The sequence below is a fragment of the Sprattus sprattus genome (genome assembly GCF_963457725.1).
Source record: "Sprattus sprattus genome assembly, chromosome: 10".
Lineage (NCBI taxonomy): Eukaryota > Metazoa > Chordata > Actinopteri > Clupeiformes > Clupeidae > Sprattus > Sprattus sprattus.
In genome coordinates, this window is record NC_137908.1 from 25,155,117 (window position 1) to 25,288,815 (window position 133,699).

At 44.0% G+C, this 133,699-nt stretch overlaps 4 protein-coding genes across 4 annotated transcripts; 3 read left to right on the forward strand and 1 right to left on the reverse strand.

Annotated features, from left to right (window-relative positions):
• Positions 1 to 35,276: 35,276 nt before the first annotated feature.
• acad9 (acyl-CoA dehydrogenase family, member 9) lies at positions 35,277 to 51,781 on the forward strand. The gene is made up of 18 exons (XM_080846612.1): positions 35,277 to 35,563; positions 35,867 to 35,960; positions 36,115 to 36,216; positions 36,333 to 36,439; positions 36,785 to 36,885; positions 37,053 to 37,131; positions 37,378 to 37,552; positions 38,091 to 38,164; positions 40,170 to 40,245; positions 40,515 to 40,585; positions 44,939 to 45,058; positions 45,502 to 45,630; positions 46,361 to 46,440; positions 46,675 to 46,801; positions 47,130 to 47,207; positions 48,209 to 48,337; positions 49,908 to 49,980; positions 50,271 to 51,781. The coding sequence occupies exons 1-18, from the start codon at positions 35,381 to 35,383 to the stop codon at positions 50,369 to 50,371; spliced, it is 1,899 nt and encodes a 632-aa protein (XP_080702738.1). The 5' UTR covers positions 35,277 to 35,380; the 3' UTR covers positions 50,372 to 51,781.
• Positions 51,782 to 64,630: 12,849 nt separating this feature from the next.
• On the forward strand, positions 64,631 to 84,252 carry efcc1 (EF-hand and coiled-coil domain containing 1). The gene is made up of 8 exons (XM_080846562.1): positions 64,631 to 65,392; positions 65,725 to 66,149; positions 79,077 to 79,213; positions 79,589 to 79,724; positions 80,404 to 80,569; positions 81,763 to 81,921; positions 83,311 to 83,380; positions 83,577 to 84,252. The coding sequence occupies exons 1-8, from the start codon at positions 64,706 to 64,708 to the stop codon at positions 83,711 to 83,713; spliced, it is 1,917 nt and encodes a 638-aa protein (XP_080702688.1). The 5' UTR covers positions 64,631 to 64,705; the 3' UTR covers positions 83,714 to 84,252.
• Positions 84,253 to 88,898: 4,646 nt separating this feature from the next.
• dido1 (death inducer-obliterator 1) lies at positions 88,899 to 113,206 on the forward strand. Its single transcript, XM_080846279.1, has 18 exons — positions 88,899 to 88,985; positions 92,149 to 92,233; positions 93,412 to 93,527; positions 94,282 to 95,254; positions 96,889 to 97,231; positions 97,677 to 97,760; positions 98,825 to 99,040; positions 99,732 to 99,969; positions 102,803 to 103,403; positions 103,595 to 103,748; positions 103,935 to 104,051; positions 104,432 to 104,536; positions 105,317 to 105,476; positions 105,803 to 106,250; positions 106,867 to 107,020; positions 107,156 to 107,245; positions 107,357 to 107,552; positions 109,035 to 113,206. The coding sequence occupies exons 3-18, from the start codon at positions 93,446 to 93,448 to the stop codon at positions 112,793 to 112,795; spliced, it is 7,722 nt and encodes a 2,573-aa protein (XP_080702405.1). The 5' UTR covers positions 88,899 to 88,985; positions 92,149 to 92,233; positions 93,412 to 93,445; the 3' UTR covers positions 112,796 to 113,206.
• A 2,390-nt stretch (positions 113,207 to 115,596) lies between these two features.
• Positions 115,597 to 119,175, reverse strand: LOC308370835 (uncharacterized protein; the record flags this gene model as incomplete). Its single annotated transcript, XM_080845553.1, has 8 exons — positions 115,597 to 116,971; positions 117,169 to 117,317; positions 117,476 to 117,542; positions 117,640 to 117,718; positions 117,808 to 117,856; positions 118,052 to 118,090; positions 118,177 to 118,275; positions 118,861 to 119,175. The coding sequence occupies 8 exons, from the start codon at positions 119,173 to 119,175 to the stop codon at positions 115,699 to 115,701; spliced, it is 2,070 nt and encodes a 689-aa protein (XP_080701679.1). The 3' UTR covers positions 115,597 to 115,698.
• Positions 119,176 to 133,699: the final 14,524 nt, after the last annotated feature.

Sequence of the window (133,699 nt, forward strand, 5' to 3'; positions counted from 1 at the left end):
GTCACTCTACAGAATGCTCTCAGTGAGATAAGTCGGCTGGCGCTGGAATGGACTTTCTATCTCCAAGCAGTCAAAAGTTATGCAAGTTTAAAATTTGAATGGAATTAGACGGGAAACAGGGAATTGAGACTTCTGTATAGAAAAGGCTCACTCTGTCATGCGTCTGGTTAGAAGGCAGCTACGATAACCATTATAGCACCAACACTATACGGATATTGAGACGGCTCGGCCACACTCGGACACACAAGCATCAAATTCTTCTGAACAGTAGTTGAGAAAGCTATATTGGGGGGCAAAGTCAGCTGTAGTTTCATTGCTGGTCATAATGGCAGCGGTGGGATTTGAACCCACGCCTCCGAAGAGACTGGAGCCTTAATCCAGCGCCTTAGACCGCTCAGCCACGCTACCGTGATATACACAAAGGCTCTGAGCAGAAGCTCGAGCAACTGCATTGGGGAGAACCTACAGAGTAGTCGCGATGCGAGAACACGTCAGAATGCCAATTACCCATCTTGCCATTACTTCCGGACAGAGGCGCAGCGGACATGTTAGCGGCATTGGAAGCATAGGGACCCTTGGGATGTAATATGTAGACTTGTGTAAAGAAAGGGTGCTTGCGTTGGCCGGGAATCGAACCCGGGTCAACTGCTTGGAAGGCAGCTATGCTCACCACTATACCACCAACGCTATACGTGATAAGAAGGTTCCGGCTGTAGACACCGGGCCGTTGAACTGACTGGCCTAGCTTTACTTTTTCAGCACAAAAGCAGCGTTCTAGGAAAAAGGAGAGACTTCTCTGGAAGTCAAGGAAACAGCATGGCCAAATTTGATCTGTTCAAGGAAGTGCAAGGTAAGAATTCCAAGACCTGAAGCACATGCAGGTAAGGACACTCACATTGGCTTAAGAGGTCTGAGTAGGACTCTGTCCTCCCGTATGAGGAGTTAATGGCAGTGGTGGGATTTGAACACACGCCTCCAGAGAGACTGGAGCCTAAATCCAGCGCCTTAGACCGCTCGGCCACACTACCACGAGTGTCCAATTCTTCGGAAAAGTCTATCAGAAAGTTAGAGTGGAGAGCAACGCCAGCTGGTTATAATGGCAGCGGTGGGATTTGACCCCCCCTCCAAGAGACTGGAGCATAGAGAGCCAGCTACCCAAGGAACAGCCAGGGAAATGTTGGAAATGTTGGAGGTGAGAGCCAATCATGTTCGTGCCGTGCAGCGTCTTCGCCCGCTCTGCCATCCTGACTGCATGAAAAGCAAACTTTGAGAAGGAGCGCACAAGAACTGGCCTATCTTGGGCCTGCTGCGAAATTTGCTTGCCCTCTGTCACTCTACAGAATGCTCTCAGTGAGATGAGTCGGCTGGCGCTGGAATGGACTTTCTATCTCCAAGCAGTCAAAAGTTATGCAAGTTTAAAATTTGAATGGAATTAGACGGGAAACAGGGAATTGAGACTTCTGTATAGAAAAGGCTCACTCTGTCATGCGTCTGGTTAGAAGGCAGCTACGATAACCATTATAGCACCAACACTATACGGATATTGAGACGGCTCGGCCACACTCGGACACACAAGCATCAAATTCTTCTGAACAGTAGTTGAGAAAGCTATATTGGGGGGCAAAGTCAGCTGTAGTTTCATTGCTGGTCATAATGGCAGCGGTGGGATTTGAACCCACGCCTCCGAAGAGACTGGAGCCTTAATCCAGCGCCTTAGACCGCTCGGCCACGCTACCGTGATATACACAAAGGCTCTGAGCAGAATATCGAGCAACTGCATTGGGGAGAACCTACAGAGTAGTCGCGATGCGAGAACACGTCAGAATGCCAATTACCCACCTTGCCATTACTGCCGGACAGAGGCGCAGCGGACATGTTAGCGGCATTGGAAGCATAGGGACCCTTGGGATGTAATATGTAGACTTGTGTAAAGAAAGGGTGCTTGCGTTGGCCGGGAATCGAACCCGGGTCAACTGCTTGGAAGGCAGCTATGCTCACCACTATACCACCAACGCTATACGTGATAAGAAGGTTCCGGCTGTAGACACCGGGCCGTTGAACTGACTGGCCTCGCTTTACTTTTTCAGCACAAAAGCAGCGTTCTAGGAAAAAGGAGAGACTTCTCTGGAAGTCAAGGAAACAGCATGGCCAAATTTGATCTGTTCAAGGAAGTGCAAGGTAAGAATTCCAAGACCTGAAGCACATGCAGGTAAGGACGCTCACATTGGCTTAAGAGGTCTGAGTAGGACTCTGTCCTCCCGTATGAGGAGTTAATGGCAGTGGTGGGATTTGAACCCACGCCTCCAGAGAGACTGGAGCCTAAATCCAGCGCCTTAGACCGCTCGGCCACACTACCACGAGTGTCCAATTCTTCGGAAAAGTCTATGAGAAAGTTAGAGTGGAGAGCAACGCCAGCTGGTTATAATGGCAGCGGTGGGATTTGACCCCCCCTCCAAGAGACTGGAGCATAGAGAGCCAGCTACCCAAGGAACAGCCAGGGAAATGTTGGAAATGTTGGAGGTGAGAGCCAATCATGTTCGTGCCGTGCAGCGTCTTCGCCCGCTCTGCCATCCTGACTGCATGAAAAGCAAACTTTGAGAAGGAGCGCACAAGAACTGGCCTATCTTGGGCCTGCTGCGAAATTTGCTTGCCCTCTGTCACTCTACAGAATGCTCTCAGTGAGATGAGTCGGCTGGCGCTGGAATGGACTTTCTATCTCCAAGCAGTCAAAAGTTATGCAAGTTTAAAATTTGAATGGAATTAGACGGGAAACAGGGAATTGAGACTTCTGTATAGAAAAGGCTCACTCTGTCATGTGTCTGGTTAGAAGGCAGCTACGATAACCATTATAGCACCAACACTATACGGATATTGAGACGGCTCGGCCACACTCGGACACACAAGCATCAAATTCTTCTGAACAGTAGTTGAGAAAGCTATATTGGGGGGCAAAGTCAGCTGTAGTTTCATTGCTGGTCATAATGGCAGCGGTGGGATTTGAACCCACGCCTCCGAAGAGACTGGAGCCTTAATCCAGCGCCTTAGACCGCTCGGCCACGCTACCGTGATATACACAATGGCTCTGAGCAGAATATCGAGCAACTGCATTGGGGAGAACCTACAGAGTAGTCGCGATGCGAGAACACGTCAGAATGCCAATTACCCACCTTGCCATTACTGCCGGACAGAGGCGCAGCGGACATGTTAGCGGCATTGGAAGCATAGGGACCCTTGGGATGTAATATGTAGACTTGTGTAAAGAAAGGGTGCTTGCGTTGGCCGGGAATCGAACCCGGGTCAACTGCTTGGAAGGCAGCTATGCTCACCACTATACCACCAACGCTATACGTGATAAGAAGGTTCCGGCTGTAGACACCGGGCCGTTGAACTGACTGGCCTCGCTTTACTTTTTCAGCACAAAAGCAGCGTTCTAGGAAAAAGGAGAGACTTCTCTGGAAGTCAAGGAAACAGCATGGCCAAATTTGATCTGTTCAAGGAAGTGCAAGGTAAGAATTCCAAGACCTGAAGCACATGCAGGTAAGGACGCTCACATTGGCTTAAGAGGTCTGAGTAGGACTCTGTCCTCCCGTATGAGGAGTTAATGGCAGTGGTGGGATTTGAACCCACGCCTCCAGAGAGACTGGAGCCTAAATCCAGCGCCTTAGACCGCTCGGCCACACTACCACGAGTGTCCAATTCTTCGGAAAAGTCTATGAGAAAGTTAGAGTGGAGAGCAACGCCAGCTGGTTATAATGGCAGCGGTGGGATTTGACCCCCCCTCCAAGAGACTGGAGCATAGAGAGCCAGCTACCCAAGGAACAGCCAGGGAAATGTTGGAAATGTTGGAGGTGAGAGCCAATCATGTTCGTGCCGTGCAGCGTCTTCGCCCGCTCTGCCATCCTGACTGCATGAAAAGCAAACTTTGAGAAGGAGCGCACAAGAACTGGCCTATCTTGGGCCTGCTGCGAAATTTGCTTGCCCTCTGTCACTCTACAGAATGCTCTCAGTGAGATGAGTCGGCTGGCGCTGGAATGGACTTTCTATCTCCAAGCAGTCAAAAGTTATGCAAGTTTAAAATTTGAATGGAATTAGACGGGAAACAGGGAATTGAGACTTCTGTATAGAAAAGGCTCACTCTGTCATGCGTCTGGTTAGAAGGCAGCTACGATAACCATTATAGCACCAACACTATACGGATATTGAGACGGCTCGGCCACACAAGCATCGAATTCTTCTGAACAGTAGTTGAGAAAGCTATATTGGGGGGCAAAGTCAGCTGTATTTTCATTGCTGGTCATAATGGCAGCAGTCGGATTTGAACCCACGCCTCCGAAGAGACTGGAGCCTTAATCCAGCGCCTTAGACCGCTCGGCCACGCTACCGTGATATACACAAAGGCTCTGAGCAGAAGCTCGAGCAACTGCATTGGGGAGAACCTACAGAGTAGTCGCGATGCGAGAACACGTCAGAATGCCAATTACCCATCTTGCCATTACTGCCGGACAGAGGCGCAGCGGACATGTTAGCGGCATTGGAAGCATAGGGACCCTTGGGATGTAATATGTAGACTTGTGTAAAGAAAGGGTGCTTGCGTTGGCCGGGAATCGAACCCGGGTCAACTGCTTGGAAGGCAGCTATGCTCACCACTATACCACCAACGCTATACGTGATAAGAAGGTTCCGGCTGTAGACACCGGGCCGTTGAACTGACTGGCCTAGCTTTACTTTTTCAGCACAAAAGCAGCGTTCTAGGAAAAAGGAGAGACTTCTCTGGAAGTCAAGGAAACAGCATGGCCAAATTTGATCTGTTCAAGGAAGTGCAAGGTAAGAATTCCAAGACCTGAAGCACATGCAGGTAAGGACGCTCACATTGGCTTAAGAGGTCTGAGTAGGACTCTGTCCTCCCGTATGAGGAGTTAATGGCAGTGGTGGGATTTGAACACACGCCTCCAGAGAGACTGGAGCCTAAATCCAGCGCCTTAGACCGCTCGGCCACACTACCACGAGTGTCCAATTCTTCGGAAAAGTCTATCAGAAAGTTAGAGTGGAGAGCAACGCCAGCTGGTTATAATGGCAGCGGTGGGATTTGACCCCCCCTCCAAGAGACTGGAGCATAGAGAGCCAGCTACCCAAGGAACAGCCAGGGAAATGTTGGAAATGTTGGAGGTGAGAGCCAATCATGTTCGTGCCGTGCAGCGTCTTCGCCCGCTCTGCCATCCTGACTGCATGAAAAGCAAACTTTGAGAAGGAGCGCACAAGAACTGGCCTATCTTGGGCCTGCTGCGAAATTTGCTTGCCCTCTGTCACTCTACAGAATGCTCTCAGTGAGATGAGTCGGCTGGCGCTGGAATGGACTTTCTATCTCCAAGCAGTCAAAAGTTATGCAAGTTTAAAATTTGAATGGAATTAGACGGGAAACAGGGAATTGAGACTTCTGTATAGAAAAGGCTCACTCTGTCATGCGTCTGGTTAGAAGGCAGCTACGATAACCATTATAGCACCAACACTATACGGATATTGAGACGGCTCGGCCACACTCGGACACACAAGCATCAAATTCTTCTGAACAGTAGTTGAGAAAGCTATATTGGGGGGCAAAGTCAGCTGTAGTTTCATTGCTGGTCATAATGGCAGCGGTGGGATTTGAACCCACGCCTCCGAAGAGACTGGAGCCTTAATCCAGCGCCTTAGACCGCTCGGCCACGCTACCGTGATATACACAAAGGCTCTGAGCAGAATATCGAGCAACTGCATTGGGGAGAACCTACAGAGTAGTCGCGATGCGAGAACACGTCAGAATGCCAATTACCCACCTTGCCATTACTGCCGGACAGAGGCGCAGCGGACATGTTAGCGGCATTGGAAGCATAGGGACCCTTGGGATGTAATATGTAGACTTGTGTAAAGAAAGGGTGCTTGCGTTGGCCGGGAATCGAACCCGGGTCAACTGCTTGGAAGGCAGCTATGCTCACCACTATACCACCAACGCTATACGTGATAAGAAGGTTCCGGCTGTAGACACCGGGCCGTTGAACTGACTGGCCTCGCTTTACTTTTTCAGCACAAAAGCAGCGTTCTAGGAAAAAGGAGAGACTTCTCTGGAAGTCAAGGAAACAGCATGGCCAAATTTGATCTGTTCAAGGAAGTGCAAGGTAAGAATTCCAAGACCTGAAGCACATGCAGGTAAGGACGCTCACATTGGCTTAAGAGGTCTGAGTAGGACTCTGTCCTCCCGTATGAGGAGTTAATGGCAGTGGTGGGATTTGAACCCACGCCTCCAGAGAGACTGGAGCCTAAATCCAGCGCCTTAGACCGCTCGGCCACACTACCACGAGTGTCCAATTCTTCGGAAAAGTCTATGAGAAAGTTAGAGTGGAGAGCAACGCCAGCTGGTTATAATGGCAGCGGTGGGATTTGACCCCCCCTCCAAGAGACTGGAGCATAGAGAGCCAGCTACCCAAGGAACAGCCAGGGAAATGTTGGAAATGTTGGAGGTGAGAGCCAATCATGTTCGTGCCGTGCAGCGTCTTCGCCCGCTCTGCCATCCTGACTGCATGAAAAGCAAACTTTGAGAAGGAGCGCACAAGAACTGGCCTATCTTGGGCCTGCTGCGAAATTTGCTTGCCCTCTGTCACTCTACAGAATGCTCTCAGTGAGATGAGTCGGCTGGCGCTGGAATGGACTTTCTATCTCCAAGCAGTCAAAAGTTATGCAAGTTTAAAATTTGAATGGAATTAGACGGGAAACAGGGAATTGAGACTTCTGTATAGAAAAGGCTCACTCTGTCATGTGTCTGGTTAGAAGGCAGCTACGATAACCATTATAGCACCAACACTATACGGATATTGAGACGGCTCGGCCACACTCGGACACACAAGCATCAAATTCTTCTGAACAGTAGTTGAGAAAGCTATATTGGGGGGCAAAGTCAGCTGTAGTTTCATTGCTGGTCATAATGGCAGCGGTGGGATTTGAACCCACGCCTCCGAAGAGACTGGAGCCTTAATCCAGCGCCTTAGACCGCTCGGCCACGCTACCGTGATATACACAATGGCTCTGAGCAGAATATCGAGCAACTGCATTGGGGAGAACCTACAGAGTAGTCGCGATGCGAGAACACGTCAGAATGCCAATTACCCACCTTGCCATTACTGCCGGACAGAGGCGCAGCGGACATGTTAGCGGCATTGGAAGCATAGGGACCCTTGGGATGTAATATGTAGACTTGTGTAAAGAAAGGGTGCTTGCGTTGGCCGGGAATCGAACCCGGGTCAACTGCTTGGAAGGCAGCTATGCTCACCACTATACCACCAACGCTATACGTGATAAGAAGGTTCCGGCTGTAGACACCGGGCCGTTGAACTGACTGGCCTCGCTTTACTTTTTCAGCACAAAAGCAGCGTTCTAGGAAAAAGGAGAGACTTCTCTGGAAGTCAAGGAAACAGCATGGCCAAATTTGATCTGTTCAAGGAAGTGCAAGGTAAGAATTCCAAGACCTGAAGCACATGCAGGTAAGGACGCTCACATTGGCTTAAGAGGTCTGAGTAGGACTCTGTCCTCCCGTATGAGGAGTTAATGGCAGTGGTGGGATTTGAACCCACGCCTCCAGAGAGACTGGAGCCTAAATCCAGCGCCTTAGACCGCTCGGCCACACTACCACGAGTGTCCAATTCTTCGGAAAAGTCTATGAGAAAGTTAGAGTGGAGAGCAACGCCAGCTGGTTATAATGGCAGCGGTGGGATTTGACCCCCCCTCCAAGAGACTGGAGCATAGAGAGCCAGCTACCCAAGGAACAGCCAGGGAAATGTTGGAAATGTTGGAGGTGAGAGCCAATCATGTTCGTGCCGTGCAGCGTCTTCGCCCGCTCTGCCATCCTGACTGCATGAAAAGCAAACTTTGAGAAGGAGCGCACAAGAACTGGCCTATCTTGGGCCTGCTGCGAAATTTGCTTGCCCTCTGTCACTCTACAGAATGCTCTCAGTGAGATGAGTCGGCTGGCGCTGGAATGGACTTTCTATCTCCAAGCAGTCAAAAGTTATGCAAGTTTAAAATTTGAATGGAATTAGACGGGAAACAGGGAATTGAGACTTCTGTATAGAAAAGGCTCACTCTGTCATGCGTCTGGTTAGAAGGCAGCTACGATAACCATTATAGCACCAACACTATACGGATATTGAGACGGCTCGGCCACACAAGCATCGAATTCTTCTGAACAGTAGTTGAGAAAGCTATATTGGGGGGCAAAGTCAGCTGTATTTTCATTGCTGGTCATAATGGCAGCAGTCGGATTTGAACCCACGCCTCCGAAGAGACTGGAGCCTTAATCCAGCGCCTTAGACCGCTCGGCCACGCTACCGTGATATACACAAAGGCTCTGAGCAGAAGCTCGAGCAACTGCATTGGGGAGAACCTACAGAGTAGTCGCGATGCGAGAACACGTCAGAATGCCAATTACCCATCTTGCCATTACTGCCGGACAGAGGCGCAGCGGACATGTTAGCGGCATTGGAAGCATAGGGACCCTTGGGATGTAATATGTAGACTTGTGTAAAGAAAGGGTGCTTGCGTTGGCCGGGAATCGAACCCGGGTCAACTGCTTGGAAGGCAGCTATGCTCACCACTATACCACCAACGCTATACGTGATAAGAAGGTTCCGGCTGTAGACACCGGGCCGTTGAACTGACTGGCCTAGCTTTACTTTTTCAGCACAAAAGCAGCGTTCTAGGAAAAAGGAGAGACTTCTCTGGAAGTCAAGGAAACAGCATGGCCAAATTTGATCTGTTCAAGGAAGTGCAAGGTAAGAATTCCAAGACCTGAAGCACATGCAGGTAAGGACGCTCACATTGGCTTAAGAGGTCTGAGTAGGACTCTGTCCTCCCGTATGAGGAGTTAATGGCAGTGGTGGGATTTGAACCCACGCCTCCAGAGAGACTGGAGCCTAAATCCAGCGCCTTAGACCGCTCGGCCACACTACCACGAGTGTCCATTTCTTCGGAAAAGTCTATGAGAAAGTTAGAGTGGAGAGCAACGCCAGCTGGTTATAATGGCAGCGGTGGGATTTGACCCCCCCTCCAAGAGACTGGAGCATAGAGAGCCAGCTACCCAAGGAACAGCCAGGGAAATGTTGGAAATGTTGGAGGTGAGAGCCAATCATGTTCGTGCCGTGCAGCGTCTTCGCCCGCTCTGCCATCCTGACTGCATGAAAAGCAAACTTTGAGAAGGAGCGCACAAGAACTGGCCTATCTTGGGCCTGCTGCGAAATTTGCTTGCCCTCTGTCACTCTACAGAATGCTCTCAGTGAGATGAGTCGGCTGGCGCTGGAATGGACTTTCTATCTCCAAGCAGTCAAAAGTTATGCAAGTTTAAAATTTGAATGGAATTAGACGGGAAACAGGGAATTGAGACTTCTGTATAGAAAAGGATCACTCTGTCATGCGTCTGGTTAGAAGGCAGCTACGATAACCATTATAGCACCAACACTATACGGATATTGAGACGGCTCGGCCACACTCGGACACACAAGCATCAAATTCTTCTGAACAGTAGTTGAGAAAGCTATATTGGGGGGCAAAGTCAGCTGTAGTTTCATTGCTGGTCATAATGGCAGCGGTGGGATTTGAACCCACGCCGCCGAAGAGACTGGAGCCTTAATCCAGCGCCTTAGACCGCTCGGCCACGCTACCGTGATATACACAATGGCTCTGAGCAGAATCTCGAGCAACTGCATTGGGGAGAACCTACAGAGTAGTCGCGATGCGAGAACACGTCAGAATGCCAATTACCCATCTTGCCATTACTGCCGGACAGAGGCGCAGCGGACATGTTAGCGGCATTGGAAGCATAGGGACCCTTGGGATGTAATATGTAGACTTGTGTAAAGAAAGGGTGCTTGCGTTGGCCGGGAATCGAACCCGGGTCAACTGCTTGGAAGGCAGCTATGCTCACCACTATACCACCAACGCTATACGTGATAAGAAGGTTCCGGCTGTAGACACCGGGCCGTTGAACTGACTGGCCTCGCTTTACTTTTTCAGCACAAAAGCAGCGTTCTAGGAAAAAGGAGAGACTTCTCTGGAAGTCAAGGAAACAGCATGGCCAAATTTGATCTGTTCAAGGAAGTGCAAGGTAAGAATTCCAAGACCTGAAGCACATGCAGGTAAGGACGCTCACATTGGCTTAAGAGGTCTGAGTAGGACTCTGTCCTCCCGTATGAGGAGTTAATGGCAGTGGTGGGATTTGAACCCACGCCTCCAGAGAGACTGGAGCCTAAATCCAGCGCCTTAGACCGCTCGGCCACACTACCACGAGTGTCCAATTCTTCGGAAAAGTCTATGAGAAAGTTAGAGTGGAGAGCAACGCCAGCTGGTTATAATGGCAGCGGTGGGATTTGACCCCCTCTCCAAGAGACTGGAGCATAGAGAGCCAGCTACCCAAGGAACAGCCAGGGAAATGTTGGAAATGTTGGAGGTGAGAGCCAATCATGTTCGTGCCGTGCAGCGTCTTCGCCCGCTCTGCCATCCTGACTGCATGAAAAGCAAACTTTGAGAAGGAGCGCACAAGAACTGGCCTATCTTGGGCCTGCTGCGAAATTTGCTTGCCCTCTGTCACTCTACAGAATGCTCTCAGTGAGATGAGTCGGCTGGCGCTGGAATGGACTTTCTATCTCCAAGCAGTCAAAAGTTATGCAAGTTTAAAATTTGAATGGAATTAGACGGGAAACAGGGAATTGAGACTTCTGTATAGAAAAGGCTCACTCTGTCATGCGTCTGGTTAGAAGGCAGCTACGATAACCATTATAGCACCAACACTATACGGATATTGAGACGGCTCGGCCACACAAGCATCGAATTCTTCTGAACAGTAGTTGAGAAAGCTATATTGGGGGGCAAAGTCAGCTGTATTTTCATTGCTGGTCATAATGGCAGCAGTCGGATTTGAACCCACGCCTCCGAAGAGACTGGAGCCTTAATCCAGCGCCTTAGACCGCTCGGCCACGCTACCGTGATATACACAAAGGCTCTGAGCAGAAGCTCGAGCAACTGCATTGGGGAGAACCTACAGAGTAGTCGCGATGCGAGAACACGTCAGAATGCCAATTACCCATCTTGCCATTACTGCCGGACAGAGGCGCAGCGGACATGTTAGCGGCATTGGAAGCATAGGGACCCTTGGGATGTAATATGTAGACTTGTGTAAAGAAAGGGTGCTTGCGTTGGCCGGGAATCGAACCCGGGTCAACTGCTTGGAAGGCAGCTATGCTCACCACTATACCACCAACGCTATACGTGATAAGAAGGTTCCGGCTGTAGACACCGGGCCGTTGAACTGACTGGCCTAGCTTTACTTTTTCAGCACAAAAGCAGCGTTCTAGGAAAAAGGAGAGACTTCTCTGGAAGTCAAGGAAACAGCATGGCCAAATTTGATCTGTTCAAGGAAGTGCAAGGTAAGAATTCCAAGACCTGAAGCACATGCAGGTAAGGACGCTCACATTGGCTTAAGAGGTCTGAGTAGGACTCTGTCCTCCCGTATGAGGAGTTAATGGCAGTGGTGGGATTTGAACCCACGCCTCCAGAGAGACTGGAGCCTAAATCCAGCGCCTTAGACCGCTCGGCCACACTACCACGAGTGTCCAATTCTTCGGAACGGTCTATGAGAAAGTTAGAGTGGAGAGCAACGCCAGCTGGTTATAATGGCAGCGGTGGGATTTGACCCCCCCTCCAAGAGACTGGAGCATAGAGAGCCAGCTACCCAAGGAACAGCCAGGGAAATGTTGGAAATGTTGGAGGTGAGAGCCAATCACGTTCGTGCCGTGCAGCGTCTTCGCCCGCTCTGCCATCCTGACTGCATGAAAAGCAAACTTTGAGAAGGAGCGCACAAGAACTGGCCTATCTTGGGCCTGCTGCGAAATTTGCTTGCCCTTTGTCACTCTACAGAATGCTCTCAGTGAGATGAGTCGGCTGGCGCTGGAATGGACTTTCTATCTCCAAGCAGTCAAAAGTTATGCAAGTTTAAAATTTGAATGGAATTAGACGGGAAACAGGGAATTGAGACTTCTGTATAGAAAAGGCTCACTCTGTCATGCGTCTGGTTAGAAGGCAGCTACGATAACCATTATAGCACCAACACTATACGGATATTGAGACGGCTCGGCCACACAAGCATCGAATTCTTCTGAACAGTAGTTGAGAAAGCTATATTGGGGGGCAAAGTCAGCTGTATTTTCATTGCTGGTCATAATGGCAGCAGTCGGATTTGAACCCACGCCTCCGAAGAGACTGGAGCCTTAATCCAGCGCCTTAGACCGCTCGGCCACGCTACCGTGATTTACACAAAGGCTCTGAGCAGAAGCTCGAGCAACTGCATTGGGGAGAACCTACAGAGTAGTCGCGATGCGAGAACACGTCAGAATGCCAATTACCCATCTTGCCATTACTGCCGGACAGAGGCGCAGCGGACATGTTAGCGGCATTGGAAGCATAGGGACCCTTGGGATGTAATATGTAGACTTGTGTAAAGAAAGGGTGCTTGCGTTGGCCGGGAATCGAACCCGGGTCAACTGCTTGGAAGGCAGCTATGCTCACCACTATACCACCAACGCTATACGTGATAAGAAGGTTCCGGCTGTAGACACCGGGCCGTTGAACTGACTGGCCTAGCTTTACTTTTTCAGCACAAAAGCAGCGTTCTAGGAAAAAGGAGAGACTTCTCTGGAAGTCAAGGAAACAGCATGGCCAAATTTGATCTGTTCAAGGAAGTGCAAGGTAAGAATTCCAAGACCTGAAGCACATGCAGGTAAGGACGCTCACATTGGCTTAAGAGGTCTGAGTAGGACTCTGTCCTCCCGTATGAGGAGTTAATGGCAGTGGTGGGATTTGAACCCACGCCTCCAGAGAGACTGGAGCCTAAATCCAGCGCCTTAGACCGCTCGGCCACACTACCACGAGTGTCCAATTCTTCGGAACGGTCTATGAGAAAGTTAGAGTGGAGAGCAACGCCAGCTGGTTATAATGGCAGCGGTGGGATTTGACCCCCCCTCCAAGAGACTGGAGCATAGAGAGCCAGCTACCCAAGGAACAGCCAGGGAAATGTTGGAAATGTTGGAGGTGAGAGCCAATCACGTTCGTGCCGTGCAGCGTCTTCGCCCGCTCTGCCATCCTGACTGCATGAAAAGCAAACTTTGAGAAGGAGCGCACAAGAACTGGCCTATCTTGGGCCTGCTGCGAAATTTGCTTGCCCTCTGTCACTCTACAGAATGCTCTCAGTGAGATGAGTCGGCTGGCGCTGGAATGGACTTTCTATCTCCAAGCAGTCAAAAGTTATGCAAGTTTAAAATTTGAATGGAATTAGACGGGAAACAGGGAATTGAGACTTCTGTATAGAAAAGGCTCACTCTGTCATGCGTCTGGTTAGAAGGCAGCTACGATAACCATTATAGCACCAACACTATACGGATATTGAGACGGCTCGGCCACACTCGGACACACAAGCATCGAATTCTTCTGAACAGTAGTTGAGAAAGCTATATTGGGGGGCAAAGTCAGCTGTATTTTCATTGCTGGTCATAATGGCAGCGGTGGGATTTGAACCCACGCCTCCGAAGAGACTGGAGCCTTAATCCAGCGCCTTAGACCGCTCGGCCACGCTACCGTGATATACACAAAGGCTCTGAGCAGAAGCTCGAGCAACTGCATTGGGGAGAACCTACAGAGTAGTCGCGATGCGAGAACACGTCAGAATGCCAATTACCCATCTTGCCATTACTGCCGGACAGAGGCGCAGCGGACATGTTAGCGGCATTGGAAGCATAGGGACCCTTGGGATGTAATATGTAGACTTGTGTAAAGAAAGGGTGCTTGCGTTGGCCGGGAATCGAACCCGGGTCAACTGCTTGGAAGGCAGCTATGCTCACCACTATACCACCAACGCTATACGTGATAAGAAGGTTCCGGCTGTAGACACCGGGCCGTTGAACTGACTGGCCTAGCTTTACTTTTTCAGCACAAAAGCAGCGTTCTAGGAAAAAGGAGAGACTTCTCTGGAAGTCAAGGAAACAGCATGGCCAAATTTGATCTGTTCAAGGAAGTGCAAGGTAAGAATTCCAAGACCTGAAGCACATGCAGGTAAGGACGCTCACATTGGCTTAAGAGGTCTGAGTAGGACTCTGTCCTCCCGTATGAGGAGTTAATGGCAGTGGTGGGATTTGAACCCACGCCTCCAGAGAGACTGGAGCCTAAATCCAGCGCCTTAGACCGCTCGGCCACACTACCACGAGTGTCCAATTCTTCGGAACGGTCTATGAGAAAGTTAGAGTGGAGAGCAACGCCAGCTGGTTATAATGGCAGCGGTGGGATTTGACCCCCCCTCCAAGAGACTGGAGCATAGAGAGCCAGCTACCCAAGGAACAGCCAGGGAAATGTTGGAAATGTTTGAGGTGAGAGCCAATCACGTTCGTGCCGTGCAGCGTCTTCGCCCGCTCTGCCATCCTGACTGCATGAAAAGCAAACTTTGAGAAGGAGCGCACAAGAACTGGCCTATCTTGGGCCTGCTGCGAAATTTGCTTGCCCTCTGTCACTCTACAGAATGCTCTCAGTGAGATGAGTCGGCTGGCGCTGGAATGGACTTTCTATCTCCAAGCAGTCAAAAGTTATGCAAGTTTAAAATTTGAATGGAATTAGACGGGAAACAGGGAATTGAGACTTCTGTATAGAAAAGGCTCACTCTGTCATGCGTCTGGTTAGAAGGCAGCTACGATAACCATTATAGCACCAACACTATACGGATATTGAGACGGCTCGGCCACACAAGCATCGAATTCTTCTGAACAGTAGTTGAGAAAGCTATATTGGGGGGCAAAGTCAGCTGTATTTTCATTGCTGGTCATAATGGCAGCAGTCGGATTTGAACCCACGCCTCCGAAGAGACTGGAGCCTTAATCCAGCGCCTTAGACCGCTCGGCCACGCTACCGTGATTTACACAAAGGCTCTGAGCAGAAGCTCGAGCAACTGCATTGGGGAGAACCTACAGAGTAGTCGCGATGCGAGAACACGTCAGAATGCCAATTACCCATCTTGCCATTACTGCCGGACAGAGGCGCAGCGGACATGTTAGCGGCATTGGAAGCATAGGGACCCTTGGGATGTAATATGTAGACTTGTGTAAAGAAAGGGTGCTTGCGTTGGCCGGGAATCGAACCCGGGTCAACTGCTTGGAAGGCAGCTATGCTCACCACTATACCACCAACGCTATACGTGATAAGAAGGTTCCGGCTGTAGACACCGGGCCGTTGAACTGACTGGCCTAGCTTTACTTTTTCAGCACAAAAGCAGCGTTCTAGGAAAAAGGAGAGACTTCTCTGGAAGTCAAGGAAACAGCATGGCCAAATTTGATCTGTTCAAGGAAGTGCAAGGTAAGAATTCCAAGACCTGAAGCACATGCAGGTAAGGACGCTCACATTGGCTTAAGAGGTCTGAGTAGGACTCTGTCCTCCCGTATGAGGAGTTAATGGCAGTGGTGGGATTTGAACCCACGCCTCCAGAGAGACTGGAGCCTAAATCCAGCGCCTTAGACCGCTCGGCCACACTACCACGAGTGTCCAATTCTTCGGAACGGTCTATGAGAAAGTTAGAGTGGAGAGCAACGCCAGCTGGTTATAATGGCAGCGGTGGGATTTGACCCCCCCTCCAAGAGACTGGAGCATAGAGAGCCAGCTACCCAAGGAACAGCCAGGGAAATGTTGGAAATGTTGGAGGTGAGAGCCAATCACGTTCGTGCCGTGCAGCGTCTTCGCCCGCTCTGCCATCCTGACTGCATGAAAAGCAAACTTTGAGAAGGAGCGCACAAGAACTGGCCTATCTTGGGCCTGCTGCGAAATTTGCTTGCCCTCTGTCACTCTACAGAATGCTCTCAGTGAGATGAGTCGGCTGGCGCTGGAATGGACTTTCTATCTCCAAGCAGTCAAAAGTTATGCAAGTTTAAAATTTGAATGGAATTAGACGGGAAACAGGGAATTGAGACTTCTGTATAGAAAAGGCTCACTCTGTCATGCGTCTGGTTAGAAGGCAGCTACGATAACCATTATAGCACCAACACTATACGGATATTGAGACGGCTCGGCCACACAAGCATCGAATTCTTCTGAACAGTAGTTGAGAAAGCTATATTGGGGGGCAAAGTCAGCTGTATTTTCATTGCTGGTCATAATGGCAGCAGTCGGATTTGAACCCACGCCTCCGAAGAGACTGGAGCCTTAATCCAGCGCCTTAGACCGCTCGGCCACGCTACCGTGATATACACAAAGGCTCTGAGCAGAAGCTCGAGCAACTGCATTGGGGAGAACCTACAGAGTAGTCGCGATGCGAGAACACGTCAGAATGCCAATTACCCATCTTGCCATTACTGCCGGACAGAGGCGCAGCGGACATGTTAGCGGCATTGGAAGCATAGGGACCCTTGGGATGTAATATGTAGACTTGTGTAAAGAAAGGGTGCTTGCGTTGGCCGGGAATCGAACCCGGGTCAACTGCTTGGAAGGCAGCTATGCTCACCACTATACCACCAACGCTATACGTGATAAGAAGGTTCCGGCTGTAGACACCGGGCCGTTGAACTGACTGGCCTAGCTTTACTTTTTCAGCACAAAAGCAGCGTTCTAGGAAAAAGGAGAGACTTCTCTGGAAGTCAAGGAAACAGCATGGCCAAATTTGATCTGTTCAAGGAAGTGCAAGGTAAGAATTCCAAGACCTGAAGCACATGCAGGTAAGGACGCTCACATTGGCTTAAGAGGTCTGAGTAGGACTCTGTCCTCCCGTATGAGGAGTTAATGGCAGTGGTGGGATTTGAACCCACGCCTCCAGAGAGACTGGAGCCTAAATCCAGCGCCTTAGACCGCTCGGCCACACTACCACGAGTGTCCAATTCTTCGGAACGGTCTATGAGAAAGTTAGAGTGGAGAGCAACGCCAGCTGGTTATAATGGCAGCGGTGGGATTTGACCCCCCCTCCAAGAGACTGGAGCATAGAGAGCCAGCTACCCAAGGAACAGCCAGGGAAATGTTGGAAATGTTTGAGGTGAGAGCCAATCACGTTCGTGCCGTGCAGCGTCTTCGCCCGCTCTGCCATCCTGACTGCATGAAAAGCAAACTTTGAGAAGGAGCGCACAAGAACTGGCCTATCTTGGGCCTGCTGCGAAATTTGCTTGCCCTCTGTCACTCTACAGAATGCTCTCAGTGAGATGAGTCGGCTGGCGCTGGAATGGACTTTCTATCTCCAAGCAGTCAAAAGTTATGCAAGTTTAAAATTTGAATGGAATTAGACGGGAAACAGGGAATTGAGACTTCTGTATAGAAAAGGCTCACTCTGTCATGCGTCTGGTTAGAAGGCAGCTACGATAACCATTATAGCACCAACACTATACGGATATTGAGACGGCTCGGCCACACTCGGACACACAAGCATCAAATTCTTCTGAACAGTAGTTGAGAAAGCTATATTGGGGGGCAAAGTCAGCTGTAGTTTCATTGCTGGTCATAATGGCAGCGGTGGGATTTGAACCCACGCCTCCGAAGAGACTGGAGCCTTAATCCAGCGCCTTAGACCGCTCGGCCACGCTACCGTGATATACACAATGGCTCTGAGCAGAATCTCGAGCAACTGCATTGGGGAGAACCTACAGAGTAGTCGCGATGCGAGAACACGTCAGAATGCCAATTACCCATCTTGCCATTACTGCCGGACAGAGGCGCAGCGGACATGTTAGCGGCATTGGAAGCATAGGGACCCTTGGGATGTAATATGTAGACTTGTGTAAAGAAAGGGTGCTTGCGTTGGCCGGGAATCGAACCCGGGTCAACTGCTTGGAAGGCAGCTATGCTCACCACTATACCACCAACGCTATACGTGATAAGAAGGTTCCGGCTGTAGACACCGGGCCGTTGAACTGACTGGCCTCGCTTTACTTTTTCAGCACAAAAGCAGCGTTCTAGGAAAAAGGAGAGACTTCTCTGGAAGTCAAGGAAACAGCATGGCCAAATTTGATCTGTTCAAGGAAGTGCAAGGTAAGAATTCCAAGACCTGAAGCACATGCAGGTAAGGACGCTCACATTGGCTTAAGAGGTCTGAGTAGGACTCTGTCCTCCCGTATGAGGAGTTAATGGCAGTGGTGGGATTTGAACACACGCCTCCAGAGAGACTGGAGCCTAAATCCAGCGCCTTAGACCGCTCGGCCACACTACCACGAGTGTCCAATTCTTCGGAAAAGTCTATCAGAAAGTTAGAGTGGAGAGCAACGCCAGCTGGTTATAATGGCAGCGGTGGGATTTGACCCCCCCTCCAAGAGACTGGAGCATAGAGAGCCAGCTACCCAAGGAACAGCCAGGGAAATGTTGGAAATGTTGGAGGTGAGAGCCAATCATGTTCGTGCCGTGCAGCGTCTTCGCCCGCTCTGCCATCCTGACTGCATGAAAAGCAAACTTTGAGAAGGAGCGCACAAGAACTGGCCTATCTTGGGCCTGCTGCGAAATTTGCTTGCCCTCTGTCACTCTACAGAATGCTCTCAGTGAGATGAGTCGGCTGGCGCTGGAATGGACTTTCTATCTCCAAGCAGTCAAAAGTTATGCAAGTTTAAAATTTGAATGGAATTAGACGGGAAACAGGGAATTGAGACTTCTGTATAGAAAAGGCTCACTCTGTCATGCGTCTGGTTAGAAGGCAGCTACGATAACCATTATAGCACCAACACTATACGGATATTGAGACGGCTCGGCCACACAAGCATCGAATTCTTCTGAACAGTAGTTGAGAAAGCTATATTGGGGGGCAAAGTCAGCTGTATTTTCATTGCTGGTCATAATGGCAGCAGTCGGATTTGAACCCACGCCTCCGAAGAGACTGGAGCCTTAATCCAGCGCCTTAGACCGCTCGGCCACGCTACCGTGATATACACAAAAGCTCTGAGCAGAATCTCGAGCAACTGCATTGGGGAGAACCTACAGAGTAGTCGCGATGCGAGAACACGTCAGAATGCCAATTACCCATCTTGCCATTACTGCCGGACAGAGGCGCAGCGGACATGTTAGCGGCATTGGAAGCATAGGGACCCTTGGGATGTAATATGTAGACTTGTGTAAAGAAAGGGTGCTTGCGTTGGCCGGGAATCGAACCCGGGTCAACTGCTTGGAAGGCAGCTATGCTCACCACTATACCACCAACGCTATACGTGATAAGAAGGTTCCGGCTGTAGACACCGGGCCGTTGAACTGACTGGCCTAGCTTTACTTTTTCAGCACAAAAGCAGCGTTCTAGGAAAAAGGAGAGACTTCTCTGGAAGTCAAGGAAACAGCATGGCCAAATTTGATCTGTTCAAGGAAGTGCAAGGTAAGAATTCCAAGACCTGAAGCACATGCAGGTAAGGACGCTCACATTGGCTTAAGAGGTCTGAGTAGGACTCTGTCCTCCCGTATGAGGAGTTAATGGCAGTGGTGGGATTTGAACCCACGCCTCCAGAGAGACTGGAGCCTAAATCCAGCGCCTTAGACCGCTCGGCCACACTACCACGAGTGTCCAATTCTTCGGAACGGTCTATGAGAAAGTTAGAGTGGAGAGCAACGCCAGCTGGTTATAATGGCAGCGGTGGGATTTGACCCCCCCTCCAAGAGACTGGAGCATAGAGAGCCAACTACCCAAGGAACAGCCAGGGAAATGTTGGAAATGTTGGAGGTGAGAGCCAATCACGTTCGTGCCGTGCAGCGTCTTCGCCCGCTCTGCCATCCTGACTGCATGAAAAGCAAACTTTGAGAAGGAGCGCACAAGAACTGGCCTATCTTGGGCCTGCTGCGAAATTTGCTTGCCCTCTGTCACTCTACAGAATGCTCTCAGTGAGATGAGTCGGCTGGCGCTGGAATGGACTTTCTATCTCCAAGCAGTCAAAAGTTATGCAAGTTTAAAATTTGAATGGAATTAGACGGGAAACAGGGAATTGAGACTTCTGTATAGAAAAGGCTCACTCTGTCATGCGTCTGGTTAGAAGGCAGCTACGATAACCATTATAGCACCAACACTATACGGATATTGAGACGGCTCGGCCACACTCGGACACACAAGCATCAAATTCTTCTGAACAGTAGTTGAGAAAGCTATATTGGGGGGCAAAGTCAGCTGTAGTTTCATTGCTGGTCATAATGGCAGCGGTGGGATTTGAACCCACGCCTCCGAAGAGACTGGAGCCTTAATCCAGCGCCTTAGACCGCTCGGCCACGCTACCGTGATATACACAATGGCTCTGAGCAGAATCTCGAGCAACTGCATTGGGGAGAACCTACAGAGTAGTCGCGATGCGAGAACACGTCAGAATGCCAATTACCCATCTTGCCATTACTGCCGGACAGAGGCGCAGCGGACATGTTAGCGGCATTGGAAGCATAGGGACCCTTGGGATGTAATATGTAGACTTGTGTAAAGAAAGGGTGCTTGCGTTGGCCGGGAATCGAACCCGGGTCAACTGCTTGGAAGGCAGCTATGCTCACCACTATACCACCAACGCTATACGTGATAAGAAGGTTCCGGCTGTAGACACCGGGCCGTTGAACTGACTGGCCTCGCTTTACTTTTTCAGCACAAAAGCAGCGTTCTAGGAAAAAGGAGAGACTTCTCTGGAAGTCAAGGAAACAGCATGGCCAAATTTGATCTGTTCAAGGAAGTGCAAGGTAAGAATTCCAAGACCTGAAGCACATGCAGGTAAGGACGCTCACATTGGCTTAAGAGGTCTGAGTAGGACTCTGTCCTCCCGTATGAGGAGTTAATGGCAGTGGTGGGATTTGAACACACGCCTCCAGAGAGACTGGAGCCTAAATCCAGCGCCTTAGACCGCTCGGCCACACTACCACGAGTGTGCAATTCTTCGGAAAAGTCTATCAGAAAGTTAGAGTGGAGAGCAACGCCAGCTGGTTATAATGGCAGCGGTGGGATTTGACCCCCCCTCCAAGAGACTGGAGCATAGAGAGCCAGCTACCCAAGGAACAGCCAGGGAAATGTTGGAAATGTTGGAGGTGAGAGCCAATCATGTTCGTGCCGTGCAGCGTCTTCGCCCGCTCTGCCATCCTGACTGCATGAAAAGCAAACTTTGAGAAGGAGCGCACAAGAACTGGCCTATCTTGGGCCTGCTGCGAAATTTGCTTGCCCTCTGTCACTCTACAGAATGCTCTCAGTGAGATGAGTCGGCTGGCGCTGGAATGGACTTTCTATCTCCAAGCAGTCAAAAGTTATGCAAGTTTAAAATTTGAATGGAATTAGACGGGAAACAGGGAATTGAGACTTCTGTATAGAAAAGGCTCACTCTGTCATGCGTCTGGTTAGAAGGCAGCTACGATAACCATTATAGCACCAACACTATACGGATATTGAGACGGCTCGGCCACACAAGCATCGAATTCTTCTGAACAGTAGTTGAGAAAGCTATATTGGGGGGCAAAGTCAGCTGTATTTTCATTGCTGGTCATAATGGCAGCAGTCGGATTTGAACCCACGCCTCCGAAGAGACTGGAGCCTTAATCCAGCGCCTTAGACCGCTCGGCCACGCTACCGTGATATACACAAAAGCTCTGAGCAGAATCTCGAGCAACTGCATTGGGGAGAACCTACAGAGTAGTCGCGATGCGAGAACACGTCAGAATGCCAATTACCCATCTTGCCATTACTGCCGGACAGAGGCGCAGCGGACATGTTAGCGGCATTGGAAGCATAGGGACCCTTGGGATGTAATATGTAGACTTGTGTAAAGAAAGGGTGCTTGCGTTGGCCGGGAATCGAACCCGGGTCAACTGCTTGGAAGGCAGCTATGCTCACCACTATACCACCAACGCTATACGTGATAAGAAGGTTCCGGCTGTAGACACCGGGCCGTTGAACTGACTGGCCTAGCTTTACTTTTTCAGCACAAAAGCAGCGTTCTATGAAAAAGGAGAGACTTCTCTGGAAGTCAAGGAAACAGCATGGCCAAATTTGATCTGTTCAAGGAAGTGCAAGGTAAGAATTCCAAGACCTGAAGCACATGCAGGTAAGGACGCTTAAGAGGTCTGAGTAGGACTCTGTCCTCCCGTATGAGGAGTTAATGGCAGTGGTGGGATTTGAACCCACGCCTCCAGAGAGACTGGAGCCTAAATCCAGCGCCTTAGACCGCTCGGCCACACTACCACGAGTGTCCAATTCTTCGGAACGGTCTATGAGAAAGTTAGAGTGGAGAGCAACGCCAGCTGGTTATAATGGCAGCGGTGGGATTTGACCCCCCCTCCAAGAGACTGGAGCATAGAGAGCCAGCTACCCAAGGAACAGCCAGGGAAATGTTGGAAATGTTGGAGGTGAGAGCCAATCACGTTCGTGCCGTGCAGCGTCTTCGCCCGCTCTGCCATCCTGACTGCATGAAAAGCAAACTTTGAGAAGGAGCGCACAAGAACTGGCCTATCTTGGGCCTGCTGCGAAATTTGCTTGCCCTCTGTCACTCTACAGAATGCTCTCAGTGAGATGAGTCGGCTGGCGCTGGAATGGACTTTCTATCTCCAAGCAGTCAAAAGTTATGCAAGTTTAAAATTTGAATGGAATTAGACGGGAAACAGGGAATTGAGACTTCTGTATAGAAAAGGCTCACTCTGTCATGCGTCTGGTTAGAAGGCAGCTACGATAACCATTATAGCACCAACACTATACGGATATTGAGACGGCTCGGCCACACAAGCATCGAATTCTTCTGAACAGTAGTTGAGAAAGCTATATTGGGGGGCAAAGTCAGCTGTATTTTCATTGCTGGTCATAATGGCAGCAGTCGGATTTGAACCCACGCCTCCGAAGAGACTGGAGCCTTAATCCAGCGCCTTAGACCGCTCGGCCACGCTACCGTGATATACACAAAAGCTCTGAGCAGAATCTCGAGCAACTGCATTGGGGAGAACCTACAGAGTAGTCGCGATGCGAGAACACGTCAGAATGCCAATTACCCATCTTGCCATTACTGCCGGACAGAGGCGCAGCGGACATGTTAGCGGCATTGGAAGCATAGGGACCCTTGGGATGTAATATGTAGACTTGTGTAAAGAAAGGGTGCTTGCGTTGGCCGGGAATCGAACCCGGGTCAACTGCTTGGAAGGCAGCTATGCTCACCACTATACCACCAACGCTATACGTGATAAGAAGGTTCCGGCTGTAGACACCGGGCCGTTGAACTGACTGGCCTAGCTTTACTTTTTCAGCACAAAAGCAGCGTTCTAGGAAAAAGGAGAGACTTCTCTGGAAGTCAAGGAAACAGCATGGCCAAATTTGATCTGTTCAAGGAAGTGCAAGGTAAGAATTCCAAGACCTGAAGCACATGCAGGTAAGGACGCTTAAGAGGTCTGAGTAGGACTCTGTCCTCCCGTATGAGGAGTTAATGGCAGTGGTGGGATTTGAACCCACGCCTCCAGAGAGACTGGAGCCTAAATCCAGCGCCTTAGACCGCTCGGCCACACTACCACGAGTGTCCAATTCTTCGGAACGGTCTATGAGAAAGTTAGAGTGGAGAGCAACGCCAGCTGGTTATAATGGCAGCGGTGGGATTTGACCCCCCCTCCAAGAGACTGGAGCATAGAGAGCCAGCTACCCAAGGAACAGCCAGGGAAATGTTGGAAATGTTGGAGGTGAGAGCCAATCACGTTCGTGCCGTGCAGCGTCTTCGCCCGCTCTGCCATCCTGACTGCATGAAAAGCAAACTTTGAGAAGGAGCGCACAAGAACTGGCCTATCTTGGGCCTGCTGCGAAATTTGCTTGCCCTCTGTCACTCTACAGAATGCTCTCAGTGAGATGAGTCGGCTGGCGCTGGAATGGACTTTCTATCTCCAAGCAGTCAAAAGTTATGCAAGTTTAAAATTTGAATGGAATTAGACGGGAAACAGGGAATTGAGACTTCTGTATAGAAAAGGCTCACTCTGTCATGCGTCTGGTTAGAAGGCAGCTACGATAACCATTATAGCACCAACACTATACGGATATTGAGACGGCTCGGCCACACAAGCATCGAATTCTTCTGAACAGCAGTTGAGAAAGCTATATTGGGGGGCAAAGTCAGCTGTATTTTCATTGCTGGTCATAATGGCAGCAGTCGGATTTGAACCCACGCCTCCGAAGAGACTGGAGCCTTAATCCAGCGCCTTAGACCGCTCGGCCACGCTACCGTGATATACACAAAAGCTCTGAGCAGAATCTCGAGCAACTGCATTGGGGAGAACCTACAGAGTAGTCGCGATGCGAGAACACGTCAGAATGCCAATTACCCATCTTGCCATTACTGCCGGACAGAGGCGCAGCGGACATGTTAGCGGCATTGGAAGCATAGGGACCCTTGGGATGTAATATGTAGACTTGTGTAAAGAAAGGGTGGTTGCGTTGGCCGGGAATCGAACCCGGGTCAACTGCTTGGAAGGCAGCTATGCTCACCACTATACCACCAACGCTATACGTGATAAGAAGGTTCCGGCTGTAGACACCGGGCCGTTGAACTGACTGGCCTAGCTTTACTTTTTCAGCACAAAAGCAGCGTTCTAGGAAAAAGGAGAGACTTCTCTGGAAGTCAAGGAAACAGCATGGCCAAATTTGATCTGTTCAAGGAAGTGCAAGGTAAGAATTCCAAGACCTGAAGCACATGCAGGTAAGGACGCTCACATTGGCTTAAGAGGTCTGAGTAGGACTCTGTCCTCCCGTATGAGGAGTTAATGGCAGTGGTGGGATTTGAACCCACGCCTCCAGAGAGACTGGAGCCTAAATCCAGCGCCTTAGACCGCTCGGCCACACTACCACGAGTGTCCAATTCTTCGGAAAAGTCTATGAGAAAGTTAGAGTGGAGAGCAACGCCAGCTGGTTATAATGGCAGCGGTGGGATTTGACCCCCCCTCCAAGAGACTGGAGCATAGAGAGCCAGCTACCCAAGGAACAGCCAGGGAAATGTTGGAAATGTTGGAGGTGAGAGCCAATCATGTTCGTGCCGTGCAGCGTCTTCGCCCGCTCTGCCATCCTGACTGCATGAAAAGCAAACTTTGAGAAGGAGCGCACAAGAACTGGCCTATCTTGGGCCTGCTGCGAAATTTGCTTGCCCTCTGTCACTCTACAGAATGCTCTCAGTGAGATGAGTCGGCTGGCGCTGGAATGGACTTTCTATCTCCAAGCAGTCAAAAGTTATGCAAGTTTAAAATTTGAATGGAATTAGACGGGAAACAGGGAATTGAGACTTCTGTATAGAAAAGGCTCACTCTGTCATGCGTCTGGTTAGAAGGCAGCTACGATAACCATTATAGCACCAACACTATACGGATATTGAGACGGCTCGGCCACACTCGGACACACAAGCATCAAATTCTTCTGAACAGTAGTTGAGAAAGCTATATTGGGGGGCAAAGTCAGCTGTAGTTTCATTGCTGGTCATAATGGCAGCGGTGGGATTTGAACCCACGCCTCCGAAGAGACTGGAGCCTTAATCCAGCGCCTTAGACCGCTCGGCCACGCTACCGTGATATACACAAAGGCTCTGAGCAGAATCTCGAGCAACTGCATTGGGGAGAACCTACAGAGTAGTCGCGATGCGAGAACACGTCAGAATGCCAATTACCCATCTTGCCATTACTGCCGGACAGAGGCGCAGCGGACATGTTAGCGGCATTGGAAGCATAGGGACCCTTGGGATGTAATATGTAGACTTGTGTAAAGAAAGGGTGCTTGCGTTGGCCGGGAATCGAACCCGGGTCAACTGCTTGGAAGGCAGCTATGCTCACCACTATACCACCAACGCTATACGTGATAAGAAGGTTCCGGCTGTAGACACCGGGCCGTTGAACTGACTGGCCTCGCTTTACTTTTTCAGCACAAAAGCAGCGTTCTAGGAAAAAGGAGAGACTTCTCTGGAAGTCAAGGAAACAGCATGGCCAAATTTGATCTGTTCAAGGAAGTGCAAGGTAAGAATTCCAAGACCTGAAGCACATGCAGGTAAGGACGCTCACATTGGCTTAAGAGGTCTGAGTAGGACTCTGTCCTCCCGTATGAGGAGTTAATGGCAGTGGTGGGATTTGAACCCACGCCTCCAGAGAGACTGGAGCCTAAATCCAGCGCCTTAGACCGCTCGGCCACACTACCACGAGTGTCCAATTCTTCGGAAAAGTCTATGAGAAAGTTAGAGTGGAGAGCAACGCCAGCTGGTTATAATGGCAGCGGTGGGATTTGACCCCCCCTCCAAGAGACTGGAGCATAGAGAGCCAGCTACCCAAGGAACAGCCAGGGAAATGTTGGAAATGTTGGAGGTGAGAGCCAATCATGTTCGTGCCGTGCAGCGTCTTCGCCCGCTCTGCCATCCTGACTGCATGAAAAGCAAACTTTGAGAAGGAGCGCACAAGAACTGGCCTATCTTGGGCCTGCTGCGAAATTTGCTTGCCCTCTGTCACTCTACAGAATGCTCTCAGTGAGATGAGTCGGCTGGCGCTGGAATGGACTTTCTATCTCCAAGCAGTCAAAAGTTATGCAAGTTTAAAATTTGAATGGAATTAGACGGGAAACAGGGAATTGAGACTTCTGTATAGAAAAGGCTCACTCTGTCATGCGTCTGGTTAGAAGGCAGCTACGATAACCATTATAGCACCAACACTATACGGATATTGAGACGGCTCGGCCACACTCGGACACACAAGCATCAAATTCTTCTGAACAGTAGTTGAGAAAGCTATATTGGGGGGCAAAGTCAGCTGTAGTTTCATTGCTGGTCATAATGGCAGCGGTGGGATTTGAACCCACGCCTCCGAAGAGACTGGAGCCTTAATCCAGCGCCTTAGACCGCTCGGCCACGCTACCGTGATATACATAATGGCTCTGAGCAGAATCTCGAGCAACTGCATTGGGGAGAACCTAAAGAGTAGTCGCGATGCGAGAACACGTCAGAATGCCAATTACCCATCTTGCCATTACTGCCGGACAGAGGCGCAGCGGACATTTTAGCGGCATTGGAAGCATAGGGACCCTTGGGATGTAATATGTAGACTTGTGTAAAGAAAGGGTGCTTGCGTTGGCCGGGAATCGAACCCGGGTCAACTGCTTGGAAGGCAGCTATGCTCACCACTATACCACCAACGCTATACGTGATAAGAAGGTTCCGGCTGTAGACACCGGGCCGTTGAACTGACTGGCCTCGCTTTACTTTTTCAGCACAAAAGCAGCGTTCTAGGAAAAAGGAGAGACTTCTCTGGAAGTCAAGGAAACAGCATGGCCAAATTTGATCTGTTCAAGGAAGTGCAAGGTAAGAATTCCAAGACCTGAAGCACATGCAGGTAAGGACGCTCACATTGGCTTAAGAGGTCTGAGTAGGACTCTGTCCTCCCGTATGAGGAGTTAATGGCAGTGGTGGGATTTGAACCCACGCCTCCAGAGAGACTGGAGCCTAAATCCAGCGCCTTAGACCGCTCGGCCACACTACCACGAGTGTCCAATTCTTCGGAACGGTCTATGAGAAAGTTAGAGTGGAGAGCAACGCCAGCTGGTTATAATGGCAGCGGTGGGATTTGACCCCCTCTCCAAGAGACTGGAGCATAGAGAGCCAGCTACCCAAGGAACAGCCAGGGAAATGTTGGAAATGTTTCGAGGTGAGAGCCAATCACGTTCGTGCCGTGCAGCGTCTTCGCCCGCTCTGCCATCCTGACTGCATGAAAAGCAAACTTTGAGAAGGAGCGCACAAGAACTGGCCTATCTTGGGCCTGCTGCGAAATTTGCTTGCCCTCTGTCACTCTACAGAATGCTCTCAGTGAGATGAGTCGGCTGGCGCTGGAATGGACTTTCTATCTCCAAGCAGTCAAAAGTTATGCAAGTTTAAAATTTGAATGGAATTAGACGGGAAACAGGGAATTGAGACTTCTGTATAGAAAAGGCTCACTCTGTCATGCGTCTGGTTAGAAGGCAGCTACGATAACCATTATAGCACCAACACTATACGGATATTGAGACGGCTCGGCCACACTCGGACACACAAGCATCAAATTCTTCTGAACAGTAGTTGAGAAAGCTATATTGGGGGGCAAAGTCAGCTGTAGTTTCATTGCTGGTCATAATGGCAGCGGTGGGATTTGAACCCACGCCTCCGAAGAGACTGGAGCCTTAATCCAGCGCCTTAGACCGCTCGGCCACGCTACCGTGATATACACAAAGGCTCTGAGCAGAATCTCGAGCAACTGCATTGGGGAGAACCTACAGAGTAGTCGCGATGCGAGAACACGTCAGAATGCCAATTACCCATCTTGCCATTACTGCCGGACAGAGGCGCAGCGGACATGTTAGCGGCATTGGAAGCATAGGGACCCTTGGGATGTAATATGTAGACTTGTGTAAAGAAAGGGTGCTTGCGTTGGCCGGGAATCGAACCCGGGTCAACTGCTTGGAAGGCAGCTATGCTCACCACTATACCACCAACGCTATACGTGATAAGAAGGTTCCGGCTGTAGACACCGGGCCGTTGAACTGACTGGCCTCGCTTTACTTTTTCAGCACAAAAGCAGCGTTCTAGGAAAAAGGAGAGACTTCTCTGGAAGTCAAGGAAACAGCATGGCCAAATTTGATCTGTTCAAGGAAGTGCAAGGTAAGAATTCCAAGACCTGAAGCACATGCAGGTAAAGACGCTCACATTGGCTTAAGAGGTCTGAGTAGGGCTCTGTCCTCCCAAATGAGGAGTTAATGGCAGTGGTGGGATTTGAACCCACGCCTCCAGAGAGACTGCAGCCTAAATCCAGCGCCTTAGACCGCTCGGCCACACTACCACGAGTGTCCAATTCTTCGGAACGGTCTATGAGAAAGTTAGAGTGGAGAGCAACGCCAGCTGGTTATAATGGCAGCGGTGGGATTTGACCCCCCCTCCAAGAGACTGGAGCATAGAGAGCCAGCTACCCAAGGAACAGCCAGGGAAATGTTGGAAATGTTTCGAGGTGAGAGCCAATCACGTTCGTGCCGTGCAGCGTCTTCGCCCGCTCTGCCATCCTGACTGCATGAAAAGCAAACTTTGAGAAGGAGCGCACAAGAACTGGCCTATCTTGGGCCTGCTGCGAAATTTGCTTGCCCTCTGTCACTCTACAGAATGCTCTCAGTGAGATGAGTCGGCTGGCGCTGGAATGGACTTTCTATCTCCAAGCAGTCAAAAGTTATGCAAGTTTAAAATTTGAATGGAATTAGACGGGAAACAGGGAATTGAGACTTCTGTATAGAAAAGGCTCACTCTGTCATGCGTCTGGTTAGAAGGCAGCTACGATAACCATTATAGCACCAACACTATACGGATATTGAGACGGCTCGGCCACACAAGCATCGAATTCTTCTGAACAGTAGTTGAGAAAGCTATATTGGGGGGCAAAGTCAGCTGTATTTTCATTGCTGGTCATAATGGAGGCAGGGGGATTTGAACCTACGCCTCCAAAGAGACTGGAGCCTTAATCCAGCACCTTAGACCGCTCGGCCACGCTACCGTGATATACACAAAGGCTCTGAGCAGAAGCTCGAGCAACTGCATTGGGGAGAACCTACAGAGTAGTCGCGATGCGAGGAGATTGGCGAGAGCTTGGATGGCCTGTACTGATTCGGTTTTGAGCTCTATAGCAAGATATTCAATTGATGTAAATTCACCTAGCTCAGTGTTACAAACCAGGCACTCTGGTAAGTAACGCAATGACGAACAGTCAAGTGGGACTCGTGTCTAGGGGTTTTATTGTAGTCGCGGATAACAAACAAAGAGATTTCATAAACAACTGGAGGTCACAACACTAAACGAAGGCCCGAAGAACGTGACGGCACGCAGCAGGGAGAGACCCTTCCGGACTGCCACTCCGGCTTAAGATGCATCTGGCTCCGCCCGCAATCACCAGCCGCACCTGCATGCAATAACGGAACAAAACACAGGCAACGAGCAACACAAAGAACCACGACCCCTAGGGACAGTAGGAGGGCGTAACACCTCCCCGCAAAGATGGTGACTCCAGTCTCCATAATTCACTAAACACTAAACACATTATAATTATTTCGTGCGGGCAACACACCCACGGACAGGGATGCGTGCAGCAGCACAATTTCAACAAACCGAAGGGTATACAGCCATGCTGTAACAAACGTAAATCACGAAACACACATACACTTGCACACGCATCGCTTTCATACTCACCACTCCGATCTCCCAGCGTATGCACGCACACATGCCTACAAGAATGTAAAGCAAACACACTAACACACACTAACAACGTCATGACATACGATTGCCTTAATCGTAGACATGGAAAACATCAATCACGGTTTCGGGTGCTTTCTCTTCAACACTGGACACTCTGCCACCAAGTGACCAGGTTGCTTGCAATAAAAGCAGGCTGGATCCGTGTTGGCGTTATCCGGCAGCTTGTCTCGATGACCGGACTGAAAAGAGTCGGCCCTACCCCTATCTCTAAGGGACCCTTGATAAGGCATCAGAGTGAGCCATATTCCCCGACCCGTATCTGCCTTCATTCCATTTATTACTAGCTCCTGCAAGATTCACATGGGCAACGGCCTCAGGCGCTCTCCCTGAATCGTCAAGAGTAACCAGAAACAGAGTTCCACACCCCTCCTCAAAGTGTTGTGCTTGTGCCATGATGACACAACCCAACCAATAAACAAACAAACACACAGAAGTCCCAGTGTCGGGTGGCTGCAACAGGGCGACACTGGACTCGAAGTGGCCACCAAATCCTCCAGAAATGACCACTGGCTCTCTCTACCGTGCCAAGACACGTTACACTTAACAGGTGCAGGTTAGGTTAGACGCACGAAATGGGCAATAACCCGAAACACTATAGCAGCTTACAAATCGTCTAACCCTTTCCAACCCCACCTGTAGCACCGCGAACACGCAATGCACCAACGACACTAAAGCGACCTTTAAGTACCTGGTGAGTGACTGGACGGTCTGCGCTACACCGCAACCCCTAACAAAACCAAAAAAACTGATCCCTCTCACTGATCTTCAGTGGGTTCCCAACCCGGTATACTTTATCCGTTGAGCTCGAGAGGATGCAGCAGGCCAGTGGTACAGCCTACTGCAAACCTCTGATAACGCACCGAATAAGGATGACCACCAGAAAACAACAAACTAAAATAATAAAGTGACGGATCGTTCCGCCCGGCGGCTGCTAATTGCGATGCAACGCACCCACCCAGTCAAGTCACAAGCTCTTGGTACTCACCTACCGTCGCAAACACTAAATGGCCTTCACCTACCACAATACACACAATCCTTACTACTGGACGAGATCCCAACTGTTACAAACCAGGCACTCTGGTAAGTAACGCAATGACGAACAGTCAAGTGGGACTCGTGTCTAGGGGTTTTATTGTAGTCGCGGATAACAAACAAAGAGATTTCATAAACAACTGGAGGTCACAACACTAAACGAAGGCCCGAAGAACGTGACGGCACGCAGCAGGGAGAGACCCTTCCGGACTGCCACTCCGGCTTAAGATGCATCTGGCTCCGCCCGCAATCACCAGCCGCACCTGCATGCAATAACGGAACAAAACACAGGCAACGAGCAACACAAAGAACCACGACCCCTAGGGACAGTAGGAGGGCGTAACACTCAGTGATTTTGAAAAACAGTTCAGATGAGAAATTAGCTGCGACTCCTCCACCTCTTTTTGATTTCCTAGAAACTTGTTGAAAGCTGTAATCAAACTTCTATCAAAGTTGCTGTTGCCGTGCCATCGTTTAGCCAAGTTTCTGTTAGACAGATACAATCTAGATTGTTTTCTTTAACCAGATCGTTAACCAGAAAGGTTTTGTTATTTAGAGATCTGACATTTAGAAGGGCCAGTTTCATCTGTGGGGTATTAAATTGAACTTGAAATTGAACAAGGTGCCAAATTTCTAGAGACTTCCAGGCGAAAAACACATCGTTAACAGTCCTGTATCTAGGTTTGCCCAAACAGTAGCTGCTGTGTGCGCTTTATATTACTGTGTATGCATGGGAAGTGTGAGAGTGCTGAAGTTGCGTAGTGGCGGCGAGCAGTATTGCAGACAGATAGAGATTTCAAATTGGATATGAAGATGAAATCTGACACATAGTTTCAGCGTTAAACTAATACAATAATTGCTGTCTGTGGTTCTATATGGGCTGTGGAAATAATTTAGAAAAATTATAGTATGAGATGGATTGGGAATTGATATAATTGAGAACCCCTGGTTAAATGTGTTCTTGGTCACATCAATTTGAAAGTTGGAGCAAAGTGTTTGATTTAATTAAATTACAATTAGGCCTAATACAAAGATAAGCTGTAAGTGCAGTTTGGAGTCTGGACAGTCTTTTTCTCTCAACGCCTCAATAGGTATCTTGCCTTCACCAAGGCAAAGGTTGGTGATCTTGGGCCTAAAAGGTTTGGGCACCACTGCTCTACAGTAATGAAATTAGTGCAAGAGTCATTGATCCGTAGTGAATCATGACCTCTCCATGAGAGAGGCTGGCCAAAGGGTTCATCCAAACCTGAGCTGCAGACTGTGGCATCAATTGTTTGTATGTTCAGCAATGTCAATGAAACGTTGCTGGCCTTAACAGTCAATATAATGTACTGTGTTTCACTGTATTTTCAACAATTTCTATTCTTTTGTAAAGTGTGTTGCCACAATACAATGTATACTGTAGTTTCAATAAATAGTTTTGTGTCAGAATCTTTGCCATTTTGTACACAGTAGAACAAATGTTACATAATCCAGGGCTGCCAACTTTTCAAAAAACCTTGGAGTGAGATTTTGTCAGGGGTGACCAAAATTCGCCACACGAATCTAGGTTTCCATTTTTTGGGGGGGATAAGCCCCTGCATAAAACCTATTCTTTTTCTTGTGACCCAGCAAAACTAGGGGGGTCTGGGGCAGTGGCGTGCACAGACATTTTGGGGGGCAGGTGCTCAGGGGGGAAGGGAAGGGCACTTTTTAGCGCACGCGGAACACCTTATTATAAAAAAGTTACACGCACATGTAGCATATAGCCTAACTAAGGCACACAACAGTTAGTGATTCTGACTTTGACTCCGACCTTCCATCGTGTGGCTTTCCTTTCATCCAGGAGAGCAGAGAGCTGCTTCCCTGTGCTGCCTGCTGTAGCTCTTTTATTCGTTCTTTTTTCAGCCTCTCATTTCTTGGCATTGTGCTGCAATTAGTAAATCAAAATCAATATACAATTAACAAAGAGACCAAAAAGTACGAGAAGAAGGAGTTAGCTGCTAACTGTTGTCATTGAATAGGCCTACAGATGGGCATTTTTCACATGAGGAACTTCCCGTTTTTTTCTGCCACAAATAAATGTGTTAATTTATGTTGCCTGACAAAACCTATACAACAGAACACGTTCGTCCTAACACATTAAGCATATTTGCAATTGCAAACTCTACCGAAATAATTTGTAGCCTAATAAGCCTATGGTCGTCCTTGGGTTATCTGTCATTGGGCTTTACAGCGTAAAACTTTATCAGGTGACCAGTCGGCTAAAAATGCTTAGTTGTTTGTTGCTGTATGAGACATTTTACTGCACAACAAAATGATTAGGCTACACGTTGGGCTTAGAGGGCTAATTTTACTTGTTCTGTATGTTACCTGGCTGGTGGGAACACGGGAGAAGATGCCTGTCTGCGACCGAGCCTGCTATGCTGGAGACGCGTTTACTGAAGCGCATGTGGTGCCCTGCGCGTGCCAGCGCGAGTGCACGTGACAAAGGAAGAGAATATAGAGTCTGCTCTGTGCAAGGGGGACGTGGCTCATATTTGGGCATTGTTTCAGTCGTTTTTAATCGCTTAGGTTTTTAAAAGATCATTTAAAAACCGGCCTCAGTAAAATGAAAAAAAAAAAAAGTTTCAAAAGGGCATTTTCGTTGATAAAGGGCAAAAGTCCTGGTGCGTTAGCACCACTTAGTGTCTATGTGTGCACGCCACTGGTCTGGGGGCATGCTCCCCCATAAGATTTTTTTGAAAATAACCTATAAAATAGTGTCCTCTAGTGGGTTTTAGGAAGAGAAATTAACACATTTAGATTTAAAATACGGCACAAAAATAAACATTGATGAAGACATCTGCTAGGATTATGTTTTGGATGTGTGTGAAGCAGGAGCACCCTGCCCTGGGAGAGAAAGCTTAGGAGCAGCTTCTACCCTTTGCCATCTCTGCATTTACGTTAGTTGAAGACATCTAGATCGCGTGATGACAAAATATACATGAATAAATACCCCATTCAAATCGGACAGCTTTTTGTCTGTATTTCCAAATATTTTGCGTGCAAAATGTGCATTTTAGATGCTTATTTTACAATATGAAAATTCTGTACACCAAGAGAAAAGTCAGTGAGCACTCGAGCAGGAGCCTAGCCGCACGTCAGCCGGCAAAGAGCCGCATGCGGGCTTGCCGCCCTGCCTGGTTGACTGGCTTGAGCCCGTGGTGGTGGCTACACAACTAAACATTTGGTAATTGCTTTCTCTTCTCTCTTTTTTACATTTGTAATTTGTGTCCCATCTATCGTCGGGGAGTTCAAGGAACGAACGCATCTCGACCCAAAACATTTTTGCGTGAGAAATTGACTGTGCGGCGTGAGAGCGTGTGAAAACATGCAAAAGCGTGTGTCTCACGGCGAAAGCGTGAGAGTTTGCAGCTCTGCATAATCAATGGTGTTGACAGGTCCTTGTTTAGAATACATTTTATAGTGTTTAGCAATACTAAAACAGAACTACGATATTTTTCTGTATACAAATTTTCAGATTTCAAATACTTTCTGACAGTATATATTCCTTAAGTAGGAGTGCTCAGTACAAAACCCAAATTGTAGTACGTTGTCAGTGGTAAAATAGTCAATACTGTGAGGGTGTTGCACACAAGTTACGTAAAGTGATGGTTTCAGAGGTTGATATTGAAAGCTGTAGTTTGAGTTTTGTTATCCATTGTTAAATAAATGAGAAAAAAAAACATTTTCAATTGAGCACAAATTGTAGGTTTTGAAGGAAATGTTTGGTTTTGATGGGTGTGTGATTCTGCAAACATCATATAGTGTTTGTGTCATTTCAGCTTCTGTTAAGGGCTGTGTGTGAGCTGTTTTGAAAAGGTAAACAGTGATTGGAAAAATGTGCCAAAGCAATTGAGAATAACTGTAGTTGTTATTGTTATAAAGATTGACATCTAGTGGCCATACTGGAATCGCACTAGCCGACGGGTTACCCAACACAACTGTGACGTCATTACTGTGCGACAGAAATAGGTGAAAGGTTTCCTTCCATCCACTACACAACAGCGGCTAACCTCTGTCTTTTTTCGTCAAATTCTATTAAGGAAACGGCGAAAACAGTTTTGTCATAGACAATGAGTCTGAATAGGCTTTTCGTTTTATCTAACTCGCTTAAAGTTGGAAGAAGATTAATAAGACCTCAAATCGGACAAACGAGAAAAGAACCCCTGTCACATCTTCAGTTGCAACGCTCAATCAAAACCAACTCAAGGAACCTTGCATATGCCAAAGATTTGTTTCTTGGTAAAGTAAACAAGGTAAGGTGATGTTCAGTCTAACTGGTTGACAGTTCATAGCTAAATTAGACGGACTTTTCTTTGACCTTCATCTGGACATTGGTGTGAGAATTTCGGAAATAAAATGTTACCTTTAAAGTTTGACCTGCTAGTGTTCTAACAAGGATAACCCTAGCCAGCCAGCAAAATCAATTGCGTTAACTTTACCTAGCTTTCGCTAACGGAAAGGTAAGAGATTGTGACGACACCCTGCTTTTTAGGGTGGACCAGGTAAACGTTAATATGGGTTTCTCACTGATTATATACGCCCTCTGTTATTTGCAGGATGAAGTTTTCCCCTACCCGGAAATTACAAATGAGGAATTAGAAGAAATAAATCAATTCGTTGCCCCTGTGGAGAAGTTCTTCAATGAGGATGGTACATAGGATTCTAATAATGCTGTTACTAGGATCATAGCGTCTTATTTCTGATCTCAACTGATTTACTCCTGATATATTTTCTAGCGCCAAGTAACAAGTTAATATGCGGCCAATTCTTTTAATGCTGACCCATAATGTATTTTGTATTTAAGTCGATTCGAAGAGGATAGACCACGAGGCCAAGATTCCACCTGAAACTTTGAATGGCTTGAAGGAGTTGGGGCTGTTCGGGATTCAGATCCCTGAAGACTATGGTAAGCTACTCCGATTCTATTGTATGGTTTAAAGCCTCACACTGATCCTGCATTTTTTGCGAAAGATGGACAGAAAGGGAGTTTGAACTTTAATGTGGAGAAACTTTGTTCTTCAGGTGGACTGGGGTTGTCCAACACCATGTATGCCCGTCTGGGGGAGATCACATCTCTGGATGGTTCCATCGCTGTCACACTTGCAGCTCATCAAGCTATTGGTTTGAAGGTTCGTAGGCTGATGCTGGATGTGATGTATTTCTCTCAAACTTTGTTGTATTGCTCCTCTGTGAAGCTGAATGGCATTAATATGAAGAAATTTAAGGCAAATAAACAAATGGTAGATTGAACTTGATCGCTGTACTATAAGCAGAAAAGGTACTATGGCCTTGGACTGAGGGAAGTTATTTTGTTTTGGAATAATGCAGAAAGGTAATGTGAAAGTTTCCATGACCTAACTTGTCTTAGCTGGCCTTTGACATATTGATCAATGATGAAGTTGGGGAACGTAATAGGGGAAGTTATTTAGTTCAGATTCACCCTTAATGGCTTATAAAGATTTTTTTTTTCTTAGGGGATTCTGATTGCTGGAACTGAGGAGCAGAAGGCCAAGTACCTGCCCAAACTGGCAACAGGGGAGAACGTTGCTGCCTTCTGCCTTACAGAGCCTGGGAGGTAAAATTGCTTCCACTGATCATGTTACAATGATTTATGTCACTCATCACTGATATCACTTTGTGTGTGTGTGTGTGTGTGTGTGTGTGTGTGTGTGTGTGTGTGTGTCTGTCTGTCTGTCTGTCTGTCTGTCTGTCTGTCTGTCTGTCTGTCTGTCTGTGTTTCAGTGGGAGTGACGCTGCCTCTATTCAGACCAAAGCAACGCTGTCAGAGGACGGGACTCACTACCTATTAAATGGGTCAAAGGTGACAGACATGTTAGATTAAAGAAAGCACCCAGTTAAAGATGTGAAAGCTACATGGGAATGGATTTTAAAGTTTCAACATTTAAAGCAAAATGTTTTGCTTGTTTTGTTTTTTCATTGTGCGGACTACATGCTGGTATTCTGTGTGTGTCAGTCTTTGTTGACAGAGAGAGGGAGAGTTGGTGATGTTCCCCTCAGTCATTGAATCAATCAGTAGGATGCTGAAGGACTTGTCTGTGTTGTTTAGATATGGATATCAAATGGTGGCTTTGCAGACCTAATGACAGTGTTTGCCCGGACTGAGGTGGTGGACAAAGACGGGCAGAAGAAAGACAAGATTTCTGCTTTCATCGTGGAGAGGGCATTCGGTGGCATCACCAGTGGCAAGCCAGAGGACAAGCTTGGCATCCGCGGCTCCAACAGTATGCCTGGCTTTCAGTCTAAGAACCCATGACACATGGCTGGCTGGACCTCTTGTTTAATTAGTAATGCATAATAACAATTAACAGTGAAATATTTTGAGTAGTATGCCATGTTGTCCTGCAGATTAACAGATATAGCTTGATGCACCTTTTGAACACAATGAATGTTACTTATATGCGACGTTCAGTTCTGCAGAACATAGCCGTTAGACCCATTTGTTGTGTTCATTCATGTTAATGCTAATTTGCTAACTGATGTGACTCGTAATGAGTCAGTAAAGACCTACATTTACCTAGAGTTTGTTTTACCTGTTAACTCAAACTAGGCCTTTAACGGAACCCTGTAAATATTGTGTGCTAATTATGAACACTCAGGAATAATGGGTTAAGTGGCAGCATACACAGATTCTGCACAACCTTGTCCTGAAGGAGGTGTAGTGTCCTTGGGAAAAACAATGTCAGTAGAGATGGTTTGAGTTGGACTTGGCTCAGTCTTTTGTTGTTGTTTTTGTCAACACTTTTGTTGTTTTCTTTCCAGCTTGCGAGGTGACTTTTGAAGACACCAAGGTGCCTGTGGAGAATGTTATTGGAGAAGTCGGCGGTGGATTTAAGGTAATGTATTCAAGGATTGGAGCAGCCTCTCGCAATCAGTGGCGGACCTACCATAGAGGCGAACTAGGCAACTGCCTTAGGCCCCCACCCAGCAGAAGGCCCCCGATAAATTGCCCACCCAGGCACCGATGGGCCGATGGGATGGCCCAAGTCTATAACCAACCGGCCCTCCCGCAGATATCGTCAGTCGCGACAGTTTTCCTTGCTTCACCGAATACATTATATACCTCTAATGATAACTAATAGGAATCACTGTCTGCTATTTATACTACTCCTAGTGACCTATATTCACACTCATGGTTACTATTTTCTTACTATTTTCTAATCTCCTCCGTCAGTCTTATGTTTATTTGTTATTAAATGTCAATCACTCTAGCCTAATACTTGCGTGTCTCGCTCGTAGACACCTTTAACACCCCTACACACACACACATAATCACACACCCAGCATGCAACACTACCATTACCACTGATGTTTACACCCCATCGTATGTTCTGTTCTGTTCATTTCTACAATAAAGTTCAAACCAGTGGCGGCGGACCTTAAGGGCGATTGTGGCGACGAACTGCTTTCAGGAAAAGGAGATTTTTTTCCTCTGTCGGCGTACTAATTAAGATAAATTGACAACAAAACAATTAGGACTTCCTACACCAAATGTATCAATTCAACAGGTTTCTACAAGAATTGGAACGAAAGAAAATCATGGCTAGCACGCTGTGAAGTGGCTAACGCGGTCTGTATTTCTTTATTTGTAGGCTACCACTGTCACTTTTCATAGGTTGTACAGTGTGAATGTTCGCTTTTTGCCCTAACACTGAGTTATTTTCTTTGTGAAGACTTATTTAGCTTTTGTAAGCCAATACTTTCGAGATCAGTCAATAAATATAGTTGGTTTTGACTTATATGTTGCCCCCTTCTTTACGTTGTTACTGGACATATTTGATGTGTCCTGTTAAGCTATGTTGCATCATACAACATTTGAGACATGTGGATAATGAAAAAGTGGGATAATTTAATGTGGAGCCAAATCATGTTTGCTTATGAAGGCTCCTGAATGCAACTTTCTTCCATATAACTAGCTACTGTAGCTATGTAGGTAGAGGGGAAATATTTTGATTGTGTGCTGCCATCTACTATACAAAAAGGTATTGCTGTATGAGTTAATCAGCCTACAAAACATTTTATATTGCTTAATGTAGGTCGCCCTAATCATTATCAAAAAAATTGTGTACTCTTTCTCTGCTGACATTTATTCCTAAAGGCTCTGTAGTTATACATATAGGCCTAACCATCTGATACTAGCCCAGAGTTAAGCATATTCATCTAGCAAACTATACCTACCTTGGAGTGTTACAATAGCCAGTATCATTTTATTCCATGTGTCCATCCAGGCAAATTTGTGGATCCAAATGTTATTAAAAAACATATATAATGTTATTTCTTTGTAATCATCCAAAATTATGTTAAGTGTATGGGTATTTTGCATACATTGAGCGGGCAACGCGCCGTATATTAAGTGGGCCGCTCTGACAGACAACTCCCGGGCCACTTTTTTCCCCCAGTCCGCCCCTGCTTTGAGGTGGCCCTTTTTTTTTTTGCATTAAAATGACGGATGAAGAGGGCCCCTGGCTATGTTCGCCTTAGGCCCCCAAATGACTAGGTCCGCCACTGCTCGCAATTAGGGGGTTCAGCTTGGCTGCATCGGCACGCTCTGAGGTTCCCTCCAGGGAGAGAACGAAAAGGGTCCTCTCACCCACTGATTATGAGCCGTCTCATCAGTATGCAGTTTGAGAATGGAACAGCCAGCCCCCCTCTTCTGAACCAATCCGAGGAGTTTGAAAATGAGCTGCTGTGCGAGCTTCTTCTTTTTTGCCTTGTTTGTTGAGTTTCGCTGTTGACGTGAGCCCTTTAATGAAGTTGCCGTTCTGTCAGAGTTTGCATACCAAGTGTGTGTGTGTGTGTGTGTGTGTGTGTGTGTGTGTGTGTGTGTGTGTGTGTGTGTAGGTGGCCATGAACATCCTGAATAACGGCCGCTTCAGCATGGGCAGTTCCGGCGCTGGGATGATCAAGAAGCTGATTGGTGAGAGCAAATTACTTCACATGGAGAGAGTTCTAGAATTCGTGTCTGTGTTTCTGAAAGAGGTGTTGTACAATTCGGGTGTAATGCATTTCGTAACTCACCCACGGAATAAACATTAAGAACTCTGCAAAGTTGTTTTCAGATTTCAATGGGCTTGTCCTATAATATTTGTTTAAAAAGTATTACATTTAATTAAATTCAATTAAATTAAATAAGTTAAATGGGAGTTAAAAGGCTGCTGTCTCTGTCACCTGTTTTGTTCTATACAGAGCTGACTGCAGAGTATGCATGCACAAGGAAACAGTTCAACAGGAAACTGAGTGATTTCGGAATGATTCAGGTATTTGTAATCCCTTAACAGTCAATCATCATAATCTGTCATCTCTTATTGCTACATAATTTGAGTCTTCAGAGATGGAAGGAGTGAAATGAAATTAAGTGGCCATCCCTCCTACTTTGCTGGGGACCTTGATGATGCTTATGGGTACTTATAAGCAGGGGCGGCCCTAGCACATTAGGCGCTCTAGGCGAGCTTCACTCCTGGCGCCCCCCCCCCCCCCCCCCCCAAGACTGCAATTATTTCACATAAACACAACGATCGCAGCAAATAGACTGTGTTACCGTCACACACCTGTATAAACTCAGTCCCAACACAGAACAACGACATGCAATAAGAACAGTAAGGAACAGGTACATCGTTAGTGCATTATCACACATAGAAAAGTATATGCGCCCGCCGCACGGCATTATGGGGCGACTATGCCGGCATGTTACAGTCAGTATTATCATTATTTGTTAAATTTAGCTCTGTGGCGAAATGTATTTCCTCGCTTCAATGTCGTTAAAAGAATACGTTACTTTGCGCATAGGCCTATGTGATATTGTTGGAAGAAGTTTGATTTGTAATTAGTTGCAACAGACGAGGACCTGTCTAGCGGCTGTTCCCATAAATCCATGTACATGTTCTCATTCACAATAATGTTTGATAACCCCCTGAAGAAGTTGTATGAATGTTTTCCCACGTGTTGTTTATCTGCTCATTATACACTGTTTCTCCAAAATCAGTTTGATCTCTGAAATACTGTGTTCATCATTAGTGTTTTCATGATAACATATTGTAGCAACCCTTAATGTGTATTGTACATCATAAGTGGACTTCCCTGCACCTTGCGGGATTGTAATATCATTACTTTCACCTGTCTTTCCGACGTGAAAGAGATATATCGATGTGTTCTGTGATCCGGTCCGTCTAGTCATGCACGCCGTTGGGGTTAATCCTCTTCAGAGGATATACACACATTCGCACCAAATGTCTCGCTATGCTAGGGTGACCAGACGTCCTCTTTTTCCCGGACATGTCCTCTTTTTGAGACCTATAAAAAACGTCCGGCAGGGATTCCTAAATTGTCCGGGATTTTGCCTCGTCGAATGAGTCTGTATATTGAAATTACCGCGGCGACCAACAGTTGAAGGGTTGAGGAAACACACCAGCGGCCAATGACTGGTTATAGCTCATCAAGGGTAGTCTACCATATGCTATATATACCCTCGGAATGGCCAACCTATCTCGGTCATGGTGGCCATTATTTTGTAGAAAGGAAATAGTCAGTAGCAATCTATAACACAATTATATGCTTATCCTACATAAACTATGGAAACTATTAAAAAAACCGATTCAATTAAATGAATAATTTCTTATTTTCATTGGTATTGTTGTCATATACAGATATGCAATGATTTGTGGGTAATATTTTGATGTCCAATGTCAAGTCTCTATTTGATCATGTGACTAGACGATCTAATGATGCAAAATCTAAACGTCAAGACCTAGAGGCAAAGTACACAGGCAAGCACCTTTCAAACATAAAGGTGGTGATGCATGATATGCTTTTTCAATGGAAAGGATAGCCAGCCTCTCCTGCTCCATGCGGCCAGGTAGGTAGGTCTTATTGAGTTTCAATTTGGAAAAAGATTACTCGGCTGTTACCACTGTCACATATGTCAGAAACAATAGCAGAGCAGTGCACTGCACACCTTACCGAAGGTGGATTTTAGGGAATGATATTCACAACCTGCATCTTGGCAAATTGGGAGACTACGGACTGCTAGGCAATCTGCTCCAAAACAGGCCCTGAATGATAGGTCGCCGCCGAGCACCTGTTTCATTGTATATGGGCCATTCTACCGAATTGGTGCAAAGTCAGGTCGGAATTTTTTTTATTTTTTTTATGTTTTATTCCCAAAACTTTGTTCGTATGTATATTGGACCATATCTAAAGTACACTTATCTAGTAAAAGAACAGTCAATTTTTATATTGTATTTTCAGAATGTGTTGGAATGTTTTTCCTCTTCCAAAAATTGTCACTACCGAAACAACACATTTACTATAGTAAAAAAGTATTATTATTGACCTGTTCAGATTGTGTTTCCTTCCCTTCTCTGAAGAGTATTTTTACAAATATTTCTTGAAGGTTTTTACAATGAAATCCATAAAAATGAATTTTTTACCAAACTTTCAAGTTCAATTTATACAATTCAACAAAATCTAAGTGCAATATTTCTTTGTACAATGCAAAATACTGATCATATTGATTCCAGAGTTGTTCATTGATGAAATTGAACATACATTAATCCAATCAGTATCATAACAATTTAGTTGATTACTCAATATACTTAATTTTTTACAAAACATCCTGTGTTTCGGTAGTGCTGCACTGTTTCGGTAGTGACATCCAGTGTTTCGGTAGTGACTGCACTGTTGGATGGATGTTCATTTCTCTCCCAAAATCTTCCAAAAGGTGCTCTGGGCCGCCCTTTAGTCCACACAACACATTTATTTAAAAATGATGGGATTGAACTACTTACCATTTCATTTTGTCACTACTGAAATCATCAGGTCACTACCATATGTTTCGGTAGTGACTGTTTCGGTAGTGACAATTCTAGCTAACTTTAAGCATAAATAAAGAATTCTAACAAGCACACGGCATGCAAATACGTCTTTGAAGAGGTGAACACACATACAAACATAAGATTTTCCATGAAACCCCAAAAGGTTTACTTAATTGAAGAAAACATGCGTTTCGGTAGTGACAATTCTTAAGGTTACACGTCGATTTTCAGACTTTGGAACACATTTATACAAAAACTATGGGATTTAGCTACTTACCATTCAACCATGAGGGTCAGAGATGCAGTGTCACTGCATGGCCAAAAATGCAGAGTCGTGGCTAAAACACAGGCTCAGCCAATGGACTAAAACTCTTGTGTTTCGGTAGTGACATGAAAACTAGGGACATGATTTTTTGAGTATAGAAAATTGATTTAAAAATTAAACCCACAATAAATCTAAATATTCCAAGTTCTGTTTCAACCCAATCATAAAGATCTTTGAAATGAAATCATTGAAAAAAATCTAAAAAAATTGAAAAGTGTTATTTAAAGGCATTGAAATTTAGATGTCAGGGTTGGGGACAGCTACTTCCCAATAGAAAGTACCCTATAAATGATGATTTTGTATATATTTAGCTTATCACTATCTCATGTAATGCATTGGGTTTATATAGACCATAACATTTTCTAATTAAATATCTATGCCTAAATACCTAATTGTTTTGTAAATAGTTTTTATTGTCGAGGGACTGCATATTACACGAATTCGGTAGAATGGCCCATATGTGTTTTTCAGATGTTGGTAAAGCTGCTGTGCCGCCGCAACAAATCGTGCCTTTCATAAGTGTTTTTAAAGAACCTTTCAGCACTTTGACCGTTTGTTTACGTTAGTGTGTCAGAGTGCTATTGTTGATAGCTTTCTTTTTCACATGTCTACTTTCCCAATACAATAGCCTTAGTAACTAATTCGACTATAGAATCCAACACATTTCTGGTAATAGGCCTATGTATTGGTAGATACATTAATATTAAGACATTAATATTAATGAGAGGGAGGCCAGCTATTAGAGTTTGTTGTTGCTTTATCTTTAGCAAAAGGAGAGATGACACAATGGATTATACATAATTACAACATAGGAAAGTTTAACTTTTATATATATATATATATATATACGCCTAATGGTGTGTGTGTGCGCGCGCCTCTTATCTAGTAAATAGCGCGCACTAGGGCCCTTGATAATAGCATACCCCCCCCCCCCCGACTGTCACCGCTGAAGTGTCCTCTTTTTCACCAACTCAAATCTGGTCACCCTACGCTATGCTAGCATGATTTAACAATACCAATGAAGAACATAGCCCTCCGTTATCGAATTTTGGCTCATTTTACCCTAAAGTTAGATTTATTTTTTTTATGTCAAAATATTGGTTGGAGCTATAGAAGGAGCGCCAACTTATGCGTCCGTGAAAAAAAAAAAAATTGTGTTTTTTTTTTCTTTTTCGGGCGCATTATTTGGCGCTCCCCCTCTAGATGGCGCTCTAGGCGGCCGCCTAACCCGCCTGTAGGAAAGGCCGCCCCTGCTTATAAGGGCAGTAACACATTCTATATGCACAATAATTTAAATGGTTATAGAATGTTCAGTATTAAACCAAATGTGTCATCAGTGTCCCCGAAATTCATTTATTTCCTATTCCAGGTCTGACATGGAACACCAGCTGTTTGTTATTGTAAAATAGAGAGAAATATCTGTTTGTGTGTGTGCGTGTGCGTGTGCGTGTGCGTGTGCGTGTGCGTGTGCGTAGGAAAAGTTTGCTGTCATGGCTCTGAATGCCTTTGTGATGGAGAGTATGGCCTACCTCACTGCTGGGATGATGGATAGGCCAGGGCTTCCGGATTGTTCTCTTGAGGCAGCCATGGTCAAGGTGAGATGGTTATGTAGCTAACATCAGTTAAACTCTGACCTCAGGTTGGTATGTTATGTTATGTATGTTCTAGGTTTTTGTATATTATGTGAGCATGTCAGTGAATGATTTCTGGGATCTGACTAATTCAAAAAATTAACTTGGAACAAGTTTGTTTGGTCTTAGGCTGAAGCATTTAAGGAATTCACATCAAACATGGATGTGTTTGTCCGAAGTGTGTAAACATGAACTTGCTGCCAGAGTGCACTTCAGAGAATGTGTGTGACTTTAACATAGCTCTGCTGACTGATCTTGCTGCAGCTGGTCCATTTGGTGTGCATGTGCGTGTGCCTGATTACTGTACTAACTATTTGCTGCAAGTATGTGGTTGAACGTAGTGTGTGCGTTCGTCTGTATGTGTGTTTAGTTGTGTAACTGAGTCCCACTGTGTGATCTCACCGCAGGTGTTCAGTTCAGAGGGTGGCTGGGTGTGTGTGAGTGAGGCACTGCAGGTCCTGGGCGGCCTGGGCTACACAAAGAACTACCCCTACGAGCGCTACCTCAGGGACTGCCGCATCCTACTCATCTTTGAGGTAATCTCCAGTGGAATCAAAGGGCAAAAAATATATTTCGCTGTTCCCATAGACCTGGCATTGAACGTTTCTAGACCCTTAGAACAGAGAAAAATGCAAAACTACAACCCCCAATAGCCCCAAATGGTACACAAAACAAGTCTCAAATTTCAGATCATTGCTTTGAAGGGGAATGCTTAATGTCCTATAGAGGGAGTAGAACATGTGTAAAGGACATGTCTCCAGTTTGCCATTCCCAGTTTGGGTACTTTATTATTGTTTTTATTCTTTGGTGGATAGTTCCAGTGCGCAAACACTGAGAGTTCCAGGACCCTGTTTTTACCTCTTGTTCTTGTTGCATGTTCTTGCGTTAGTGCTGAGGGCTCAAAATGTTGGCGTTCCCGTGTAGGAGTTGGCCGGTAGCCAACCGTACTGGTTAAACTTTGTAACGTGATGTGGGACAACCCCTCCTCCTCTCAACATGCCATACTCTGCAGAATGAAAGCAGAGCGAAGCACCTGGCTCCAATCATGAGACAGGAAAAGGACTTGGCAACTGTCCTGAGGTGTCTCTCCCCAGTGTGGCCACCAGAGGGAGCACTGTTGCCCACGCAGTGAGCCCAAGGAGTCGGAGAAGGGAGGGTGGTTAATTAATTAGACTGAGGCTGCAAGGTGAAGGATAGGGTAGGGAGTTTATATGCTGCTGAAGTCGAAGAGCATCCACTGAACAATGTGCCCCTCTTCCTGCTTAGGGCACCAATGAGATCCTGAGGATGTACATTGCGCTCACAGGCATGCAGTATGCTGGCAAAGTGCTGACTGGGAAGATCAAGTAAGTACTTACACAACCAGGAAAGTAGTTTTCTATCAGCCTGTCGATCAGTCTGGCAATCAATATGTCTGTCCAAAGAACAATACATGACTGTCACGTTTGGGTGTGCCTGTCTATGTCTCCATGTGTGTTCATATGTGTGTGTCTGCGTACCCATCTGTGATCCTCTCTCCCTCCTTTTGTCTCTTCCTCCTCCTCACCTCTTTCTGTCCATTTCATTTTGCCTCTTGTCAGGGAGATGAAGAGTGGGAATGTCGGCGTGGCCTTTGAGATCCTGGGCAATAAGCTGCGACAGACTCTGGGCAGGCATCAGGATCTGGGTCTGACTGGGAAGGATGGCGTGGTCCATGCCAGCCTGCAGGTGAGCGAGCACACAGTCACACGCACTGACTCTTACATTAAGCTGTAAGGCTAGGGCCTCATGACCATTTACTGAAAGCATATTATTTATTTTTTTCAACACTCACTCTCCTAGTTGCCACGGTGATAACATAACAACGCTTTTAGGACATGCAACCTGGCACCAAGCCATGTCACGGAATTATATTATCATTGATTACCTCTCTCTGAAACTCAAAACAGATAATGTATCAGAATCAAGTTGTCACCATGAGCTATGAAGACATTTCTGCTGTGATTGTATGTTGGTGACTGACTGCTGTTTTGTCTTGTACTGTTGTTTCATTCAGGACAGTGCAAAGAAGCTTGAGGAGAATGTGGCGTTCTTTAGCTCCACTGTGGAGGGCCTGTTGTACAGATTTGGAAAGGTGATGTAACATCCTCTGCATCAAGCTCTCATTTCACTCTGCACATTCATTAAGATCCACGGCGTCACTATTTGCTCTTTGATCTCAGTCTTTCGTCATTTTAATTATTTTGATCATCTCAGCGGAAGCACATTTTCCCTCTACTTTCTTTTGAGAGAGAGAGAAAGAAAGAGGTAGGGAGGGTGAAAGCTGATTTCTATGACGCACTCACTTCCTACGCACATTTTTGAGATGCCATTTTTTCACGGTCCCTTAATGTGCTGTTAGTTACTACGGGAACAGGCTTGGGGTAATTAGTGTGGGCTGTGTTTAGGACGAGTGGGAATGCACCCCCATCCCGCCCCGCCCCGCCCCCCGATTTCCTGTTGGACTGAGGTAATGCTCATGTGTGGGACAGCTGGCCTTAGACCCTGTTCTGTTTCCGTGGAGATTCGCTGAGCCCCATGCTATTATAATCAGGCCTGAAGTCGGACGGCAACAGTACGTACTCCCCCCCCCCCAAAAATAAAAATAGTTTGTCTTTTTTCAGTGGAACCGATTGCCGACCACATTTCATGCCAGTTTGATGCAAAAGGGAAAGTTAAAATGTGTGTAAACCTTTCAGCTGCAGAGCTTTCATCTGCCCTGGAGAACGGGCTGGGGGGGGCAGTGAAGGTGTGCTGCTGCTGCTGCTGCGGTCTGGGCAAGACTGGAAAGGGGTCGGTCACGCAGCTCCCTCACTCCAGGATTCTTTCCACCTCTCCGTCTCTGACTCCCTCTCCTTCTCCTGTATAGTGTTGCAAGTAGTTGTGTGATGGCATTGCTGTCTCCGAGTGTCTCTTGCTCATGTATTGTTTGTCCTCTGGACATTGTAAGACCGCCATAACTCAAGCAGGTCTTAAGTCATTTTATCACCACTTATCTCTTGTTGCTCTTTATAGTCTATATATCTGTCTTTCCTTTTCTGTCTGTTTTTGCTCTGTTTATCATAATCCTGACTTTTCTCCTCTCCCCTCTCTCAGTCGATCGTGGACGAGCAGCTGATTCTGAAGCGCGTGGCAGACGTGCTCATTAACATGTACGCCATGACCGCTGTGCTGTCCAGATCCAGCCGCTCCATCAGCATCGGCCTCAGGAGCCACGACCACGAGGTACCACTTCAACCCACCACTGAATCAGACTCAATTCACTATTTAATGAATTATATAATATAATAATAATAATATAATTCACACATTTTGACTAAAAGGTGATAATCGGACATTTCAACAGTTTGCCCAAAAAGTGCTGTTCAAGGCAAATGAATCATGAATGTTAGAAATGTATAATAATAACCATATTAAAACCATGTTTAAGCATGTTAGCTTTGATAAGTCTGTTCAACTTCCAGCTGTACGGCCAACACAGTTCTAATACTCCACAAATGTGATTACAAAGTACAGAAAGTTACAAACGAATGGGAGCCATTAGAAGTCCTCCAGCTGTCATTCAGCATCCCATCGTTTTGATTTGAGCAGCATCGTGCTCTTATGCTGTTCTGCTGAACGCTTTTATGATCCCATTCCTCCAGCTCTCAGATCCTCCCCTTCCACTGTGGGTGTTCTCCCAGTCTTGTCTCTCCACATCACAATCATCCTATCATAGCCATAACTTCAGCCAACGCCTAAGCCAAACTCAGATTACACATTACACATTACCTCCAGCCATTTATTGAATCAATCTGAAACGGCTACTACAAAAGCACTGCAAAGGCAGAAAGGTTACCTTTTTAATTTGGCATGTTGTTGGAGGAGGAATAGTGTGGTTATTTTGTAGCCTGGTGACACCAGCCTACGTATTTCCGCCTGAATTGATTTCAAGCTCATACTCAGTCTGGCCCAACCCCGTTGACAACCGTTTCCCGGCCTCAAAATCCAACCGCACCAATCAGAGAACAGTTCAGAGCTGTGACGCAAAACTCGCCTTGGAGGAAGAGACACGAAAAGCTATCGGGAAAGTTGTCTCAACTCTCGAGAACATCAGAAAATTAAAAGGAGAACAAGAGTATTGTCTTGTAAGTTTTATGATTGGAAAGGACGTCGTAGCTCTTCTCCCAACTGGCTTTGGGAAGAGTTTAATCTACCGAATGCTTACCAAACGTTGCTGATTGGGGGAACTCCAATGATTTTAAACCTCAAGCTAAGCACCCGCCCATCTCGGAAATGAAAATGCACGGGGTTAGGCCAGACTGACTGACGGAATGAAATGGAGTCACAGGCTGGTAATGGCCAGGCTAGTTATTTTGGGGTCTGGTTAAGGAATTGAAGAATTGTTACATCCTCTACCAATTTTACAGACCAGTCCAAAAACAACAAAAGAACACTGCCCTTCACATTGCAGATGATTTCCTCTCATCTTATTTAAATCCGATTCTCTCTCACACACACTCACACACACACACACACATACACACACACACACACACACTAGCAGTGCACAGATGCCAGGCAGAACACAGAGCATCTTATGGGATGAATGCACACAACCCCTGTGCAGCGCACCCCTCTCGGTGGCTATGTTTCAACAAAAAGCGGAACAATGGCAGCTTTTCTCTCATTTCCCTGCCTGTCTCCCCGCCTGTCTCCCTGTCCCCATGTCTGAGTTCAGAGCACAAATTCACGTTGTTCTTTCTTTCTTTCTTCCTTTCTTTCTTTCTTTATTGTTTTTTTGTTCTCCCTGAAGGTGCTCCTTGCAAACACATTCTGCGCGGATGCCTATTTCAAAAACAACTTGTTGATGACTCAGCTGCAAAAAAGTAAGTGCAACACAGAAGGGTAATTGGGAACAGCCCAATGCATTTTATAGCATTTTGAGACAAAACACTTACACATGTATCGTTGTTTCCCTGCTTGACCTTCTAAAGCGTCTCTCAGCCCTACACTGTTGCGTATAAAGTCCACATTTTTCCATTTAGCCTCGTTTTAATCACTACAATTTCATAAAAAAAAATCTTTGGGTCAGACTCGTTCAAGCATACAGGATCACTCTAGATCAAGTCAACAAATGAATTCCGGTCGTCCTGTAATAAAATGATATCCGTTACAGATTCGCCAGAGAACAACGACGCAAACATAAAGAAGATTGCCCAAGAGGTGCTAGAGAAGAGAGCATATGTCTGCTCTCATCCATTGGAAAGAACTTTATAAAAGCTGTGATCCGAAGAGCCATTGCCTCTTCTGCGTTCTAATCAGATGATGCCTCCATCCCCCCACTCTGGTCTCGTCCACAAGCTCCATCTATAAGCGAGTCCTTCTCACGACCCTCTCATTTGGCTGTCATTCTCTTTCTCATTAAGATCAGGTTTTGAAATGTTTAATGAAACTTAGTTCCAATGTTAATTTAACCTGTGTACATATGAAAAGCAGTAAAACAAAAACCATAAAAATATATATTTAAAGAACTCTTATCTTTTATTTTCGAGTATGTTTTTAATATACTTCTACTACTACAGCATCACAAAAAAAGTGTCTTGTTTCCCTGTACCCGGTGCCTTTTTTCTTCATTAGATATTGTTTTTCATTTGAAGATGTCTGACATAAATGCCTTATCATGTCTGTAACCCACCGAAGTGCCACTTCATCGCGCTGTCTAGAGGAAGCCTTTGTTGAGTCTGTGGGTGGGTGGGTGAAGCCCCTTAAGTATTTATTATTAATGCAGATGGAGGACCACTGCTCTGTGGCTTCGTGTCTCGGGGACGTTCCCGGCTGGCGGTGTTTGGACAGCCGTGGACTGTGGCGGTTTGTTGACCTCTCCGCGGCTCTGAAAGTGATACACCTCCAGCTCTGCCTCTCTCAGTGGTAGCGCTTCCCTCTTGTACTGGAAGGAGTGCGGCCTCCAGTAGCCCCTGCCCCCAAAGCACAAAACACACCCAGTTTATTATGCATGCTCTTGCACAGGCAGTGTGAGTTCAGCGTGGTAATATGCTGTCCTGGTCTCCCGTTCTGCTAACCCAGTAGCATCGAATTTTCAAATAGCAATCCTTATATCTCTCTGCAGTCAGTCATGAGTGTGATTCACTACATGAAGATCTGTTATCATGTTTATACATATATCGCTCTCCTCTTTCCCTCTCTTTATTTCTCCCCATCTCTCTCCCTCTCTCAGTTTCTCTCTTTCCCCTCTGTCTCTCTCTCTCTCTCTCTCTCTCTCTCTCTATCTGTTTTGCACTGCGATCTAACTTTGTTTGTGTCTTTGTTACTTTTTTCTTCAACTTCAGTGCCAGGTTAATTTCTTAATTCACCTGAAGGGGTTGTTATTTTTGTATTGGGAAGAGTGGTGTGGGACATTGCTTCTGTTCTGGTCAGACTCTTGTCCATGAGGGCCACGTGGTGCCCTTCTCTGCCTCTCTTCATCGGCTACCTCTGAGGCCTCCGGGACAGGAACAGTCTGTTCACACACACACACACACACACACAAGACTGTCACACTAAAACCAGACATCTTGATTTCCGTTTATGACTTATGACACCCAGCTGGATGGTTCTGTTTTGAATTTAAAAGTGTTGTGTATGGCCATGCAGTATTTTTGCATAGGATATAAACACTTTTCTCTAACATCCAAGCTTCTCTTATTTCTCTTTCTCTTAAGTGTTTTCTGTCCATAACTATACCATTATGTGTGTCACTGTAGGTTTGATAGAACTAGGGTTTATGTGCTTTTCTTGGCTAAACGCACATTTACTTATTATACTGTTAGAGCAGACACAATACCCAAATGTTGGACAATGTCTCAATCACCTCATAAAGAACATCTCTAAAATGCATTAAACAGCTTTTAGGCAGCTGTACTAGTAGAAAAATAAAGTGCTCAAACATTCTTAAGGGCCGCATTAATAGTTTAGCAAAGGAGCTTAAGCATTAAGGTCTCACACAAGCTACTGAGTACTTCATTAGGTTGTGCAAACGCCAGTCTATTCAGATCCTAACTCTTCAGAGTCACCTTACAGACCTTTCTGTGTTTGGCGAGAATGTACTTCTTTGGCTGATCTTTGAGGATGGGACTGAGCTTATCCAGGCCATCTTTCTTCATGTGGAGCTTAAACTGGGGGACACTGTGGCTGTAAGGGTTGTGCTTGTCTGGCAGGATCTTCCGTAGCCACCTGTCGTACTGAGCGTAGGCTGCTTCACGCTGCTCTTGCTTCAGGAGGTCTCCTGTGGTAGATGATGACGTCAGGTTAACACATCTGCAGAAGATTCTGTCCAGCAGTCATAGTCCAGCATTAATGATTCTGTCCAGTAGTCATAGTCCAGCATTAATGATTCTGTCCAGCAGTCTTAGTCCAGCATTAATGATTCTGTCCAGCAGTCTTAGTCCAGCATTAATGATTCTGTCCAGCAGTCATAGTCAGCATTAATGATTCTTTCCAGCAGTCATAGTCATAGTCAGCATTAGTGATTCTGTCCAGTAGTCTTAGTCCAGCATTAATGATTCTGTCAACAGTCCTAGCTAGTCTTACAAACTTACAAACACTTTTAAGAATATAGCTGCGAGCAGCGATGTGGTGGCCAAGCTAGTCAGATGACCCAGAAGAAGTTTTGATTCACTCAGAAGACGCTTTTGATTTACTTAGCAGAGGCTGGATTCGAACCGATGAGGCTGCCAACTCACTTACCTAGTGAGCTTTTGTCGGTGATGGAAATCACAGTGTTCAATTACTGTTTCAAAATAGAAGCGGTTTTTCCTGTGGCAATGGTTGTCAAATTTGGACCAAGTTTAAACAGTTTAAAAAGCAGTAATTCAGTACTATACTACAAGTAGAGGTGATTGTGGTCTGAAGATAATCTGTGCCAAATTTGGTGAATATTTGATATTCACCAAAAACGTTATATTCATTCATTCAAAATGGCAGCCACATCAATTCGGCCACATCAATTTGATTGACTGTAACTAACAAACGGTTGTGAAAATCAAAACGCCAGGGGATAACTTTTGTGAGGCTTGGTCTGAAGATCATGTGTGGCAATTTTGAAGAAGATTCGACAAGAATTGTAGGAGGAGTCCGCAAAATACGCTTTTCCTTAACATTCAAACTAGCGGAAAATCTATATAACTCGGTATTATGACATAGAGTGCGTTGAATTTGTCTCTATCCAGGGAATCCAATGATACCTCATTGTGGAAAATGTGGCATATGGTTCAAAAGTAACATGTGTAAATACATCTTCAACTTTGACCCATTGGTGGCGCTAGAGGGTTGGAGTGGGAGACATGAAACTTGGTGAAATTGATGAGGGGACTGGTCCAAAATTGCCAAATGTGCCAAATTTCACAACTTTTGACCATGCGGTTCTAGGGGCTGCCATAGACTCCAATGGCAGAAGAAGATGATGCGTAATAATAATAAATAGAAAACCAATAGGTGGCTTCGCTGCTTGGCCACCAAATATGGCCATTTTGACTCGGAATTGATGATCTGATAAGTCACTGACACTAGTCTGCCTCCCGCCTTAGAGCATGTAAACATCCGCTCCAGCATGTGTGTTGACTGAGAGCTTACCTGCCAGGTGGATGGTGACAGGGGGCTTTGGTAGGAAGACAGGTGGGGGCTTGACGTAGAGCTCAAAATCTTCAGAGCGCCTATCCCAAGGCCATGTGGCCTGAGGAAGAGTGGGGCGGAGCGTGTTGCCGTGCAGAATGTTCTCCCTCCAAGGCTAAGGCAGCAAGGGCAACAGACAAGTAATAAATAAGGACAAACATTAAATAATGTTGAAGTAATGGTAATAATGAAATTCCCTGTAGTTACTACCTCCCACTGACTATCTGGGGGCAAAAGGATTCATTCATCCATTCAGTTGCTTGTAGAGCTTGGATGATGTACAATGTCACACACAATGTCACGTTGTGAACTGCTTTGCTCTGTAAAGTTGAGAAATTATTACCCCCAATTTTTTCTTTAATCTGAAGTTGGACTACACGCTCCTTTTAAGATGTATGATTAAATTCACAAACACTGACACTGATCTGCAAGGGCAGGTGCACGTCATGGCCTTGAAGGTTACACGCAGGTTGACTTAACAGGTTGTTCTGTCAAAAACATTAATAACTCAATCAGACTTAAAAAAGCAGCCAAAGCAAAGGGTCTCCATGACCCTACGACTATCAATCACTCTGCATTTGCTGTCACATTAGACGCAACCAAATACCCCAGCTAAGCTCAGAGGGTCTTTAAAGGGCCACGTCAGGTAGGAAAACATCAGTAAAACTATCTTCTCGCATAAGCACACTGGAATGCCCATAAAAGTGGCATTTCTCTCATGGACCACTCAGGGTGGGAAACCAGACTCCCAAGAAGGGCACGGTAGTTCACGGCCACGTCACGTGTGTCGGGAGAAACCTGACGCACGCTCCTATTTCTCTAGTAATCCGGCTGTGAAATCAACAGTCTTCCCTGTACAGGCTCTGCTTTAGGGCTTTGGGTGAAGAAAAAGAAAAAAAAAAACGATTGGTGGGTTGGTTTGTTTCCAAAAAAGTCCCTGAATAATGTGCAACATTTCCTCTCTAATTTGATTTCCTTTAGTCAGCACCCCAAACAAGTCACATGATGTGACTTTAAACACAAACACAGTCAGCGCTGACTTCCAGTCCATATCCCAGCATCTGCTACACATGGCTGTGGCAGAGATAAGAAAGTCTGCTGTCTGAAGTGGTACAACACCCACCCATGGGTCCACCTAGGGCTCCATATACTCTTCTTCTAGAATACAGTTACAGTATGGCAATCACAGATGTCATACATAATGCATAGGATATAAACCCTTTTCATTTCTGTGTAATTGCTATGCCTAGTTTTATGATAATGTGTCACGTTAGGCTTGCTAAAATATATTTTTTGTCTTGTTTTTTTTATGAGAACTTCTCATAAAATGCTCGATGCACACATTCACTTATTATGCTGTTACAGCAGACACAGTACCCAAATGCTGGACAATGTCTCAATCACCTCGTAATATACAGCCCTGAAACGCATTAAACCCCTTTTCTCCGACCATAGCAGTCATGTGCGGTCTGTACCTTTCTCAGCTCCTCTATCCGGGCCATGTCTGGCATTTTGGGGTGCTCGTTGGACTCGAAGCTGCACCCGAAGCCGGGGTAGGTGAAGCCGCTTTCGGTGCGCCAGGCTCTGCGTGACCTGGCCTCCGCAGCCTTGCGCTCAGCGTCCACGTCACACGGCTCGAACGTGGCCAACTGGAACTCCTGACTGTATGTGAACCTCTGCAGCGGAGCCTGAATAAAAGGAAACATGCTCATCTGTGAAATGTGTCATGTTCTTACGCTATCGTGTTAGCAGTAGAGACACTGCCTTAAATTAGGTAATTACAGATTCAGTTTAACTGATAATGCGTAAGTGTCTAATTGGATTTTTCTTGATGAAGGTAAAGTGGGTCTTTAAGAATTAGGTTTCACTGATGAAGTTCATTTGTGCATGTCAGACTATCCAAAGGCATGGATAAGACTGGTGTGAAATTAAATTGTTGAATTTGAATGAAGGCTTTCCAACTCTGAACCATATTTGGTCAAGTACTACACTCGATCCGTTCCATGGAAACTGTCCCAGGCATTACATTTCCTGTTTAGACAATGTTGTTGTTAATATCTCAGAGGTTTGTTTACCTTCGCCAGCTCCTTCCGAAGTAGCTCCTTGGCCTGTTCAGTGGTGTTCATGGTCTGACAGCTGTAATTGTGAGCTATCTTTCCCTCCGCCACCTCTAGCACTACCACTCCGGGCTTTGGTTTTTGGGTCTTTACACTTGCTCTCTGCACCTCCTCTATGTTGGCCTGTTAACAAAAGGATGGCAACATGAATAACAGAGAGCTACAGAGAACATCACAGCAAAGTGGCTCTGACGACTGTAGCTCAAATTTAAAGGTCAGTTTAGCTCTTTAAACAAGTATACTAATACAATGTACAAAATTACCCCACTATGCAGAGTTAGGTCGACAACAACACATTTTCTAAATGAATTATTCAATATAATGTTTAAATTAATTAATGAATAATAAATTCACACAAGTACCCGAACAAAGTCCTTTGTTTCTCCACAGAGTTGCTGGGCAACTACAAGTTGTTTCCACTCTACATACTGATGGTTGTGGTTCTCAATGGGTTGGTTGGATTTCACTCTACCCCTCTGTCTCTCAGTCGCTCCTCTGGCTCCCTGGCAGATGTCTACCAAGACCCGCTGCCCTTTCTCGGGCAGGGACCCAAACTCTTTGCTGAGGCTTCGCACCATTTCGCCCGTGGGGAACAGGCTGTTACGCACCGCAATCTTCATCGACAATACTTGGCATAGTTGGTTTAAGCTAGAACACAAAACATAGGATATAGCCAAAATGACTTTCCCACCAAAACATTTCTCAGCAAATTTTCTATTTGTATATGCATAAATGATAACATTTCTTCCCAGTATTAAAAGCTGAAGAGAAGTCACAACAAAAACTGAAATGCTCGTTAATAACTGACACTAAAAGCTGTGCAGTCACACTTGACCTTTGCACTTGCTCTCATCTGCCATGGAAGGCTGGTGTGGCATTACCTGGACAGGCCCTGGAAGCAGTCGTGCGGGACCATGTCTCTGACATACACCAGCGGTCGCCTCATAATGGCCTCCAGGGGCTCGTGAAGGTGGATGGGACCAAAGCTCAGATCCAGAGAGTTGTACAAGCGCTTTGAGAAGCTCAGCGCTGAGTTATATAGGATGGTCATCTGCTCCCTGTCAATGCCATCTGACCTTAAAAGATCCATAAAAGGTTGATGAATTTCAACACTAGAAGGCAATGTCAAACACTAGTAGATAACAGAAAACCAAGAGAAACACAATCTTACTTTGTTGAGGACATGTCCCAGAGTCTTCTGATAGCCCGATCCTTCAGTCCTTCAATGACAAAGAGATGCATGTTCTTGTCCAGTAAGTGGAACCCAGTGAGGAAGTCCAGCTCTTTGCTCTCCATCTCCTGTATGCTCACTTTGTAACACGCCAGGGCTCTCTGCATGGCATCCTCTGTTTTAGACTTCAGCTGAAAGGCAGCTTTGTTAAGCCTCAAGATCTCAGCGCGTAGTTTGGTCAACGCTCCGACGTTGTCCTGCTTCATGAGGTGGACGATGCGACCGAAGGGACAGTCCTCAGTAGCAGGGATGTTCTCTGCATTTAACGGACACGCTATCTGCACCTGGATGTTCAGCTGGGAGTTGGACTCTAAGTAATGCCCCAAGGGCATGCAGTCTGCCTGAGGGTCGTCTCTAGGACAGGGCACTTCTAGCATCTTCCTCTCCCACGCCGCTTTGTCCTTTCCCAGTATTTGCGGAGGGGCTGAGCTGCAGATGGGGAGGTTGTACCTCAGTGACCGATGGCCGTTCAGAAGCTCGGCGAAGCTGAGTCTTGCTATGCCGTGCGGGCAATGGGGCTTAACGCCCCCAAAGGGACTGTGGGTAATGCCTCTGCTGCTGATCCGAGCCACACTGCTCATGAGGCCTTCTTGAGGCGAGTGGCCAAAGATGTCGGCACTCTTGGGGCATCTCCTGTCCTTTCTGTCGCGGTCGTGGACTTCGATCTCCAGCGGTGGTCCGCTGAGGTACTCCATGAGCTCCCCTCGGCTGACCAGGCCGGCAAAGATGACATTCACGTCCTTGAAGTAGATGTTACTGCTGTGCTCGTAGCTTTTAGTTCGGTGCATCTCCATGTTGTGGAATTTATACTGGCAGTACACAGGCAAACTATTTTCCTAAGGGAATGATTCAGAGAAGTGAAGGTGGGCATGCCATTGTGGTCCAAAGTATCTATGATATTATATCTAAGATGTTTGACTGAGGATTCACATCTGTTTTTTTATTTGTTTGTTTATTATTCCCGAGAATGGATCTACATATGCTGAAAAAAAGAATGAACGTCACAGATTTTACACAGAAGAACTATCATTTATATGAGCTACAAAAAAATAAATGTCTATGTTTTTGTCAGTACAGATGAAGTGTGAAGAGAAGAATCAAAGCAATAACCCATGACCTTTGACCTGCCATATGCTATGTTTCCTTGGTGTACTCTACCTCTTCTTCATCAAGAGGCAGATGGACGGAGGGCAGACACGTGGCTGAGCGGATGGTTATGACCAGTGGGTTGAGTGCAGTCTTCATCTCCCCTGAGATGAGTGGCTTGTCCAGGGATATGCTACACATGCCCTCAAGCACCCCTTTAGAGCGCGTGATAAGGGGGCCCATCAGAGACTCCTCCCCTAAGGATACACATATATATATATATATATATATATATATATATATATATTATATACTGTATATATATATTTTCAAGCTCATATCTCATTACCCCAAAAATGCATTACTAAAAGAGACCAATCATATTGTTTTTGTAACAGGTCATAATGGATAAATACTTAACAGACTGACTGCCATGGTCATATAGCATTACGATTATAGCAGTTGTATATTATCATTTACACAGAGCTTGCACTGTTTTCTATACCTCTAGGAGTTCAGTGAAGACACACCTATGATCAGTACTCGCTCATCCTGCTAACTGTATCCATGACCTAAATATTATTTTTGCTCCTTAAGGTCAAGGTAAGGACCTCCATGAAGAAGTTTACCTCAGTATTTATTTTCCTCTCTTTGAAAAGCCAGTATTCTTTCTATGACCTTTCCTCCACATACACAATCCATGAAACAGTTGAAATAATAATAACCTGTGGGAGATTATGGCCCTTGGCCCTGTAATATGTGGCTTCATAGTGGGACATTTTAGCCTATGTGTGATTTGTTATACCTAAGTACTTTTAATGCACAAGTCAAAGACATTTCCTAAGTCAAGGCCCATCATCAGGGCTTCCTACCATCTCATTAAGCGGTACACATCAAAACCCGATTTGGCTGGTTTGCACTGGTGTTTATCATCAGCCAATCAGAGGCCTCTGCAGTGAAGAGTAGACCTCGCAAGGGCTGCTACAGCCACGCCCTCTCACTGAACACCGGGGAGGACTTTATAACTCAGCACCACATAACGTAAACACTTCCCCTTTTCAGAGTGACATACAGTATGTACAGCATGTTTCCTGAACAGAGGTTAAGCCATGTCCTGGGTTGTATAAAAGAATGGAGAGTCCCATCCAAACACCACATGTATTCACTGTATGAGTACATCAGTTCTGTAGCTCCCTGTACATGCTTTGGAATTTCACAACTAAAAGTATGTAAAATTGTATCGCTAGGCACTTTATTCAATCAAACTGCCAAAAGTGTATGTGTGTATGTATATATAGTATATATATATATATAGTATATTCATACACAAATGCAATGCAGTGTATTCCACTGGGTATTCTGCAGTGTCTTTCTCCCATGGGTGATACAAACATAAACTGTATTACACAAACTGCCTTATAGGAACAATGTATTTACAATGTCTCTTCAAAAGCCCTATGGGATGGTGTTTGGATACTTGCATATGTTGCCAAGAGAAAAAATGGAGAAATTATTAATCTTCATGGGCTCTACCTGCAAGCAGATGAATGAAACTCAGCTCTGCAGTGGCAGCACCATTCTTCCTGATGTAATCCGAGTTGGCTAGGGAGGCCTTAAAAATGGTGTTTCTTCTCATGTGAAACCTCTTGTTAGCTTTTTATATATGGGAAAGATAAGGAGGAGGACGACATCAGTGATGTTTTAGGACAGAGTTATTAAGCCAAGCTGAAAGGGCAATGTGTAGTTTTTCTTTTTTTAATCTCAAACCATGCTTTTTGTCAGTACGCCTGATGGCATGAATAAAAACAATATCTCTGCATTTATTACTGCTTTATCCTATTTTATTTTGTTACTCTTTCTTACATCCTGTGTCTCTGATCGAGGAGTTATTGCATTTGGCCCTGAAATATGTAACCACTCAAAACACCTAAAACAAAATGAATATCGGGAAACTTCTCAGAATTACTGAAGGTCTAGTGGTGTTCTTATATTTGACAACTAATTTCATACATACATCTTCAGCAATTTTTTTCAGGTTTGACGAGGCTGAAATTGTCAATATCAATAAATAACAATAAATAATAAGTATAATAGGTTAATGTACTGTCTCACCGTGCGCAGGAGAGGCTTTTAGGCTGAGCTGCTTGGAGTCTCTGTCTTGGTCTTGAGGGCCTCTGGATTCGACTAACGGGGAGTCCTGCTCCGCACCTTGATCTGCAGATCTGGGGTTCAAAACGGAAACTGACTTAACATTTACATAAATTAATTTACCAGATGCTTTAATCGAAAGCAACTTAAAAATAAGGCCCAACAATCAAGCTACAATGAGTTAAGACATCCAATGAGAGTAGGTACCACCAAACTAGTTCTAGTCAACCTGACAAGTGCTGAGGTTTAGTAGGAGCTATCCAGAGATGGTCAGATTTGATACTGGCAAAATGGTGTATATGTATCTCTCCTTATCATGGGGTACCCGACCTTGGACCAGTGCACTGTTGCTCCTGGGTAACACCAGTGGAGGAGGCGGTTCTTTCATTTGCTACAACATCTATGTTAGACAACTTGGGTTCAGCTGTGAACAGAAATGAGAGAATTGAGAGAGAATGTTGAATTGGTGGTCACAGTCATGCCACTGAAAGTAAAACTGTATTGTTTAACTACAATGGCAATATATGGTCCAACCTGTCGCACAGTTCACATCCGACATCCTCTTCAGTTCGGCTAGTACGGATTCTCCAACATCTTTTGAGGGTTTTGTTTTTAAGCCCTCCTTTCCTAAAGTATCTCGCAGTCTATGGATCATGTTCTTAGTGCCTATGGACAACAAAAAAGTCATAATTCCAAATAGACCAACTTGGATTAAATGATATGTTATCAAACACATGGTTGATGACATAAAGAAAATACATAAAAAGGCTGTTTTGTTATAAGTCAATTTATTACATTCCTGTGTTAAAGCACCAAAGCCACATGCGGCATGGAGAGCTACATGCTACACTCTACATGCACTACACATGCTTGTGGAGAGAGGGAAATATAGCCATATCTAATTGCCTCCGAGTCTTGAGTAACACCTGCCACAGTGCATTCAACACAAGAAAAGTCATGAATCAGTTTTCATAAATCCACCTACAAAACTTCAAAGAAGCCGACTGAAGAATAGTTCAGAACATAAACATTAACTTTGAAACTGTTTCTGATAATTCAAGGTGGATATTTGTGGTAACTGAACAGTAAATGTAAAAAACATGAAAAGGTGAGTTCTGTGACTTTAATCCAATACAGTTTTTGTCATTCAGTGTAAAAAAAAAAAACTCTGGTGTTTGTACACAACCCTGTCTCTGTGGGCAACGAACATAGTGCCTCGCCTCGGACCAGGCCAGAAACAATCCCAGCCAATCAACATGTTGCTTCAGAAGCACAGAAGGGAGAGGTGTCATTTGATTGGCTGTTGAGATCAAATATCAATAACCTTTCACCAGAAATTGTGGACATCTTTAATAGAATATTACATTTAAAAATATATCCTAAAGATTATGCTGCCAACATTATGTAGGCTACTATGACATTATATATTGTGTTTTCATACAGTAAAGTTTTTCTTGGTTAGATATTCTATGATGGGCACATACCAGAATGTTCTTCACCCCTTTTGTCTGGCTGCACTCTGAATGCTTTAGGTCTGTCGTGTTTGGCTGTGGGAGACACATGGTCTTTGGTGTCCCACACCCGGAAGGTGACCTTATGGTGAACCAGTTTGATGAGCATTTCTTTAGTGACTTTGAGTCTGACTGTCTGAGACCAGGTTAGCCATATTTTGTCGTCCTCTACCCATGGCTTTACCACCTAAAAGATGAACAGTTACATAGAAATAAAGAAGGAAATGTGAAGATCTAACGCAATATGTGGGTAGGATCTGAGTTTGTTTGCAACAAAACCTTCCTGTCAATTTCATTTTCGTCAAGCATTACAAAAGAAGAGTATAACATTTGAACATACTTCATTACACATTGATCAATAAAACATTAAATATTGAGACATACCCTGAAATCCCAACAAGAACATGTCAACTAAAACATTGCTTTGGGAAAAAACACTTTTAATATTTATTTCAGTGTGCCAAATAAAAAACTATTTTGGTAGTTCATTGTACTATAGTATCTTCTTTTAAATGTTGATTCCCTACACAAACTACATCCTGGAAAGGACGTTGTGGATGAAGATTCCACAGTCAAGTTTTACATTCAGTCTCTGTCTCTGACAAAAACCCTTTAATGAATGTGTATGTGCAAGGTGATTACTGCAAGTTGCTTGGACATTAAGTCCATAATTGTGCCTTAACCTAGGAAGTGTTTTAAAATGTAGGATGTAAGTGACAAGCACAGCATGCAGCTTAGGGGAAGAAGCGGATTGCTGTGCTATGCTACACCTATTCACCAGATACATTATCCTGGGACTCTTTGAATATTTCATGTATTTTAACCCTTAGCAGCAGCTGCTTGCAGAAACTTTCATTGTGATATTGACGATAACCACTAATGTGTTTAGGCCAGGCTTATTCCTTCTGACATACATGCATACTGTACAAGTAGTCCTAGATATGAAGGGTGCTATATAAAGTTTATTATTAATATTATCAATATGCATTCTGTGTAAGGGTGGTACTTACTTTGGACTTATTACCCCTGTAGAGCTTGGCAGCTAACCCAAACATGACAAAGTCTACTTTAGTGGGCTCTGGGTCATGAGGAAGTAGATTGTATTCAATGTGATAATAGCCTTGTGCTTTGGGGGCTTCAACCACTGAGCTTGGTATACATTTCTTAAGTTTCTTCTTTGTCTTCTCCACAGCAGTCACTGAGTCATCGTCTTCTGCTATTTTAAGGATACACACATGATAAGTATCTACATTTATTTTGCTGAAAATATGTGTGTGTGGGGGGGTATAACACCTTTCCACAGTTTTTCTCATGATTTATGACAGCTAGGCCTACTTACCATTTGGAATGGCTAATGCAATGTGGACATTGAGGGTTACCTCACCACACAATTCATTTCCGTTTGAAACTGAACTTGAGTCTGGTTGTTCTGTGTCTGAGTCTGGATCATCACTGTAAGGTTCTTCTAGGAGAGTTTCATGCTCTTTGCCTTCATTGTCTTCAGTTTTATATTCAGGTGACAATGGGCGTTCGCTAAATCCGTTTTCCAAGCTCAGTGATGATTCTGTGTCAGTAGCCTCCATTTTTATAGCGTAGCTACTCTAAAACGAGAAAAGCTTGTGTTTTAGTATAAATATAGTCTACACCTAATTCCTGCACATCCAAATTAAGAATTTGGAAGAGTTTAAAAATGGTGTTGAACGTGTGTTGTGTTGAAGTGACTGCAAATGCGTCTCGGTAACTGACTTTTTAGAGCACACAAGCTCTACAACAAACTTTAACAATGTGAAACTCACCTCAACTGCTTGCAAAGCCAAATAAACTTTCTTCTTTACTGTACCAAGGTCTTGTCTCCATTAAGGGTAAGTAGGCACATTTGAATATTCCACTCAGCAAGCGTGAGAAAGGCTTCTCACATGTGATTGCATTTTATATTTTAAGTCTACGCCGCATTACTTAGTACCACGGAGAAAGTGCAAGCAAGTGAGGCTTCAGCATGTCATCCCTGTGGTGTTTACATGTTTGATGATGTCCATTCTCTGATTCAGCAATGCAGGGGGGGGGATCCTATGTGTCAACATTCCAAACAAGTTGGCTTCGGCGGAGAACCATTGTGGTGTATGAAAGGCATCATGTTGCCTTGACAACAGAAGTTGTTTCCTTGTAGCGGAAATGGAACTTTCGAGTTCCACCAAATAAAAGGGCGTAGCCTACATTACTTAATTTGTGTTGTATTTGCGCGCAACTGAGCAATACGTGAACTTACTCCCTTGTTTACTATGCCTGAGTTTACCTTCAGAGTGGTTATCTAAACCGGGAAATCTCTTTACAGTGACCCCCATTGTTTATTCACAAGTTGCCTTAACCAATTAGGCTTTTTGCACATTTTTTTTTAAAGGCAGTGACGGTGGTGAAATAGTTATTTTGTCCAGTTTCAAACTTGTATGTTTGCATGAGCTGCTCTAAAGCAATGCCCCTGCAATAGCCCCGTGCAATATTATATTCAAGCAGTCCTTTGGATGTTACCGAGCTATCGTGCTTTCCTGTAGCCTAGGCTATTCAAAACATTGACGTGCGATCATAGTACTGTCCAACATTCGGTTTCTTGTAACCTTGCACTTTTCTCTAAACTTCACCCCTCCTCCGCTTACTTGTGGGGGCAGAGCTCTCCTCAGAAACGCCCCCAAGCAGTACTTTCAAATGAGAGTAACCACTTCAGTATTTGAACAAGCGGTAGAATACCTAACGAGAACTAAAGAGGACATGAGCGCACAGCTTTCAGGCTTTGCAGTCCTGTTCTGTCCACTGCTACATACAATTAGATGTCGTAAATGTGTCATAAATTGGAAGAATGATGGAAAAAACAGATGTATATGATCCATACAGGAGACCAGCGCGGAGGACACAGTGGATAGTAAGCACTTTGGCGTACCACTATGGTTTGGATCGTGGAGTGGAGAATGAAATTATTGTCCTAGCTACAGGACTTGATCAATATTTGCAAGAGATTTTCCATCATATGGATTGTCAGGGGGATGGCAAAATCCCTGTCGAGGATTTTAATGTATTGTGTGAAATCTTGGGGCTAAGTAAGGAGACAGACTTGGAAGAGTGCGATGGATTATTGGATAATCTCCCTAAAGAGTTGACTTTTAGACAGTTTCATGCGAAGCTCTGTGGATATTTCAGCACTAAAGCTGGCTGCCATTACGAGAATGGACGGCTGCTGGTTGGCAAGGATAGTGAACACATCGAGACGCAGATCCGTCTCCGGAGTCCCTTGCGTCGGAGAGCGAGGTCGCTATCCATGGGCGTCAGTGGGAGAGGGAGCAGGGGTTCATCGCCCGCTTTGAACCGCCGCACCTCAGTGTGCAAACAGGGCTCTTGTACTAAGGAATGCTATGAAGAAATTGTAGCACTGGAAGAAGCCGAGGACAGGGTAGCTAAACTTGAAGAAGAAAACGCAAGTTTGAGAGAGTTGGTTGAGGACATGCGCGCTGCTTTGCAGAGCAGTGATGCTCGGTCGTTGGCTCTACAGGTAAATTAACTCCAAGATGTGAGCAAATACCCCATGTCATAGTTACATTTTGTAATCGGCAGTCATTTTGTAATTGTGTCATGTGAATTGCAATGGTATTGCTAATCCTCAGCTGATCCCGTTATGGGACATCTGTCCATGGCCATAGTGGGGGTGAGGGGTGCAGATTTTTAAGATTTATGTGCAGCTGGTCTTCACATAATTGTACCTTTTCCTTCCTCCAGCTTTGACTATGTATTTGATAATGAGCTGTTGCTTTCCACACTGATATGCCTTCAGTGGTGTTTTTTTTCATGCCTATGTTGTCCCTGGGCCTCTCCTGGGTATGTCAGGTTGGTCTGTGGAAGAGCCACGCGAAGCACAAACCGGAGTCGGGCTGTTTTATCGCCCACCAGAAGCTGGTCGCCCAGAAGATCGCCAGTGCCAGCACCAACAGCAGCCCAAAGAACCTACACAGCTTCCTGCACGAGATGGACCTGATCCGAAGCTCGCGGAACATGCAGGTGGAGGAGGCCATGCTCTTCAACCAGAAGCTGGAGCAGGAGCTCTCACGCTCCAGGGAGGCCGGGGCTCTGCTGGAGGACTGCAACAGGACGCTGAAGAGGGAGCAGCTGGAGATGCGGAAGAAGGTGGAGGAGGCCAGGCAGGCGGTCATCAGTGGCCTGGGAAAGGTCAAGGACTTGGAGGCCAAGGCCAGACACGTGCCTGTGCTGCAGCAGCACATCCAGCAGCTGGAGATGGAGCTGCTCTACTACAGGTAGGAAGACCTCACTTGGTGCCCTCTTTAGGGTGTCCTCATCAGGGTGTGTGTTTTGCCTCTTGACCTGCCTCTAAACTTTGCATGAAAAAGCTATACAAATGAAATGGTTGTTTTCAGTTCATCAGGTATCCGTAATGCATCGTATGCACAACCATAATGCTATATAAGGAGTTTATTATGGCTTATTATCTGTGATGAGTTTTCAATATCTGTAACAGACTGTAAGGAGGGCATCCCATCATGAGGAGAATATTCTTTCATGGCAACTACATTCAATTTTGCCCACTCCTCATCTGTAAGTCAGCAATGGTAATGCCTCTCTGCAATTCAGGACAATAATTCAATATTAACAATATCATTGCAAACTCCAACCTGAGTGAATAGAATGTTATAAGCATATTTCATGTGTTTGATATATATTTTTTGCAACAGTAGTGGAAAGGAGACCTGGACTGTTGTTTGCCTGTGCTGATGCATTGCCCAGTTGCTCAAACAAAGACCCATTCTATGCTTAACCCAACATATCACACTAATGGGATCACTTGAAAATATTTAGGTAAAACCACTTTGGGCCTCCCTCAATTTCACAAGTTTCGTTAATGTGTTTTGTGTCTAAACAGCATGGCCTCCTCCTGAGAGGAAAACATGGCTAGCGTGCAGGTCTGTGCAGGGCTGGCAAAGGGCCTGGAAAAGTATGCCAGCATACGTGCAATTTACGTGTGCTTGATGTGGTCCACTCCACAGAGATTTTCAGCCTTGTTTTGTTTAGGTTCGTTTAATAGGCCATGTGTGTGGCAGCCATGGTTCTCACCGCTTCTGTTGGGAACTATTCATTTTTTAGGGGTGTTTTAGTTTAATAGTGTGTCATTGAACTTCCCGTGCATATAACTGTTTGTGTAATGTCTGCAACCTGTTTGGCTTTTCTGACTCTCCTGGTGTAATCAGCGTCGGGGGGATAGGTCCAGGATGGCTATTTGAGCAAGTGTTTTTGTTAATGTTTATCTCTTGGAGATGGAAGGTTCAGTCAAAAACATTTTGTGAAGTAGATGCTTGTCTCCTCGGCTCCCCCCCCCCCCCCCCCCTCTCTCTCTTTCTTTCTGTCCAACTCTCTCTCTCTGTCACTTTTAAGACATGTTGATTCAGCTGACTGTTGCGCCTCATGCATATCAAGAAAAAAACGTTGTAACCATCCAGCTTAACTTTCAAAACCAAACAGACCAAAACTACATCATTTGCAGGAATTGAAAAAAATTATGATGCTTAGATTAAGTTTTTAATAACGCTTTTTCTAGAAAAGATATTGCAAACACTTGGGTTCAAACACTCCAAAATGGTGCCATTTGATGCAAAGATAGCCTCTTGGGGTTTACCTCTAGTTACTAGGCTTGTGGAGCCTCTTTGATTTCTGACAGTGAAAGCCATCAGTAATCTTAAGTACAGGGTTCTGTACCTCACAGAGAGTTTGGGTTCTAAGAGTCATATTTCACTATGTAATCAGATAAGTGCACACTGGACTGTACAGAATGATAATAGACTACTGCTGAATTTCTAAACTTAACAGAAGCAGGGTGAGAACTCTCTGTACTGTCAGATCCTATTTATTAAAAACACATTTGATCTCAAAAGCCACACTTCCTGAAATTGTTCTGAAATATGGTTGCTAAGATAGTATTTGATGTAGTTCCCAAACTGAAACACAATCAACTTTACACACATCTTTTCAAAATAAACAGAAAAGAACAATAGCCAACTAACATAACTGATGCCTGAACTCTGTTTTGTTGCTATTCAGTTGTCAAAACCAAATGGTGTAAAATGGAAACAGAAACTTAGTTGAAGGTACTTTCCTCTCTGTGAAAGCCAGTTACATCACCACTGTGTTCAGCCTGAATACATTCTTCTGTGTGTCGACTGTGTTGTATTGAGCCGTGCCGACTCATGAAAAGCAAATATTTATTTAATGTTGTTGTAATTGGGACCTCTTGCCTGACATGATCCATCTCATGCAGTGAGTGATCCCTTGATTGAAATATTTAAAGGCACGAAACATAAACATTCCTACACCCACATCACGGCTCCTTCCAAATGCATGCAAAGTTCCTTGGCCGCCCAAAGGGGAGGACCTTAAACAGTGCAAGCCCTATTGATGCTCTTAAGCCAAATAATTCATTCAGGGACACAATGGTTCTGACACATCGGCAGAGACCCCCTTTTCAGCCAGGGAAGCCCTGACCTAAACACACTGAAAGTTCCCATCAGTCTTCAAACAGTCTCTTCTGCATTCTCTGCTCTCGCCGAATAATAGATGAACGCTCCCAGGAGTGTATCCTAGCAACTAGTCTCTGACACACACACACACACACACACACACACACACACACACACACACACACACACACACACACACACACACACACACACACACACACACACACACACACGCACACGCACACGCACACACACACACATATACACACACACACACATTAGCACACACACACACACACACATATTAGCCTCATGCACATGCAGTCTTATTGACTGTCCATCAAAGTTTCAGCTGTATAAAGACAGCCAATGAGAAATACTTTTGCTTTACTTAGTAGTACTTGAGGTATGCAGTGTGTACACATAACACGTCTCAGAAATTAGTCAAACAAATCCGTCATCCGTTTTCAAGTTTTTATGCCAATCCACCTGCATCTCCCAATGAGGTTATCGCCTTCGGAATTTGTTGGAACGCTTAAACACACATTTTAATCAGAAATCTCCCCCTCCTCAGCAGGTCAGAGAAAGTGCAACATTTCCACAAACACGAAAAACATTTCAGATCACTTGAGAATTTCAATGTGGGGTTTACAGTGCCTTGAGTCGAGGGGTCAGGTCTTGCACAAGTTAACTGTTAACCATTTGAGTTTCTTTCCATAATTTCTGTTTGGCTCTAAACCACAATGAATTTGCAGTGGTTTATCAACCTCAGCATTAGCTTATCTGTTCTTTTAGTGCCTTTATCCCAGCGTTTTTGCTGCTACAGTAATTACTTATAATCAGGAAATTGTGAAACTGTTTACAAGTAATCTTTGACAAGGAGCTCAAGCAAACACTCACAAGTACTCAGAGTTTAGCTGTGAGTGCAAGGTTGTGTTTGCCCCACTGATTTCCTTCCTCTTGTTTTTGCTAAGCAACAACCGAACATTACCAACACAGTATAATCCATTAGACCTTAGTCACTAAAATAATTGTATGGCCTGTTAACAGGAAGACTCCTTTCTGTTGTCCACCGAGCTTTGGGTAAATTATACACTTGGGTCAAGTACAGACCTGAATAACCATCTCTTCCTTGTAGGTTGTGAGAAACATGCTCTTAGTCACTATGCTGATTATTATGCACTGTGCTGAACATCTCAGGTTGTACAGCTAATATTGTATAAACCGTACTGTAAAATGTAATTAGTTTACCTTATCTACAGTATATGATTCGCCAGCCCAAGCAGATCGGCTCTCCCTTTGCAGAAGTAAAGAAAAAGTTTGGCAAAGTTTGGGGAGGCTGAAGGCTACATGTGAGATGAACAAATGTAAATGATTGAAAGATATCTAGGCTACCAAAATGTCTCTATCAACATCCATTGATCTTTATTTTACATGTACTTAGTCGAGGCAAACAGACCCTGTAGGTCTTCATTTAAGCAATTAAGCTTTTGAGCTGGCTGATAGTTGAATCATTAATGTTAACTGATGAGCTTGCTACTGTGCGACTGTCTTTGTTGTTTATACTAACTACAGGATAGACATGCAAACTTGGGTACGTTCCTAAATTAAATCCAGCACTCTAGAAATGGAGGCCCTGTAGTTCAAAATCAAGACTGTAGTTAAAAAAAATGAAACATATTATTCAAGCCATTGAAATGGGATATTAACTAAACAGACATTAATTATAACTCAAGGATTGCAGTGAGTTATGTTACTATTAGTTGTACCAGGCAAGGTCTCAATTAGGGATGCACCGATCCACTTTTTTCACCTCAGATACCGATACCGATATCTGAGGTTTAGTATCGGCCGATACCGATCCGATACCGATATAAAAAAACAGCGCGAAACTGGTAACTGTGTGTGTGTGACCCCACGTGCGAGAGGGAGAAATGAGGAGTGCATGACATGAGATCTTGTTGCATTTTTTGCTCATTTGCTACTTGACATCATGTCTAGTCATCACTATCAATTCATAACATAGGCTAAAAATAATCACAAATAATGTACGTTCTAACTAGCGCTAGTGTTCATATTAGTTAGCAATCATATATCCGCTAGCGCCAACTTTTACGTTACATTGTAGAGGCTCAGCATGGTGACCTGTTAATGTATTTGCTGGTTCTAGTCTGTTAAAAGACCCACGATTACCAAAGCAGTATTCTTTATCTCCCTTTAATGTGCATTCATCAATTTCCATTACATGACGATGCATGTGATCCTACATATGTGAGTGTCTGCAATGAGAATGGGGACTAATTAGCACTGCACTGAATTACTTTAACATGAGTTATTGCTACACAATAACAATTACACAACTAATATTACTCGATACATATAATTGTGGACATTATACAAGGCAACATGAATCTCATTCATAGCTCATCCAGTCGAAATCTTAACAGGATGAACCCATCTTTATTAGAGCGAATCAACATCAGGACATAACTAAATCTCCGCTTAGCATGCTAATCGCTACTAATAGCAACGTGCACTCATAATACACTACGTATATACATAGACATAAAAAAAAAAAAAATCTTTTTATTTTTATTGTCACCGATACCCGATCTAGAAATGTCTTCAATATCGGTACCGATACCGATACAAATATCGGATCGGTGCATCCCTAGTCTCAATACGCATGTCCGATAACCACTTCCCAGAATTCCAGCACCCCACTTCACATATTCATAAATGTGTTGGTACAACATACTCACAGATGTTACCACTTAAGTTTCATGTGCTCTGAAGGATGGGATTTAGTGGTGTTTTGAACTGACAGTTGAACTGACAATTCAAAACCCCACTATATCTCATGTTAGGGAAGATTTATACAATCAAATATGCAATAAATGCCCGACGCAAGTGCCCTGAAGAATGGTTCTTGCCATAGTAACCAATTTGACATTTTCGCACACATCTAGGGACATTCTCTGTTATTCAAAAATGTCCCTAGATTTTGCACAATGGGCTTCTCCATATCACACACATACGCCATTCTGCCATCGCAATTCTTGAGAAGACACACTAAACAGTTAAGAGAAGAATTAAACATTAGAACAAGAATGTGGCATTTACCCATAATCCATAGAACCAGGAACTCATCAACATAACACTGCAATATACAGGCATTCAAAACTTTATATACTGCTTGATATTTGCTAAAGGTGAGGTGTAGAGCGTTACCATCACTAAACTGGCTCCTATCCAGTTTATAGCCATGCTATATTGTTCAAATAGTTAATTCAGTTTTTTTTTTCTGCTTAAGCAATAATAGCTTGATTTGCACTTCTAAAAAATTCAAAACTTAAGCACCTAGTTAGGTCAACTAATTTAAACTAGTACTTACAGTGTAGTGAGAAGATAAAGTTTATGTTGAGAAAATAGTTTATACTTTCTTTTTGGCCCTTTTCTTTATGTGGCATCAGCATCCACTGCTTGTCCACAGTGTAACTGAGCTTTTATTACTGCTCATGAAAGCTGTAGCATGTGCTGCCATGGGGAAACAGACACACCCACATAAACGCATACATACACACATGCATGCAAACACATATACACACAGATAGAGAGAGAGGGGGGGATAAAGAGTGGCCACTTGAGTCTTTTTTTGTCAGTGTCCGGGGTTGTCCAGATCAGAGCAGAAGGGGCTGGTCCCCGTGTCTCTTGCGAGAGCTGCTCACCCTGTGGGCAGACGGCAGACAGTGAGAGAGCTCTGGAGTGCATCCAGCGGCACGGTGAAAAGAGGAAGCTTTTTGATGCGGCTGCCAGGGGCGACGGGGACTCGGGTCACGCACGGAGGGGTCAGCGTCTGATCAGCCCACGGTCACTGAGCCCCTTGGCTTTTATCTGAGCTGGGAGGTGTGTCCGCTGCTCATTTTTCTTCCTCCCCTCTTTTCTTTCCCCTCTGTCTCTCTGACTTTTTTTTCTTCTTCCTTCACCCCTCCTACAAAACATTCTGCATTGCACCTCCATCTGCCACTAAAGCTGTTCTGCTGAAACACTAGAATCCAGTGCCGTTAAATTCCTTTTGCTTCATGTTGGCAAAGCCCTTCTCATATTCCCCATGGTGAAGCCTTACTCCCCATGGACTATCTCTCTGTAGCCTTAATTCTTCAAAGTATCATCTTGAGCCTGCTTTCCATCTGCCACTTAGTTTAGCACAGAAAACACACACAAACTTCTGTCTCCTTCCACCCCTCTTCACCCCTGAAGCCACATCAAAAGCACTTATAATAAACGTATTATCCTAATTTTCTGCCTGCAGTAGCTGTCGTGAACATTTTTGCATTTTTCAGAAGGAAAAAGGGTGGGGAGGTCTGTTTGGGGGGGGATCCGATGTCCCAGCCTGTGGGCTGAGCTGAAATGTGTGGTGTAATGCAGGGTTGGAACAGATCAAAGTTTCCACCTTCATCACCGAGTCTCTCCTGTGATCTCATGTGAGAGGGCAGCAAGGCCTGACAGGGTGCTGATTTCAAAGATGGCGAGGGTTGAAGCGCTTTCAGTCGCACAGGACAGAAAATGGGGAAGGTGAGGAGCTTTAGCGGAGAAAGAGAGATGAGTAACTTTCCTGGGACGATATGAGAGATTCCTATTAAATCTGAATGTCAGAGACCCAGCTGTCCTCACCTGATGTAAAATGTACAAAAAAGATTCCACTGTTGCGTAAGAAGATGTTCCATTGGCATTCCTCTGAGCTGATATAAAATGTGTTTTTGTCTGTCTGTTGCTTAAGACCGGGGTTTGCCACGGTATAAATCTTAGAAGAGCGCTTGTGTGCGTTTTTTGCATTTCAGACAGCCCATTTATGCAACTCCGAAATGATGTGAAAAACAGACAAATGAAAATATGTCAGACTATTCGGTGAGGCAAAAATGCATCTTTACCGGCAGGAGGGTTGCATAATATCTCCTTCAGCTCTTGGCCTGTAATGAGTTTAGGAAGCGGAGGTGGGTGTATGTGGAGGGCTGTCCTGGGTGGTCAGCTGGTGGGAACAGACAGGAACTAGCTCTAGTTCATTACCATAGGGGAGAACAGAAACATGCAGCAGCTTTTAGCCCTGAGGCTCTTAAAAAAGAGAGTGAGAGACAGAGAGAGACAGAGAGAGAGAGAGGAGAGTGATTAAATCAGCTGGGGCCATGGGTAGAGCTGTGAGCCAGGCCTGCAGACAATGGAAAGTGTTGGAAGAGGAACAAAAAGCGATCGGAGGAGAGGGGGAGAAAGGGAGGAGAGAAAAGCTCAAACAGCTCACCATCTGGAGGAAAAGGCAAACACTTGGCTGTTTGTTCTCCTGGTCATGTCACTTCACCCCCAGAGATGGATGTCCAGGCCCTGCACAGGAAAAGTCAGGTTGAGAAAAAATGGCCTATGCCACCACCACTGCTGTCTTTATTTGCACAGAAGTTTCGGTCATAAATAATGGCCTGCACTCAACAAGTAGGGGAAAACATGTCAAGGCTCTAAAGCATGGTTCATTGACATACATATGTGTGGGTGTGGGTGGGTTTGTTGGTCTTGGCTGGATTTTTTTTTTCAGGGTTGTGATCTTTATTGGTGAAATGTATTATACAGTGTCTTAATTGACATATCCTGACTATGTGGAAAGGGAGAGGAGAGCAGATTAGTGATCTTTTTCAGTTGGGCCCAAAAGAGACGCTGAAAGAGTGACGCAGAGGAAGGATAGAGAAAAGGAGAGAGAGCGAGAGCAATACAGAAAGTGAGAGCCAGGGGAATGGTCTTGTGGTGTCACCTCACAATAAAAAGAAAACAGAGGGGTGAAGTACTCGGCTGTGGCAACACTTTTCTTATTATGTAAGCTGAAGGCAAATATCCCCAAGGTCTAGAACCCAACAGAGAAACACCTAAACTAACCGAGCGAGATGCAAAGTAATTCTGTAATGAAAAGAAAAAAACCTGATTACGAGTAATTATAGTGCTGTATATGGGCCGAGCTGTCCTGTCTCACTCCTAGTGGTGAAATAATATCAATCATTCCTAATGACAGCACACACATACACGTTGGAGGGATGTCTGGGAGCAGGAGTGTTTTTTATGGTTCTGTTGTTCTTGTGCGGGCTTCCAAACCTTCCCTGGCCAAGTGGGCTCGCATTCAGTCTTGGAAAGTGTTCCACTTTTCTCCGACCTCCACACACTATGCCTACATCAGCATGAATCCACCATTGCTGGTTAACACACACACACACACACACACACACACACACACACACACACACACACACACACACACACACACACAACCACACACATTTCATAAGAGTCTCAGGGACCCACCTCGAAAATACCCTGAACTCTCTGCCACTCCCTCCAACCTGATTCCCTACATTTCCCCTGGTTCTTTGTTTTTTTTCTCCTGTTGTTGTCATGCAGTGCATTGCTCATCTGGAATTGTTTACATACCTCTTCTAAGTATGTCTTCGTGTCTACTCCTTACAACAGCAGAACTAGAGAGCTGCCTGACCAGGTTCACTTTGTTGAAAGGGCCCCAGCCTCACCTCTGCAACACTCAGGTTATCTCTCACTCACAGAAGAATCTGGCTGTACTTCTTCTTCTTCTGCTGTCTCTGCAGGAGCCCATCCATCCTAAGACTCACATGGCCTCGCCTCCAATGCTGCACCTAAGGTGTCAGGATTGATTGATGACACTCCTAAGAGCACTAGGGCTCTGCTCAGTGTTTTTTTAGTTCCTCCTTAGTTGAATTGCCGTCACGTTGTTGAGTGTTTTCTAACTGACGTGGTAGATAACAGTGCTGTGTGTTGGATTCATTCATTCTAAAACAGCTTTGACCCCGAGTGTGGACTCGAGGTGGAGGGAGGATGCCGAGGCTCGTGGGTAAATGGAAGTTCAGCCTGTTGCTGTAATAAACACAGGAAGTGGCCCTGGCGTCCTCGCTCTCTAACCACGAGCAGCTGGACTTGCACTGGCCCACCAAACCATCGCTCACGTCCTGCCTAAACATGACTGTGATATAAGACCTTGTTATGAATACCTTGACCCCACAAATATCGCTGAGTTAAAATGCTTGTGGCGCTGGGTTGACATAAGAGGGGATTCAGAGGTCAGAGAAACGATTGCAATTTTGTCTCGAGCTCACGGCTCAGATGCGAGACGAACGGACAGGTCTGCCGAGCACCTTGCATTGATCAAATATTAATGTTGCCCATGGAGACATACTGGCGGTCTCTTTGACTCCTTTCGCCCTGCATCTGTTTCTGCTTTGGCCCCAGAGTGCCCTTTGTTTTCCTGCTAAAAGAGAGAAACTAAATCAAGTGGAACAGACTACTCCCAGGGGCAGAGTAAAGAAGACACAGATTAGCATCTAGAAATCATGTATTTGCATTCATTAGTGTTTTTCAGTCGAACATAGAGGTTGGTCTTTTGTTTTAATTTCCTTCCATTAAGTCCATGTGTGTGGACATATAGGGCTATGTGTTATGCACATTTGTGTTTTTGCCTCTAGGTAAAAGTGTTCATTACTTTCAAAATGAACGTTATTGTTGAAAATATTGCCTTAGCCAATATACAGGCTTTTTGTAATAATGTGAACTTGGCTTTAGTCAATTTGAACTTCCTTGTTCCTGTTTTTATGTCCTGAATTTCGCTGATGTGTTTTACACATCCTCTTTTTCTTTTTTTTCGGGGGTCGAGTGGTGCCTGGATGGATGCAAGCACAGCCTGTGCAGACAGTTCCAGAAATGTCCAAATGATTATTGAGCCTTACTCGTCTTATTAAGGAGGCCCACGGTGATACATACTGTACTCTCTGGTCCCTCGGCCAAATCTTTGAAGCGTGTTTTTTGTTCCTTGTAAAATGCCATTCAGAGGAGTGCAGAGAAACACTGCAACATTTGCTCATTCGCATTACCCATGATACAGAAAAGCTTAAACAATGTTAGCATGCACTCTGCCAACTTCTCTGGTTGTCTCCCATTGGGATTAAGCTCACACAATGCAAGGTACGCCTTTCAGCAACATAAAGCATGGAATCAAAGAAACAGGAATTAACAATGACTGGACGGCTAACCTATGCCAGATGACTGCTGAGCGTGTCTTTTATGGTTGTCGTCCTCCAGACTTGTGCTGGGTTGTGCTCCCTCAGTGACAGCTGTAGACAATACAGAGGGCAGAGCAGTATGGGAAATCATGTTTGACCTGGCGGAAAACACTGGGGAAGCCTTTAACATCTATTCCATTTAGTCATTAAATTCTCATTTTAGGCTACATTTACTTAACATTTGAGAGAGTTGTTATGAACTATACCCTTGCTTTTTGTTAGTGGAATCAACTGAGATGCATGAGAAGAGGCTTACGAAATAACCATATTTTTGTATTTTCCCAAAACGCCTGATGTAACTTTTCCATTCAGTGCTGGCTAGACGGTTCACCCGCTGGTTTCTCCCAGGCCAAGTGCACGCTGGCTTGGCATTTTGGAGAAAACCAAAATGTCTGGAGTAGTTTCAGGTGTCTGAAACGGTCTGTCTACTTCAACTTGTGTGTGTTGTTTTGATAGCTTTGAATGCTGCGCAGTAAATTTAAGTCCTTGGCCACTACCCAGAGCTTTCACCCTCTGTGCAAATAGGTTTCATTCATGAAGCATTTGATGAAGCAGACCCCCACCCTACTGCATTGCCGTCTCACACACACACACACACACACACACACACACACACACACACACACACACACACACACACACACACACACACACACACACACACAGCAGCCCCACTCCCACACGGCAACACCGCACTTCCACAGGCTCTGTCAATTAAAGTTCAATTAGCTACAGTGAGCTGTGCTCTATCAACACCACCCATCCCCCCACCCCTCCCCCAAACACCGCCACCATGGCTCCCGATACAGCCGATTTTGGTAGCCAAAGAAATGCCATGGAAACCTATTGAAGTCTGTAGTTGGGGGTCCCCTTCCATCGTGTGTCACAGCTGCAGAGTTTCTGACATATGTATAGGGGTACCCCACTTTTCCCTGCAGCCCCACAATACTTCAGACCCCCAACCCCTTACCCCCCACCCCTCAGTAACCTGACTGATTGCCTAACTGGGAGCCCAAATTATTGACCTTTGCGCTGAGCGCTGCACTTTCCTCAAGCTTTCTGCGTGGTGAGGTGATATTTGTAGCACTTGTGCTTAACAGATTTATCGTCGTTTTACTGCTGGGTGTCCCCGGTGGAGGGAGGATGTGTGTGGAGGGCACTCCCGGGCTCATTTAAATTGTGCTCTCGCGGGATACGTGCTGCTAAAAATGAATTTCTTTGGTGGTATTTACACCCCCCCAAATGTCTTTTTTCCCCCTTGCAAGACACTGTCATCTGGAAGCACTTACTGTCTGCTTCGCTATGGCCCCCCTATCGGATTTCCCTCCTTTATAAAAGGCTAGGGAAACTGTACAATTCAAATGATAGCAAAGTGATTCGTCTGTGTGTTTCTGGACTGAAATTCTATTTATTTTCTAGCATAATACGAAAACACTTGAATATGATAGTATGTTGTATTTCAGCACAATTTAATTTCTGTTGCATTTCAATTTTCAAACATGTTAAAAAAGAATGCAATCACAATGTCCTGGCTTTCAAAGCTCACCATTGTTTTCATTTATCTTTGAAACATGAGGATAACATAGGAAAACATTAGTCCCATCCAGCTCACAATGGATTGAAGCTGCTGCAGAGTCTTGTTTTAATTACGGTCTGCCAAAGTGCCTTCAGACAGCCGAATCCCATGTGCCAATACAATTATTATGGTGGCTATGGGCATGTATTATTAGAGACGTCTCATGTTACTTTCTCTTCCCTTTGAAGTTTTGTAATTCCTCCATTCAGTCTATTTCTAAGTTTATAGAAATATTTCCCAGTAAAATGACTGCCCTGCTATTGTCATAAAAATGGGGGTAAAATACTAAAAATTATAGGTATTTACATTAGGGGTGGGAATCTCTTGGCACCTCACGATTCGATTCAATTCCGATTCAGAGGTCAACGATTCGATTCTAAACCGATTATCGATTTTAAACCGATTATCAATTTCAAACCAATTATCGATTATCAATTCTAAACCGATACAACGATTATCGATGCATTTAGACTTTTAAATCAATTGAGTTTGCTACTCAGAGTCTAAAATCACTTCCTACGTTGTGTTTGATAATTAAAGAAAATCAGCAAATTAATTACCTTCTCTATTTTGTTTATTAGAGAAAAAGCTTTTCCTTGTCACAATTTTGACTTTCTATGAGCAATGCAATAATCGATGCAGCTTGCATTTCAACATAAAATGGATGTGTAAAAAAATTAAATAAAATGTTTTTACATTTTAATTTTTTTTATTGCAAAATTGATTATACACTTTTCTGAATTGAGACAGAATCGTTTTAGAGACAATCGAGAAAAATGTATTAATCGATTTTTTCCCCCCACCCCTAAACCCCCATTATGTTGAGTCAATATATAAGCCTATAGGCATTTCTTTATTCAGTGCACTGGATGAAACCCACAACTTTTGTATTTTAGCAGTAGTATTTTACCCAAATGCATTAGTCCAGCAGTTCGCTTTTTGTAGTTCCCCCCTGTTTTCCTCAGTGGGGAGAGACTGTTTGACAGCCCACGTGAAGATGACCAAGTCTTTTCTCCTCGGCAGGTCAGAGGTGTCCAAAGTGACGGTGCCTTTCAGCAGCGCTACAGATCAGCAGTACAGGGAGGACAGGAGGTGCTGTCTGGACTCCCGACAGGCCCGTCACTCGCCCACGGGCCATGCAGAAAACTCTCCTGACAACAGTAAGACCCCCTACCTGTAAACCTCCACTCACATCACACCGTCGCTTCAGGCAGTGGAGTTACAGACCCTATTGTAGTCTCTAGCTATATTAATAAGTTACCATTTAATCTAAAATATGTTTCAAAATCTCTTAAATGTAAATTAAATGTAAGTAAGGTATGTCAACAGATATGTCCACTGAACACTCAATGAAAGATTCCAGTAAATAAATGAAAGGAACAGAATGGATCGACTTTCCACATGAATTCCATGAGCACCACGTGTTTTTAGATGGGTGAAGATACACAATGTATCTTCGTGTACTGACGTGTACTGAGCTGCAGCAGAGGTGAATGTGAAAAGCTGTGTGAACACTGTGGCTGTTCTCCCTACAGTGGAGGAGCAGATGTTCCGCTCGGTGGAGGGCCAGGCGGCGTCAGACGAGGAGGAGGACAGGTGGACAGGGGAGCAGCAGAAGCAGGTGGACGAAGTGAAGAGGATCCTTACCAGGCTGTCCTGCTGCGGGGACAGGTACGGGACCCCGCACCCATCTGTCCCTCCCACCCAGTGTTGGTGTGGTGTCTCTTTGTCTTTCTCTCTGTTCTTTCTCTTCCACTTCCCTCCTCATTTCCCTGTCTCTTTTGCTTTTGTTGATTTGTCTAAGGTGTAGCAGACTGCATAAGGGGGCAGCCGTGGCCTACTGGGTAGGGTTTCGGGCTGGTAACCGGAGGGTTGCCGGTTTGATCCCCGACCAGTAGGAAAAATGTGGTCGGGGGAAGTTGTAGAGCACTGCTCTCCCATGCCCACATCCACGGCTGAAGTGCCCTTGAGCAAGGCACCTAACCCAAATCACTGCTCCCCAGGCGCTCAAAAGCAACTCACTGCTCTGTGTTAGTGTGCTATCACTGTGTGTATCACTACCCTGGATGGGTAAAATGCAGAGATGATATTCAGAGTGTGTGTGTGTCACTATCTCTGCCATAAACATATACACTAGTCACTAGGGCTCATTTCCATTTCCATAAAATATATGATCTAAATTATGAAAATTCACTGTACACACACACAAAAAAAAACACATTTTCATAAAGGCACAGTTATAATAAAACAATGATCTGAAGCAAATATGCACGCACGCACGCACACACATGCATAAATGAGTAGAACAGAAAAAGAGAACCTGAGAGAGTTACAGTCCTGTCCTCCGCAGGTGTGATGAGAAAGCTGTGAAGAGGCTGCTGTCTCACTTTGGGGAGTTGCGCAGCGAGGAGAGCCAGAGCGCCGTGCTGGAACTGCTGGAGAAGGTCACCCGCCTCAACAGGCAGCTGGAGCTCAGGGAGGGCCAGGCCAGGAAGAGTGACATGGACATGGACCAGGTACCCGCATGGCCTCGCTCCAACCCTTTAGACCACACACAGCATAAACCCTCATAATATCTGGGACATTTTTGTGTGCTGATCTGGCACAGAACTGGTGGAGCGTAGCCAGATTAGAGCCTGATGTGTTCCAGAGGTAAGACGATATCACGGGAGCATTTTCAGTATAGGCACCCACTCCCATTGGTTCACAGAAAGAACACAGTTGAGGCAGGAGACCATGCAGGGGGACCATCTAAGCATGGACCTTCCAGGGCATCCCATCAACATCTCACCCCCCAGCCAGGCACCCCAGCCAGGCACCCCCGCAGCATCAGCACCCTACCCCTCCCCCAGGTGCTCCAACAACAGCCAATTCATTCCCACCGTCCCTTACATTATGGCAGTCTAGGGCTTTGGGGTGTAACATGAGATTAGAGGGGGGACAGCGCAGCTAAAGGGTCTTTATGGAAATGGACGGCTTCAAAGGGAGGAACCGCAGCAAATGGCACAGCCCTCATGCTTTCTGCACCCACCCAACCAACCGACCGCTAGCACTGCTATGGGGAGGAAGCCACCCTGCCTGTGTGTTTGTGTGTGTGTGTGTGTGTGTGTGTGTGTGTGTGTGTGTGTGTGTGTGTGTGGGCGTATGTGTGTTTCTAAGAAGTATGTATGTGGGTGTGTGGGTTTACATGTGTATCCATGTGCGTGTGTGTGTGTGTGTGTGTGTGTGTGTGTGTGTGTGTGTGTGTGTGTGTGCATGCTGCACTGGCCACAGAAACACACACACACCCAGAACACATGCAGCCGGGTGAAAGAACAGAGCAGGAAGGAGGAAGAAGAAAGAGATGGTGTGCTATTAAGTCATGTGTTTGTTTTAATTTGTGACTTTGCCCTGGTTCACATCCAAACCACTTTGTTGGATTAGAAAAACAAACTCCTGTAGAAACAGTTGAAATGTCAAGTTGTGTACTCATTTATTCTGTTGCCATAGAATCACTTTTACAGTACTAATGCCTATGGTTTCTCTAAAGCATCTCTATATCATACAATATACATATTACAATACAATATAACAATATACTTTAAATGTATTCTTTGGATTTCCATGCCATGATGTAATACATCTAGATATGTTCACTCCACTGTACAATTGGGGTGTCCTGCTAATGTATGTGTTCCTCCTCCCCCGTCTTCCTCCTCCTCTTTCTCAGGTGAAGGATGCACTTGTGCAGGAGCTGCAGCAGAAAGCGGAGGAGACGGAGCTGCTGCACATGGAGCTGCAGATGTTGGAGACGGAGAGGGTGCGTCTGTCCCTGGTAGAGGAGAAGCTGGTGGACGTGCTGCAGCTACTACAGCAACTGCGTGACCTGGTCAGTCAGATAGCCGCGCTACAGCACCGAAGATCTAGCTTCCAAGTGTAAGGTGTAGAGCTGCATTCATGATGCACAGTAAGCACATCATGAGGGTCAGCGCAGGGTGGATGTGGGGTTACCAGAGGTCAAAAAGACTTGCTTAACAACAGCTGCTTGCACGTGTATGTCCTCACCGCCAGCATTTGCTGTTGGGGCGCTGCTACCGCCAGGCTGTCAATATTTCACGGCCTATTTTGCGCACCTCATGTGTGAAAACAAGGCTCTGTACCGAAACTCTAGATTCGCTCCGTTGCAGCGAGGCTTGAGCAGCGAGGTTTGAGCAGCGAGGTTTGAGCAGCGCCTCAGACGCGTGTCTCAAGCAGGGCTGACAATGTGTTTGTGCCTGGCATGACTTAGATTCAGCCGCATAGCAAATATTTTCATCCAAATAAGTGTGAGGAACAGGCAAAGGATATGGTTATGCTACTGATGTGCAGCCGTTTGTCCATTCATGATGAGGCTATAATATGCTCTCTTGTTTGTCCAGTGAAGTGTTTGTTACATTTATAAGCCCAATCAGTGGCACCCTTTCAGGTTCTGTTTTTGCCTACTACTACTTTTGCTCCTCAATCCCTCGTCCCTTTGCACTCATTCTCTTAAAGTCGCAGGCCCCCGGATCTTAGTTCAAGAAGCTTCAATTAAACTTAGCTGAAATGAATTAAAAATGGAATTGGAATTGAGGGCCTTCTCTTTGCTCTGAAGTCCACTGACTCCATTGATGATGGGAGCGTGACATGAGCCACGGCCGTCCAGGAAATGAGACTCAACAGGAGAAGTCTGATCGAGTGCCAGTACACACACCTTTGGACTTGCAAATGCAGAGGAAGTGTAGTCAGCCGCCGCTCCTCTAATTCATGCGCTGTGCTAAGCAAGTCACCCGCAGTGAAACTCAACCTGCGCCACAAGCCTGTGTGTTTGCACTGGGAGAGACACGTGAATGGCACAGAGTCTGAAGGTGCAGTTGCACAGACAATAGATCAAACTGTATTAAAAAACCAACAAAAGGGCTTGGTTGCTTCTTTATAGTCCACAGAAACAGGGGATTTATTCATGCAGTCTCTTTCTTTGTTCTATTAGTCTGTGGATTATTTAGTGTGTGTGGGTATGTGTGTGTTGTTCACCTCTTGGTTACCATTACATTCCTGCTGTCCCACACCTTATGTTAACACGGAAGCCAACTTGAACTTTGAATGTCAAGTTCATGTTAGACCTTGACCAGTGCTTGTTTGATGTGAAAAATAGTTCTGTGCCTTCTTTTCCTACACTTTACTTTAAAGATCTCTTATGTTTACACTGCCGCTTGGTGATAATCCTTTCTGCAATCTGACAAGTTCTCCCCTATTTCAGAATGTCTCCAGGAGGTCTCTGGGAAAGATTCTTCTGAGCACATTGGAGTCATGCAGTGACCCTCAACACGGTAAGTAGCCACAACAGAAGGCATCAGTAGACAGCCAGTTAAATTAATACAGCTCTCGTGAAACAGTTACCGCCCTCTACAAAGACCCCAAGCACCATAAAGCTATAGAAGCACAAATGTAATTTGTTGGAGCACAGCTGACTTGCTTTTAGTGTCCTGGCTTTTGGAATACTTACATCTGTGTCTTTATTCACAGGGAAGGCTCACATCCTGGAGGTACTTAATGCCCTGTATCATGAACTGGCGGCATGTGAGATTTTATCCAGCAGCGTGGCTCTGGAGCGGACTCAGAGTCATCAGTCTCTCACAAACGCACTCCTCATCTCCTGCTGATTAACACTGCCACCTAGTGGATGGTGGTATGGACTACAGGAGGCTCTGAAATGTCTTCTGCTTTGCCTTGACATACATGGCCAAAAGTGAAGAAAACTGAGACATATCTGTCTGTCAAACAGAGAGGATGCTTTTATTATCATTGACACAAGTTGCAGTATCACTAATTTGTAATTCGTTCATTTTAAGGCATTCAAATATGATTTGGTACGGTTTCCCTCCGATTCTGTTCCGAGACTGTGTTACAGGAAATGTGTTTCTCAAGAGGTGTTTTCATTGGTGACAGTAAGATATCACACAACTCAAATCTGGTCAGCTCTCATATTTGTTATAGTTTATTTGTTGAATAACAAATAATATGTGGACAATGGACAATGATGCCAGAACAAAGGAATTATAGGACAAGATGGCTATCATTACATGACATGGTACACGTGTTTGTATTTGTTTTATATACCACTGTGTATTTGGTATTGGTCATGTGATTATTGTGCAAAATAATATCAGATTGCGTTTTAAAATTTGAAGGTACAGGGAAAAACAACAACCATAACATTCAGACTTTGGCGCTGTGAATTTCTTTTTCATTTGTCATACATGCATGCACCTTTCACATTACAAAAGATATATGTTGCTTACTTTACTAGTCTTCTTTTTGACATTAACATTACATTTGAAATTAGTATTTTTTTTGTAAGAATGGCTGTAAAAGAATATACTGGTGATGCCATTTAATGTACATATGCTCTTGACTCAAGTATAGTTGAATTTTGAATATGTGTTTGTTACTCAAAACACAAGGTCTGAGCATTCAGTAAGACTTGTGTGGTTTTGGTATATAAGCATCTATATTATGAAGACATTTTCAGATTGAATATTGACTGGATGTAAAAAATCTTTAAAAATCCGAAACATTTCTGCTTAGTCACCTCCAAACTATCACAGACTCATTTTAAATGGGCAAAAATGATGAAGACTTATATAATGGACTTATGAGACCTAACTTGAGGTGCTGTTGATGTTTTGTTATTTGTTTGTTTGTCTCTTTTTATCTGTTTGTTTGTTTGTCTGTCTGTTGGTTTGTTTCTTTTGATTGTGAAATGTTGCCATTACTGTTGGCTTCTTGTACTGAGACTGCATCCATATTGTCATTTTTACAGCTAATTCTTTGGTTAGATCTGACTTTATTGCCAGGTGATCACATTACTTATAAGCACTTGAGGTAGCTATTTTATTAAGAAAGCTTAAGAATATTTGTCAATGCTACAAGCTGAAATGTATCTTTGACTAGGCTCTCTCTTTGACTAGGCTCTTTCTTTGACTATGTCCTCTCATATTCAGTGTAAAATACAAGCTAAGTATTATTGTCAGGGAAATGCACAGCTAAAACCATTAGCTGTAATGTTGCTGTGTGAGAATTCTGTAACGCTTTTACACAAAGTAGCAAATTACTTTGGTAACAGTTCCATATTGACACAGACCCTCTTAGAAGAAAGCACTTCTTTATTTGTTATATGTATACACAACACAAAAGCTACCTGTGATTTCACAATTCTTTGATCTATCTTTTGAATTGATACAAATACCTGTTGCAAACAGTATTTAGAATGTTCATACACAATGAAATATCATGTAATGCAATGTTGGGGAGACAACACAAAAACATACTCTGAGACTGAGAAGTCATTTTGGTTGTTATGAAAATGTTGTACATGTTTATTTTCACTTTGAATAAAGGGCCAAGTGTAGCAACTTTGTATTTCCACATGCAATCATTCTTTGAAAAAGAACTACTGGCAACTGGAAAAGAACTGATTGACAAAACAACTGAACAAGCCACAGTGTTAGCAGGACATTCACCAGTAGTCACGAGTCACCAGTGCAATATGTGGCTAGTGGAGAGTGGCAAGGGTGTTCAAATTACCCATTTATTTACATGCTCTTCCCTTGATTAGGAGTGCGCTCCAGCTGCAAGTGACACTTGCAGTGGCACCCCACAGATGGTATTAAAGAGGGACCAGTTTGGACATAGTCCAGACAGAGAGTGGTGAGGTGTCCTTTGGTGGCCATTATAATATATGTGTTACATATATGCTACCTCTTTGGTGGTGTGGTGTGTGTCATGATTGCATTGCTGCCATGCCAACAGCTGGTTCATGTTTGCCATTCTCATATACATTTCTACAATGGAGCTGTTGGATATGTTTTATGTTTAGATGAACATGGATTAACGCATCAGCATGGAACTTGGCAGACCAGGCGGAATAGCAGCAGCTTAGCAGTTGACATGATATACTGACCCCACTAAAGTCAGCACATTCCAGGAACCCCCGTGAGGAGGGGGTCCCAGGGGGTCCACACACACACAGGGGTACCCAGGGGAATTAGCGAAGAGGAAATAGTTAATGCTGATTGGCCTTGACAAGCAGCCAAACAGAATGAACCACATGAAGATACGTTTCTTTAAAAAGACTTGCAGGACGTTCTGACAGTGAGATGATCCATGGGCATCCTCTTATTGTAGCTTATTGATTACAATGTCTCCGGTCTTCTGATTGAAAAAAAATGCGCCAAATAATTATCTTAGTTGAGGAAGTACATAGGATGCAGTAATGAATCAATGATGTCTGTCAGCAAACTATTCAGTTGATGTCATAAGTGCGTTAGTTTAATCCAACTATGACAATGTGACATCTGTCAAGCAAGATGCAAGATGGCATGAAAGTCATGAAATAAACTGAGCATGAGTCAGAGATATATCAACAGATCATGTTGTCTTTATTTGTAATGTGTAACCAATGCGTGTTGTTTATTGATGCTAGCATGGCACTTATTCAATTAAATGTAATTGTATTTATATAGCGCCAAAACAATATATGTTCTCAAGGCGCTTATGTCGCCTATTTAAGTAGAGCTGATCTTTTTATTAGCAAGAATTGTGCAAACTTAATTTTGCAACCTCAATTGGAAAATCTGCAATGCACTTCCCCAATCCCGTTCAAATCCAATAATGTATAGGAGCAATATTGAAACTCGTTTGGTGTACGCAGCCTACCCCCTTCAAACCACCATCTTTGGTTGGACTATAAACTATTAAAAAAGCCAATTACTGACCCTGACATTAAGTGAATGTAGGCTACTGATTGGCTCCTTATATTGATGTTTTAATTCAGCCAATCTAGTATTTTGCCCAAAATCCCCATAGACTACGATGGCTTGGTCTTGATGGCACGGTTTGGTTAAAACTACAGTTTACCATGCCTTCTACGAATGTTGTTCTTCATTAGGTTTCTATTTCCCCCCTTTTTAACGCGATTTGGGAACATGAATTTAATCCCCATGGTGCATGGGGAATTATTAAATTTTTAAAACAGTGGATAGAATTGGCTTGGATTGTATTGAATTTGTAGCCTGACGATGTCATACTCATAATTCTAGTCAGAATATGAGTCTGATGCTGAGCCATTGGGCTGTGATTATGGGGCGTGTTTCAACGAACCAGGAAAAAAAATGCCTCTTCGCTCAATTGGATACCTACAACTAATCAGAGCAACATAGTATGACCATCTGATAGCCTACATTAAAACTTTTACCGGATCCCGTAAGAAGGACGGCACAAAACATATTTTCGATTGACAAATGCCTTGATCGCGTTTCTCTGTTCCTCTTTCAAAATGAATGCGCTGTCAATGCCTGCTGATATGCCTGATATGCCTGAATGCGCTGATATGCCTGCTCACGTACTTATTAGCAGCAAGGCTATAGCTAGCTACTATTTGTTTCAATGGATTTTTTGTCTAAGCGTTAGCAATAACCTATCAATAATGGTCTAGAGTGCTTCAGGTAAGACCTATCAATCAATCAATCAACTTCAATTTTATATAGCGCTTTTCTAGATACTCAAAGACGCTTTACAGATCAGTCCGGTCCAGTCCATTCATTCAGACAGTCATACCAGTGGTGGTAAGCTACGAGAGTAGCCACAGCTGCCCTGGGGCAGACTGACGAAGCGTGGCAGCCAATCAGCGCCTACGGCCCCTCCGACCACCACCAACATTCATTCCAACATTCATCCAGATTCATACGATGCATGTCTTTATGATGGTGGGGGAAACCGGTTGTCTGGGAATTCCCTGCCCCTTCACTGCATTTCATTTGCTCAGTTAGTCTGGCAAACTACTCATCAGCGATCCACTTCACTCACGTAATTGGACACGCCTTTAACCAATCAGACCAACGATACTATACAACGATACAACGATCGGTAATAAAGCAAACACAATTTTTCTGTATGAATTGTTCCAGGGCAAGTTTCTGTTCTGTTTTCAAAGAAAACTTGCCTTATCGAAGTTTTGCGGTGCTTCGGCGGCCACCATGTCCAATGTTTAAAAACTCTCCGTGCAGTAGATTTTGTAACGTAGCCGTGGTAAGTTTAAATCCGCCAATGGCGCGCCAGGTAGCCAAAAGCCAGTTTGTGATTGGCTCCAAGGATTCTGGAAATCTTGAAATGAATGGCTATCCAAAGTTGGCCAGACCCAGTGCAGAGGCAAAATCAATTTGGCCGGAAGAAGTGGGGCGGGACTTCCCAGACTAGGAAACCGGAGTACCCGGAGTAAACCCAAGCAGTCACGGGGAGAACATGCAAACTCTGCACAGAAAGGACCTGGAAGGAACGGGATACAAACCCCAGAAACAACCAGGATTCGACCCCGCGCCCTCAGGGCCTTCTTGCTGTGAGGCGACAGTGCTAACCACTGGCCAACATTCGTGTTGCACATACACAACTAACCGAGTCAATGTAGACATAAAAAGGTCGTGTAGATAGCTTAAATCATATAAAATATGTCCCACTAAGCTCCCGAGACGGCGCCATCTTTGTTCGATGTATAATCTATCTATCTAATCAACTCAAGCGTTGGTTGGTCATCTGTCCATCAACGTATAAAGCCCGCCCTTACAATTTGATTGGTCAGATCGCTTTTCCGAAAACTTGAAGTCCCAACTAGCTCAAAGCCAGACTGAATCTCCCAGACCAAAAGTTTTGTGGGCGGAGTTCAGGCTGGTATCTATTGAATTTCCTTACACAACTGCTTACCACTGAACTGTGCCTGGAGCTATTCTCACTCCCAGCCTGATGTGGCGCTACAATTTATATGTGGTGTTGGACATCAGTTCACGCGCTGGGCCAATCAATTCTGCTGGTCACTACACGAAGAGAAAATGGAGAATTGACCGAATATTCAGTCGTACAGAACGAAAACGTGGTCAACAAGTGAGTAACAAATATGTTGCTGTAAACGTGCACGGACAGACACTATTGACTATTGTACGTGTGCAGTGTTTTATACCGCTGTTGTTCGCAGGATAGCCTGTATACGTGCGTAGCTTACTGTGGTGTAACCTCTCTGGCTACGTTAAGCTACCCGGACACGCCATGATGTCGATTTGAAGCCTTAGCAGGCTAGGTAAATTGAGATGACAAGTTAGCTAACGTTAGCTACAGAGCTGTTGCTTTCTTAACAATTTGTCGCGTTTTCAAATCATTTGTGAGTTATCTTAGTATTTGGGATGTATCAAATGTATTTCAAACATGAGGCGAAACTAACATTAGTGTGCATATGCCATCATTTGTGGACTTCAATACCTTGTTATTACCAGATACCCTATTGCTATGACATGGTGGCGTCAACTAGCTAGCGTTATGACGTTACTTTGCGTTCACTTTGCTCCACACAACTGGACTCACTTTGCTAACAGCTAGTTCCTTTAGCGGATTGTTGGTTGGAGAGAACTTAAAACGTCCTTTTAAACTCACTAAATTAACGTGCGTTATCCCAGGGAGAAGCGTTAGCCGAACGCTAATTCCTGCTACATTTGGTTAACATTATCGTAGCATGCTATTTTCTGTGTGATTGAACTGTGGTGGTGACGCATGAACGTTACTATAATCGTCGTCGCGCTTGAAATTATTATCCATCTTGTACTTTCTTTGAAGACAGCAATATGACGTTACACCAGGCTAACGTTGAACGGCAGCATTACTTGTGTAGTTTTCGTTTGTCTTTTATTTAGGCAGTTTAACGCTAGTCATGTTTGCAGTTAACCGTAACGTTATGAAGTCACATTGTGTAACCTGACCTTGAGGCCAAACAGTTCAATATAGAAGCCAACTAACATAACCCCGAGGTTGTTATTGCGTCTTGGGTAAGCAATATTACACCACAGCGTTACTAGCTTGGTTTAACGTTACTTGCCTTAGGTTCATTCTGAGATAGGACCACACGCCAAGTGACGTTGCGCGTATCGAGCCCGCGAATTGTTACCTTCTGTCCTTGTCTGGTCGCTGTGCAATCATGGGTGCATTCCTCCATAATGTATGTGAGTGGACATTTATACAGTGCTATGTATGCAAACGGATTTTTTAAAATATCTGCCACCTAATGAACATGCCGATCATTTAACGTTCTCTGATGATGTTTCGTAACGATAACAATGTGTTTTAGTGCTGCCTCGCGAATATGAAGCAACCTAGATAGCGGCGACTGCTACCTAACATTAGCTAAATGGCTGAATTAAATCGTTTGATTCTATCTCGCCGTTTGTTAATCCTTACGGACAGATTTTGTGAAAATCAAGAACGAAGTGAACTCAGTCGATTCGGGTCAGACGCTATTGCAATCAGGTAGACAGTATCCCATCACTGATTCGTATAGACCATTATACGCTATCTAGATAGCTACCTAAAGCAAACCTCACTCGGCCTCGTTGAGCTGTGACTGCATGTCCTATTATTCTATGGCGCTGTACTGTGGGCAGCAGTGTCGGCAATGCGCACACTGTTTTGCTATTTCGATCAAATTTGTTGTCCTTGGCGTTTCATGCCTAGCGTTACTTTTCGAGATAACCGCAGAAATGCAGTATATAACAAAACATTAGTGCGTAATGTCTTGTTCCAAAATGGAGGGAGCTCAAATAACGCCAGGGCTCCATCTAGTGATCTCATCTATCAAGTGTTTCATTCTATTGGAGGCGCAGTGAACAGACTGGATCTGACAGCCCCATTGTGCATTTCTAATGCTTTCTGAAATGCATGGATCTTGAAAAAGATGTGTAGATCGAATGAGCTTAAGAATGTGTACTTAAGAATAATTTGTGCAAACAGAGTGGACCTATAAGAAAGTTCATTCTCTATGTTAAGCTCAAAGCTGATGCCTGTGTAGGCAATTTAGTATTGTCTTTTGAAATGGTGATCTTTGCATTTAGTCTACATTGAAGATTTACCGTTGATAAAGATGGTTGGTATAATCTGGTGGAACACATGAATGTTGTAGTAGGTTGTTTCAATTATAGGTTATCAGTGTGATAACTTGATTCAGTGTATTATTTAATTAGGCAGCCAATATTCCCAACTCCACAATAGGGTGATCATACACTAGTTTTAACCAGGCACCTTTTAGTGACTATCTGATTAGCGTATTGGTTGGATAATGCTTTGGTTTTCGTTTCCTGAGCTTCTTGCACGCTGCCCCACTGCTGTGAGCAGGTGCAACAGTTGCATGGCCCACAGATAAATATAGGCCATGTTTGTCTATCAAGCTCAACAGCCAATCAAATGACACCTCTTTCTTCCATACTCCTGAAGCAGTGTTTATTAGCTAGGATTGTTTATGGCGTAGTCTGAGCCAATATATTCGTTTCCCATTTACAGAACCAAGGCTGTGTACAAACACCAGAGGTTTTTTTTGGCGCAAACACTGAACACTAGGGGCAATTTGCTGAATTTGTCAAACTGTATGGGATTAGAATCGCAGACTGTACCTTTAAAGCCACCAGTTTGGCTAGCCCAGTACCACATTTCTGTACTTGGGACAAATATCAGTGCATTATAGCCTAATGGCCTTTACACAATAGGCCTACTTTTTGAAGGTGTAGTCCAGGTTTTCCTGTTTATAATAACCTTAGGTCAGATTCTAAATAAACAGTCACAATACTTAAGTGGATGTCATGTGTTTTGTGACTGATGAGAATTAGGGTGACTTATCAGATCAATTGGTTTTTGTTTTGTCAACATTTAAATAGAAAACAATATATTTGTGTTGTTCCATCACGTTGCTTCTGGAGGAATGGTTTCAGTAAATGGAATCAGAATTAACAGTAACTAGACTGAAATAAGGCCTTGTGTTCACTAATGTTGTGCTTTTCATAGTTTTCCCTTGTTGACTTAAGTAATGTTTCTGAGCATTTTTAAGCAACCACTAAAATATCAAAGTCTTTTATCTGATGTTATGATGTCGAGATAAACTTCCTGTAAGATTATGTGGCCAGTTCATCGTTGAGTCTATAGAGTTGGCATTACATGTGAAGGTCAATGTTGTTGATCTTGTCACTGGTCTGCTTGTTGCCTTATCTAATGTTGTGTTGTGTTCTCTCCACAGGTTTGTGCAGTGATGCGTTGAGACACTGCTGTTGTAAACAGAGAGGAATTCTCGAAACTACAGTGTCAACAGCCTAAAGAAGCAGGTAATTTTGGGTGTCATTCGCCCACGATAGCCTTGACCTATTCACTTAGACTGTGGCAGGCATTAGATTATTACCAATGAGATTAACTGTCCATATTACGGCCTAAAAGAACATTTGAAATTTGATCCTACCACTAATGGCTTAATTTAAGAATGAATTGCGACTTGTTTATGAGTGTGAATTTGCTCAACTGTTAATCTGTATATTATTTCATGGTTAGTCAAAGTGCCTTTCTCAGAAAGAAGTCTGGCTGTTGCAAAACATGTTTCATTCGTGGTACATTCATTGCATGCAAATCCAAATCAGAGCTTTTTGTGTCAATCAAAAGGGCTTAGTAAACAGGCCAGATTAGCAAACAAATTGTTTCAACTCATAGCCTTTATAAACATGCAATGTAAGTAAGAGTATTTGTATGTATGTATGTATGTATGTATGCATGTATGTGGGTGCCTGTTTCTTTGCAAATTGGCCTGTGTTTGGTTAATGCGTTTGATACTGAAAATGCAGTCCACGAGGCAGATAATGCCTTTTCCTCATCGGTTCTCTGCATTTCAGTGAAAAGATTTGTGACCGAGTGGGTTGTATATAGATAGACTTGGCTATTTAAATGACTTAGTACAGGCCCATACGAATGTAAGTCGATATATAGATTCTGAGAAGCGGGCAACAGAAAATAAGAAGTTTGGCCTTTAATAAAATGCATTTGCCATCTGTCTTGCTATTGTGTTTATGTATATTTATGAGTGAAATTGGAAACAGTATTTTTAGTCAACTTTGAACGAGGTCCAATTTCCTGTCTTTAGTGGTTTAGTTATTTCAGGAAATAAAAGTTTGATTCAGATAACTTTAAGTGCCTTTATGTTTGTAGTGTACCCTACAAACATAACCTGCACATTTTCTAATGATTTGCAAAGGAAACAAACGCGATTTAAGACTTCCATTTCCAATTGAAATAAATAAATACTTTCGACACAGTTTTGATTTTAATTTCCAGACTGATCTTGAATCACGACTAGTCTCAAGTAGGCTTGGAGCACCTATATATAGTGACATTTCCCTCCTCATTCAAGCAAACATCATTGAATGGACTGGCCCTCAGATTTGATGTGAAGCCCTCCAAGTGTGCGCTAGTAGGGTAACTTCCATCTGTGTGCTGTGCTTGTCTCTCTTGCCTGTAGACTTTGTGTCTGAGGGCAGGGAGAGACTCCAGCTATGGAGGACAGCACAAGCCCAGGGCTGCCTCTATCCTCTGGGCATGGGGCCACCCAAGAGCCTGCTGAGAGCAGCTCGCAAGGTACTCACAGTCCCAGGAAATCAGCAAGTACCTATTAAGCTAACCAGGCTTTGTTTGGCTTAATCTGAAATGGCTTTGGATTCAAGAAGTGCTGATATTACATTTTTAGTATAAAAATGGGGAGAAATCTTGAAAAAAATTGTTATTTCATGAGTGGCACAATGTAGGTTTTGGGTCTAAAATGTGTGGTGGGAGCTTAATGGGTACTGCAGTTCTGTGCCCTCCTACAAGCCGAGTGCTGGTGAGGACCTGATAATTCTGTGGAAGCTGATCGTGTGCTTTTGGCTGCAATGCTGGGACCAGCCTGCACTGGGTTGGGATGATTTATTTTTAAAAAGGAGCTGCTGAATGTGGTATGTGTGCATGAGCAGCACTGGGTTGGGATGATTTATTTTTAAAAAGGAGCTGCTGAATGTGGTATGTGTGCATGAGCAGCATGGTGGATGAATCCTATAAATTATCACGTCAGCTGCTGAAGTGTGTTTTTGCCTACCATAGCCACCTGCTTGGCATACCGCTCGAGGAAAGCCTGGTTCATCTACTTTTAAATCACCCTGATTTGATTTAAAACTGGCTGCGCACCGTTCTGTTTTTCAAGTTTGTCTGTTGCCACCCTCTGCTTTTTATGTGTCTTGTTTAGTGTCCTACACACACACCCCCCCCACCCCCCATCACCTCGCTTAAGGAAAAAAAGTGCAGTTCAGTAGTTTCACAGTTGAATCACTAACCTGTTTCTCCTTTTCTCCTCCCATAGTAACCGTTACCGACGACAACAAAGACGAGCAGGAAGGCAAAGGCACTCAGTCAGGAGATAATGGTGGTGACGAGGAGAAACTAGAGGAGTTGCCCGGGAAACCAGCCAAACAAGCAGCTAGTCCCGCCAGCAGCGAGTTCAAGAAGACCTGGGGCTTCCGACGGACCACCATCGCCAAGCGCGAGATGCCGGGCGAGGTGGCGGCGGCGGCCGAGGGGCCAGTGAGGCGCAGCGGGCGCCAGGCCAAACGCACTGACAAGCTGGAGGAGTTCCTGCTCACCGCCAAGAGAGGCCGTGGGGGAGCTGGACGCCGAAGTGCTCCAGCCAACCTGGAGGGTGGTGGGGGCAGTAGTGGTGGGGACCCCCCATCGCAGACCCCCACGGACATAGAGACTGCCTCAGAGGCCAGCTTCGACGGCAGCGCTGAGGTCAAGATGTCTGGGGGCAAGACGGCCTCGCCGAAGAAGAGGAAGACGGTGAGGAAGGGGAGGGGTCGCCAAACGAGAAGCGCCAAAGCCCAACAGGAGGAAGATGAGGAGGAGGAGGAAGAAGAAGAGGAAGGAGTCAGCGAAGATGAGGGAAGCTCGGAGGACGAGGCAGCAGGCGGAGCGCGGGAGGAGACAAAGCCGGAGATCGCAAACGACGCAGTCGAAGGTGCTGCTACCCCATCACAAGACGAGCAGGCAGATGCAGAAAAGACAGAGGTCGTGAAAGAGGAAAATGAGACTGAAGAGGTAGAGGAGTGCAAGAAGAAGCCAGAGGAGACCAACAGGAACAGCAGGCCTAGCAGGAACCCAGCCAGAGCATGCAAGGACTCCACTCCCTCCAAAAGAGACGAAGATGATGATGATGATGACGAGGATGATGATGAGTCATCATCGTCTTCCTCATCGTCTGATGAGGGCAGCTCAAATGATGAAGGCTACGACCCTAATGCTCTTTACTGCATCTGCAGGCAAAAGCACAACAAGAGGTAAGCCCTCTAGAGTGCGATGATCACTCACAAACTCATTATCTTCAGCCTGATGCGCGTGCCCAAGGAACCAAATAGACTGCTGGGTTTTCAGTTTCCTGTGTCACACTGCCTTTTACTGCCATCTCCAGCAATGTTTCTTTGCCAGATGTGGAGCAAAATAACATAGCGGGCCTTCATTTTACCTGGCTTGATTAATATGCATTTCATTATGGTTTGTTGTAGGGCTGGGCGATATGGTTAAAAAATGATCACGATAGATATTTATATTTTCATTTGATAACGATATAACACGATATAAATTAAGTCTGTTTCATTTGCTTCAGACAAGAACGCCTGTGCAAACCAAAGGTTTCAATGTTTCTTTATTGTAAACTCCCAACATTTCTCAACTTCAAAACAAATCAAAAGTGGAAATATACAGTAATCTTTCCAAGTAAACAAACTGATGTCTGATAATAACCTGTTCGTCCGGTTGAGTTTAAGAACATCAGCTAAATGTGTGTAATGCGAAAATACGATGATAAACCAATAAAGAGGAGCCCTGGCTGTGGAGCAATCCTGGGGGTGGGGTTATCCCCTCAAGTCTAGGCTACGAGATTCAGCCCTAACGCAAGAAGTTCCGATCATTTGAACGACAGCAAGAAAATAACATGTGCGAATAAAGTGCACAATGGAAACATAGGACATTGTTCGTGTTTTACTACTCAAAGCATTCCAGGGATTGAGTTACAGTGGCAAGTTAGCGATCAAAGCAAAAGGGAGACCACCTCCCAAAATCAGAGCAACAGCAGATTACAGCACAGCTGGCTAATAAGTGGTAACGTTAGCTACCAATGGAGTTGAATGAATGGTGTGCTAACGGTCACATATTAGAACGTAACGTAAATGTAAAACTTGTTTTTTTTTCTGTCTCACACTGTGATAAATATGTTTAAGTGACCACCGTTTAATTTCCATAAACTGTTGGTTCGTTGTAAGGTAAAAATTAATACATTGCTAGCGGGCGTGGTGTAGCGTGTGGAAATAGTGCTGACAGGACTAGAGAGCTCGTTAGCAGGCTAGCCAGCTAGTAGGCTATCTAGTCACTTGTTTGTAGACGCTTTAGCTGCGCAGTCTACACTCTGACCTAACCATAGACAACGCAGCGATTTAAGACTTTTTAATGCCCCGCGGCCACCCTGATACCATTTCTCCGCAACTTCCTGCTGCATCACAGAAATTAAATGGACTGCTGTTCCTAATTATTCTCTATCGACATTATTGATATTATTGAAAATTAATTAATGTTACGATAGCTTTATCGAGGGAAGTCATTATCGCGATAATTATTTTTATCGTTTTATCGCCCAGCCCTAGTTTGTTGGTTAAATGCCTTTTCTAAATGATAATACTGTGTTGAGATTGCCGGTCTTACTTGTGAGTGTGTGTTGCCTCTGTCTGTTGTGTGTGCTGCTATGCTGTATACCTGAACTGATCAGTGTACTGATCTGTTTTCATGTGCATCTCTGGGTTTGTGTCTGTCTCCCTGAATATTCTCGCCTGTCTCTGTGTGTGTGTGTGTGTGTGTGTGTGTGTGTGAGCGCGTCCTGGTGTGCTTATCTTCATGCTTGTTTATGGGTGTGTCTGCTCAGGTTCATGATCTGTTGTGACCGTTGTGAGGAGTGGTTCCATGGCGACTGTGTTGGCATCACGGAGGCCCGTGGCCGACTGATGGAACGCAACGGGGAGGACTACATCTGCCCCAACTGTAATGCCAGCAAATGCCAGACCCCTCGCTCCTCAGCAGCCCCATCGTCCCTTGCCACTGAGAACGGTCGCCGTATCGCTCCGGCGTCGAGGCGTGCCGAGCATAGCCCGTCAGCCCTCAGCAGCCAGATGGCTGAGGAGAAGACTGGTGAAGACCTGGGAATCAAAGGCAGGATAGAGAAAGCCACCAACCCCAGTGGAAAGAAGAAAATCAAGATTTTCCAGCCGGTATGTTTATATATTTATATAAAAAAAGTTTAGTAGCCATTAGTTACTTTTGATTTAAATCTATTTTAATTGGTAGAAGTTTTCTTCGTAACATTTTGTCATCCATGTCTTTCTGGAAATGGTGTTCCACTTTTTAAAATAATGTTGATGGGTTTTTCTGGAAAGGAACCACACTAGTTTGCTTGTTTGCAGTGCACAAAGAGAGATCTGTGAAAATGATTCGTTCTTTTACATGAATCTTCATCCCATGGATGCTGTGTTAATGACTTTGTTTCAAACTGTCTTGTTACTGATGATGATGATTCCAAAGCCTTCAGGAACTTAATTTATGTCCGGGCCATTGTATATAATGAAGTGGTCAGTGCCATAATTAATGGCAGGACATCTGAGTAGTTCAAGGCACAGAATCAAACATTAATGGTCTTCACACTTGAATGTTTTTTAGGGTTTTGGTTGTGATGCCACAAAACACTACAAAAACAAAAAAGATGTGCGTGATGGTGGGCCGACATTTCCTCCCATTTCTCCTGTGAGTGTGAGTTTTCAGCTAACAAGCTCATGACACGACCTTATAAGGAGCAGTCTTGTTGCCAGGTGATGGTTGTAAGCGGCACTCACATTGTCAACTTCAGGATTGACTGTAAACCTGACGGACAAACTTATCAAAATTCACACGTCCTTCTCAGTTAAATAATTCACCTATTCCATTTTAAAGAAGTAAATGTAACATTGAAGAGTATGAAACCAGGCCAGATTAAAGGCTGAAGTTAGGAAGTGGAGTGTAGCAAGTGATGACTTGGGCTTGGGCAAACAATCAAAAAGTGAAAAACCTGGTAAAGATTTTTGTTATACATTGTATTTATGAGGTTTAGATGGCTTTAGAATTATCTAATGCTTTTTTGGAACTCATAACTATGTTAAACACTGAGTTTAAAAGTAGAATGATGATTTTGTGTTAAATGTATTGCAGTTGGTGATCATCATTTTATTTGGTGGAAATTGTGTTAAAGTTGTTTTTAAGGTAAATCAGTCTGTAAAATTTAGTACGGAACACATGCATAGTCGATTGATTGTCAACATGGGACTTGAATAACCGTAGCTGTAATTATCAGTAGGATGGGTGATAGCTTACAACGACTAACAGTGTTCAATCGCTGATGCTGAATATTTTTCACACACGTTTGCAAAGGCCTAGAAAAACTGCCTTAATTGAAATGTTCTTTACATGAGAGATATTCCAATCTAGAGCCCTACCTTTGTGTCAGGTAAGAGAGCTTGTGGGCATGCATGCACTCCTAATTCTGTTGACTTATGGTTCTGGAGACCCCATATCAAAGGCCAAATGAGTTAATCTAGAGGAACAAAAGAGTCTTTGGGTGAATATCCATCAAAGACATGTGGCTGACTATTAGAAATGGTAGAGATTAAAAATGTGTCCTTACCCTGTGTTGGTTGTGAAGTAAAAGTATGGAACCGTAATTTCAGAAGCCAAAATTTTAAAAGCTAGCAGCACAAACCACTTCAAACTTGTTGGTCAATCCTGTTACGTGGCATATACTGAGAATTCCTGGAATTCTGCATTTCCATATGTAGCAGGCCGTGGGCACGGCGTCTTCGAATCTCCCCAAATGCATTGGGCCGGGCTGTGGGCGAAACGCACTGCCGGACTCTGTCTACTGTGGGAACGACTGCATCCTGAGACACGCGGCGGCCGCCATGAAGTCCATCACCGACGTGAAGGAGCCCAAGCAGAAGGACAAGACCAAGGGGAAGAAGAAGAAGGCGGTGGGCACAAAGCCCTCTCCAAAGGTAACACAGGGCTGGGGGAGAATCTTTAAGATGACTTCGGCCGTAATCAATCTGGACAACACTAAAGTTCCCTCTCAGTAGGAGTTGTGAAGTGCTTGTGTATTGTGTGATGTAAGGTTGATCACAAAAGGGGCTAGAAATGGTGTGAATACTGAACACTGAATTAATCATAAATCATTTATGAATGCTGTTCATCAAATGCTCTCTTCAAATATATACTTTTTAATGTAACTGTTCATGATGGGTACAGTGATAGCAGGTTGCAAATTGTATAGTTTGTGTTCATTTGTGTAACTGTTTCACTTCCAGAGATGTGAGGTATGGTGTGTCACAGTTGGAACTGTTTCTGGGGCTATCCCCAGTGAACATATTTTCTAGTAGTTCTCTAATAGAATACTATAGTTCTCTTTGTAAGCAAAGCTTGCTGCTTACGATTTGAAATATATGTTGAGTTTGGTCAAACTGTTTGTTTGGTTAAAATTCTCACTGCATGCCTCACAAATATAGTGCCCATCCGTTTGTGCACAAGGTTATAATAAAATAAATTAATAAAACCAACCAATTTGGTAAAAAGGTCTTATACCTCGTATGAATGGCTAAACAGCACTGGAAACCTTGTTCTGTTTGTTAAGGACTGCACCTGACCCATGCCTTAACACTGACATCTTGCCCTCTCTGTATGTTTGCACAGAAGACAGAGAAGAAGGCAGGTGGGAAGTCGGAAGATGCGCTCGAGGACGACAAAGACTGCGAGGGCGAAGACCCCAGCAGCAGCGGTGGTGACCCAGCCAGCGTTGACGAAGAAGACTCGCAAGCTGAGGAGCAGCCGCCGCCGACTGCCATGTCCTCCTGGTCCAGCGATCATAATTACAATGCCGTAACGCCAGAAAAGACTGCACCCGTTGCACCGTCTGTGTTAAACAAAGCGTGTATGTATCTCTTTGAAGGTTTTCCACACTTAATTTATCCTCAATTTCTCCTTCATTATTGGTGTCTAAGTCTAAAAGGTGAAGCTTTGAACCTGTGAAATCCATGAATTTCTAATGAACAAGTGAGGGGTAACACTTGATAAATATAGATATATGTATATATACCTATAGTGTATAGCACAGTCAGTGCTCTGAACTATCTGGATATAACATGCTCTTTACAAAACCTCTGAGAGGTGCTTACAGAGGTCTTGTGATGTCTGAAGTTGGTAAGTACATATACCAGGTATAAGTATGTAAGTCATGTTGACTTCATATGAATGAAGACTGTATTATATCAGTCTAAGTGTTTTTTACACTGACAGAAGAGATTTGTCATTTTTAGATCCTTGAAATGAAACAGAAAGAAATCAAAGTGCCTTGCCTTGAAATGTGTGTGTCTATCTGAGGGTACTTGTTTGTAGACTGTATGTATCTGTTTGTTGGGGGGGGGGGCCTCTGGAGCCAGTCTGTTCTCCACACACTGTTCTTGGCAGTACTGGAGTTGAACAGAGGACTTGTGCCATGTTGCTCACTTAAAGGTAGGTGTCAGTGGCTTATTCTCAGTAGGGATAGCACAGTGTTTACGCTCACACTTTGCACTAGTTTCTGGTCCTGGGAGAAGCCCCCAGGAATGCACTTCCAGAGCTAGAACAGACTGCAGCTGAAAGTATTATTTAATTTAACTGCATGCAATGCACCATAAATCATCTTTATTCCCTCTGAAGGATAAGAGGCTCTTTTTGAAAGAAAAAAAAATAAAGTGATATTACAGATACCACATTTTGCTGGCTGTGCCTAAGTTTTGAGAGAAGTCTTGTTGGGGACTGACCACTTGAGGGAAAAAAAAACAATATCTGGCCTGTTGCGTTGCCTGCCCTCTACTGTGCACCTGCCACCTGACACCGGAGCCATGTCACACGTGGGGGAATTAAAGCCACGCGGAGCCAGCAGATCGGCCAGAGGAGAAGGGAGGGAGAAGAGCTGCCAGCTGCCCGTTCCGCCGTGAGAATCAGCAGAGGTGCCCCGTACTGAAGCATGGAAGAAGACTGCAGCGCAAGAGGCTGAAGATTCAGAGGCTACTTCCTCCTGCAACCACAAACCACACAGATGCATACAGTTTTATGGGAGCAGATTGCAATAACCCTGCTTCCGTTTCTGCACACAGTGAATATTTTAAAGATAAGAAGAATATACATTTTCTCTGGGATTGTACACAAACTACAGGCAGGTGATATTTCATGCATTTGCAGGATATATATGCCTAATACTCTATATGAGGAGTCCTTCAGTGGCTCCCACTACTGCATAGACAATCATTCTGAATAGGCATTGGAGAGTCATAGCAAATGCTACTGAGGTTATGATCGAATAGGAGAGCATTTTTTCAAATAATTGTTTACAATGTCATGAATTATAGATGAGGTTTAGTGAAAAGAAAGGGTTATAGTACTGCCTCAACTGTAAAGATACAAGAGGTGTGATACAAGTGCCATAATTATCAGGATAAGGACACAAAGCAGTTGAGCGCCTCAGAGAACCCTTCAAAAACAGCAGCTGTTTGACATTTATTTCTAATCAACATAAGTTAGTTGCTTGAAGTGTTATTTATGTACAGGACAAGACTGTGTGGCTCGTGTCTTCTTGGGTGTTGTGCAAGAGGCCATAATCTTGACATGAAATGAGCATTGTTTTGACAGCAATCATTCATTTGCACACATTGAAAGAACTGATTGTTCCTCTATCTACAGTAGGTGTCACAATGTATGAATTGGAGCCTTTAGGTTTAGGTCATTTCCACATTGGGGAATTGTGCTTTGCTATATTTCTTGATGCAGGCAGTTATTCCTCAAGAATTTCAGCATTATTTCCATGGGGCTTGAGATGCTAGTCATACCAACCTTGTTGACTTCTAGCCAGTCTGGATATTATGTGGAATTTCTCTGATTCACAACCACATTTGTTTTTCTCATAACGGCCTAGTTAGCATGACTCATTGTTTGGGTATTTGTGAAGCTGTTGAGGTGATGTACTGTCTGCCAGATATCTTCCCTTGGTAAGATAATTGAACTGTGGAGAAAATATTGATTTTCAATGCCTGGGTATGATAATGGATTCAGTGTAGTTGATTGAACAACAATATGTATGCAAATATTGTTTTGATGACAACAGCATGTTTATGTGTGTTCTTTGAAGTCTTTTTGTTTTCATAGATAATAACCTTCAGGTAGAAATCTGTGAAGGCAGTGCTGCAAGTTCCCTTTTATTGTTAGTTCCTGCTGCACCTTATTTAGCCTCTGTTCACATTTAGTTTAAGCTAGTTAGACAGTGTATTAAATAAAGGCTTCTGCAAACTACATTTTGTGTATCTGTTATTTCCGTGTATATTTTTAGATTTGTTTTGTTATTATTATTGGGTTGTTTTTATTAAGTTTCGTTTTTATATACACTACTTTTTCACAAGCTCTTGACATTTCATGTTTTTAAAAGCATCTAATACCTGGACCAATACACTGAAGGCAAGGCACAGTTGTAGTTTGTGTTTATGCGAATAGCCCTGTGAGCCTGCTAAACATAACCTCATGTATTTCACACCATATTGTTTAAGATTATTTTTCCTCATTGTTACAATCTAGATTATATATGAATTTAAAAATGGCAAGTTGTTTACTTGATGTTTTATGTGAGACCTACATTCTCAAGACACGACAGTACAGTGATTGTACTGCATAGTGCACTTCTGTCTGAATCCCCCACAGTTATATGATATATGTCTGTCTTTTTTTGTTTTCAGCCTGTGGTTCAGTATTGGAGGAGAAGGCAAGCGAAGAGGAGCAGAGTGACAAGGAGTCTGCTCCTGCAGAGAAGAAGCCTGTCACGCCCTCTGTCTCCCCCAAAGGACAGAAGAAGTCCCCCTGCCCCAAGGCCAAGGCTGGCTCCAAAGGCAAAGCACCAGCTCCTGCACCAAGCGGAGGAAAAGAGGCCAAAAAACAACCCCCGACCCCCATTAAATCCTCCAAGTCCAAAAGGCCAGGGCCTCCACCCCCACCTGTCCCCACCCTTTCCCCATCTGGACCTCCTGGTTCCCGCCATCACGTCACAGGGGCGCTACGCGTCACAAAGAGCACCTTCACCATCCCCAAAAAGCAGCAGCAGCAGCAGCAGCCTCAGCAGCCTCAGCATCCTCAGCATCAGACCCAGCCGAAGGAAGGTTCTGGATCCATGTCCTCCTCCGCCACCAAGAACCCCCCAACCTCGTCCGCCTCCACGCCCCCTAGCCAGCCTCATGCATCCAAGACGTCCCATCCGCCCACCCCGGCGCCAGCGCCCCCTAACAACCAGATGAGGCAGAATATCAGGCGCTCCCTGACAGACATCCTCTACAAAAGGCAAGTGTTTACTCCACCTCAAGTAATTCTCATGATCATTTCATGAACAGGCAATGATCTGCAAAGGTGCTCTAAAGTATTCTCTATCAAGTCTATTAAAGTTCAATTAAAAGTAAATTCAATTGAGTAAAAGCAGCACTCTCATTAGATTCTGAATAAATGACCGTGGTCTAAATGTTTGCTTAACCTAGGGTTAGTGACAGTGATGACTTGTCCATGTCGGAGAGTGAGGTGGGGAAATTGGCCGTCTCCATAGAGAAGGAGATGTTCAACCTCTACATGAACACTGACAGCAGATACAAGAACAAGTACAGATCTCTCATGTTTAACCTGAAGGACCCAAAGAACAAGGTTAGTCAACTTCACATGTCGGATATACTCATTTAATCGTGGTGTATTGATGAGCACCCACAACAAGCAACCTCACAATTTGAAATAGTTCTTCCTCTCACCCTAGACTCCACATCCTTTATATACAATCTGTCAGGTATGTGTTTCCCATCAGAAATGTAAATGTATTGAGTGTGTATGTTGCAGGGACTGTTCTATCGGGTGGTTGGTAATGAGGTCAGTCCCTTCAGGCTGGTGAGACTGACACAAGAGGAGCTGCTCTCCAGAGAAACCTCTGGCTGGAGAAAACCAGAACACACAGAGGTAACGTCTGTTTACTACCACACATGCAGAGACATGACGTCACCTTCAGTGGTTTTATGGCAGAAGATTTATGGTTGTTGTCTGATTAGTAATCCACATATATCTCAACCAGCTAGCATCTCTCCTGATGATAATACTCAGTGAGGACATATTTGTTCAGAATCTATGTCTACTAACATTGATACCACTGACTCCAGCACATAGGATCTGATTCTATTAGCGTCCTTGTTTGTACTGGCAGAGCTTTTTAGGAATATTGTCCTTGTAAAATGGTAAATGCCTTCTGTAAATCCCTCAATGAATTGATCCGTTACTCTTAACTGATGGTATTGATTGTAGCATCAGAGCTACTTTTATTCTAATGGATTTGACCTCCTCAGGAGATGGGGAGGGGTCAGCTGGGACCTACCAAATCAGGCCTCAGGCAGGATACAGCGCCACCTGATGTTGATATGGAGGAGGCGCCACCCACATCAGACCTCGATGTATGTATCCCTGCCAGCTCTGCGACACCTTGCATGGCTTCAGGGCCAGTAAGTGGTAGCTTCCTTCCTCCCTTTCCCTCTCTCTCTCACCCCATCCTCCCTTTCCCTCTCTCTCACCCCATCCACTTTTTTGTGGCTGTGTGGTTCACCGCTAGGCTCTGAGCTCCTTTGCTTTAAATACAATTCACGTCTCTGTGCTCCTTGCACATGTATGCAAAGCAGTTGTGTGTCACTAATCTGTTCCCTTTTTCATGGTTCCTTTTTACTGCTCCTGTCCCTACCTCCCTACCGCTGTTTTGCGCTTAGATACAGTTGCATTCAAAATTATTCAACCCCCATTGCCCTTTTAGGTTTATTGGCAAAAATATACAATTTCTCAGCTGTTTGCAATAAACAAATTAAACAAGAATTGTTTAAGTAGTTTAATGAAACTAATATTAAAAGGGTTCTATCCAAATTCAACACAAAATGCTACTTTTAATGACTTTAATGAATTTACTGCAGTGTCAAAATTATTCAACCCCTTCATGACAAGCATCTTCAGTACTTAGTAGAGCACCCTTTTGCTGTTATGACCTGCTGCAAACGTGATAGTCAGACACCAGCTTCTGACAGCGTTCCTCAGGAGTCTTAACCCATTCCTCATGAGCAATGGCCTCCAGTTGGGATCAATTTGGATTGAAACTGTATGAAAGAGCTTATTGGCATTTGTTAATTATGAAGATGCAGTGTTTTAATGGCCATGTCTTTTATTTTTGTGTGTGTTTCCTCCATCTTCAGGACCAGGAGGACAGCTGCCCCCCTCCCGCCTTGGCCCCAGGCTCCAGCTCAGCAGGGAAGGCCGGCAGCGTGATGCCTGACATCTTTAGCAGCATGCTCAAAGACACCACAGCCCAACACAGGGCTCATCTCTTCGACCTCAACTGCAAGATTTGCACTGGTAAAATCAGAACATTTAAGACGGAATAATGTAAAGGAAACAATGTTAAAGATTTTTTTTTTTTTAGAAGGTAATCTGATTATTTTGTATGTAAATTTTTTGTTTGCATGATCTACCATTTATTTTTGGCCCTTGCTCATAATTTAGTTATGCTAAGTCAAGAAAATATTGAAGCCTTTAATGAGACCTCTGTAGTGTAAAGAAGAATCCACTTTGATTTTGCGACATTAACTACTTCCTTACATGTGCAGTGTCAGTTTTCCATACAAGAGTGTGTCAATTTATCTCTGAAACCTTCTTGGTCTTGGGTCATTTTTTCCCTGCAGGTCAGAAGTCAGCAGATGACGAGCCAGCTTCCAAAAAGCCCAAGCTGTCCATCCCCAAGAAGCCGGAGCCAGTCAAGGCTAAACTTGACCCACGCTCCTCTAAACCGCCCTACTCAGAGGGCCCACCCTCCCTGCAGCCTGGCAGCGAGGCGCCCCTCTACGATTCTCCGATGCCCATGGTGGATGTCAGCGCCAGTATTAATGTGCCACCGGTTGACCCATCGCCCGTGGTGATGCCGGCCGTCTCCTCTGTGTTGATTACCCGCAGAGACCCACGCACGGCGGGCCATCGCTCTGGCGTTATGGTGACACAGGTCTTGCCAGAGGTGGTCGCTCCTACTCCTGTGACAGAGCCAGCCGTGCCAGAGGTCAAAGGACCTCTCCCGATGCCACCGGCACCCCCTCCATCCATCCCCAGATCTGTGACGTCAAAAGCGGTAGCTTCAAGGTGCCAAGAAAACCCCTTCGGTTACACTGAAAGAAGCATGAAGTGTTTTTAATAGGGCTGTCAAATAATTAATCTAACTAATGACATGCTTTATAAATTAATTTATCTAAATGAATTGCTTGAATTAATTTGCCATGAAAGGCGTTTAAAACCTGCGTTACAAACCATTAACGCAACGCAGTATATTGGCAACTATTTTTCTAGAGGTCGCAATTCAAACCCTACTAATATGGCCAGCCCTGAGTGCTTTCAGTGTCTAACCTAAAGTGTGCAATGGAGTCAAGGGGGTATCATTGGATGCAATTAATCTCTTAAATTTTTTTTCTTTCTATTAATTTATCAAAAATAACGAGTTATTTTCGCAACCCTTATTTTTAATGGTGTTTGTATTAATACATTACTGTGCTAGGTTATGAACAGTTGTGTATTGACTGTTTTGAAAGACATATCAATTGTCAGTCCCTGTTGACGTGAAGGGTCAATTATAGAAATGTTATTTAGTATTGTACATTCATTTAATGTACAGTTGTGTTCATATCACAGTTGAAGTAATTAATGTTAGGGTGGCTGAGGTATCTGTGAATCCAGACATTATTAATTAGTATTTCTCTTCTAGTGCCGTAGACACCCACCCCCCTCCGGAGGGAGAAACGGCCATCTTCCTGTCTGGACAGGAAATGGTGTGGAAAGGGTTCATCAACATGCACACAGTGGCTAAGTTTGTCACCAAAGCATACCTTGTCTCAGGCTCGTTTGAGCATCTTAAGGAGGTTGGTGTTTTGTTGCTTGTTTTTCTTTCTTTTTTTTTTTTCATTTAAATAGTGAAGACAAACAAAGGCTTTTTATTTTTGATCATTGTCAAAAGATGGTGAATAGATTCTTATTCAGTGACTCTTATCTCTCAGGATTTGCCAGACACCATCCATATAGGTGGCAGAATCTCCCCCCATACAGTTTGGGACTATGTGGGCAAACTGAAGACGTCCCTATCTAAAGTATGAAAAGCCAAGCATACTATAAGCTCAAACAATTGGGATATTGGTTAATTATTAACTGTTTAGGAATCACTGTACAATAACTATGTATTCTCTTCTGTCTGATTCCAGGAGCTGTGTCTTATCCGCTTCCATCCCGCCACAGAAGAGGAAGAGGTGGCATACGTGTCTCTCTTTTCTTATTTCAGCAGTCGTAAGCGCTTTGGCGTGGTCGCAAACAACAACCGCCGCATCAAAGACCTCTACCTCATCCCGTTGAGTTCAAAGGACCCCCTGCCTTCCAAACTGTTACCCTTCAATGGGCCAGGTAAGCATGAACAAGGAGAGTCTGTCATAGGTGTCATGACGACTACAGAATTACTTTCCAAAGTTGTTTCCTTTTGTAGATGAACGTGGATGGTAAGTATATTAATGCAGGTGAAGGTTTGTGTGAGATCAGAGCTTGTTTATCCACAACAGAGTCTTTATGTAATAAGGCACTTGTCTCTGTGTTTTCCTGTCTCTTATTCACTCTTGTCTATTCTGAGCTTGTACACCTTGCCTGTAAAAACCCTGTATCATAAGTATATTTTAATAAAACATGTTGCATCTCAAGTGGATGCTGTCCTAGATATGATCAGTCTCAGCCTTTTGTTTCTATGATCTTTCTTCCATTGCAAGATCTTACGTATTTGTGAGCATTTATTAGGCAGAATTGGCCCTTGACCCTAGTGTCATGTTTTTCCTATTATGAGGTTTATATTTAAGTGCACAGAGAAGGGAATCAATAAGGAAGTGTCATTTCGTTTGAATATAATGAGCCGGAATACTTCATGCATGTTCAGTAAGGCTGGTCAGTGTTCATAGGAGAGTGTTGTGGAAACAACATATATTACTGCGGAGGAAATCTATCCAAATTGTGTTGTTCTATGGTCAGACTCCACTGCCCCTACTGGACCCAAGGTCTAGCTGAAAGTTTTGAGCAGCAGCTACGGTAAGTCACATGCAGCCTCCATCTTGAAATGCCATGGGAAAATGGATGCAGTTGCCTTGCTGGGAGAGGTCGTGTTAAGAGTTGGCTGTCTGAAAATCAACAGAAGAGGATCCCATCACACACTTGAAATATAACTACAAATGCTAAATATACATCGAACGTATGTTTTGGGGTCAAATCATCCCAATACATAAGTGAAGGGCCCAAATCCACAGTATCACCAGAGACATGGATGTTATCCCAGTTGAAAAACTACACATGAACAAAGAAGGGTCTGCACCACACATGTAAAGACTTTAACCACTACTCAGTATGGTCAATTTATGGTTCGCCTACATTACATCATATATGAATTGTTCTGCCTACCATTTATTATTATTATCATGTATTATGATCATGACTATTGGCATGTTCATTGTTTTTATTTGGAATAAGCGTGTTCGATAAGCGTGCATTTGCTCATGTGGATATTTGTGACTAAGAGGACATTTTGTGAATGGGAAGTGGCATGTTTCTTGTGTGAAAGTAATCAATGCACAATTTAGCTAAGTGTCCCTTAAAATGCACAATGTTAAATTTGTTAGAGGAGATGTTACATTTGCCACGTGTGTTATTTTTGTCTGTTGCAACAAGCTCTCATCTCACTGTAGTTTGAAAACTATACTACCATGTTAGATGCCAGCAGGAATTACACTGCATTTGGCATTGGTGAATTGTTATAATTACATTTTTGTATTCATACATTAATGCATTATATGTATGATATATTTAACCTGACTACTCTAATGATCTAATTTTGACCTCTCTTCATTTTAGGACTGGAGCCAGCTCGACCCAACCTTTTGCTGGGCCTTGTGATTTGTCAGAAGGACAAGAAGAGAGCTGGCGCACCTCTGGATGTAGAGGAGAAGCGCTCCAAAACAACCAGGGACCCTGATGTCACCGGCCTCCTTAAACATGTGTCTGTGACCAAGTCTGATGCGAAACAGGACAAAGCCACCCGGCACAGCCTGGACACCATGATCAGCACGACGCCCCCAGGCACACCGCCCGCGCTAAGCAGCTCTGAGGCTGCGTCAAGTTCGTTAGCTGCCTCAAGCGTCTTCTCTCTCCTGTCCTCGATCAAGGCAGGAGCCGTTGCTGCTGCCTCTACCACTACAGGCAGAGATTCCCCATCTGCATCCGGTTCCTCTGCCACGCCTCTCCAGACCATCCTGAAGACGCTGTTCGGCAAGAAAAAGCAAGATTCAGAGGCTTCCATGTCTCCATCGGACCCGCATTCAGCTGAAGTCACCATGTCAGCCGTCCCCCTGCTGGACCCAATTGTCCAACAGTTTGGTCAGAAGAAAGAAAATGCTGTTGACGAGTATGAAGATGACCGACCCTATGACCCAGAGGAAGAGTACGACCCCAGTATGGGTTACGGAGCTGAGAAAGTCCTCCCAGCTGTTAAACAACTGGAGGTCGCAAAGCCTGCCGAGGGTACTGGTGATACAGAGGTAGATGACGTGGCCTACGACCCTGAGGACGACTCCATGTTTGATGACGTGCGTGTTGAAGGCGGAGGCAACTCCACAAGAATGACAGAGCAGCAGAGAATGCTGGACAACCTAAACAAACAGATTGAAGATCAAAAACGTCAGCTGGAGGAACAGGAGGGATCATTACTCGCCTCTGTTCCTGACCCACTGATTTCCCAACCCACAAAATCGTTACTGTCCAGCAGCCAGTTGCTGCAGCTTGGTAAACAAGTGGAGGCGTTGGTAGGCAAGCCTTCAACGGCTCCAGTAATCAACCAGAGGCGAGATCCTAGGCAGAGCAGGGACCCCAGGCAAGCAGCAGCAGGTCGAAGGTCAACCACTGAATCTGCTGAGAAAGAGGAGTCACCCACTCAGGCATCACTTCCTGTTGTTGAGGTGACACCCCCACAAAGTACTCCGCAGCAGACAGACACTGCACAGACACCACAAGAGGAAGTCAAGATTGAATCACTACCTTTCCTTGAAGCTGACAGTACAGAGGTGTTGATTCCCTTACTGGGTGAGAAGATAGAGCCGTGCATGGTGGAAGAATACATGCCTGCAGAGCCTGCTGTGAAATCCACGGAAGTCATTACCTCAGAGACTGAAACGGAGAACAACAGCTTTAGCATTTGGCCAAATTCTGCTACCATTTTAAAGGAGGTTAACGCCAGTCGAGAGAAAATGGCAGAAGTTACTTCTGCTCAATCACATGCCACAGCATCGTCTGAGAGCAACCCTGTGCAGTCGATTACCAGCTTGGCTAATTTCTCTCAGGATCTGAATCAAGGCAGCTTATCCGGTATGGACTCTCATACACAACATATGCCCCACATGCCAATACCCTGCACCCAATCTGATTACAACAGAGGTCCACAGGATGTTCCACCACCCATGTCCTACCAGCCAGGTGGTCCAGTTGGTCTTCCTCCAATTCATAGCTTGCTACCAATGCAGGGACCGCCACCCATTCAAGTGCCCCTACCCATGCATGGCCCTCCATCAATGCAAGGCCCACCTCCAGCAATGGGTGGTCCACCACCAATGCAGGGGCCCCCACCCATGCAAGGTCCTCCCCATGGGCAGGGCGATGGGTACCCACCTTTCTCCAACCAGTGGGGAGGTTCTCAGCAACCATTTGACGGCCCAAGAGGTCCTCCTCCACAAACTATGATGGCCCCACAGGGTCTCCCACCTCCATTCCCACCTCCTGGGGGCCCAAGAGGTCCCCCTCCTCAAATGTTTGACAGCAATATACCTCCACAGCACCTGGGGCCAAGAGGGGCACCCCCTGGTCAGTATATGGAAGGGCATGCCCCCCCTCCTACCTACGATGGACAGAACAGCATGATGCCACCCAGGTTTGGTGGTCCCCCCCCACCTCCATTTAATTTTCCTGGACCCAGAGGGCCTCTGCCGCCATTCTCTGGCCCTCCACCAGTGCGCTTTGACAACCGAGCGCCACCCCCAGCCCACTTCAGTGGACCGCGAGGCCCACCACCCCCTCACCACATGGGCAGTGACCACAGCTCCTCTAACTCCATGATGGACATGCAGAGAGGCTCAGGCGACCAGTATGACAATGATGGTGGAAGGCCCTACCAGCCAGGTATGGACCAGCACCAAGGACAAGCGCCATCATACAGAGACAAACAAGCCCCCTTGCAAGGTCCTCCTTACAGAGGACCCCCACCCAACGTATATGATGGGCGCAGAGGTCCACCTCCTGCTAGGGAGATGCCAGGCCAACGATTCCCTCCTCCAGGCCAGTTTCGTAGCTCCAGAGCCCCGTCGCCACCCCGAAGGGGTTCTTTTGAAGACCAAAGGGGCCATCCTCCCCAAGACTTCCCAGGCCACAGGGGGCCAACACCACAATTTGGTGGGCCTAGAGGTCCAAGCCCGACTGGAAATTTTTCAGAGAGCAATTCAGGAGGTCCACCAAGGTATCACTTTGACAACAGCCCCGGTGACATGAGACCAGTCAGACACACGGGACCTCTGCTTCCTACTCCTCCTGAGGGCCCTATTCCATTACCAGGCCGCATGGGAGGGCACAGCCCAGAGCCCCACCGGGACGACCACTGGCGGAGGCACTCCCCAGAGCTCAGGAGGAGGAGCAGCACCACCCGGGACGACTCCGAGCCACGAGAGAGGCCTAGCAGGTTTGAAGTCGGCCACCGTGACAGGCTGTCTGAAGAGAGGCAGCGGGATCTCTCTGAGGACCGCAGGAGAGAGCGGGAGAGGGAGGGTCCCCACGGAGGCAGACAGTGGGACAGGGCAGACAGGGTCCAAGGCAAGCGCTGGAGCAGAGAACGTGAGTGGGATCGTGGGAGAGAGCGTGAGAGGGAGAGGGACCGGAGCAGGGAGAGAGGAAGGGAAGGAGAGAGGCACAGAGAACCTGAAAGAGATGCTGAGAGGCACAGAGAACCGGAAAGAGATGCTGAGAGGCACAGAGAACCGGAAAGAGATGCTGAGAGGCACAGAGAACCTGAAAGAGATGCTGAGAGGCACAGAGAACCGGAAAGAGATGCTGAGAGGCACAGAGAACCTGAAAGAGATGCTGAGAGGCACAGAGAACCAGAAAGAGATGCTGAGAGGCACAGAGAACCGGAAAGAGATGCTGACAAGAGGAGAGAGCGGGACAAGGAGCGAGAAAGAGAGCGTGACAAGGACAAGGAGCGAGAAAGAGAGCGGGACAAGGAGCGGGAAAGGGATCGAGATCGAGGCAGAGAGAGAGAGCCGGAACGCAGGGATCACGACAGAGATCGGGCCAAAAACAGAGACCGGGAGCGGGAACGAGAACGGGAAACGGACAGGCGACGAGAGCGGTCACGGAGCAGAGAGAGAGACCGGGGGAAGGACCGCGATAGAGGAAGAGAGCGTGACCGAGACCGTGATCGGGACAGGGAGAGAGACAGGGAAAAGGACAGACACAGACGGGAGAGAAGCAAAAGCAAAGAGCGTAGAGATGACAAAAAAGAAGTCAGATCCGAGACTTCAAAGGACACAGAAAAATCTGCTGAGCCCGACACTGTTGCTGATAAAGGCTCGTCCTGATGGCCTTGTTTATCTTTTTTATACTGCATCCTTGTTTGTTCTGCCCCACTGACACATTTCTAATTTCAGAACACGTAAGAGGACTGTGTATTTTCTTTTTTGACATGAGAAGGCACTCATGTTGCTGTTTTGTATTTACTTTTGCCTGCTCACCTACCTTTTTAAGGTTTTTTTTTTTTATCTCTTTCTAAGTGATCTTGTCCAGGTGCTCTGTAAGGAGGAAGTTGATACCATGTAGTACTTTACTGCTGTTCGGTAACCCTTTTAAAGTTGACATGAAATCACTCAACATGGTAAAGCTGGTGTAAATATGTATGTATTTGTATATACAGCTGTTTTTAACTCTATTTTTTTTCTACATAGAAAAATAAGCCATATAGCGTTCATTGGTATACACACAAGACGCTTGTAGTTGCCCTCATCAAAGGTCATTGTATGCTTGTCTTTTCTACATTTAAACACTGAATGGATGCATCATTGCGATACTGTCAAGTAATGCCACATTTTGTTCACAGCTGGTCAATTAAAACATACTTCAAGTATTGCATTTTGTCTTAAGGTGTGTGGCTATGGTAAAGCAGTACAACTCTTGGGATTGTGACACTATCAATTTGGCTGTTTCACTTGTTAATTTTTTGGCTTTTCCTCAGATACCATGGTTTTACCCCATAGTGGAAATGTGCCATATGAATATCATGACCAAAGATGTACCAAAAGGTTGACCCCCACGTCAGCATCAGTCTAAAAGGTTAAGGGTGATTAAAAATAAATGGCGTGTTGAGCCATTTTCAACCCATGAAATGCTGCTATTTATAAAAATTCAAATGTTGTCAATATTAAAACCAGCATTTATGTGTTAATTTGGTTTACAGCTTTAAAAAAAAGTTTTAGGGTGCACTTGCACGCAGAAAAAATTCACAAAGGCATGTAGAACCTTGACCAAAAACAAACAAACTGGTAAACAGTACAGGTGAATACAATATAGTATATAGAAAGTTATTTACAGAATTAAATATAGATATAGTATTGTCTATCCATAATAGCAGCAGTAAAACCGTTAAATCTCTGCCGTGAAATTGGAAGCTATAGGCCAGGGGTGGGCAATTAATTTCCCCAAGGGGCCACATGAGATAGTGGGACTGTTGTGGAGGGCCGGACCAATAGTCTGAACTCAATTCAGCATGAAAAATTAGCATGTTTTTGCCCAGGCGACCAATACACATGGCACACACACACACACACACACACACACGAGAGCAAGCTAATTTGCAATACAAATTAATAGTAATATCAATTTTTATCGCTTAACGTTTGATTCCTAATTTACCATTGACCTCCGCGGGCCGGTCAGGGACAGCCCAAGGGGCTGCAGATGGCCCTCGGGCCACACTTTGTCCAGGTCTGCTATAGGCTATCAATGTCTGTTAAACAACAGTAAGGGGGTTCGGTCTAACACTACCTATCTAACTGGCTTAAAGGCATGCAAAAACTTGCATTGGCAGTGATATAAGCTTGGTAGCATGCTAACTGATCTCTTTTGGCGATTAGTGAGGTCATGCTATGAAAACTTAGATTTAGCGGGTTCCCTAAACAGAACATGGGACATAGGCTGGACTGCTAGTTGGGACGACAGGTGTGTTTATCTGACCTTTTCTTCAAAGCCATGAAAATAAATGTGAAGATTATGCGAAAACCCAAACATTCAGTTGATAAGCCACCAAACGTACCTCTACAAAATAATGTTTTTGAATTAGTCCAGTTATTGATATAGTCGGCCTTATTCAGTGGTACATTGTATCTCCTACGAATTGTGCAACTCTTTATACTTGACTGAGCACATGCTTTGTCTGACTATAGTTCAGTCTCTATTTGTATTGTTTTTGTTTTATACTTTTCAACTGCAAGTCTGAGAGCTGCTACCTCAATTTCGTTGTACTTGTGCAATGACAAATAAAGGTATTCTATACTTACGGACCGACAACAAACCGTGTAAAATTAATGAATAGGTCTTCCAAGAAGCTGGTTACAACTTGCTAAATGCTAACGGGTTCTATCAGCATGTTTCCTAAGCTACCGATTAATAATTTCCACTTATAAAATACTGCACTCATATGAATAGCCTGTACGCCGTGGTGGACAGACTTTACCAGTAGGCTACTGCCAGTAAGTGCGCAATGTGTCTGATTAATTGCGTTCTGTAAGGATATCTGACGCCGATAGGGAATGACTTAGCACTGCTTTGTCTGATGTACTTGTTGACCGACAACAAACCGCGTGAAATCCGTGAATAAGTCTACCAATGAGCTGGTTACCACTTGCTGTATACTAACTGGTTCTATCAGCACTCCTGAGCTGCGATTCATTTTTACACTCATAAAATATTACACTCATGGTAATGATAGTCTGTCTATACGCGGTGGACAGACTTTACCACTATTGCGTAATGTGTCTGATGGTTAATTGCTTTCTGTGGGAAGGATATCTGAAGCTGATAGAGTCAATGCAGATCTAACTGATCCCGTGACCAGCCAAGTGTATAAACTTGAATGCACTTTAAAAAGCGATACAGATCTTGACCTACTGATTTCCTATGACCAGCCAAGTATAACTTTAAAACTTAAAATATTTTGTATTCTAAGAGTGGTTTGTAATGCACAGTGTTATTTTCGAGTGGTTGATGCTATATTATTTATTTAACACTGACTCATCAATAAACTGAAAATAAGGGGAGTAAAATACCACAGTACTTTTTTGTGTGTAGGAATTTATTACATTCACCAAGTCACAATTTAGAACCTACTCAAAAACATTGCATAGAAAACAGATAAATCATCCTCTGAAGAATTATTTCCAGTGTGTACTTGATCCTCATTGCCAAAGACATCAGTGATTACATTTGAACTCTACTCTACTTCTGGTGGATCTTTGGCAGGAACAACAGCTGTCTCAATTCCCTGATTCTCAAGAGGAACTTGCTGACTTCCAATGTGATCCTTTTTTGCCAGCTGAGTACCTGAATTCACAGCAGTATTTTCCATCTCATCTTCGTTGTACTTTTCATTGGATTTATCAACTGACAATTCAACAGGCTTCTCCTTATCAGTGTCTTTGTCTGTAGTCAGCTTCAGATCCATTTGCAGTGGTGTTGGATTATCCGGATCAGACCTATCAGAACCATCTATTGAGGAACTGGACAGGTTCTTCGCCCTTCTGTTATGACACACTGTATTATTTAACTCATCTGTGATATTAGGTGGACAAGCAGGGCCTTCTGCTGGCCTGACTTCCTGCTTTCCCTGTTCTGGACAACCTTCAGGTTTGTCATCTTGAAATGTTTTAAGATCTTCACTGTTGGCTTCATTTTCGGTTACAATATGAGAATCACTTTGCTTTGTGTGATACTGTGTGTGATCCTCACCATTGAATTGCATGGTACTTGATTGTTCATCTATTGAAGAACCACTGACTGAGCTGACATCTCTAGAAGTTGACTTGTTTGCACTTTGTCCCTCTTGTTTGTCACTAATGTTCTTCTGCTCCTCTGCCCCTGCCATTTCAGTATTTGTATGTTCCGTCTCACCATCTCCTATATTGGCTGATGTTTCATCATTTTTATCTGAATCCTTCCTGGCCAAAGACTCCTCAGCCAAATTGTCACCAGCAAGAGCTTCTTCATTTGCTATCTGGCTATCTGGCCTGTCGTTGGTGGAGACCTGCATTTCCACATCTGAACCTTCCACACTCACACCTTCCAACTTTGAATCATTTTTCTCAACCTCACCAGTGATTCCCTCAGCGGTGGACTGAGTTTCATCTACATGGTCAAGACTCTGATCGCCTCTGTTTGTATTGGTTTCCTCCCTCTTGAGCTCCTCCAGGAACCTTTTCTGGACACGCTTAGGGCACCACACAAATTTCTCTGACCCTGTGTTCTTTCTGTTTCCCTTGCACTTGTGAAACATTGTGAAAGCTTCTCGAATTAGTTCTTTGCGCTGTGCTTTGTCAAGGACAGAAAACAAGAAGTAGTCCAGAACGCTCCTCTTTACATTTGGAAGCTCCCCGTTCTTCAGCGTCTCTGTCAGGAAGAGGCGAACCAGTGGAGCTTGATAGTGTGCAAATCCCAAGGTGCCCAAACACTTCAAGATACGAGTGATGCGAAGACTGTTGTGGGTATGCCTGTCAAGAAAGGAAAAATACCAGCTTAAGAGTTTTACTAATTTTTGGTATCTGGAAACTTTTACGAAGGTGTCTTCAATGGACTTTCATTGTAACTAGTGCAGACATTGCCTGTAAGCAACTGAATCGAGAGTTGAACTGAGGAGAACATCTTTCCTCCATGGTCAGGATAAGAAAATAATGGTCATTCAACTAACTTGTTGAGGTTGTGAAAACGCTCCCTCCAGTTTTCTGCCCTTTCCACTTCCCCTGTCTTATAGTTTACCAGCTTCATGCCATAAAAATCCAGCATCAGCTCATACGATGCTCTCAGTCTTTCGCTCGCTGTCTCATCTGCAATAAATGCCTTGAAGAAGAAAGAAAATAGTACGTAATCAGAGATTAATGCAGTGACAATTTTTATATTGTTTCTATTGTAAAGGTGTTTTTGTGTTTCTGGTATCACATTTCATGCAATACATGGTTATGTGTTGTACACTGTGCATGTCTTCATATTTAACAAACCTCTATCTCATCCGTTGTGAGTTTATAAGCTTGATAGTTCATACCATCCTCTCGTATTGGGAACAACCTAGCATAATAAAATATTGAGGTCAGTGTTTATATTACGATTTTAGATGTTAAATGCTGTGCTAAATTCTGAGCTATATTGACACAAATAAACTGACCACTGGATGAATGTGTGGACCCTCTCCAGGCGTGAATAATCACCCCCCCAATTATTATGGAATTCTTCTATGGAGACATCTGAAAATGAGAAGGACATAAGCGAATGTCTTTTTGAGAAGGGTTTTCAATACAAATGGAATTCTGATTATACTGTATATTTGCCTTACCATCAGGTTCTGATGCCATCTCGTTTTTGTAGAACTTCAAATTAGGATGCTGTAAATAGATAAACACCACAGTTCACAAGGTTACAAAACCCTCCTGAAATTTGCAGGACAAATGCTAAACGATTCTTAAAGTATATTGCCTCTCTTACAACTTGTATTACTCACATAATGAAATTTTAAAAAGAATAATAAAAAAAAACATGGAAAGAAAAGACTGAATGAAAACAATACAATGTATACGTACGTGTTTAAAGACCTGACAAGGTGGAGGATCCTCCTGACCCTGGTGGTAAGCATACAAAATGTGTAACTAGACATTAAAGAAAATAAAAATAATAAATCCTGAGCAAATGTTATGATATGACTCACTGGATAGTTGTGTCTGTAAGTCTGCATGTCCCTGGCAGCACTTGTGTTTCTGCTCATTGACCAGCGTCCCGACCGCCACTTTTCTGTCCTTGGCTGAGTCTGTAATAATAATAATAATAATAATAACAATAGTAGCCTTATGGTAAAACACCACGGCTAGTGGAAAACAACTGTATGTGGGCTATGTATTTTTGATACCTTGATACCTTGAACTGTACCTTAACGAGTACACCCTTTAGTATCTATGCTTGTAGTCTTTATTCTGTGATGAATTGGTGCCCTCTATCGACACACTTGACCCTTGACTTGACACTACCGGTAAACACCCACAAGCGGCGAGGCAGACCTCGTTAACCAGTAACTAAATGATCACCATAATATCCTCATAAGATACTGGTGTCTATTAATAACAGCAACACGGTGCTACATCCGCATGCATGCAGTTATGCAACATCAACTTGGAATAGCCCAACGACACTGAAGCATAAAGGTCATGTTGAGGCAAAATTACTTTCGCTTTCGTTCAACATTGACATTATGTTCAGGTTAGAGTAAATATGATTTCAAGATGGTAATGTTACTGAAAAATAGGACATGTAGGCTAGGCCAGGTAACATTCAGCTGTGAATCTTGATGAGTTAAACTGTAACGTTAGCCTGACTCATTAAGAAAGCCTACGCCTACCTTTCTTGTGTCCGACTTAATTTTGACATCTTCTTCCCACGTAGAGTCATACTCAGAAGTGAATGAATCGTCAGAGTCACTGTCGTTGTCTTGATTGTCACAACTTTTTGAATCGTTGTCTTTGCAATAATTTGTCCCAAAAGGCCTACTTGCGTTATCACTTATTTCAGAGTTGTCTGTGACGGGTGTGAGAGCACCAAAGTTAGCCATAGCTGAAATAAGTCGTTGTAACACAACAAACACACTTCGGGGGAAGTAGGAGAGAACATATACAATGTTATTCACCAACCGCTGAAAGAGATAATGGCCCGGCATGTAAACAGTTTTGTTAGTCAGAAAGGAAACCGAAAGTTGTGTTAGTTTCCGTAAATGTACGTCACTGGAGAGGCAGGTCCGGTAAAATGGGGTTACATATTAAAAGCATATCTCTCGGCCTTTAATCCTCATTATGTATGTGAGATCATTGTAGTAAATGCAAATTGCTCTTCAAGACCCCTTAATAGACAGGTGTACACGTTTGACAAGCTTAAGGATAGGGAGCCGGCAAAGACAATGGCAGAAGCCAAAGAATTATGTCGACTGACAACCCTGCTGAAAATACCAGCCTGACCAGCTTATGATGGTTTGCTGGTTGACCAGCTTGTTTGACCAGCTTATGACCAGCTTATGATGGTTGACCAGCTTATGACCAGCTTATGATGGTTGACCAGCTTTAAGCTATGTTTTCGCGAGAATGTTGCTGGTTTAGCTGGTTGACCCAGCTTATGATGGTAATTATGCTGGTGATGCTGGTCAAACCAGCTTAGGCTGGACATTTTAGCTGGTGTTGCTGGTTTTGCATTGCTGGTTTATGCTGGTTGACCCAGCTTATGATGGTAATTATGCTGGTTATGCTGGTCAAACCAGCTTAGGCTGGACATTTTAGCTGGTGTTGCTGGTTTTGCATTGCTGGTTTTTGCTGGTTAAACCAGTTTAAGCTGGTCATTCTAGCTGGTTTTGCTGGTCATATCTAGCTGGTCTAACCAGCTACCAGCTTATGATGGCCACCTAGGCTGGCATTGCTGTTGGCTACTTTGCTGTTTTTCACTGTTCAAAAGAAAGACCTTCACAAATACACTGCAGTGGACATTTTAAACAATTTATTAAAATTGAGTGTGTTTGTGGATAGGCGGAGATGTTATGAAGTGTGAGTGGGTGCGTATGGTGAGGGTGCAGTCGTTCTTTTTTCCTTTTCCTCCTTCTTCCTTATATCCACAATTTTCTGGCTGATGTAATGGCCAATGCTGCGGAGCCGCTTTTCTCTTCTCCTCTCCCTCCACTCCTTGTTTCTCCATAGAAGATACAGATAGGAAATATTTAATAAGTATTAATAATTAACAGCACAACAGCCAGTACCATCCATAAGTGCTGTTAAAATATGCTAGTTGTGGTTCTTCTCCAGTGTTATTTTCTCCTCCATGCATGTAATAGATCCTCCAAGTTTTGTCAGCTGCTCTCGTGTGGAGGAGAAAACACCACTGCATGGGGCAGAACCACAGCTAGCACTTAAAAAACATACAGTAAGTGTATTTCCTGTAATATTTCCTCACCTTAATATATGCTCCTTCAGAAAAACGACTGATGTAGTTGGGAATAATGAGACAGTAGTGGTCTGGGGGCAGGTGTGGTCCGGTGTAGGGTTTGATTCTTCAGCCGCGCTATTTCCAGCAGAAACTGCAAGGGTAGAAATGTCACAGGTTTCAGAGTGTATTGAAATGGTACAATCTAGTCTAACATATTCGTGTTGCAGTGAAGATTTGTTAAAGTTTTGTCAGCTGGTCTCGTGTGGAGGAGAAAACACCACTGCGTGGGGCAGAACCACAGCTAGCACTTAAAAACATAAATGTATTTCCAGATATATGGTAATTGGGATAATTTTACAGACTACTAAACATACCTGTCGATAGTGTGTGTCTCATAGACGAGGGGAAGGTGCAGCTGAAAGACAAGTTGCTGGTGGGGGCTGTGCTGCTGGTGGGTAGCATATTGACAATGTGTCCGCCTCTTTTCCTCATCAGCACATTTCTGGGAGATGGCCCTCTTTACCTCTCCTGGTCGACAACGAATCGTTCAGTGATGTAATCTGTGTAAACAAAAACAACAGGAAAGTTGGTTGGTCAGTTTTTGCATCCTCCCAGAAGATGTTTGCCATCGCCAGAATTGGCTCAGTAATCAACATAAACTTGGGTAAATAAGATATAGCCATATTGTGCCTTTCAGTGCCCTCTACATGTACTGGCACCCATGTTAAAGTTAAAGTAGACTAAAAAGACTTACTTAAAGTTGCTGCTGATGGTGGTTGCACTGGTGTTGGTGGTGCTGCTGATGGTGGTTGCACTGGTGTGAGGAGAGGACAGAATCACATACGTTAGGAAACACTGCAACCATAGGGCACAAATAATAGTCCACATACAGCTCTGAAAACCCACAAACAAAATGCCTGTACACTTACGTGGTATTCCACTACAAGAAAGGATACTAACCTGTTTTGCTGTTAACAAAGCAGGCCATCTGCTCTTCACATCCTTAACCAAAGGCTTGTCCTTGATCATTTCCTTTCGCCTCAAAGAAAATGTGCTGTCCATAAGGGCATCAACTTCTCTCCAGTCCACAGTCATTTTCTTCATCTCACACTCTAAACTCTTCATCTTCACTCTCACACTCTTACAGCCAGCAATGTGCAGCTTCTGCCTGAAGTTTCCCATTTTAAACTTCAGGCGTAACTTCCAAGCAAACCATCCACATGTAGATCAAGGCTGTACACACACAACCAAACATTCAGGGTTAAAGATAAAACAAACACTGAAATGTTCCATGGTATGTCAACATATGATTTTCACAAACTAATATACAATGAAATACTAGTGCTGTACCTCAGCGGAGCAGAAAAGCCTTTGGAGAGATGAGATACCCTCCTCGAATGGTGTACAGTGAGAGTGGAGGGTAGTCATTTAGATCCTGAGGTCTATGATGGTGATGTCAGAGGCCTGGCTCTTGCACAGTTCAAAGCATCGGAGGTGCTCCACAAACCATGCTGCTAAAGGTTCAACAATGAATAAAGTTTTTTGAGAAACAATAAGGTACAGTGACAGTCTATGTATATGCAGGGCAAAGGGCAAGAGCTTCCATAATGTCCATGCTTACATTTATAATATCTGATAAGAATGCGTTGATTTCCCGAAGAAAATGTGCAAAACTTACAGCTCCAAAACATGAATCAGCCAGTCTACCTGGTCCAGTACAACCATATATTTCTGTTGAAAAGAAAATATAATGTTAGCATATCTAAAGTGCAAAAATTACCAGAATTTAATTTAAAAGATAGCCATACACATACTTTCAATTAAAAAAAAGTATGTAAGTATGTAAAGAAGATTAAAAGACCATTACAAGCATTGAGATATCACCTAGTGGCCAATGCATTTTTCTGCACTTCAATACAGTCTAGTCTTTTGAAAATAACAATACAATATTTAATCAATGGATTGTCATAAAGAGCCACATGGGTTCTTGCAGGCAAATCCGTGCCATACAATACTTTTTATGAGGCTATGTGTTCCCAATAAAGTATTGTTAAAAAGAAACTAGAAAATGCATTTCCTGAAGGAAATACCAGTGCATGAAATGCAAAAGTTAGGAAAGGAAGAAGAAAAGAAAGAAGAGTGAAAGAAGGAAAGAAGAGTGGAAGAAGGAAAGAAGAAAGGAAAGAAGAGTGAAGAAAGGAGAGAAGAGAGGATGAAGGAAAGAAGCAAAGAAAGAAGAGTGAAGAAAGGAAAGAAGAGTGGAAGAAGAAAAGAAAGAAGAGTGAAAGAAGGAAATAATAGTTGAAGAAGGAAAGAAGAAAGGAAAGAAGAGTGAAAGAAGGAAAGAAGAAAGGAGAGTAAAGAAAGGAAAGAAAAGTGAAAGAAGGAAAGAAGAGTGGAAGAAGGAAAGAAGAAAGGAAAGAAGAGTGGAAGAAGGAAAGAAGAGTGAAAGAGAAAAAGAGAGTGAACATATTGAAAAAAGGAGATAAGAATGGAGTGAAGAAAAGAGATTGAGTGTGAGAGAAAGTAGACTGAGAGGGATAGAGAGAAAGATGGAGAGATGGAGAGAAAAAAAAGTAGAGAATGGAAGGTGTCTTAATGTTCCTAGTTACAGTTAAATTGAGAGGGACAGAGAAGAGGTTCCTTTGATTTGGCGCAGCTGTCAGTGAAGCACAGGTGCAAGCCAGTTTAAAGACCCTATTATGATGTCATAATGGCCCAATGTAAGTCAATGGGAAAATTTAGATTCGTTTTTATTTAATATCTTAAAAAGTATAAAGTTTAGAAAAGTGAAAAATACATAGCATAAGTGTCCTTTACAAGACCTACGCGACAAAGTTTGAATGAAGTTTCTACGTTAAGCGGTTCGGGCTGAATTAATCGCAGAAAAAGGTGAGAAGAACTAGAAAATGCATTTCCTGAAGGAAATACCAGTGCATGAAATGCAAAGGTTAAGAAAGGAAGAAGAAAAGAAAGAAGAGTGAAAGAAGGAAAGAAGAAAGTAAAGAAGAGTGGAAGAAGGAAAGACAAAAGGAAAGAAGAGTGAAGAAAGGAGAGAAGAGTGGAAGAAGGAAAGAAGAAAGGAAAGAAGAGTGAAAGAAGAAAAGAAGAAAAGAAAGAAGAGTGAAGAAAGGAAAAAAGAGTGGAAGAAGGAAAGAAGAAAAGAAAGAAGAGTGAAATAATGAAAGAAGAAAGGAAAGAAGAGTGAAGGAAGGAAAGAAGAGTGGAAGAAGGAAAGAAGAAAAGAAAGAAGAGTGAAAGAAGGAAAGAATAAAGGAAAGAAGAGTGTAAGAAGGAAAGAAGAGTGAAGAAAGGAAAGAAAAGTGGAAGAAGGAAAGAAGAGTGGATGAAGGAAAAAAGAAAGGCAAGAAGAGTGGAAGAAGGAAAGAAAAATGGAAGAAGAAAATAAGAAAGGAAAGAAGAGTGGAAGAAGGAAAGAAGAGTGAACAAGAGTGGCTCTGGATGAAGAGATAAAGAGAGAGCGAAAATATTGAAAAAAGGAGATAAAAATGGAGTGAAGAAGAGAGATTGAGTGTGAGAGAAAGTTGACTGAGAGAGAAAGATGGAGAGATGGAGAGAAAAAAAAATAGAGAATGGATGGTGTCTTAATGTTCCTAGTTACAGTTAAATTGGTGCAAGCCAGTTTAAAGACCCTATTATGATGTCATAATGGCCCAATGTAAGTCAATGGGAGAAATTTATATTCGTTTTTCTTTAATATCTTAAAAAGTATAACGTTTAGAAAAGTGAAAAATACATAGCATAAGTGTCGTTTACAAGACCTACGCGACAAAGTTTGAATGAAGTTTCTACGTTAAGCGGTTCGGGCTGAATTAATCGCAGAAAAAGGTAACAAGAAGAAGAAGAAGAAGAAGAAGCCTAGGAATAACAATACAGGGCATTTCATGCACTGTAATAAGAAGAAGAAGAAGCCTAGGAATAACAATACAGGGCATTTCATGCACTGTAATTTTTAAGATATTAAATAAAAACGAATCAAAATGTTCCCATTGACTTACATTAAGACACCTTCCATTCTCTACTTTTTTCTCTCCATCTCTCCATCTTTCTCTCTATCCCTCTCAGTCTACTTTCTCTCACACTCAATCTCTCTTCTTCACTCCATTTTTATCTCCTTTTTTCAATATTTTCACTCTCTTTTTCTCTTTCACTCTTCTTTCCTTCTTCCACTCATCTTTCCTTCTTCCACTCTTCTTTCCTTCTTTCACTTTTCTTTCCTTTCTTCACTCTCCTTTCTTCTTTCCTTCTTTCACTCTTCTTTCCTTTTCTTCTTTCCTTCTTCAACTATTATTTCCTTCTTTCACTCTTCTTTCTTTTCTTCTTCCACTCTTCTTTCCTTTCTTCACTCTTCTTTCTTTTCTTCTTTCATTCTTTCACTCTTCTTTCCTTCATCCTCTCTTCTCTCCTTTCTTCACTCTTCTATCCTTTCCTTCTTCCACTCTTCTTTCCTTTCTTCTTTCCTTCTTTCACTCTTCTTTCTTTTCTTCTTCCTTTCCTAACTTTTGCATTTCATGCACTGGTATTTCCTTCAGGAAATGCATTTTCTAGTTAAATTATTCAGTTATCAATAAATTATCCATCATTCATTTATTGCTACATTGAATCCTTTTGGGGCTTTCAATTGTGGTGCTTGAGCCAAATGACGACATGGTGCTCTCTCACATGCACATAATCATGAGTAGCTTAGCTAGCTAACTTAACCACAACTTCTGCCTTATGAGCTAGAATAAAAACACTGCATTAAAACTGCCCTCAAACGACCAAAGCTGCCCTCAACAGCCACAATTCAAGCATAACAGGCTTAACTAGGTGAAAATGCATTAACATGAGCTAGCAATGAACTTGGCTAACCAGTCCTTCTTGCAACCAGCTAGCATGAATGGTTACAAAGGAATGTTATATAGCCTAATACTTTGCCGTGAATGATTTATTTATGCGTTTATTTGAAAAGGGACAGTGAACATTGATAAACATTTCCTTTAAGTGAACAAATGTATGTTTCAAACCAATTTTAAGATAATGTGATCTAGTCGACGTTTTCTTGCAGCTGGTCCTGCAAAATGCTAACCGTCTATCTAGCTAGCTACTGTAGCTATTGCTTTTAATGGACCACAAAGACGCTTCAGAAAGGAAACATGTAAACAGATGTGACGATATAGTGGGTAGGTGTTGTAATAGAGAACCATGTGACACATGCTGTATCACCTTAATTTCATTAGCACCGGCAGAAAAAAATCTCTGGCACCGCCACTGACGAGGATAAGAAGACTCCAAACAAACAAAGGAGAGTCTACACGCATTCCTTTGACACTGTTGGCTAGTCGAGTGGAAACAGTTGTAACATGACATTTACAGTTATGTTGCCATCACTTGGCCCTGTCTCAGGTGGAGCAAGGAGAGTCAACTCATTATTGAAAATACAACAGTCTCTCGCGGTTGCCTTCTAACAAAAAATTGTGACAAATTACAAAAAAAAAAAAAAGAAACCAGAAGGACACTTAGAGAACACAGATATATATATATATATATATATATTATGGCATGCCGTTCAGGAAATTAACATTTGAATATATATATACAAAAGTCTGAATATATATACAAAAGTCTGAATATATATACAAAACTCTGAATATATATACAAAAGTCTGAATATATATACAAAACTCTGAATATATATACAAAAGACTGGATATATATATACAAAAGTCTGAATATATATACAAAACTCTGAATATATATACAAAAGTCTGAATATATATACAAAAGTCTGAATATATATACAAAACTCTGAATATATATATACAAAAGTCTGAATATATATACAAAAGTCTGAATATATATACAAAACTCTGAATATATATACAAAAGTCTGAATATATATACAAAACGAAGTCTGAATATATACAGCCGCGGAAAAAATTAAGAGACCACTTCAAAATTATCAGTTTCTCTGGTTTTACTATTTATTGGTATGTGTTAAAGTAAAATGTACATTTTTGTTTTATTCTATAACCTACTGGCAACATTCCTACCAAATTTCAAATAAAAATATTGTCATTTAGATCATTTATTTGCAGAAAAATGACAATTGGTCAAAATAGCAAAAATGATGCAGTGTCTTCAGATCTCGAATAATGCAAAGAAAACAAGCTCATATTCATTTTTAAACTACACAATACTAATGCTTACACTTAGGAAGAGTTCAGAAATCAATATTTGGTGGAATAACCTTGATTTAAAATCACAACTTTCATGTGTCTTGGCATGCTCTCCACCAGTCTTTCACATTGCCGTTGGGTGACTTTATGCTACTCCTGGCGCAAGAATTCAAGCAGCTCGGCTTCTTTTCATGGCTTGTGACCATCCATCTTCCTCTTGATCACATTTCAGAGGTTTTTTATGGGATTCAGGTCTCGAAATTGGGCTGGCCATGACAGGGTCCTGATCTGGTGGTACTCCATCCACACCTTTACTGGCCTGGCTGTGTGGCATGGAGCATTGCCCTGCTGGAAAAAACACTTCTCAGAGTTGGGGAACATTGTCAGAGCAAAAGGAAGCAAGTTTTTCTTCCGGGACAACGTTGTACTTTGCCTGGCTGAGGTTTGTAAAATACCATAAGGGTTGAAAAAGCGGACTTGAGGTTCTTCTAAGTTTGTCTTCTCTGATGAGTCTGATTTCACAGTAGGTGCAAGACTCTCTGGCTTGTAGGCCTCTCCAGGTCTCCGTCTAACCATCAGACGACCATGTGTTGGGCAAAGCTGAAAATTGGACTCATCAGAGAAGACGAACTAGAAGACCCTCCAGTCCGCTTTTTTCAATCCTTATGGTCTTTTACAAACCTCAGCCAGGCAAAGTACAACGTTGTCCCGGAAGAAAAACTTGCTTCCTTTAGCTCTGACAATGTTCCCCAACTCTGAGAAATGTTTTTTCCAGCAGGGCAATGCTCCATGCCACACAGCCAGGCCAGTAAAGGTGTGGATGGAGTACCACCAGATCAGGACCCTGTCATGGCCAGCCCAATTTCGAGACCTGAATCCCATAAAAAACTTCTGAAATGTGATCAAGAGGAAGATGGATGGTCACAAGCCATGAAAAGAAGCCGAGCTGCTTGAATTCTTGCGCCAGGAGTAGCATAAAGTCACCCAACGGCAATGTGAAAGACTGGTGGAGAGCATGCCAAGACACATGAAAGTTGTGATTTTAAATCAAGGTTATTCCACCAAATATTGATTTCTGAACTCTTCCTAAGTGTAAGCATTAGTATTGTGTAGTTTAAAAATGAATATTAGCTTGTTTTCTTTGCATTATTCGAGATCTGAAGACACTGCATCATTTTTGCTATTTTGACCAATTGTCATTTTTCTGCAAATAAATGATCTAAATGACAATATTTGTATTTGAAATTTGGTAGGAATGTTGCCAGTAGGTTATAGAATAAAACAAAAATGTACATTTTACTTTAACACATACCAATAAATAGTAAAACCAGAGAAACTGATAATTTTGAAGTGGTCTCTTAATTTTTTCCGCGGCTGTATACAAAACGAAGTCTGAATATATATACAAAACTCTGAACTCTGAAGCGCTCAATCCGTCTTTGTCCGCCATATTGGATTGAGCGTTTCCTATTAAATCAATGGTACCAAAATGTTTATAATTACGTATTTTCTGCTTTATGAAATACTGTATTTCTGTTGTATTGTTCAATTTTGACATTGATTTCTCACTAGAAATGCAATAATAACACGTTTATTTTACACCGTTTGACTTCACCAAGGATATTTTTAGAGGCAATTTCTCCATTCACTTGACTGGGGTCTTGTCAAAACCTTCGTACTTCCTTGTTTTCTGCTTCATGAAATACTTTTTTTTCTGTTATATGGCTAAAATTGATTAAACATTGATTTCTCGCTAAAAATGCAATAATAATAACACGTTCATTTTGCATCGTTTGACTTAACGAAGGACATTTTTACGTTTAAATGGGATAGCCTACATCGTATCCTCTCGTCACATGATCAAATAGGGACTTGACATTGGACAAAAAATGATTACCCAGAAATCCTCATTGCATATACCAATGAAAATAAGACATTATTCATTGAATTGAATAGGTTTTTTTTTAATAGTTTCCATAGTTTATGTAGGATAAGCATATAATTGTGTTATAGATTGCTACTGACCATTTCCCTTCTACAAAATAATACTCACCATGACCTAGATAGGTTGGCCATTCCAAGGGTATAAATACCATAAGGTACTTCAATAAAAGATAATTAGACATCGGTCGCCGGTGTGTTTCCAGTAAATAGTCTACTCTTACGTACTCGCGGATATGACATTTTGTGAAGCACTCGACGAGGCAAAATCCCGGACGATTTGGGAATCCCTGCCGGACGCATTTTTTAGGTCTCAAAAAGAGGACATGTCCGAAAAAGAGCACGTCTGGTCACCCTACCATATGAACAGAAAAACAGTATTTCATGAAGCAGAAAACAAGCAATTACGAAGGTTTTGACAAGACCCCAGTCAAATCAATGGGGAACCTGCCTCTAAAAATATCCTTCGTGAAGTCAAACGGTGTAAAATAAACGTGTTATTATTGCATTTCTAGTGAGAAATCAATGTCAAAATTGAACAATATAACAGAAAAACAGAGTGTCATGAAGCAGAAAATACGTAATCACAAACATTTTGGTACCATTGATTTAATAGGAAGCGCTCAATCCAATATGGCGGACAAAGACGGATTGAGCGCTTCAGAGTTCAGAGTTTTGTATATATATTCAGACTTCGTTTTGTATATATATTCAGACTTTGTTTTGTATATATATATTCAGACTTCGTTTTGTATATATATTCAGACTTTTGTATATATATTCAGAGTTTTGTATATATATTCAGACTTTTGTATATATATATTCAGAGTTTTGTATATATATTCAGAGTTTTGTATATATATTCAGACTTCTGTATATATATTCAGAGTTTTGTCTATATATTCAGACTTTTGTATATATATATATCCAGACTTTTGTATATATATTCAGACTTTTGTATATATATTCAGAGTTTTGTATATATATTCAGACTTTTGTATATATATTCAGACTTTTGTATATATATATTCAAATGTTAATTTCCTGAACGGCATGCCATAATATATATATATATATATATATATATATATATATATATATATATATATATATATATATATATATATATATATATATATACATATATATATACATATATATATATATACAGCCGCGGAAAAAATTAAGAGACCACTTCAAAATTATCAGTTTCTCTGGTTTTACTATTTATTGGTATGTGTTAAAGTAAAATGTACATTTTTGTTTTATTCTATAACCTACTGGCAACATTCCTACCAAATTTCAAATAAAAATATTGTCATTTAGATCATTTATTTGCAGAAAAATGACAATTGGTCAAAATAGCAAAAAAGATGCAGTGTCTTCAGATCTCGAATAATGCAAAGAAAACAAGCTCATATTCATTTTTAAACTACACAATACTAATGCTTTAACTTAGGAAGAGTTCAGAAATCAATATTTTGTGGAATAACCTTGATTTAAAATCACAACTTTCATGTGTCTTGGCATGCTCTCCACCAGTCTTTCACATTGCCGTTGGGTGACTTTATGCTACTCCTGGCGCAAGAATTCAAGCAGCTCGGCTTCTTTTCATGGCTTGTGACCATCCATCTTCCTCTTGATCACATTTCAGAGTTTTTTTTATGGGATTCAGGTCTCGAAATTGGGCTGGCCATGACAGGGTCCTGATCTGGTGATACTCCATCCACACCTTTACTGACCTGGCTGTGTGGCATGGAGCATTGCCCTGCTGGAAAAAACACTTCTCAGAGTTGGGGAACATTGTCAGAGCAAAAGGAAGCAAGTTTTTCTTCCGGGACAACGTTGTACTTTGCCTGGCTGAGGTTTGTAAAAGACCATAAGGATTGAACTAAAGCCGACTGGAGGGTCTCCTAGTTCGTCTTCTCTGATGAGTCCAATTTCACAGTAGGTGCAAGACCCTGTGGCTTGTAGGCCTCTCCAGGTCTCCGTCTAACCATCAGACGACCATGTGTTGGGTAAAGCTGAAAATTGGACTCATCAGAGAAGACGAACTAGGAGACCCTCCAGTCCGCTTTGGTTCAATCCTTATGGTCTTTTACAAACCTCAGCCAGGCAAAGTACAACGTTGTCCCGGAAGAAAAACTTGCTTCCTTTTGCTCTGACAATGTTCCCCACTCACTGAGCTCCACTGGCTGCCGGTAGCTGCTCGCATCAAATTCAAGTCACTTATGCTGGCCTACAACGTGCTTACTGGGTCTGCTCCCACCTATCTAAATGCTCTTGTAAGGGCCAATGTTACACCCAGGACACTGCGCTCATCCAGTGAGCGTCGTCTGGCACTGCCCCCGGTGCAAGCAAGGCAATCCAGACTATTCTCAGTTGTAGTTCCACGTTGGTGGAACGACCTGCCTAGCACTACCAGAGCAGGAGCGTCCCTCTCTACCTTTAAGAAGCTCTTGAAGACCCAACTCTTCAAAGAGCACCTCCCTTCCTAACTGGCGCCTTGGCTTAACCTGCACTTAAGCACTAACAGGCCAGCACTTCTTTTTTACTCTTTCTATGTCGTTTTATAAGCAGTATTTATTGTTACACCAGGTTTTTAATGCTCTTAGCTTGATTGTTCTCTCCCTTGTACGTCGCTTTGGACAAAAGCGTCTGCTAAATGACTAAATGTAAATGTAAATGTAAAATGAAACTTCTATGCAGTCAGCCAACTGCAAAGGCTGCTTCCTTTGTTAGATGCAATAAGAAACTTGAAACCATGATAATGTGTTTGTGAGATCAGTATCAGTATTCCTGACAAACTTAAGGTTGTCTTGTCATCTTCACTGAAAGCACACATACTGTACTGCAAATAGAATGCCAGCCACAATACAAGATCTTATAGGGTATTCACTGAAACTCTATATTTTTTTGTGTCATCTCGCTATATGATATGATATGATGATGACAACATCAAGCAAGTACCTGTACGTGGATGACAGTGCTATCCAGTGGCGTAACTATAGGGAGTGCAGGGAGTGCCGCTGCACTAGGGCCGTGGCGAAAGGGTGCCCGTCCTCGATCTCATCGCAGAAGTGAGACAATTGTTTTAACATTAAAGAACTGACCGGGCCCCCCGCTTGGAAACATCGCATAATATGTATGATCCAGTCCGATCAATTCGCAAACATTTCTCAATTATGGTGACAGTTATTCATATGAGCTATCACTTGCCCAATAACCATTCTAACAATAGTCAGTCTTAACAACAGCAAATGATTAATTTAGCCTAATTTGCCTTATGCTAAATGAAACGAGTTTGTTTTTATTAAGTAATATTGCCATGGAAAAATAGCAAGGATATCTGGGTAATATTGTTGTCAAAGATTCTATAGCCCACCCACACATGTTGCGATTGTTTCCCATTCTGTGTTGTGTTGCATTGCGTGTTGAGTAAGTGATAAGTAGGCTACCCCATGCGCTTCAAACACAAAAGTGGCTGCAGGAAGCGGCATGAACGTAAAGAGCAGGATGAAAGGGTGGCAAAACTGTCAAAATTATCTTCATTTGGATTTGTGGCGAAGAGTGTTCAGGAGAACGCTACGTCCGACCCCCAGCCAAACGGCAATGAGGCCCACCGTGGTAGGCTAATCACATAGCGTTTACTGTCTGGTATAGCCTAATGGAATGCATTTAGACATGGCTATTAAACGTCATAAAATACACGTTGTAGGGGAAATTGGTACCATTCTCATATGGGAGTACCAGATTATGTAGGTATTTTACCCAGCGAGCAGGCGCCGGGTGAATGTGGGTGCAATTGTGTATGAATTGTGATATTGTCTGCACAAGGGCCACCAAGACACACTGGTGCTGTCCTTGCAACAGCAACAATATGTTGGTAATCTCACCCGATTGGACAGGGATCAACCATTCAACACAAAGGCAGATCAATTAAGTTGATAATCCACAAATCAGTCTCATTAAATAAATCAGTCTCATAAAATATATTATACTATCTATTTGGAACAATGATTAATAATTAAATGAATAACTACAAACAAAGTTACCTTATTATTAGTATGGTTGAAGGTCATTGGAGTTCTGAATAGAAGAGGTTGACAACGTCCATTCTTGTGTAACATTAAATAAACCAGCGTATATAAATCAAAGTATTTATTTACACAATGATAAGATAATAACACACAATATGTAATCTAGCTAAATGTATCTAATGTATTAATTGAAGGAGTATATGTATGTGTAAGGGAGTGGGAGTGTGTGTGTGTGCGCGAGCTTGTAAGCCCGGAGTTGCGCTGTTAGGAGCGCGCCTGAAAATATGTGTGCGTGTGTGTCCCTTTGTCTTGACCACCGTAGTTCCGCGTGCATGTGTGTGCACGTTCGTGAACATACATGTGTGGTGTGGAAGAGGACGAGCCTATATGTGCAGCGCGAAGTTCGAGTATGTGCTTCGCGTGTGTGGCTATATGAAGGCCAAATATGTAACGTGTGTGCTTACGATGCCATGTTAGAAAAGGGAAATGGTTAGTAACGCATGCAAGTCTCGATGTATATGAGAAGCAATCATAACGTTAACCCTTAGATGGTGTAGCGAAGCCAACTACCAACTAACAATGAAAGTATACAACAGTTATGTTCGGTAAACAAAACAGATACAATACATGAACAATGGCATATGTAAACAGTCCTATGCTTAGCCAGGTTGTGAATAAGCTACGATAGCTAACTGCCCAGTCGATGTTTACCAGTCCCTTGGAAAGAGTCGTGTAGGCGTATCCAGAGATGGGCAAAAATACATTAAAATGTATTTTGATACAAACTACAAAATACCCCTCAAATAAATGTATCAAAATAAAATACAAAATACTGTTGCCAGAAAATGTAACAAAATACAATACATGTATTTTGTATTTTTAAAATACAGGAAATACTTTTTCAGAATTTTCAGTTTTCTCACAATTTGGTATAGCAGAACATTCAGGTTTGGGCTATTCAGTGGCGTAACATAGTAATCACGGGGCCAGGTTCAGGCTATTATGACGGGCCCATGTCAGTGGTTCCGTATCCTTTTTTTCATGTTTATAACCGCCGCCACAGGGCTCTCATTGCAATCTCTATGGCTTCCGGGAGGGCTATCCCCACCGTGTTTTG

Bases quoted from the DNA above. Each gene is read 5' to 3' on its own strand.
- dido1 (XM_080846279.1), top strand. From the start codon at position 93,446: ATGGAGGACAGCACAAGCCCAGGGCTGCCTCTATCCTCTGGGCATGGG. The intron at 97,761-98,824 runs GTGAGTGTGAGT...TTCCATATGTAG, and splicing joins CATTTCCTCCCATTTCTCCT to CAGGCCGTGGGCACGGCGTC. The intron at 107,246-107,356 runs GTATGAAAAGCC...GTCTGATTCCAG, and splicing joins TGAAGACGTCCCTATCTAAA to GAGCTGTGTCTTATCCGCTT.
- acad9 (XM_080846612.1), top strand. From the start codon at position 35,381: ATGAGTCTGAATAGGCTTTTCGTTTTATCTAACTCGCTTAAAGTTGGA. The intron at 45,059-45,501 runs GTGAGATGGTTA...ATCTCACCGCAG, and splicing joins TTGAGGCAGCCATGGTCAAG to GTGTTCAGTTCAGAGGGTGG. The intron at 45,631-46,360 runs GTAATCTCCAGT...CTTCCTGCTTAG, and splicing joins GCATCCTACTCATCTTTGAG to GGCACCAATGAGATCCTGAG.
- efcc1 (XM_080846562.1), top strand. From the start codon at position 64,706: ATGATGGAAAAAACAGATGTATATGATCCATACAGGAGACCAGCGCGG. The intron at 65,393-65,724 runs GTAAATTAACTC...TGGGTATGTCAG, and splicing joins CTCGGTCGTTGGCTCTACAG to GTTGGTCTGTGGAAGAGCCA. The intron at 66,150-79,076 runs GTAGGAAGACCT...TCTCCTCGGCAG, and splicing joins ATGGAGCTGCTCTACTACAG to GTCAGAGGTGTCCAAAGTGA.